Below are 129,371 nucleotides of genomic sequence, written 5' to 3'. Positions count from 1 at the left end.
GATGCATCATCTAAAGGAAACCTTACAAAACAAAACACAAATAAGAATATCAAAACCAAATTAACCAAAATCCAAACTCATACTGACAAATCTTGCAAAAATAAGAGGAAATGTAATTGAATTTAGGGCGAGAGGAGAAAAGATGATCTGCTAGAAATTTCGCGAAGATGAACGAAGAAGGATAAGCGGCGGAGTTAGAGGCTTCGGTTTTTAGGGTTTCGTAAAAAGAAAGTGGAGGGTGCGATAGTGACGAATAAGGAACTTCGGGAGAGAGGCGGAGGTTTCTATTAGGTTTGGGAGGAGAAATGAGTTCGGTTTTTAATTTTAAGAACATGTAGGGTGGTGGAAGAAGTTTGATTTTCACGAAAAAGATTAGGGGGAGATTTTGATGCCTTAAAATTGGTGCATTTTTTAGATTTACTTTAAAAATGCTTTGAATTTTGATGATAATAAATGTCTTTAGCTTCATTATCTTAGATAAAAAGATAATTGAAATTTTAATAATCGAATTCTGTACGTTTTGCCACATCACCGTGGCAACATCATATCTTATTTCCACACCAGTAATCCGTATGATGAAAAAAGTTAATATTTGTCTAACCTGTTTTTAGGTGCGGAAAAAGATGCCTCTTTATGCCACATCTATTATGTACTGAGGAGAAAACCAGTCTGTTGCCACATTATTGATGGATGTGTGGCAAGGAGGTGCCGCAATACACCCATTTTCTTGTAGTGGATCTGTTCCACGGCTGGTCATAAATTGAAAGAAATTTTTTGAAAAACAAAAGGAAAAAATTAACCACTCCCCCACACTTAAACATTACATTGTCCTCGATGTAATTGAGTCATCCAACGTAAAATTTAAGATGAGAAATTAATAATATGCCAAAATAAACAAATAAAAATAAAATTAGAAAATAGAATTACCTACTGGAATATACATAAAGGATCCCCATAAACTAATAACCTGAAAATTTGGGGATCAATCCAAAATACAGTATTTACAAATGACAGCTTCGCACTTATGTTATAATGATGCGGAGACACTGCAACTATCAAAAACATAGACTTACCTCCAAACCAAGTTTTTACAACACAAGGAAGTGTGTAAAGAACATAATATAGGGATTCTATGGGGACTGGGAAACATCAATTGGTTCATGGACGATTTCGGAAATAGGCAAATCCATTGGGTATTTAGATGCAAAGTACTCCAACAAAATTTTAGAAGCACACAATTCTAACCGTAAATTAGGTAACTTTTGGAAGTATAGGGGTCTAGAAACAACCTCTAAGTTCGATGAATTATCTTGTGAGATAGATTCATCTATGAAATTAGGTAAATCATCTACACAATCATCCACAGGGTCATCTACAAATTTTGTCTGGAACAGAGAGTCACTACAAGACTGATCATCATCATCATTTAATAATTTTTGACATTCCAGGATTCTCAATCTTTGTTACAAACTAGGTGGTGTGTATTTGTAATACTTCTCATATATCATTAGAGGAGATTCTTCACTTACCATTTGTGGAGCAAAAACTCCATACTGTTGCCTATGCATATATTCACCAAGCGTCATCTCAGATGAAGTTGCCTGATAATTTGACTTTCTACGCTTATATTCCGCCGTCATCTTAGGTGACGTATCCTCAGAAGAAGTCATCAATCTCAACAAGTCCCTGAAAAGAAATACAAAAAGAAACGCATAAAAAGGAAAAAATAATGAAAATACTATACAAAATAAAAAATAAACCTAAAAATTAATCTAAAAACAAATCTGCGTCGGCGGCACCAAAATTAATGTGATTTTTAATTTGTTGTAGTAGTAAGATTCGAACTCTAAGACATGTGAAGATTTAATTAAAGCGAGAGTTACTGGGCCTAGGAGTTCACCGAATTCATATCATAAGGTTCAATTATTTATTCTTCAGCAATTATAGCTCAATAAATAAAAACATGGACTCTTATTTTTTGCCAAGGTAGATTCTCAAAAGATTAGTTGTAAATCCTAAGTATGGGACATCAAAATACCCAAGCAAGCATGACCCATCAAATTAAATGACAACCAATTAATTCAAATCATAAATCAATTTTAATTAGTGCAAAAGTCATATAGAGAATAAAATAAATTCACCCATGTATGAAAATCGGATTCATCCGTCGACCCAGAGTAGGGGTTTAACTTCTCATATTGTAGACACGCTCAAAATTCATTTTTATTGCTCAAAAGTGCTTACAAGAGGTGAAGGGATAAGAAAACTGAGTTTCGCAACGCTGTAAAGCCATTACAAAACTGTTAGAATGAATATTACAGAAAACTATTGTTTTTATCTGTCGCAGAAAACTGTCGTTCCAGGTAGAAACAGTGACAGTTTTAAACGACATACTACAAGCGTAGTCTGTTCTTCTTCTTCTTCTTCTTTTCTGTAGCAGCAGAAAAATCTTCTCCGCAACCCTCTGTTCTTATCCCCAGTCACTCGATACCAGCTCTGTGGAAGCCAAGGCTTGTATTTATACTCACAGGGCCCTCAAATCTTCGAGTCAATGCCCCATATTTTTTCTTTAAAGTCTCACAGATTTTATTCTTCTTTCCTTCCATTCACGCGTCAACAGTAGCTGTCAATGGTTTCCAAAACTGGATGATTGATATTTCAGAAGAGATAATATCTCTTTATCCTCAGCGATATACCGAACATAAACCAAAATACTGAAATATTTCTTCCCTGCTTGCTATGAAGAATTTGTTTCCATTTTCTTTCTCTGCTTTTGTCTTTTACGTGCTTAATTGCTTCCAACAGTACACTTCCACTCGTGCAATATACAGTTAACACGTAGTCAAAACTCATACAACACACTATCTATACGTAACTTCCCGTGAAAACAAACACCGAGTTTACCTCCTTTTCTGTTTTAACCAAGCTTGACGTAGCCCACCTATTTTCTCGAATCTGACTAACCTACCAACCCTGCTTAATATCTACCATTCATTATCAATCCACAACAGAGACTAAAACCAAATAAAACTCTCCCAAGTCGAGTAACAGAAGGCAAGTAATAATTCTCCCCTGTTTTGCTTGAACCGAACATAATCTCCCTATATTTTGGAAATCACAGATCATACCAACCCTGTTTGGTCCATTGGAGAAAACCCAATTGATTTAACCCTTTTAACTTCATTAACACACCTTCAATTATCGGACCCTAGTTTCTACCGGAACTGGTTTACATTAAATCCACGATTCTAGCCAATTGCAATCTTAACTGAACACATTACCAGTCCTGTTAGACCGAAATCAAGATATCCAAATGATTACAGCCATTTAGTCTCACTATAAGACCTCCAAAATCCAAACCCTAATTCTACTTGTTGAAACCAAATTTCCGCTAAATTACAGTATTCAAAATGTTGAAGAAAGGTTCCCCTTATCCAATTATCTGGGATGGCGATAATAACTGAGATGCCCCTTAGTAATTAGGCTGCCCCTTATCCAAAACTGGGAGTCCGAATAACACGTGTCCTCCGGTTGTAAATAACATCTTTTTCGAGCCAATTTTCCACAAGATCTTATTCTTCCAAAAACAACTAAAACAAGTTTATTAGTGATAAAATGAGTCCCAGCTAATGTATTTATGGGTGAAAATGCGTCGCACTTTCGTTCTTATCATTTGGCAGCCAGCAGCATTGTGGTAGGGCCGCGTAGCTTTGGCACAGTGGTGCGGCGGGCACAGTTGGCATGCCTTGGCGCGGAGATGTGGCTGGCATGGCATGCCTTTGGCATAGTGATGCGGATGGCATGGTTGGCATGCCTTGGCGCGGAGATGGGGCTGGCATGGTGGGCATGCCTTGGCGCGGAGATGTGGTTGGCATGGTATGTCATTGGCACCGTGGTGCTGCTGGAATGTTCGGCATGCCTTGACGCGGAGATGTGGCTGGCATGGTATGCCATTGGCATCGTGGTGCGGCTGGCATGGTTGACATGCCTTGACGCGGAGATATGGCTGGCATGGTATGTCATTGGCACTATGGTGCGGTTGTCATGGTTCGCATGCCTTGGCGCGGAGATGTGGCTGGCATGGTATACCATTGGCACTGTGGTGCGGCTGGGATGGTAAGCATGTCTTGGCGCGGAGATGTGTCTGGCATGGTATTCCATTGGCACTATGGTGCGGCTGGCATGGTTGGCATGCTTTAGCGTGGAGATGTGGATGGCATGATATGCCGTTGGCACCATGGTGCGGCTGGCATGGTTGGAATGCCTTGGCGCGGAGATGTGGCTGGCATGCTATAATATTGGCACTGTGGTGCGGCTGGCATGGTATGCCATTGGCACCATGCTGTGGCTGGAATGGTATGCCATTGGCACCATGGTGCGGATGGCATGGTTGGCATGCCTTGGCGCGGAGATGTTTCTGGCATGGTATGCCATTGGCATTATGGTGCGGCTGGCATGGTTGGCATGCCTTGGCGCGGAAATGTGGCCGGCATGGTATGTCATTAGCATTGCGGTGCGCCTGGCATGGTTGGCATGCCTTGGCGCGGAGATGTGGCTGGCATGGTATACCATTAGCACCTGGTGCGGCTGGCATAGTTGGCATGCCTTGCCGCGGAGAAGTGGCTGGCATGGTATGCCATTGGCACTGTGGTGCGGCTGGATGGTTGGCATGCCTTGGCGCGGAGATGTAGCTGGCATGGTATGACATTGGCACTGTGGTGCGGCTGGCATGGTTGGCATGCCTTGGCGCGGAGATGTGGCTGGCATGGTATGCCATTGGCACTGAGGTGCGGCTGGCATGGTTGGCATGCCATTGCGCAGAGATGTGGCTGGCATGGTTGGCATGCCTTGGCGCGGAGATGTGGCTGGCATGGTTGGCATGCCTTGGCGCGGAGATGTGGCTGGCATAGCATGCAATTGGCACGTTTGGCTAGCATGCGTGGCTGGCATGTGTAGAGATGATGCCGGTCAGTACCGAGGGCTCTGCCGTGGATCATGACATATACGTAAAAAAAGGTAACCCAATAATTTTACACAGACATGTTGAACGGTTCAACAAATGTGCTAGTGGCGACATTATTACTCAAGTGTGACGTCACTGTTTGACTAAGGTTTTACGATTTTAACCCTAAGCTAAAAAAACCACCATCAACACTATTATATCATAGAAAAACCCTGCAAGGCCCTTGTACATGTCAACAAAAGGCTCAGCAGTCCACAGACCATTTTCCTGCGAAATGCACATGGTCTCAGTTGCTTCCATTTTAAAGAAAAGAAAGAGTAAATCTTTATGTGCTGAAACCCTTTGCCACGGTCAAATACCCTATGTCCATAATTCAGACCCTGAACTTTAAGAAAAAGGGAAGAGACATGAATTGCCACTGCCTTTGAAAGAGATCTGGTCCAAGTTGCCGAGAGCAGATTGCTTCTCATAAGAATAGCTGCAAATAAACTGTGGACTGCAGCTTTGCAAAACAAACAGCTCTTGGAATTCCAGTTGTCGGCAAAGTACCCCATTGATATAAAACTCCTAAAAACATTTGTTACACTCCACCAAGCAGTTGAAACCCATCTGAATTTCCACCTCAAATAATCAACCCGTATCCAGACATAGAAAATTTGAGTCAACAGGAGCAAATATTTAGTCGCAAGGCTAAAAACATGAATTCCCAGCCTAAAAAAGAACTGACCATCACACAAGGTTGTGGTGCTTCTATTAAGGTCAACCAGTGGACCCGACCCCCTTGTGATCATTTCCCGAAGGTAAGCTGTACTAAGAGTACCTCTGTCATCACTAGTCTTGAACTTGTGTGCATTGGGACAATGTAGATTCGCAACCCTTTCTTTAACTACCAAGAGCAGTACACAAGTAAGCACCACTAGTTAAAACCAATTTCCACTTCACAAGTACCAGCAATTTTACTTCAATTGAAGAGTAAGCATATACGAGAGCTTGATTTCTCCAGCCTTGATCCTTCAAATTCAACACACTTCGAGTATCAATCCAAACAAGCAGGTCTAGTCTCATAACTGGAAACATCCCATGCCACTCACTGTGTAGATAGATTCTTCAAGTAGCTCAGTAAAAACCCAAGTGAAAACAACACCACTTGTTATGCTCCACAACCCAGATGGAACCAATCGGTATTTCCACCTCAAGTAGCCTACCCACAGCAGCATTTTACGAATCTGAAATACCTCGAGTAAATCTGAGTTCCCAGTATAATACCCACTGGCATCATATAACTATTGTAGATATTAGGTGAAGGTAATAGATGATGCACAGTTAACCCCCTTCCTAAAATGCTGAGCTCCTTGTGCAGAGAACTCCAAATGATATGCGTAACTGTCAGTATAAGTAATGGAGAGTGCAGACAAGTATCAATCCTTGCAAGATATACATGAGTGCTAAGATTTGTGTGAACGGTGAATATAAGAACCGAATTTCGAAACTTTTTCAAAAGAAGCTGGTGCACATCACCGTCTTTTCTATCAATGACTTCAAGCAACTGACATTTAAGATGAAAGAAAAAAAAATCTGCTCCTTTCATACCAAGGACTTAAGCATTCCATGGATGTGCCTTGTTAAATCTCACCACTCTAGCCAATAATGGAAAGAAATATTTATTGCGCGCTGACAATTCAGCAAGCATCTCACTGTTATCACCAAAATCACCCATTTTAACACAATTTATAACAATCTGAGTATGAATCTTTGCATCACGGAACTTATTACTCCACCAACCACTTGAGAACAGCTTGAATTTCCACCGCAAGTACTCAATGCACAACAACACATTTACAATATGAAGTACCATGAGCAAGACCTGAGTTTTCAACCTTCTTACACAACACCGGCTACATGTATCATCTTCCTTTGCTATGTGTAATAAACCCAACCAGTAATAGATGTTTGAAAGAAAAAATTGAGTTGTACCACTAGGCTGAATTGATAATATAAACATCGAAAGAGTTTGAAACTCCTTTAGAATGATCTGGAGCACATCACTGTGTCTTTCAACTATAACCATGTCCATGAGTAGTTTCACATGAAGACCCTTTGCTATAAAAAACAAGAGTATATTTTCTTTCCCAACATTGAAACTCCAGCATTAGGTACAAACATAAGGTTCATTCTGAGCATAATACAAACAACACACTCCACTCAAGGCCGAGTTCAAAAAAATTTCATTAAGCCAATAAAAGGAAACACCATCATCAGTAAAACTTCTCATAACACTATCATGAAGTGTACTAAATAATTCCAGTGTCATTCCAGTTTTAAATGCCTTAATCCACATGCGTATCAAAATTGCATTTCTCTTGGCCATATTAACAAACACTTCCTGTACCTCCCCATGTTTAACCATCCATGCCAAAATAAAAGTAAAAATTCTATTCTTATCTGGCATTTTAACAAACAGATGCCTCTCAACATAAGATTCAACTTCATTAGCACATAAAAGATAAATTGATTGTATAGATGAAAAATTGGATGTATACCCAAAGCTAGAAGGAAATCGAAGAACCAATTTATCAGCACATTTACCTCGATCAAATAAGAAACGAGAATCATCAAGTTTGAAGTGGATACAAGCCATACCTAGAATTGTGCTGTGGAGAAAGAACAATTTGTTCAAACATTAACATTTTCCTGGTGTTCTGAAAAAAAAATTGACGCAATCTCGCAGAAGTAGATCATTCACGCCATTGTTTGTGAACTTCACTTCCCATATTTTGAATTCATTTGATCATAAATTGAAAGAAACTTCCTTTTTGTCGACAGCGGAAGGAATTGAATTAACCACAGTTGAAACTTCTTCAAAGAAATAAGAAGGAATCAACTCCAATTCTGAAAATTCATCAACAGCTGTAGAAGGAACTTTCACTCTGCAAGGAGATGGATAAGATGGAGCAGTACACTTGTGTAATAGGATCGATCTTAATCTCTTTGATACCTTGTCGATATTTTTTAACCACCTTCGAAGGCAAGAATTTTGAGATGGAGAGTTAATTCTTTCCAACCAAAACTTATACCAATATATGCATCCTTCTAAATCCTCTGTTGCTAACCTTTCCAATTTCTTTATCGGCACCAATTTTCCATTCATTTGTACCCACTTTTCATTCTGTAAATCCATTTCGGCAACCATGATTAGGATATGGATCGAAACGGCTCTAGATACCAATTATCATGCACCTGAGTACGATGACAATATTTGGATCATAAATTGGTATAGATAGATGGGGTTTATTCTCAAACCACATGGTAAGAGCCTACTGGTTCAGAGAACACATCCTAGATGAAGAAGAAATTCTACTTGGATTCATTAACAATTCGATAAGGTTTCCATCACAGACCACTAGCCTTATATAGCTAGGTTAAGAGTAAAGACAACTACTATTTAGTACCCTTACAAATGATAAACAGTAACTACTACTACTAATCCACTCGGATATGATAAGGGCACTCCATTACGATACTGGGTGCAGTACGGTATATCTTGTGTTTTGTTTGTGTATGTGTTTCGTTATCGTCTGTCTCTCTTGTATTTGTCTCATGTTTGGTTCAAATCACCAATTGCCCTTTGTGATCATGTGTTCCACTGCGCTCGGAATGCCAATTTCCCCAACATCCTTGACTATAACTTGAGTCTCGGTGCTGGTTTTGAGTTTAATACACACTCAATCATGCATCTTGTAACGGCGAAATATTTCATAAGACAAAGAAGGCGAAGAGCAATCACGCGACGATATGAAAGAGTGCGAAAGAACAGTTACGCGATGAAGATAATGCAAAGACCAACTTCATCAGGGAAGCGCGAAGAACCAAGTGGGAGCGTGATAAATAGGGACAATTTCCAAAAGCCTGATGTGTAAGACAAACTAAAATAGAATCAGACAACTATGATCCTGCACGTGAAATTTGGTTTTCTTCTACTGTGAAAATCATCTAAGGAGCTAGAAGACATTTTAGGAAGAGAGACACAAAATATCTCTTTCTTCTTCTCTTTCATTCTCCACCACCACAAAATATCTGCTTCTTCTTCTTTTTCATCCTCCACCAAAACTCCCTTTAATGGAGTCTCCATGGATATCAATGTAATTCTCATACTCATAGTAAACAACCCATGGATGTAGATCGTTTCATAGATCGAACCACGAAAAAAAATCTCGTGTCTATTTACATTTCTGACACTTTTATCTTTAATTTCATGGTGTATGATGTTAGATGTAGGAACTATAAACATAATATCATGAGGGGTGTAGTTGTGGGATTTTCCGCAACTACACGTCTTGAATTCAAAGCCGCATTGACTATAACTTGAGTCTCCGTGATGGTTTTGAGTTTATTATCAGTGCCGTGTTCCTTTACCCTCTGTTTCATATATTGATCTTTTAGGACAGGTTGAATCAAGGGGATTGCCGAAATAAAGAATGACAATTCAATAAACTTCTGAAAAGTTGATGAAACCTGTATGACAAAAAGAAAAATGGGGAACAAACTTCGAATTTGTTTGTATTCGACAAATTTGCGACTACCCTTACTAATGGAAATACATGCAGAATATAAAATTTTATGCTTTCACGGAAATGGTATTGTCAAAACTGAATAATATACTGGAACAACAAGAACTTTATGAACATCTATTTTATTTCATCCAACATCAAAATTATGTCCTCATTCAATTTTTTCTAAATTAGGTCTTCACTTTTCATTCTAAAACTAATATACATGGAAAACTGTAGCCCGTATATATGAACCGAGTTTGACTTGTGACAAAGGGCGTAAATAGTATGCTTATATCTGTTACATATGATGTTCCTAAGAAATTTCTAACCTAATATTCAACTGATAAAATGGAAAGCTCTACACAAGATTATGTTAGAAACAAAGTAACACAAAACAACCATTCAAAAAGGGGACATCCAAATAATACCTTGTAGTCAGGGACGGAACCAGGATTTTAAGTTCGGGTGGACTAATAAGCTCTACGAACGTCATCACGATGATATAAGGGGTACTCCAGTATTGAGGTTCGTAATCCCGGGTCACGTTGAAAATTAAAAACATCAACTCTAGTGGAACCAGGTTGCTGTAACTTAATCCGTTGAACCCAGCGTCTTCATGTTCCACTCTTTGGAAAGGATCAGTTTCAACTCTTGCAACCATTAGCTTCATCACATTCAATATTTTGTACTCCTTCAACACTAATATCTCCACTATCAACCCCATGAGCATTAGGCACAACTTGAATTGGTTCTAAATTATCAACATTAGACGAGGAAGAAATACTTTTCGCCGGCAAATAAAATGAATCTATTCTTCCCTTTTTAGGCAGTGGACATTTGCTCATTATAACCTGAATTTCAAAGATACACATACACCCGTTAGAATTCCCTGTTCCAATTGATATTTCAAAATTAACCTTGACCCCCAATACAAAATAAAATGAATGAAATTTAATTGCATGTTCCCAATTGAATTGAAAATTAAAAGTTAACTGATGTAGGACATCTATCTGTTCTCAACGTATCAACTGTCCCCGTTGATCCCTTTTCGTTTGTATCAACAATGGTTGTTGATCCCTTGTGTATGTTTTAGTTTACTTGCTTTGCAAGTCCTTTACTTTCCTAGTTTAGGTAGAATTCCTTTTATTTTCTTTTAGTCGGTTCCTGTAGAACCTATATAAAGGCTAAGCCTTCTTGTTTAGAGTTTAACAATCTTTTAATCAATCAATTATGAATATTATTATATTTATCAAACTCTAAAGTCTTGATCCTAGAATCAGATTTTATTAAGTTTCTGACGAAACTTAAAGTCTCTTCTCATCCCCAGCAACTAGTTTGCTTTCATCTCTACCAATCCTGGTCTGTACCACATCAGTTGGTATCACATACAGAGTTTTTAGATTCTTATCTAGAAACAGATCCTTACCCAACTTCCGCATAACTCAAAACCCTATTCCATAAAAAAAGAAAAAAAACCTAGCTTTCTTATTCTCGTTTTTGATCATGGATAAATTAAATATGGAAGATCTTCTGCAGCTGAGACTAGAACTATCAACAAATATTCAAAAATATAAAGAGAAAATCATGGAGAATCGTCGTATATTTTTTCGCCGTGTGGAAGATGGAAGTAAACTGTATAGACTTCATTGTGTCAGAGAATATGAAAAGCAAAGATTGGAGAAGCTTGAAGAGTATATCGCTAAACGTGAAAAAGCTGAAGTTGAACGTAAAAAACGTGAAAAGTGTAGGTTTGCTTTAGCTAAATGTGAAATCCAATTACAAAAGCTGATTTTGTTGACCTTAAAACTGTTTTCGCAAAGTTGGAAACAAGTATCATATCTTTCTTCGAAACTGTTGAGATTATTAGTCTCACATTGTATGGGCAATTAAGATCCTGCGGTTTATAATCTCTTAAGGCCTCTCCACTCATTGCCAATTGGATTTGAGTTGGATGCCCGTATTCTAACATGGTATCAGAAGCAGGCTATTTGTGACGAATCAGTTGACCGCACCTTTACTCTGCGTCAACCGATTTATTGTTTGTCCACGTGTTAGACCCTACGAGGCTACATGTGAGGGGCGTGTTGAGATTATTAGTCCCACATTGTATGGGCAATTAAGATCCTACGGTTTATAATCTCTTAGGGCCTCTCCACTCATTACCAATTGGGATCATCATCTTTTAATGCTTCCGTAGCTGTTTCGGCTACCTCTTTAACACAAAGGAGTTGGAAGTTCCCGTGGAAGAAATAAAACCTACTTCTGCAGAGAAAGAGGAAATCAGGTTAAACAAGTTTCTTCTTCTACTCAAGAAGTTTTTTTTATCATCTGTGGGTGTTAAAGATGTGTTGCCTACACCTGTTCGTGAAGCAGTGAACATGGTTTCTCCAGAAAATCATGTAGACAAAGCTTCGCTTGTTTTTGAGGAGATTATTGATAAACAAATTACAAGATCTCAATTTAATGACTTTAAGGAAATGTTTAGGAAGTTCCATGAAGTCCCGATTGAACCAGTTATTATAGTTTCTTCTCGAACATATGAAGAAACTCATGTTCCTCTACAAGAAGCAAATTTGTGGCGTGTTTTTGGAGTTTTCGATGCACATGTACGGCTTCATGTTGAGAAATTCCCGCGGCTCGTAAAACTTCGGCAGTGATGATGTTGAAATCAGAAATAACCAGGTTGAGGGGAGTGAAAGCGTCTCATGCTGGTAGTCCCCATGCTGCTATCACTTCTTCATGGCTGATGGTTTTGGATTGAACGTCAGTCCTACCCCTAACCAAAGGATACCAAAAGCACCAAAATAAAGTATACTGCAGGCACGAAACACAATTGTAGCCTTACTTTTTGGTTCCATGGTCAATAGTAATTACAACAAACCTTTTGATCCACAAAAGAAAAATAGATGAGTCAGACACCATTGGAATACGAATATTGTAATTAGGAAAAATTAAAACACAACCATACACGATTTCAGCAAGAAAAAAAGAAGAAGAAAGAACTAGAATGTGAACAAACCTGAAGTGAAACCTGTGATTTATATGTTCTTATTTTTTTCTAATGTCCTCCAAGAAAACCCTCTACTTCGTCTTCTGGCTCCAACAAAATTGCCTGATTTTCAATATTTCCACTGTGCACTTCCATCTCAATCACATTGAAGATAAAAACAACAATAAAGTCCCTGTCTATTTCCTATAACATAAGTGCAACCAAGACAACGAACCGGACTTTATTGTTCACAAACCAAATTTGAACTTACAAAGAACTGTATGTAAATAGGAAGACAAAGTAGGCAAACACATTTGTCGTATGCAGATTAGAACGAGTAGCACTAGCTAGATAGGTAGTCAACTCCTCGTTTAAATGTGACCCATCATAATTAGATGCCTGCAAAAATACCATATGTAAGCATATATCTGTCACGCCCCGTTATAGAAGGAGAAAGTTAGTCTAATACACGTCCTAGATCTGCTTAAGTTTAAATTCTATAATGCATTTCCAGTTCCTGTGTCTTCGTTTTCAGTACCTTCCAAACACGATATAAACAATGGCCATTACGTATCAGTCTCCAAGGAATGCTAGACTAGCAAATTTTGATTTTTATACAACATTGCTTAAACCCGTATTACAAGTACTACTATTTTTCTACAAGACCCCATATCTATAAGTTTGTTTGTGAAGTGTATCAAACAGTACACCGGAATGTGTACTGCCATCTAAAATAACCATCACCCTAAAAGAAAGATGTACATAAGAAACACGTATAAGACCATTGCTTCAATACTCCATCTCAACTTGAAATTACTCACTCGATCCAGACGTAGTACTTGCCTTCCCCTCTTACATTCTGAACTGTAGCAGTTTCACCTGGCACTAAAAAGGACATAAACATGAGTACAACCCAGTGAAAATTTACATAACAATGCTACCAGTTACAGATGATGGCTAAAGTAAGGAAATGTCGTAGTAGATATCACCTACTACTTACATTCACTCACCTTGTCACAAAAGTAAAAAAATATCAGAACATTTTTGGAAAGCGAAGTATGACTGGTATAAAAGAAACCATAATACTCTAGCAACATACCAACAAACAAGACCCATTCCCTTGAAGTTCCCGTCCAAGCCATGAGTCTAGAATTATAGCAAAACGATAACACAAAGTGTAGTATGCGTACGACCAAGTTTCCCCGAAATAAGATAATATATTTAATATTGAAACAGAGTATGTCCTATTAAATGATATTCAAACAGCGTGGCGCTGCTCTACTATGTTAAAACAAGAAGTTGTGGGGACTCACAGACACTACTCGCGGGGATGTTAAACAACGCATACGAAACTATGTATACCCATCAAGCACACAGTATACACAAGTTACAATATTCTCTTTTATCAGTTCATAATAAAAACACAGACTAGTAAAACAGATTAATGGCTACAAGAAAATGTGCCTAAATTCCCACCTCATTTCCGTAGTGCAAGCTTACGCCCTTTAGTCCTCTTCTTGAATCCCCAGACCCCTTAATTCCATATGGAAGATATAATAAAAAGAACTATAAGTTATCAAAATTGATTAACTCGGTATGAACATTTCTGCTTCAAAATGCTACTAGTACATCTTTTCTTATTCAATCCAAACTAATGCATAGCTAAACATGTTTATCCTTACAACACAAAATGACCAGTACGTACCACTCTTTGCCTTTAGTACCACTGATTTAATCTAATCAATTCCTAGGCATAACTATAAATTTATAAATCCCTAGTGATCAGCACCTATGTGCTACATTTTAGACCCATATTTATATTAGCTATGCCTCGTTATTTTGCTAATAATACTATTTTAAGTCATTTACAGGAAATACGAGCAATTCTTATCACCGAAGGATAAACAACTATATTAGAGGCCAATTAACATTTGCGACACACACCACCAAAATGAGAAGAGCTTAATAGGATTTGGCTGCCAAGTTAAAAGCCAGTGGCACCACTAAGCCACCGCACTTTCTCCATGTGACGCCAGCACATTTATGTGTTCATTAATTAGTGACTAGTACGTGGAGTCCATTGCTAGTTAAAATGGGAACTAAAGAGGGACAAAGTGGTTGGTGTGTTTATTTCTCCCTAACCACATTTCTTTCGTGGTTACCAAACAGCTACTCTACTCTTTACCGAACAGAGAAGCTCAAGCTATGGCTGGAATTGAATCGAGAAAGCAGGTGAGGATGGTTTGTAAACGGAGGTGATGCACAGGGACAAAGTAAAAATGTCGTGGCTGATCTTGTGTATTTTGAATGGATGGTGTAAATTGAGCTGGCTAGAATTCCTGGTATGTATTCAAGGGAATGATGGGTGTAAGCTGAAGTTCTTGCATATGAAAGTATTTTTTTGGTTCGCCTGAGATGAACTCTGTACTGGTGCTGTGGATGCAAGCAAGAATAGAAGCTAGCCTGAATTTTGTGTGCCGTGAAAACAGCCAAAGAAGCTGCGGTCAGTGGTCACATTTGCAGAAGTTAATGGGCATGGGACGATGGATTGTTGAACAGCTGGAGTTGGTTGTTATAGAGCTTGGCAGTACATTGTTGTACAGCGACCGCAATGAGAATCATGGTCTTAATGTAGCCGAGATGAAGAAGAGCAGATGATGCTGTGAATCCCAGCCGACATTAATTGTAGCAATGAAGCGTTATTGCAGACGAAGACATTTGATTTGAACTGAGGTTGAATGCTGCTGTCAAGGATGATCGAGTATGTTGGTTGGATTTGATGGAGATTATGCTCGAGCCTTATGCTCAGGGAAGAACGAATCAGTAGGAGTTAATGTGACCGAGATTTTAAGGATAAGAAGAAGATAAAGTCCGTGCTGGAGTTGGACGAACAGAAAACAGAAAGGGAGTTGGACTTTAGAAAGGCCTGAATTGATTTCGGTGATGGAGCTTGGGCCTTAGTATTTTCTAGGTCCGAATTGGATTCGAGGTCTTGACCTATATTTTAGGTTTCTGGGAAGAACAGAAGGAGGCCGGCTTGAGAGCCGTTCACACATAGCAGAAATGAGGAGATTGTTGTTTCGCTGTGAAGTTTTTGCAGCTAAGAACTGAGCATAACAAAGAGAAGAGGAGACGGCGATTTCTTGAGTTTAATCTCTTTATCTTATCTTAATTATTTTAATGGTTTTTGAAAAAACCATGTTTAGCTAAACTTTGTGATTAGGGTTTTCGGTAGAAACCACTTTGAACATGAGAACAATTTGATTTGAAATATTTATGTTTTAGAGACTATTATGATTTAAATAAATTAACTCTTAATAATGTTTATTGATTTAATTGAAATATGAGTTGTTGCTTCACCGGTTTCATATAACCTTTGTGCCTAGTTGTTAGTTTTATAAATATGTTTGTCTTATTATTTGACGATCCATGCTTGGTTAATTACTTTGATGGGTTATGCTTAGAAATGCCATATAGAATTTGTGAACTTAAATTTGTGTCGTATAATTTTCTCGCTGATGCAATTTGATGGTTCATGCTTGGATTTAGTCTTTTGATGTCTCATGCTTAGGGTATACCAGTGATATTTGCGGCTCTAAAACATATAATAGGTGATATCGATGGAACAAACGATAAATAAATATTCATGAGTTATGTATCATTTCAGTAATTGAATAAAAGTTGTGGTGGATACGATAAACCCTGGTTACCTACTTTTCTGTTGAATTAATTTTATTTGTTTGATTCATTTTCTTTGTTTCTATAATTCCAAAAATCCAAAAACATCATCTCTGGTTAATTGATTGAGAATATTGATTACAGTATTTCCATCGTTCCTTATGGGAACGACCCGTACTTACCGTTGTCTACATTGTAGACGCCGTGCGATTGCGGTTATTATATATAGACATCTCCGGATCCTATCACCTAGTACTTTGATTTCACAGTTAGATATGCTAAAAGATTCAACATTTTTCAGACCCACCTTAGACAAGATTGAATTTTCACCTCCCCCCTTTATCTTCCTTTCACTCTTATCAATTAAGTTCAACAATATAAATTCCTAACTTCTAAGCTCACGGTTCACCTCAAGGAAGCAGATGGAATTTCTAATTTCCAAGTTTTTTTTTTTACCCGTAGTGTTTCTATAGAAATTCAAGAGCAAGTCATACCCTCTCACACATCACTAAAACTGATTTAGATTAAGCAAAACAAGGCTCAACCAAGCACCTCGATCTTTACACCAGCAGTTTTGTGAACTTTATCATTTATCAATTACCAGTATGCATTTCAAAAAAGAGTTCAGCAATCACACATATACGGTACAAAGGAAAGTATTGTAAACTCCATCAATTAGCTACAAACCGAAAGTCAGGTTCAAATTATGAACCAAAAAGGAAACCCCCACATTAATTAGCTAAATCATGACTTAAGAAAGCGATTATTACCTGATAATATTCTCTAGTTCATCTTCATACCCTCTTTCAAACAGCCTCATTAAGAATCTAAATTCCATCTGAAATATAAACATAAATCGAGTTCATCAGTATCGAATTAACCAAATCTGAGAGAAAACACTCAGAGTAGTTTTGTCAAACAGCTTACAAGCGTTTACAAAAAACAGATACGGAACGTCACAAACCTAACTTGAAGTGGAACCCAATTCTCAGTAGAGAAAATCATATACAGTCAAACCCCTAATTTCCGATATACAGTATAACAATCTCTCTAAGACTGAATTCCAGCATCATAACCCGGATTTTGGAGATTTTGATGGTATCTGATCAAATCGATCGAAAAAGTTTAGGATTCAACTAACAATCTCTCCGAGACTAAGAAGTACAGCATTATAATAGAAATTTTAATAGCGTTTGAGTTAGTAATTCGGAGATCGCGGTATGAGAAAGATTGGTGGAAATTGATTATTCGACAGTCATGGAGAAAGAAAGTAAAGGTCGGAGAAGGGGTGAGAGATCTGGTTTTGTGAAAGAGAACATAACGAATAAGTTTAGGGTTTCGCGTTTTGATAACTAAAGCAACTGAGAAATTGGATTTCCAGAATATTTTGCGCGGGGTAAAAGAACTAAGGCGCCAGAAATTCCCGCCAAAAAAAGTTCACTCAGAATATTTTGCGCGGCACTTTTAACTCACATAGTAAAAAAAAGAAACCTTCATTGGACAAGGCGGCAATCCGCGTGATTAGAGTCTTTAGTTTTCCATTGGCTTGATTGAAATCATACGGATTGATTTTTAAAAAATCTACCTTCATTGGACAAGGTGGAATTCGAGTGATTAGAGTCTGTGGTTTTCCATTGGCTAGATTAGAATCATACGGATTTATTTTTATTGGCGGAGATATAAACGCGTGGATCTTAAAATTGAATTATGAATATATGACTCGGATTTCCAATTTTAATCTTGTGGATAGACTCAAGTTAAATTTCGTGGTACTTATACTAGACTGATATTATTGGTACATGTGTCCGAATATGTTTCAAATCCATTTGATTTCGACCAGTCTTTCATCGAACCAGCTACGGACATGATGATCAGAGATTATAGAATTCGATGTGGAATTTGGGCATATTACTTTTTTTATAGATCATATCTCCTTGAAGAATATCCAACAAAATGGTGATAAATCATTAGAAGATTTCAATCCCCTGTCGGTTTACATCTATTTGGTGCAGAATTTTGTTTTCGATTTCTTTCGGCTCAAGATTATTGTATTATTCATGTATTTCGATTTATAGATGTAAATGAACATTCTGTAATTATATCTAATTATTAAGAAATTTTGGAGCTTTCATGCTCCTTATTCCATGAAAAAAATCCATTCGATTTAATTGGGTAGTTTTAGAGACTTTATATATATAAAGTCGATAATAAGATGAATTCATCTCATTCATTTCCTTAAGCTGTTGGAATTCAAAAAAAAAAAATAAACGAAATCGAGTAGTATCCGGTAAAATTGGTATACAATGGATGAAATTGATTAATGTCAATAGAAATTTGGTTAAATTGATAATAACTGGAGAAACTGATGGAATCCAGGAAAAATTGAGTAAGGTCGACCAATATCGGTAAGGTGACGGATAACAAGTGAAACTGAGTAAAGTTGATGAAAGTTTTGTTCAAAATTGATAGATAACTATATAAACACTTGGAATCCAAGAGAAATTGAGTGAGTTCGAGCGATAGCGGACAAGATTAATAAATAACGCGTGAAATCAATTAAGGTTGATGTTCAAAGGATAAATAAATCGAGAAATCGATGGAATCCAGATACATTGAGTAAATATTGGTAAAATGACAGCAAAAAAGTACAATCAAGTAAAATCGGTGGAAATTCAATTTAAATTGAAAGATATAAACATATGGAATCCAAGACAAAACGAGGAAGGTACAAAAACATTGGACAAGATTCATTTAAAATAATTGATGGCTAGAGAAACTGATAGAGTGACGCCGACCAACATTGGCTAAGATTGATGGATAACAAGGGAAATTAAGTAAAGGAGATGGTAACTCAGTTTAATTTATTTGATAACTGTATAAATTATAGAATCAAGTAGAAATTAAGTCTGACCGAGCGATGCCAAATATAATGAATATTAAATAAAATTTAGTGAGGTGGATAGGCATTCAGCGAAGTTGACTGGAAAAAAATCTTAAAAATCCATGGAATTTGAAAAAATTAATAAACAATGGTTAGTCCATATGATATAGAGGTTTGATTAGAACTCATACATATTATATAAAGGAAAGCATTTTGGTCGTCCAATAACCTTAGATTAGGGATGTCGATTTTAATTAATGGATGATGAATAAAATATAATAGGATTATTACGAAGTAAAAGATATAATAACCCCTTACCCGTATATTTTACATAATACATAAACTGTCCTTATTTAATTAGGATTAGTAAATTCGTTTAGTGAGATTATATTCTATCACTCTATTTATGTTTGAATATCCACTAGTTCAACTAGGTTGTACTAAATCTTCACTGAATATCACTGGATCACACTTATTTTGTCTAGTTTTTCATAAACCGAAACCAATTTCACTTAATTTCACTTAACTCAACCAAGTCACTATATCATACTTGACATCACTTGACTAATTTTCCACCTAATTCCATATAATTCAATCCAATTGTACTCGATTTTTACGCAATATTACTAAATGGTACTCACACTCACCAATTATCCACAAATGAGATCCAAGTTTCCTCAATTTAACTCCATTCAATCAACATCACTAAAATTCATACAATGTCACTAAATATGCATAAAAAAAGTACATATAACCGATTTTAAGAAAGATTCATCTGACTTTAGGTATCCTTCGCTTATGTTGGGAACGTTAAAAATTTATAAAAACCAATTCCAAGATACATTTATTTGTCTCTAGAATTTGTATTTCCCCATTAGCTAAATATACTTAGAAATTTATAAATAGGTAATTTCGAGAGAAATATGTTTGACGAATAGATTGATAAATAGTAAAAACCAATTAAGTGAGATTCAGGGATATTTGATGATATTAATAGATAATGGGTGAAACTGACGGGTATCAATGGATATTCAGCTAAACTTATCGATAAAATGTGAAGTTTGATAAAACCAAATCTTTGAGATAGCTCGCGGTAATTTTTCAAAATTTATAATATCAAATCCTTCCCCAGGAACTTGTCGAATAAGGGTTTTGATATCAAACCATTACTCAAAGGGGACTTGGAAGCTTCCACCAAACTAAGATTTATCATGGAATCGGTGTATAATCATCGTCATTGTATAATATCACTACTAAAAGCTGAATCAAACTTAGTACAAACTAAAATTACCAAGGGCACAATGATATCAAGATTAGAAAAATTTAGTTATGGGTTGATAAAAAAATTGTAGCACCATGTTCCAATTTTTTTTTTTTTTTTTTTTTTTTTGTAAAGGTAATATACACCAGTGAATAAAATGTCAAATCCATCCAAATTTTGGACCCTACAAACAAGGTCGCATGTTAAAATAAATTGGCAGAAGCCCAACAATTATCTTCGGTTAGAGAGCGGCTAATGTATTTCGCGAATGCTTGGACGTCGGGATGGCCTTGAGATAGACGGTTCGGATTATGAAGAAGAAAGTCGAAATTAACGTGATGGAGTTTTGTTTGCTGAACATCAAAATAATTGATACACTAAGTTGTACTATCTCCGATCTTTTTTAATAGGCTGGTTTTTATAAATAAATGTTTTAAAAAAATAGGTTGGTTTTCTAATTGGGAAAGTCAAATATTACTTTAGTTTTTCTGGGACCACTTTCTCTTAACTTCTTTTGATAACAAGTGTCATGTGGACTATTTCCCTTTCCTTCTTTTGCTGACAAGTGTCATGGGACCATTGCATTTCACTTCTTTTATTGACAAGTGTCATGAGGACCACTTTCAATGATTAGTTCACTTAATATCTTTAATTTTCTCTAAAAACAAAATCAGCCTATTAAAAAAGAACAGAGAGAGTATTAAACTTCAAAACTGAAAAGAGAGAAAAAGAAAACCTATTTTCACTTTTCTCTCATTCCGCCTCAACTTCCCTTCTTCCATGGATCTGCCTCCGCCTCTACTGTGATGATTGAAGATGCAGAGCTTTACGAAAACCCTAGCAAGCAAACCATATCATTTTCACACTCGTTAAGATCAAATCCAAGAACTCCCACCTTTTCCACCGAGAAAATCAAAACCATGAAACTCAAATCAATCACAAACAAATCCCTATGTAAATTAACGAAAAGGATAAATTAAGTATGCAATTTTCAACATATTGTGATTGAAGCTTGATTTTTTTATGTACTATGTGACTTTCTTTGAGAGAGATTTTTGTCTTATTTTTTAATATAAGTCTGTATTTTATAGGTGAACCAGAAGCACACCATTCTCATTGTGTTTCCACTTAACTGGGAAGAGAAGAAGATAATATTTACGGAGATAGAAATGCCCTGGTTTGTTACCCCGTATTTTTTATATTTTTACTGTTTAGCTTTTATTTTCCTTCCAATTATTTAATTTTTTAAATCATATTAACAAGGAAATTTGGTAAGTGCCATGGATTGGATCTAATGCATTCCACCATGAGCAATGTGGCTAATTTCTCATTTTGTTGGGGTATTGCTAGATTTAATATTACATAGGGATATTTCGTGGGTGTAAAATGTATTTCTTGCGATCACACATCAGGATTTTAAGTTAAATACGGGTAATTGTTTTGATTTCTAGTTCTTCTGCAGGCAAGAGAGTATTGTCCGATACTTGGCTTTGGATAATGCTCAAAGACCATATATGTGGCTGAAATTTAACCAAAGGGGATAAACCTTGTGCTAAAATATAAGGTAACAGAGTGCTATAAGAACCTCAGGCTAACTAGTTACTGGGAATCAGATTACGTTCTTGTAATTGCATAATGTTTGATTGTGTTTATTTTCCACCTAGTTTCTAGGTATGTGACAACTAGTGCCCGCTCTGATGGCATTTGCTTTGTGGGGGAAGAGACACCACGGTCACTGTATAATCTATTGATCTGTTCTCCCTGAACTGGATATAGTCAATTAGTATCAATCTACATTATGTGTTCCCAGTGGCGGAGCTACTTGAGGACTAGGGAGGACAGTTGTCCTCCCTGGAATCTCAAAATTGCCTATTTAGCCTTTGCATTTGAAGATTATTTTTTGTTTGTCCCCCCTTAAATGTTCTAAAATTGCAATAATAGGTCTAAATGCTAACAAATTTTACAATTTTTGTTGTAATTTGTTTTAAAATGTACGACTAACAGGTTTGAACTGTATAAAATTTCTTCTAAGCATCAAATGTTTGAGGAAACCAAATAGAAGTATCATAAAACGAGAGCATTTTACAGTATAAGTGTCATCTATTATAGCAAACAAAACGTCAAAAAAAATTGTGCGGCCTAAGGCCGCAGATACGTATAGCGGTGCTTATTTTGGTATTCTCATTTGTCCCCCCAACCATAAAACTTTGGCTCCGCCACTGTGTGTTCCCAATGGTTCACAGATATTTGTGTTATGTCTCCGTTGTGGCCTTTCTGTTTTTGCAAGTGGGAGTTATTAGATAGAGATACATAGATACACCTCACTGTTTATACCTTTTGTTTATATTATGCATTACCATATACAATGACCAGTAGTTCTGTTTGAGTCTGGGAGGAAGCTCGACCGTAACATAATGTTCTTTTCGTTGTTGTAGTTTGCTTATAGGCTTCAGCACAAAGCTGTTCATGGATGATGTGAACTTCAACAATTTTATCAGGACTTAGAAGTTACCTAAAGGTTATATTCTACCATTTCAATTGGAATTAGATTAACCTACTTTAAGATTGGTGATTACTGCTTGCCCCACTGGGTCTGTTTCCCTTTTCCATGTCTCAATTATCTGCGCTGTTTGGTTTGCATGTCGACTGGCTAGATGACTTACAAGCATAAGATTCATGTTGTTGTTGACAAAGAGATTATCTCCAATTCAGATGTGGGTTTCCACATAGAAGATGTGGCAAATGAATTGCACATGATAAAGATTTGAATGTGTTTTACAGACTTTTAGCAATTGCTCATTTCTCTTTTGGTGCAGGATATTATACACTATGTCCAAACAAAATCTGCTAAGCGGTATGGTGACTATTTTTTGCATCAAATCTTTAAGGTACAATAGTCTCAGTTATTAAAGCTATGAACCTCATTCATTTTATGTATAGACGAGACAACAATGTAGTTCATGACACAGTTACTAAGATGGGCGATCGCATCTTTATATATTGGATTTTGGATAGTCATTCCTACTGCTTCTTACAGAGCTACCTACAAGGCTACACTGCCATTTGACGTACCCATGTCATTGTCTTTTTTTTTTTCTTTTGATGTAATCATTTTAGTATTACAGAAAGATTTTTTTTTTCCTTTTTTGTGTAATCGTTCCATGGCTCCATATAACTATTTTTTTCTTTTTAAAATAAAACTATTTTTTATAATCATTATACAAAGCTTTTGGTTGGTAACCTAGCAACAAGCTGGGCTCCAACACCTTTTTGAATAGCAACGCCTAATCTATGAAAAATAAAGCTACCAAAACCACTACTAGCGTCGTTACTAACTAAAAAATTCTTCAGACGCTTGAAAAAACACAAAGTATCCTCACCCAACTCTCCTAGAGTAGAGAAAGCCAAAACACTCAATCCATGGCCATGTGAAATACACTTGTCCAAGTATTTAGAGTGTTTACGTGAAACCGCATTAGATATAGCTTTCCCTGGGACGAAAGAGCGAATTCCATCACCTGCGAAGGGAGAAACACCAGTGACATCCATACAAACATCCTTTCCGTCTTCCCAGTTAAGCACAAGAATATCAGCAGGTTTCAGCTCTTTGTCATCATTCGTCAGAAATCCCAAAGAAACTTCCTTACGAGCAGGCACACTAGCTTTGAAGCAAATGTCGACGACTACATCACGAACAATATCATGTCGAAACTTGGGGCCTATATCCTTAGCACGATGAAGTGCATGATCACCAAAGATGTCCATGGTTTTATTACAACTTGGGCACAAGCCATTCTCAACAAACAATGGGATACCAAGACGATAGCAAAGTACAGCTCTAAAATATCTAGGTCCAAGGCACTGATTAAGCCCAATGATGGGTACATCCATTAAATAATCTTGTGCATGCTTGATACGGTTGCACTTCCACAGGATGGAATCTCTTGCGGACATTGAAAATTGGTCTGGGATTTGCTTCTTAACTGCATCAAAATAAGTGACTGCCAGGGAGTGCATGGATGGGGGGGCAGTATCATCGACACAGTATGTAAAGGGCAAGCCACATACCTGAGCAAAATTCTATAGTGCAAACTGATAAGCAGAGCCTTTTTCAGTTGAGAATGAATTACCAAGGATCACCTTTTGTACCGAAGTAGTCTGACACTGAGAAGCAAGGTAACAATAGGCGCTAGTGTCAGCCATGGTGTAAATGCCAAGTCCACCATCTTTGATGGGCAAGGTAGATAGTCGCTGCTGTAGAGGACCAAACCCCGCACCATCACCAGTGATGAGAAGTCTCAAGTACTTAAGTAAGTGATCATCAAAAAGGGCAGTGGCAGATTGTAAGGCTGCAGGATTGGTAGTACGCATTGCAAAATACAATCTAGAAACTCCAGTGCAATTGCGAAGTAATAGCATCTCACTTTGAGGGTCTTTGAGTTTCTTGATAGCAGACATCAATTGAACAGTCTTATTCACCCTGCTCAACTTCATATCACTGATAAAGTTCAAACCAGACTCACCGGTACAACCAATAGTTTAACACCATTAGAAGGTCTACCAATATCAGCGGGGAAAACTCCGTCAGCTGTGCTTCTGGAGTCAGTAGAAGGCCAAAAGACTTCGGTTTTCTTTACATTAAGATGTAAACCCCTGCGTGGTCCTTCCGTTTCTATTATGCTCAGAGCCTTAGCTACCTCTAATGTATCACCAATAATTGTACCATCATCCAAGTACCAAGCGTGCAAGTCAAGTTTTCATTGAGAAGCAATAGTCTTCACTAGGGGGTGAAGTGTCAATGCAAAGAGCAGAGGACCGAGGGGGTCACCTTGCTGAACTCCAAGTGCAGATGACAAAATATAATGGTCATAGTAGAGTTTGGCAGGCCTCGAGTAACAAAATTCTACCCAACGAGAAATACCTGGACAATGAAGGCGAACCTCTTTGATGAGTTGCGATCTGCTCACCATGTTGAAGGCATTGGAAAAGTCAATGAGCATCATTGACATTTTCTTTGAGTGACCATTCATCTCCAGTAGGCGATTTACAACATGTCAAATACTTTCCCCACCAGCAGGAATACCAACCCCGAATTGGTAATCTCCCAAATAAGTAAACATATCCTTACCAACCGAGACATCAGCTACTTTCGAGACCAATCTGCGCCAAACTGTACCAACTGCAATGGGCCTAATACCACCTCCAGGTTTAAGTAAAGGGGTTAAAGGTGCACTAGCAATAAACTCTCCCAAAACCGCAGGAAACCTACCAGCCAACCAAAGATTGACAACCCCAGTAATCAAAACAAGTAAATCATCTGCAATAGCAGCTTCCACCCCACTGATTGCGTCGACCAGATGCTGAGCACGCAAACCATCACGACCGCATGAAGTGCCTTTGGGGAAGCTCCTGATAGCCCGTAAAACAACCCGAGAATCTACTATAATTGGGTCAACCATGGCCTCATCACAGGAAACAGTGGGCAGAGGCGCAGGTGGATGCTTGTCTAGCAGTTCCAAGTACGTGTACTCGTTACGAGGAGCTAAACCAGACGAAGAGAGCACTCGAATGGCTGCTGCAAAATGGCCACAGCTTATCTTCTTTTGACATGCTAACAAGGTAGCTGCGTCTTGTCTCTTCTCATCTGCCTCTTTAGACCCAAAACGTAAAGGCTGCGTCTTGTCTCTTCTCATAGCTTATTTTAAATTTATTTTTTTGTATTTTGGATGTATCAAAAGATCTAGGTTTTGAATAAAATCCTTAGAAACTTCCTTATTTCATGGATGCTAATCAATAAAATTCGCTTTTAACTGAAATTTCATTTATTTGGATCCATCAAATTGGAAAGAAAATATTATTAAAGTCCAAACCTCCTTATTTTATGGATATTAATTAATAAAATTCCCTTTTAATTGAAACTTCATTTATTTGCATAAAATCGGAAACAAAATATTCTTAACCGGAAATATTACGGCCAAAAATAAGACAATTAGAATAATGACATAAATCTATCAAACTGGAAACAAAATATTCTTAATCGCAAAAATTACGGTAAAAAATATGGCGATTAACTAAATGATGTTATTAGCTTTAACTATTTAACTACTAGCCTACAAGATACACTAGTGGCTCTAAAAGTTAAGCCACTCAAACATTAGTTATATACGTTTTAGTCCTGTAAACTGTGAACAACTAGACAAAAAGATAGTGGCTAAAATAATATGGCAAATAAAACAGCTACAACATAATGAAAAATTTATTAAACCACTGAAACATTATAGTTGCTTTGATTTTTTCGCTAATAATTTCACAACTACACATATTAGTGGCTTTTCCTATTAGACGCCAACTGTTTGTCAACTACCAAGACTAGTAGCTTAAGACATGACTATCGACTAACCATTGCGCACCTGTTGCTTTAAACATAAGACAATAACCCCTTCCGCCACTAAGGATGGGCAACTAACACTAATTGCGCAAAGTGATTGGAAACTAAAGATTGGAACTACCATGGGTCAAGTAGCCTTTGGTCGGGTTTTTTTAGCCATTGGTTAACCAACAAAGGATGTAAACTTGGGGACTGATGATGAACCTAAGATCCTAAAAATTGGGACGACAATGGACAAAGAAGGAGAAGCGAGGCTAGTTGAATTGCTAAAAAAAATATGGTGATATATTCGCGTGGAGTATGGAGGAAATGCCAGGAATCGATCCACAGGTAGTGTGTCATATATTGGAGCTAGATCCGACGATCAAACCAATCAGGCAGCGAATAAGGAAGATTGCCACAGCATACCATGTGCAAATAGATAAGGAGCTTCAAAAGATGATGGATGCAGGAATCATAAGGCCGGCACAATACCCAGATTGGATTGCGAACATGGTAATCGTTCCCAAAAAGAACAAGGGAATAAGAATATGTATTGATTTTAGCGACCTGAATACTGCGTGCCCCAAAGATTTCTCTACCCTACCAAATATCCCACAAATGGTGGAATCTGCAACAGGATACAAGAGGTTGTCATCAATGGATGGGTATTGTGGATACAATCAAATACCATTGAATGAGGAAGACCAGGAACACACGTCCTTCTTCTCCCCTAGAGGGTTATATTGTTACACAAGGATGCCATTTGGATTGAGAAATGCGGGGGCGACATATCAACGGATTGTGGAGAAACTTTTCGCCAAATGGGTGCACACGAAGTTAGAAGTTTATGTGGATGATATGCTGGTCAAGAGAAAGGATTCAGGGGACCATGTGGGAGACCTGAGGGAGATCTTTGAACAGATGAGGAAATACAAAATGAAGGTAAACCTAATGAAATGCATCTTTAGGGTTGAGTCAGCGAAGTTTCTAGGGCACATCATTTCACGAAAAGGCATAGAAGTTGACCCAGCAAAAGTCCAGGGTATATTAGAAATGCCCTCACCCGCCACCATAAAAGACGTACAGAGATTAAACGGGCAGTTAACAGCTTTGGGAAGATTCATCTCGCGGTCCTCAGACAAATGTAAGCACTTCTTTGACGTTTTGAAGAAAGGAGCATAGTTTGCGTGGACGCAAGAGTGTGAAGAAGCGTTGAAGGGTATAAAGGAGTATCTTATTAAATTGTCAATTTTACAAAAACCAGAACCCGTAGAGGAGTTGTTGCTTTGTCTCGCGGCGACATCAAACGCTATTAGTGTCGTCTTACTTCGGAATGACGAAGGTGTAGAAAAACCAATATTTTACATCAGCAAAACCCTAAATTCTTCGGAAAATAATTACCCAAAGATTGAAAAACTGATACTAGCATTGTTTTACACATCACAAAAGTAACGGACCTATTTCCAAACCCACCAAATTAAAGTCCTTACAAGAATCCCTATAGAATCGGTATTAAAGAATTCGAAGAGAGTTGGGATAGTAGAAAGGTGGAATACCCAGATCGATCAATTTAAGTTAAAGTATGAAGTACAGACTTCTACGAAGTCACACATAATCGCAGAGTTTCTCGCCGAATTTCCCTCGGGAGATGACGAAAGCATAGGGGAAATGATGGATGTAGATGAAAGCCGGCCAGACCCTAAGGACTTGTTACAGGAGAATCATCCCAGAAGATGGGAAATATTCGTTGATGGATCATCAAACAATTGTGGAGGAGGAATCGGGATAGTATTTACTTCGCCCACGGGGATCAGGATAGTTTCCTGCTTTCGGTTGGAATACAAAGCAACAAATAACGAGACTGAATATGAAGCAGTAATACAAGATTTAAGGATTGCGATAGAAATAGGATTAGACGAAGTACGGATTACTAGTGATTCGCAGTTGGTGGTTCGCCAAATTGAAGGGAGATATAACGTCATTGATCTGGTAATGCAAAGGTATCAGCAACTCGTGAAAGAATACTCAGCAAAGATACGAAGCCTTATTTGGAGAAACATAGGCCGGGACAATAACAGACATGCGGACGCGCTTGCCTTCATAGCCTCAATGATGGAGGATCCAAATCGGGCATATCATGATTGAGCGGTTAATGCAACCTTCAGTGAGCAGAGATGAAAGGGAGTCCCAAGTAATGATGATAGAAGAAACAGATGTGGAAATAAGCGATGATGATTGGCGATCCCCCATATATAACTATTTGATGAAAGGAGATCTCTCGCGAGACCGGCAAGAGGCAAATAAAATTAAAAGTAAGTCCACGAATTACGAGGTGCGAGAAGGAATCCTGTATAGAAGATCTTATTTGAGTCCGATGATGAGATGCTTGTCGCGGAAAGAGGGGATAGAAATCATGAAATCTATTCACTATGGGGATGTTGGCAACCATAGGGGAACCAGGTCACTAGCTCTCAAAACCAGGACGCAAGGGTATTTTTGGCCATATATGCACAGAGACGCGAAAGATATCTCCACGAGGTGTGAAGCTTGTCAAAGATTCGGGAAAAAGATACATGCACCATCCACGGGTTTAAACTCTGTATTGAGTGCATGGCCCTTCTCCATGTGGGGAATAGATATTGTGGGTCCATATGTAACCGGGACAAAGCAAAGCAGATACCTGATAGTGGAAACAGACTATTTCACGAAATGGGTGGAAGCCAAAGCCTTACAGCACACACGAGATGGTAACGTGTACGATTTCATCATGGAGCATATTATTTGTAGATTTGGGATACCGGTCATGATTGTTTCAGAAAATGGGAAATAATTTGAAGGAGAAAATGTAAGGATGTTACTCAACGCATTCAAAGTTCAAACCGGGAAGTCAACTCCGCTATACCCTCAAAGCAACGGGAAAGCGGAGGCTACAAACAAGACGCTAGCAACAACATTGAAGAAAAAGTTGGACGGTCATCATAAGGGATGGTATGAACAGATTCCAAACGTTCTATGGTCATATAGAACCACCAGGCGGGATGCAACGGGGATGTCACCCTTTTATTTGACATATGGAGCTGAGGCAGTGCTACCTGCTGAAATCATCCTTCCGACCACGAGAAGAGAATCATCGGAGAAAGGGCTAAACTCGGATTTGATTCTAGAGAAATTATACGACCTTGAGGAAAGCTGGGAATTCGCTTACAACATATGGTAAATTATCATCGGAGGTTGTCAAGGGAGTATGACAAAAGGGTAAAACCCCGGAGCTTCGTACCTGGAGAGCTTGTGCTGCGATAAATACCCTCATATCAGAATGGATCAGGAGGAAAGCTAGATCCTACGTGGGAAGGTCCCTATATCGTGAAAAGGGTAGTTGGAAATGGGGCATACGAGTTGGCGGACTTCGAAGGAAAAGACACAGACGAAAAAGGGAACATAATACACAGTGAGATCGAGAGGCAAGACCGAAAATTGGATCACCCTTGGAATCCAGTATATATCAAGAAGTATTATCCGTGAATGTAAGTTGTAATGCAGAAAAGGCAATAAACATGTAGTTGAATGGGGTTTATTAATGAAATATCTCTTCCATAATCAGCTTATACAAAAACAAGACTTTTGAAATCAACGAACAAAATTCACGAGATAACTAAGGAGAAATAAACCTCACATTAGGAGGCAAATAAGATTCATGGATAAAAAGTTTCTAGGGAAACTTAAAACCTTTTCCTAGGAAGGCTGAGAATCCACGACATGCACCCTAGTTCGCATGAAAGTGCAAGAGGCAAGACCTAACGCATGTCGTGAACAACTCTCAGAGAGATAAGCTAGGGGCAATGATAGGACCTATCCGCTGAGGGTCCCTTTTTATGATGGCCTTCAGTAAGGGGTGCATAAATATGACCAAGGCGCCGACGTATTCGGTTGAGATGCGGGTTCCTGGAACATCTGGAGCGTTACCGGCCATGTACGTTTGGCAAGTCTTGGCTACGATGCACTCGATCCCAAAGAAACCTCACTTAGGGTGTCGATTTGTAACCCCAATCCATATCGGCGAAGGAGATAAGAAGCCACGAAAACAACTGGATGTCGTAATAACTGAATCGGAGGAGACCAACATGCATGTTAGGGTTACCCTCCTTGAAGGGGAAATCAGGGGGAATATAAAGGGATGGCACCCTTCAGATTAGGGATTTGTGTGACCAAAAAAGACGGCAATGTCATGGGGCTAATGTTCATGGGAATAGGTAGGCCTGTCGCATTGTCGTGGAGAAAAATAAAATAAATGTTAAGACGAGGTAGATGGATTATTATTCGCAAGGGTAATAAGCGCCTGATACTTCTTCGAATTAAAATCCCTCAAATGGGATGAGGCAAAATAAGACCTTAACTAGGAGGCGCAATAAGACCTCGTAGAGCCATAAGTGATAGACGCATTTATGTGTCTAATTTGTCCCAATTGTTTATATTGTTAGTACTCTATTTTGTACTTATTTGGTTATTTTATGTCTTTGTAGGTGTTTTTGGAGAAATAAGCTTTTGCGGTGAAATTGGCTAAAAAGTGGTTTTTGCGCTCGTGGGAGAAAATTACTATACGGACTCTCACTTTGGATAAGGGGTAACCTAATTACTAAGGGGCACCCCATTTCAGGGCATGTACTAAAGGGACACCGGAACTGGATAGGGGAGGTCATCTTCAAAGTTTCAAAACTGGATTTTGGCGGGAAAAAAGGCAGCAGCGTCAACAGTTTTGGATCAATGATTTGAGCGACCTAGGAGGCGATTAAATGGGCAAATTTGGTACCCACGGACTCTACAAGACATAAGGGACCTGTTAGAAGCGATTAGACCCATCTAATTGGGCTGGATAAGTCAGAAAATCCACACAAAGTCAAGACAGTGCACACGGTTTCTGTTTAGGGTTTGAGATTAGTTTGAGAGATTTATGGGATATCTTGCGTGGGATATACATCAAAACAGTTGGGTAAAAGTCCTAGAAGATATTTGAGACGAGAGAATAGCTAGAAACAGCCTGTAACACAACAAGAAGAAGATTATTCTTCAAACAACCCGTAAAGAATAATGGAGATTTCCATTTCCAAGGGGTTTGATCGAGTTTCAAGGGGATTTAAAGCCTATAAATAGTTGGTTTTATGTCAGAGAGAGGGGGATGAAGAGTTAGGGGTCGATTGGGAGGCCAGCAGAGAGGCGCAGGAGGAGTTGCAGGAATTGTACCTGCTGCTGCTGCTGCCATTAACAAACCTTGAAGAACACGAATAACGGACTGCTCAGAGCAGTCTTATTTTCTGCAGCGTCAACAGCAGCAGCTGGGTGTCGTTGTTTTACTGCAGCTCACTGGTATTGTTTCTTTCTGGACGAATTTTGTGGGTCACAGAACCACTGTTTATATTTTTCACTCTTTTAATCATATTTTGAGCATCAAGTATGTATTTTGAGAACATTGAGGACAATGTTAGGTTTAAGTTTGGGGGTATGGGAGAAACTTTTTAGTATGAATAAATAAACTCCAGAGCTTAGAAATTTATGCCTATTGAGGATTGCACTAACTAATCTAAGTGGATGGAAGCATTTTGATTGTAGGAGTTTGAGGAACCAATCTGATTAGATGGAAACATCTAAAGAGTCTATTCATAAAAGCACAGAGCTCAGGTGTTAGAAATAACATGATAGTTTCACCATATCTCGTTGAGTCCTTTTCACTTCTATTTTTATTTTATTTTGTTTTTAAACTATGTTTCTCTAAGTGATAGGTGGGGCCCACGATTCAAGTTGTTACCAATGCTAGGGTGAATTAGAGTGATTGAGATACCATGAAAAAAAAAAAAAAAAAAGTTGAAAAAGAAAAAGAGATGAAAAAAAAAAGATGAAAAAAAAAATGGTAGTTACCAAAAAGTAAAAAAAAAAAAAAAATAAAATAAAAAATTGAGACCAGACCATTTGACCAAAAGGAATAAATTCAATAAAGTCGACCACTGGTACCCTTGTATATGCCAGTTGTGTTGACCTAGAGTTAGGTTATCGACCACTGGTACCCTTGTATATGCCAGTGTGTTGATATTAGTCATACTAGTATCTCAATCCATTAGGATAGGTTCATTTTGGCGGAGGCCTTCAGACAGATATGGGAAACGTCGTTCACTTAGTAAACATCAAAACCATCTATGTTTTCTATATCCATCTTCTTGATCTATCCATGTGATTAGTTTAGACTCCGAATATGATGTCCATAGTGCAACTATCTGAGTAGAGCTCTGTCACTTTATATGAATTTTAGTATGCTTGAGTGCAAACTCGTGTACATCAATTGGAATTTCGCATCAGGGTACTTCTTCCTGTAGTCAATAAGTATGCCAACCAAGGAGATTCTTTAGTTCCTTCCAAGGTTCTGCGTAGATAGCTAAGCTCTGGAGTATTAAGGTTTTGTGGGTACACCTCTGGTAAACCCCCCGGAGACAACACTCCGCCACTAGGGCCACCTAGTGGTTTAACGGCTTACTACACGTGCTAAGTGTAGTCATTTTATTTTAGATTAGATTTGCTCGAGGACTAGCAAATAATAAGTTTGGGGGTATTTGATAGACGCATTTATGTGTCTAATTTGTCCCAATTGTTTATATTGTTAGTACTCTATTTTGTACTTATTTGGTTATTTTATGTCTTTGTAGGTGTTTTTGGAGAAATAAGCTTTTGCGGTGAAATTGGCTAAAAAGTGGTTTTTTGCGCTCGTGGGAGAAAATTACTATACGGACTCTCACTTTGGATAAGGGGTAACCTAATTACTAAGGGGCACCCCATTTCAGGGCATGTACTAAAGGGACACCGGAACTGGATAGGGGAGGTCATCTTCAAAGTTTCAAAACTGGATTTTGGCGGGAAAAAAGGCAGCAGCGTCAACAGTTTTGGATCAATGATTTGAGCGACCTAGGAGGCGATTAAATGGGCAAATTTGGTACCCACGGACTCTACAAGACATAAGGGACCTGTTAGAAGCGATTAGACCCATCTAATTGGGCTGGATAAGTCAGAAAATCCACACAAAGTCAAGACAGTGCACACGGTTTCTGTTTAGGGTTTGAGATTAGTTTGAGAGATTTATGGGATATCTTGCGTGGGATATACATCAAAACAGTTGGGTAAAAGTCCTAGAAGATATTTGAGACGAGAGAATAGCTAGAAACAGCCTGTAACACAACAAGAAGAAGATTATTCTTCAAACAACCCGTAAAGAATAATGGAGATTTCCAAGGGGTTTGATCGAGTTTCAAGGGGATTTAAAGCCTATAAATAGTTGGTTTTATGTCAGAGAAGGGGGATGAAGAGTTAGGGGTCGATTGGGAGGCCAGCAGAGAGGCGCAGGAGGAGTTGCAGGAATTGTACCTGCTGCTGCTGCTGCCATTAACAAACCTTGAAGAACACGAATAACGGACTGCTCAGAGCAGTCTTATTTTCTGCAGCGTCAACAGCAGCAGCTGGGTGTCGTTGTTTTACTGCAGCTCACTGGTATTGTTTCTTTCTGGACGAATTTTGTGGGTCACAGAACCACTGTTTTATATTTTTCACTCTTTTAATCATATTTTGAGCATCAAGTATGTATTTTGAGAACATTGAGGACAATGTTAGGTTTAAGTTTGGGGGTATGGGAGAAACTTTTAGTATGAATAAATAAACTCCAGAGCTTAGAAATTTATGCCTATTGAGGATTGCACTAACTAATCTAAGTGGATGGAAGCATTTTGATTGTAGGAGTTTGAGGAACCAATCTGATTAGATGGAAACATCTAAAGAGTCTATTCATAAAAGCACAGAGCTCAGGTGTTAGAAATAACATGATAGTTTCACCATATCTCGTTGAGTCCTTTTCACTTCTATTTTTATTTTATTTTGTTTTTAAACTATGTTTCTCTAAGTGATAGGTGGGGCCCACGATTCAAGTTGTTACCAATGCTAGGGTGAATTAGAGTGATTGAGATACCATGAAAAAAAAAAAAAAAAGTTGAAAAAAAAAAGAGATGAAAAAAAAAAAAGATGAAAAAAAAAATGGTAGTTACCAAAAAGAAAAAAAAAAAAAAAAAATAAATAAAAAATTGAGACCAGACCATTTGACCAAAAGGAATAAATTCAATAAAGTCGACCACTGGTACCCTTGTATATGCCAGTTGTGTTGACCTAGAGTTAGGTTATCGACCACTGGTACCCTTGTATATGCCAGTGTGTTGATATTAGTCATACTAGTATCTCAATCCATTAGGATAGGTTCATTTTGGCGGAGGCCTTCAGACAGATATGGGAAACGTCGTTCACTTAGTAAACATCAAAACCATCTATGTTTTCTATATCCATCTTCTTGATCTATCCATGTGATTAGTTTAGACTCCGAATATGATGTCCATAGTGCAACTATCTGAGTAGAGCTCTGTCACTTTATATGAATTTTAGTATGCTTGAGTGCAAACTCGTGTACATCAATTGGGAATTTCGCATCAGGGTACTTCTTCCTGTAGTCATAAGTATGCCAACCAAGGAGATTCTTAGTTCCTTCCAAGTTCTGCGTAGATAGCTAAGCTCTGGAGTATTAAGGTTTTGTGGGTACACCTCTGGTAAACCCCCCGGAGACAACACTTCCCGCCACTAGGGCCACCTAGTGGTTTAAACGGCTTACTCACACGTGCTAAGTGTAGTCTTTTATTTTAGATTAGATTTGCTCGAGGACTAGCAATAATAAGTTTGGGGTATTGATAGACGCATTTATGTGTATAATTTGTCCCAATGTTTATATTGTTAGTACTCTATTTTGTACTTATTTGGTTATTTTATTCTTTGTAGGGTTTTTGGAGAAATAAGCTTTTTGCGGTGAAATTGGCTAAAGTGGTTTTTGCGCTCGTGGGAGAAAAATTACATACGGACTCTCACTTTGGATAAGGGTAACCTATTACTAAGGGGCACCCCATTTCGGCATGTACTAAGGGACACCGGAACTGGATAGGGGAGGTCATCTTCAAAGTTTCAAAACTGGATTTTGGCGGGAAAAAAGGCAGCAGCGTCAACAGTTTGGATCAATGATTTGAGCGACCTAGGAGGCGATTAAATGGGCAAATTTGGTACCCACGGACTCTACAAGACATAAGGGACCTGTTAGAAGCGATTAGACCCATCTAATTGGGCTGGATAAGTCAGAAAATCCACACAAAGTCAAGACAGTGCACACGGTTTCTGTTTAGGGTTTGAGATTAGTTTGAGAGATTTATGGGATATCTTGCGTGGGATATACATCAAAACAGTTGGGTAAAAGTCCTAGAAGATATTTGAGACGAGAGAATAGCTAGAAACAGCCTGTAACACAACAAGAAGAAGATTATTCTTCAAACAACCCGTAAAGAATAATGGAGATTTCCAAGGGGTTTGATCGAGTTTCAAGGGGATTTAAAGCCTATAAATAGTTGGTTTTATGTCAGAGAAGGGGGATGAAGAGTTAGGGGTCGATTGGGAGGCCAGCAGAGAGGCGCAGGAGGAGTTGCAGGAATTGTACCTGCTGCTGCTGCTGCCATTAACAATAAGGTAAACATAAATTTGTGCAGAAAGTAACAAGGGCTAAGCATGAAATTTGACTAATAATGCGACACAATATTGATCAACTAATATTCAACAAGAATAAGAGGCAAGTATATACTTTATAATTTATGTTCTTCTTTAGCATTATCCTCACAATACTCAACGTCTTTCCAAAGTATATACTTGGTACGAAGTTCGTATTACGAAGGTAAAGGAACGAGATAGAGGTAAACACAAAAACACAAGGAAGAGGTAAATACATTATTTACATACAAATAAGTCTGCCCCTAAGATTGGGAGTATTAAGCCGAAATAAAAGTTAAGATTACAAGAATATTAAAGTTAGAAAAAGTCATGTGTCCTCAATCATCCCTTTCATGATCCTCATCGGATATTGTATCCTCGCAATCATCCTCTTCATGAACCTCGTCGGTTTCAGTATCCTCGCCAATAGGGGATGACTCATGGATAGTAGGAATTAATTCTTTGGCAGCGGGATCAGTCTCGTCATCAGAAAATACTTCGAGATCCAGAGGAACGCAAGGAATACCTTGGGAATCACAGAACTCGTTAAAGAGCCGTACCTTCTTTTCCTGGGCATTTCTGCGAAGACACTTTGCCATCAGGGTTGCGTCATTCACCATCTGATCGAGATCCTCCTGCAGAAACTGGACATCCTCTTGGAGAGTGTAGACCTTATTAGAAAGATCGTCCTTCTCCCGTGATAGAAGAGAAAACTGATCCTTAAGCTCTTGCTCATGTTCTGAGGAATGAAGGAATTAAACGAGTAAGTCATCATCAAGAGAAAGGAAGTTCCAAGGTAACAAAGAAAAGGAGACTCACGGTGAAGACCAGATGAGATTTTCCTCTCTTCTGCAAGTTGCTCCTCTAGATGGAGAATACGAGCGCTAGACTTTTTCATCAGTTCACGAGTCTCCCGAAGTTCCACGAGATGAGCCATACTGCGATGTTGTTCCTAAAAAATGAAAAATCTACTTTAAAATTCCGCGAAATATCATAAGGGGAAAATGAATGATTAACTCAGGAAAAAGACTCACCAAACCCATTATGGCAGTATGTTTCCCCGGAGACAGGTTCAAAGAAGCATTCAAAATAAAAGATTGATCTTCAGCCAAAAAAACATTAAAACTGAGAGAAACCAAAGACTCAATAGCCTCAGACCTTAAGAAGGTATTTCCGCGAGTCGAAACAAAAATCTCTCTTAAAAATTTAAGGTAAGGAAGAAGATCAGGCTCCTCCACTTCGTTAGCTTGCTGACCCCCTCTAGACGAAGTAGGTTCGGGAAAAGGGGCACTATGCGACGAGATAGTTTCGACGGATGAACGAGGATGCTGACGAGGAGAGCAATCAGTGCGAGGTAGTACTGAGAAATGGACTTGGGTCAAGCTGTCCATATCCAAGACATGACGGCGACGCTGTGAAGTGCGAAAAGTGGGAGGATCTTCCAGAAATCCATGAGGTTAAGGGATGACGCGAGAAGAAGAAAGCAAGTTAAGGAAGAAAATAATACCTGGGAAGTGACGGAAGGAGCCCCAGAATGTTGGCGTTTCCTCAAATTCTTAGCTGGGTCATCCGTTGTTTGAGGCTCATTCTCCTGAAAATGGGAGGTCAGGAATCGACAAAAACAACGACCAAAAGGAATGCCACAATATACGAACCTGTGTTTGGACTGATTTTTTAGAATGGTCTTTCAGCATACCAGTCGGGGGAAGAGGATACTGAGATAGGAACAGGGACGTTAGGAGACAATAAAATAAAGGCAATGAGACCAAAGAAAGATAAGACTAACCTCGTTGGGCATCTTATACCAGCGAAATCGACCTGCGTCATACGCCGCGAGATGTGCATGTTGAGGGAGAGGACCAGTGCGAGCAGCCCCATTCTCGTCGAGACCCTGCACCAGAGGACCTTCTGCTATTAAAGGGAACATCATCCAGTCCTCATCACTAGAAAAAAGAAGATACTTATTTCATTTCGTACCAACATGATCAACATCTAAAAGAAGGGCCTTGGACGGGTAAGACAAAGTTTTGCGATAAAGTTTAACGCCCCACTCCTGATAGGCTCTCGTGGTCATATCTTGGCCAGTGTAATTCGCAGAAAAGGATTCAATGTTGTAATCCGCGGGAACAAAACTTTGAACCAAGAGTGGAATCTAGGAAGTATCACCATTAGACCTTCTGACAAATTCATTAGCAATACGGATGGCATTTCCACTCAACTGATAGATGCCTCGCTAAAGCTTGACTAGGATTTCATAAATAAGAGGGTTCTTCGGATCATATAGGGGCAAAGAAAGACCCGCTCTCAGTTGACCAACAGTGATTAACATCTTGGTAGAAGACCCAGTTTCTGTTTGAATCCATTGGTAATTTAATTCCATGAGCTTGGTTGCAGTAATAGGAGGAGAAACGGAGGAATCGATCTCCGGAGATAGAGAAATACCCAACTTCTGAAGATCGACTTTAAATTCCTCAAAGTTGTGGATGTAGTAGGATTGGGAACTTTCTTGGGAGCCATTGGAAGAGAGCTAAACGAAACCTAAATTTACAGAAGGCAAGAGAAGGAATAAGAGAAGGTAAAGGTTATAAGGGACAGAGAAAATGGATATTTATAGAGGTGACTGGTCAAACCAAGTTACACACTATCGAAGAAATCGAACCGGTGATTAGCGGTTACACGAGAAAAGTACCACGTGGAAAGCATTGATGGGAAGGAGTGAAGGTTATCTAACTTCAGACGATTCTTATTTTTATTTCTCTAGGATCGAGAAGAATAAGAAAAGGCAAAATGTGGATACCAAAATATGGATCGCCACGTGGACATAGGGAAGACACGAAGATCCGGCCTGAAGATCCTGCACGTGACTCGTCAAATCAAGTCAAAGTCACCATTATTGAAAAATTGACGAGGTAAAAACTATGTGCGAGATAGTGTTTCGTCAAGAGGTAAACTCTGCGAGGAACATGAGTTATGAAGGATCTATGGAGTACCCTACAAGGCAAGCCACGAAGTAGAAGAGGACGAAGAAAGATTACTTGGCAGAAAAGGCAAGCCGCGAAGTAGATAAATTATGGAGCAAGAAAAGAGACAGGTGTCCCTCCAGACCCATGTGAGAATAGCGAAATCAGTGGAAAAACTTTATGGAAAATGGTCGGGGCGAAGTATAAAGCACCTCCGCGAGAATGTTGCGAAGTAAAATGAGTTGTAACCCATTAGGGTTGATTAGCCTATAAATAGAGACCCTTGGACAAAATTAAGGGGGGATATTTTAATAGAGTGGGAGTGCCAAGTCTAGAGTGAGATTAGGGTTTTCTTGTGTTGAAGAACTTATATCTTTGTTACTTTAAATGATTTCATCAATAAAAATCTTTGTGTTTATATTACTTAGTATGACTTAGATCTTGATTACGATCACTTTGGGTGTACTATTGGGTTTTCAGTAGTTACAGCTAGGAAGAGATATTTTAGCCTTAACCCACTTCTTTTAAGTATTATCCAAATCTCCCGGATTTATTATCGAACAGATTTCCTGGCTTACATCTGTGTCATAGTTTTTCAAGGCCATATTGACATTTAGCTCTCCCGAAGTGCACATTAATCTGTAAGGAAATTTCTTAGAAAAGCACAAACCGCTCTAGTTTCTTATAAAGAAAAAAAGAAGTCATTTTGGTTAATTTTGATTTTAACATGATTTCTACTGCAGGATGAAATTAAGAGAAAGAGACAACAATATTGACTGATGTATAAAGAAGTTTACTGAAAAAACGAACTTGTTTGTTCTGATGGGTGTTTATGGCACCACCACTTCCTCGTTAGCAACAAAATTTCTCTTCTCCAAGGATATACATTTATACCTTTTAGCACAAAAAATGTAAGCTCCGAGATTAACTAGTGTTATGGCTGCTGTTAGAAAGAAAAACCTGTCTAAATGACCATCATTTAGATTTGGAGGGATCCATCCTGGTTGCCCGTTTTTCGTCGTTATCTTCATCACTACCGTTAGAAGAATACTGCATAAATAACTTCCCATGGCGGTTGATGACATACTCAAACCGATTCCCAAGCCTTTCAAACTATCCGGTGTTTGTGTAGAGAAGAATTCTAGTTGTGCGACATACATAAACGCTTCTGATATTCCAATTAATATATATTGTGGTATTTGCCAAAATATGCTAAGTGAACTAAGCTCAGATGGATCATCTTGTGCGTGCATTAGCCTTTGCTGTTCCACAAAACCAGCCACTACCATAGCTATTATGGCGAAAAATAATCCAAATCCCATTCTTTGCAGCTCACTTGGTTCTTTGGGTTTGTTATTTTTTGATATTTTTATGAAGTAGGGTAGGATGAATTTGTCATAAAGGATGATGAAAGTTGATATACTTATGATGTCGAAAACTGTCATACTTGCTGGAGGGACACGGAATGTGTTGAGTTTTGTGTTCATAGCAGCTCCTTGCTCGACGAAGAGAGAAATCATCTGTATGAATACGACCGAGTAGAAAATCGTACATACCCAAATTGGTAGTAATCTCAACACACATTTGACCTCTTCTACTTGTGTAACAGTGCAAAGCTGCCATGGGTTTGGAGGATCACTCTTGCCTGATGTACACGTGGTTATCATGTCAGACGGTGTTATGATAGCTGCTCGATCAAGAAACCTGTCAAGTTAAATTTTCATGTCAATTGACCGTATAATCATTGTACATGCCATGCATAAGGAGGTACAACTTCGTTTCGGGTGATAATTTGATCTATAAATGAAAAATGCGAAAAGTCATTAAGAAACTGTACTTACTTGAAGTCATTCGTATGGAGAATTTTCCTCTCACCAGCATTAGTAGTAACTGCATTTCGCTGTTGTTCGTAGAGTCCATCTCCATTTGAAGGAATTTCAAGTTTCATTTTCTTGATAGCAGCAACTAATACCTGAGAGAATCTAGAAATTGGGTTTCCAGACGGTTTGAAATGTCTATATCTGCAAGTTCCACTCAAAAACAGTCCAAAGGCAATGAAACCACAACATGTAGATATCCAGAACGCCAATACCCAATTTCCTAAATTTTGAATATAGGCTAGTACGGTTTCAGAAAACATGGATCCAAGATTCAAGGCGACGTAAAAATAGCTAAAAAATCTAGTTTTCGAACGCTTTTCATTTGGATCTTCTTCATCAAATTGATCGGCTCCAAATGTAGCTAGGGAAGGTTCATATGCTCCATTCCCTAAAGCAATCAGGTAAATTGACATGTAGAATGTTGCCATCTCTAAAGTGGAATGTGAGTCACATAGAAAACCTACTTTGCCACAACCATGAGGTTTGATTAGGGAAAAATATGTTGATAATGACAACATTGCTAGACCCTGCAATGAATTAAAAATCCAAATGAAAATATAAGTAGAGATAAATAGTACCCGTAATACTCGCACAGTGATTATGCGTCCACAAAAAAAAAAGGTTATGATTACTTACTATTGTAAAAACAAGCTGGAAGATGGCACAAGACAAGTATCTCCCCAAGTAGGAGTCACTTAGAAAGGCACCAAATAGAGAGAACAAATTCACTGTTCCCATCCATCTACTAAACGTGTTTGCTGCTTCAGCATTGGTTTGCTTCAAAACCCTTGTTGAGAAAAGCACCAAATTTACTTCTACTCCAACAAATGCAAGTGCACCAAGTCCTTGATTCACTGTTTAATTAACATCCCATAAACATATATGGATAATTAGTTGTATTCAAGGTTTGGGAACAGTTGTCACAATGGTTTAAAGCCTATTGATGCATAGGTTTATTTGGATTTTGGGTCCTATTAAAAGACCACTAACAGCACAAAATCTTCAAAATGTCCCATGCCATATTTTGGATCCTAGTCAAACAGTTGACTGATGGTAATCTGAGTTGACCGTTTGAAACTTAGTTAAATATCTTAACTTTATTATGGAAAGATCCCTAACAAATTTAAGAACTAAATTAGTCATGGTAGCTTATAATGATGCATATACACATCAATCCCTAAGACATTTAAACCTGTGAAAATTTTAAATTCAAGTGAACATCTCTTTCATTTAAGCAACTACTTGTGGACATAGAAATTTACATAGGTTTTTAAACCTGTCCTTGATTTCCATTAGAAAAAGAATTTTGATGCATGTCTCTTCCGGATGCAGCAAAGTTCTTCTTCCAATGGAAATCACCAATAGGTTTAAAGTACTCGTCTATAAGTTTCTCTTACCACAAATGGTTACTCAAATCAAAGAAATATATATATACACTCAAATTCCAATTTATCTTTTTTAAAGTTCCAATGGAAATCACCAATATCTGTCCAACTGTCCATAACGGTAGCGGGAAACGGTTGTTACACTTCAACAGTGGTTTTCAACACTAGTGAGTTTGATAAGTGCATGGGCATTATTGCCAGTGCCATCAACCTAATGTTCGCATAATGTGATGAAGCCTGCTATGATAATGAGAAACCATAATGGGTGTCATTTCCATCATCTACTATCGTGACATCTCCTATTCCCTACTCATCTAATTCAGCAGCAAAGGAATATCGCCACGAAATTAAGAGCATTCATTGATTCATTGAATCATTATCAATCTCTTTCTTATTCTTCTTCTTTTTGAGTCTTTTTTTTCTTTCCTTTTCTTTTCATTTTAAATTGTGCCAAATGATAAAATGTGCACTTTTCTTAGAAATAGGCTTTTAGATTGTCTTTTCTTAATTCATTTTCTACCAAAAACATGATGAATATATTCTCGCGATGGATTCTTGCTGTGGGGTTCAATGTGTTTCTTCATCTCTTTTCTCTACAATATACATATTTATGTCGATTTTCTTTTAAATATCGACGAGCACACTCAATAGTGTTGTTGGGCATGCCAGGGATCGAAAAATGTTTCGAATCGATAGGTATAATGTTTATGGCTCCACAAATAAAGCTGTAGAGACCCCAATATAACATATCAAAATACAGTTTACATTCTCTTTTCTCTGCTAGAAAGATCGAAGGATTTCTTTTAAGATGGCTCTTCATTTTTTATTTTTTTCATACATTTATGTACAAGACACGCGTAACAAAATATTGCGGTATATAATTAATTAGAAACCTTGAGCACGAGCTATTATTAGATGCAGTATAAAAATGGCGTGTTTATGCGTAATGACTTAAATTCAAAAAGATCCAAAGACTTAATGCAGACTTAAGTTTTATTCACCTTATGCAAACAGAGATAGTAAAGTCGTCGGAAGTATTTTATCATCTATAAGAGAAGATGAAATTAGTCATAAATCATACCTAACAAGAGCATTCCTGATTTCCATCCTCCTGTTCTTCTTCTGAAAGCCGGTTTTCCGTACCTATCTATTGATCCATCTCTTGTGTAGATGCTGCTGCTATTATCTTGTTTTCCATCATCATTTGAAGACTGAACATATAATTTACAATTGCTTTAATTCATGGATTATGGAATATTTAATCTATTAAGAAAACACTAACAATAAAATAATCATAGGGTCCCAAAGCATGCATTAAGCATAGTTAAAGTACTACTTTCAGCCAACACAAAAACATTGAAATCAAGATATAAAAAATGTTAGCAGAAGAAACAAGATATAATGATGATACAAATCTCTTTTGTTATCTATGATTGATCCTGGAAAAACCCAACGTCGACGGAATTAATATATACAGTAATTTTAGACAGATTAAGGAATTGGACAATTCTTTTGGAAATGTTCTTCAACAAGTCCACGGAAATTTCTTTTAATATACATGTAGCTGAATATCATTGACCAAACAGAAACCGATCCAAAAAAGTTGAATTTCGCAGTATGAAATGTATCACAGTCGATTTTGAATAATGGTGGTTTGCTGTTATCTGATGTTTAAGTTTTGGGATGAAAATTATTCGTAATCTATGTGTCTGCCAATACAATTTTTCCTCCCACCCACTAAATCACTATAATTTGTTTGACTCCTTTTTAGTTTTTTTCCTAACACACTTTAAAATCAATAATTACCGATAGCTTGATTCTTGATACCCAAACAATAATCTATTAACAAAAAAATCTCAATCATAATTCTATTGGTAAATTTATGAAAATTGAGAAATGGAAATTCCAAGTTTTTGATCAGTATAGAACATGATTACGTGAATTATGCATATTCATGCACTACATGAAAAAAACTGCATCAAGATGCAGTAGAATACAATTGCATTTCAGAGAGAAGAACTAAACGGACAATATTGGCAACCCGCTATAAAACCCCGTAGAATTGAGGATTGAAAGACATAGGTATATACGTACCTGCTTGAAGCCATTAACATTGGAGACTAAAGCAGCTTGAGGATTACTAGTACTGCTATTGGAATCTTCAGAGGTCTCCATTGGTTCTGGCTTCAGGCTAGCTAGCTACTAAGAAGAGAGAGAGAAATAGAATTGAGAACTAGAGATAATGAGATTCAGTACTAGGTCTATTCTTCTGGTTATATACTCACTGACAAGGACGTTAACTTCAAGAAAATTAAAAGAGAGTCAAAGAACATGAGAAAAGAATTCAGTGATGAGTAAGTGAGAGATGTGAGAAAAGATTACCTGGAGTCTACTCATGAAATGGGGTTACTTAGACATATGTATACGAATGTCTAAGTATAGCTAGGAGTGGAGGTATTACCATAATCCAAAATGAATGAGATGGTATTAAATTTTGTATTGAAAAAGTTTGTTATTGAGAGATTTCATCATTTAAGAGGGAATCATTTAAAGGAGAAAAAGATTTTGAATATCTGGACGTTCCCTTTTTGGAGGATGCATGGTCCAAGAAGCGACACGCACATGTAGGCTGCAGCAGAGTTCTTGCACCATGTAAATGAAATTTACTTGTTGTACCAGCACCTCATAGGATCGTACTTCATTGAGTTTTGGAGCAGTAAAGTTTCTTTACTTATATGTATATTCTTACCGAAGAGCCATGGGAATGGTCTTGCATTCCTTGCCATTATTTTTCTCGCCCCATCGCGTTGTTGTTATTTCAGTGATAGTTTACAGTGTTTGAGCCAGACATTGGCAAAAATAGGGCCAGTTGCCTTGTCAATTCGCTCACAAAGCTGAGTTATGCTTTATTTTATTTTATTTTTTTTTGACGAAGTTCATTTATTTTACTGTTTTTACCAATTAGAACCTCCTTGCCTTTCACTTTTATTCATTGTTTGTTACGGCCAAGTGCCTATTAGGCGTTTTGGCAAAAAATTCACTTTTATTCCGTTAAAATATTGATTCTCTTTGGTAAACTAATGGCATGTAGAATTTTACCACCCTATCAAAAATTTATTTTACATTGTAGTTAAACTATAAGTACACTATATATATTGTCTTGGAGAAGAAATGCTGCAAAACCCAATCCAACATTTCTTTAACAAAGAAACCGAATTCTGTGTCAACATGTTGAAAATATGGCAAAAAGAAAAGACTGCTGCGAGCCGGGGGAACTGTCTTCCCCATTCAAAAAATGACTTTGTCCTTTTTGTTTGCATCTAGAGATTTCATAATTTAATGGAATTTGGTAACTCCTGTAATAATTTGATTATGGTAATAAGATGTCGGTTGACTATGGCAACAATTAGTGGAAATATGTAAACTTAAACATGTGTTAATGGTAATTAGTGTAGGAATAGAATATCGCACATATATAATATGAAAGTAAAGAATAATTAGTTGAGTGCAAAGGTTGTCGCACACAATCAGATGTGATGATGAATTGAATGATGTCAGCCTAATCATGAATAAAGTGTGAAGAACTGTGCGAAGTTTATAAGGTTTGCGAAAATAACCAATGTACGTGTGCGATAATATCGCACAAGGATTCCGAAAATAAAAAATCTCTTAGCTGTCATCCATTATGTAATATCCTATATAAAGAGTAGTTGGTCTATAGAGGGGGGGGGAGGGGTTCTTTAGAGGGACTTTGGTCAAGAAATTAGGAGAGAGAAAGATTGTAAAGTGAGAAAGAGTAAATCTAAATATCTCATTACCTTGTAATTATTCTTGTGATTTTAATAAATAAAAAAATGATTTACTTTGAGGCTGGTTAATTACTAGTAGATTCTTATATTTGTGTGGCTGTGAGATTTTTTGCAACTACATTTTGGCGTTAGAAACATGGAAAAGTAAAGGATTTTATCATACCTGCAATAAATCTTACCAGATCTACAAAATTCAGAAGAAAAAACCAAAGTTCCGGAGAGAAAATGGAAGTTTCAATTGAAGATTTTCATGTTCAGGAGAAAAAACAAGAGGCAAACCTTGAAGGAAACAAAGGAATGCGAAGATAAAGATAACAGGCAGAAGCTGTGGTTTTTGTCACAAACAGAAGCTTGCACAGATGGTTCAAGATTGAACGAACAAGCAATAGGTCACGGGTTCGAATTCGTGCACATACATATTTTTTATTTTCATCTCATCTCCAAGGGTGAATAAAAGAACAACAGAAAAACATTAAGTGTTTACTTTGCATAGAGGTTTCGGCTTGAACAGTCGGTTAAGGCAGCAGCGTGGGCGCTCGTGGTCGCATGATCGAATCCCAACACACACATATTTTTTCATTTTTGGACAGTTATCTCGCAAAGTAGAGGAGCAGTTGGTCTTTGATTACTTAGCAGAGGGTTAGCATGGTTTGCACACTTGGTCTTTGATGAGTTCGCACAGAAGAGAATCAGCACAGTTGGTCAGTGCGGTAGAGGAGCAGTTGGTCTTTGATTACTTAGCAGAGGGTTAGCATGGTTCGCACACTTGGTCTTTGATTAGTTCGCACAAAAGAGAATCAGCGCAGTTGGTCAGTGCGGTACTTTGCAAGGAGCAAGTCATGGGATCAATTCTTGCCTCTCGCACATTTGTTTTTGTTACGCGAAATTTATATAGAATTGCCTCTCGCACAGTTGGTCTTTGATTACTTCGCACAATCTTTTATAATTTTGCACAAGGGCCTTAGCACAGTTGGTATGGTGCGATAAAATGGAAGAGGCAAGTCAAGGGTTCAAGTCTCACTTCTCACAATCCTTTTTGCTGAGCGACATTATACATTTCAAGACATTTATTCACTTCTTTGACAACAACAACATCAACTCGCATAAAAGCTAAGTACCACTTTCCTTGAACATTTTACTTACAACAAATAAAAATATTTTTGATTTGGTTTACAAAACGCGATACAATCGCAGAATTATAAAAATCGAGAAAAATCTCGCAGATATCAATTTTTCGAATTTCTCTTGAATATTTGTTTTGCTTCAAATGATATGGTATTTAACATGGAGAGAAGTGTTAAGTGCGTATCAGCAGCAGCTGTTTTCTACCCATCTGAAACACAGTTGACCGACTAAGAGTTGTTATCAAATAAGGAAATTCCGGAGAATGATGTCGGTGCGAAAGCCTATATAAGGCTTAGTTCCGAGAAGAAAAAATGACACTTCCAGGGAGAAAAAACAAAGAGAGGAGAGAGGTTCTTAATCCATATTTTAGGGTTTACCCCTTTAGGGGGAAACCAAGCGATAACTAATTTATATCGGCTAAGGATGAATTCAATGTTCTAGTGTGAAGCTTTATTATTATATAAGTCTATTCGAAGTTTTAATCATCATCGTTTGTTTTCATTATATCTAGGGTTCATGATTGATTCTTAGATTGGTTTGGAGTGCACGCTAGATTAGTCTGTTAATCATTCTATTGCTAGTAGCGAGTTGAGCGATCCGTAATTGTCGTGCATCTCCTACACAAGTGGAAAACATAAGACCTTACAGAGGGATTCTGTAAAGCAATTGCTTGTGGAAACAACACCAGTAAGTGAACCGAGCGTACTGAGTTTAACTGCTGGAATCAAACCTAAATTCACAAACCCTAAAGCATTCGGTTGAGTTACACCTTGTAAGCGTACCTCAAGGCGGCTCAGTTGGATAGAATCTAGTGACTAAGCGTACCTGTTATCAGTGATACAAGGAGTTTTGGGGATAGCAAGGCGTACTTGCTATTCTACGATTGGTGATGAATGGTTCTAACAGAAGATAGATAAGTATTCTAATCCAGTAATTGTTTGGTAACGGCTAAGGATTCCTTAATCATCTCTTTTATTTATTATTTTATTTATATTTATCTTACAACCAAAACCCCCTTTTGCTATTTACTTTATCTTGATATTTCAAATAACCTATCAATTACACAGCTCTCTGTGGGAACGATCTTTTACTATCGCTATATTATTTATTTAATTAGTGGGAAATATCTCTATTAATTTGTTGTGGTTACGACACGCATCAAATTTTGGCGCCGCTGCCGGGGAGCGGTTGCTAATTGATTTGTTATTTGTTTAGCTTGTTTTTGTTTTATTTTAGATTTTTTATTTTGTTCTTGTGAGTCGTTATGTTTCCTTATGGACATAACATGTACGGAGCACAAGACCAATCATCATATTATAGTGGTAATCAATTTGGTTTTCAATCTCAATATTATGACAGCTACCAACCATTACATGGGTATAATCAAAACCAATCTTTTGGCTATGATCAATATCCTACGGAACCTTATGGTTATTCTCATGCATATCAACAACCTTATGACTGGTATGTAAGTGAAAAAGCACAAGGATGGGGGGATTGTTATGCTTCTAATCACGATTCTTCTAGTCTTACAGATCTAATGCACCGATTTATGGATAATATGGATCGGGAAAATCAAAAGTTGGACCAGCACATTCAAATGATGGATGAGCGCGACCAGACTATGAAAACTTATGCTCCTAAAGATAGTTCTTCTACTCTCGAAGATCTAATGCACCAATTTATGAATAGTTTGGATCGGGAAAACCAACAGCTGGATGAACACAACCAAAAGACTGAAGATAAACTTCAAGAAATTCAAGAGGTTATTGACAACCTAAGAAGAGAAATGGATCAAATTAAGAAGGGAATAACTAAGGAAGAAGTTTGGCTTCAAATCCAAATCAATTTTGACGTTCCCATGATCAATAATGGACATACGATTCATGATTATCTTGAAGATGAGCAACCTTTGGAAAGTCCTTGCAATAATAGTAATGTTATTCCAACTCTAGATCATTATAATGATCACTCGCCTATTCAAAAGGAGGAGAATGGATATGACATAACAGTTTTTATAAATGGTGTAACGTACTCAAACAATGATTTTAGGATTTGCACCAATGAACTAGACTTTATATGAGATGATTCTGATTCTGATGACGAGGTTGTTGAAGAAATAGAGATTGAGAATGAAACCAAATTGGTTGAAGTTGTGGAAGACTCAATTGAGCTAGCCAAGGATTATAATGATGCTTAGATTTTGATTGAAGAACAAAATGACAAAGAATGGCTAAATAGTTTGATAGAGGACCACGATAAAAATGAGGTAAATAATTCATTGAAATTCTTTAAGAATGATGAGGATCATGTAATATAAGAGATTGTGGAAGGTTTGTCTAATCCTTTGCATATTTCTAAATCTTTTGATCGACATCACTTAGGATTGGAGTTGTGTGCTTCCAAAGTTTTGACGGATTATTTTACTTCTAATTATCCACTACTTGATGTGTTTGATTCTAATAGTTTGCAGGTTCACCAAGCTGAGGAACCTTTTGAAGTTCCCAAATTCTATGTTCTCTTTCCACTTCCGAGTGTAGAAAGAACTAAGTGCGAGGGAAACTTCAATAAAGCAATAACAATTTCATTATTTATATATTATGCTAATATTTCATGAAGTTGTTATTAGAATTGCAGATTACTTTCTGGATGGAATACCGAATTTTCAGATTGTTGGTGTATGGCCGATAACGAGAAGGTCAGGCTGAGGACGTTAAACTAAGCGCTGAATGGGAAGCAACCCATAGGTTGTATTTTCTATCCTTTTATTTTTAGTTTTCTTCTTTTGCATATCATATTAGGATTTCCCACTTTGACTTTACTTAGGATGAGTCAATTACATTGAGGACAATGTAAAGTTTAAGTGTGGGGGAGTCTTTTGCATATAGAGTTTTTAGCCTTTTTGAGTCAAAATTTTCAATTTTTTTGTATATATTTGTATAACACCTCCAACTTGTGGAGATTTTAAAGTCACCAGCATACTTCTAGGTATGTATACATAGAGAATTCTGACCGACATAACTGAATTTGGAAGTGTTAGGGAACTACGTTCTGATTTCTTACGAATTGGAGTGTTAAATAATGGATTTAATCATGCCAGTGATGTAAATGAGGAGCAGAGAGAAATGCATTATTAGAGTTGTTGGTCAATAATTAGTGGAGGCTACCTATTTTCATATCAACCGAGGCACCAGACCTTAAATTTTTTGTAGCTGACTAAAAAGCTTTCTTTTGAGTGTGTGTCACCGTACGTTAATTCTGGGTAGAATGGTGAGCTACCCAACCTCCCACCAATAGAATCACTACTCTTTGATCTCTTGAGTGCTAATTTTGTCAATCATGAGGGTGACGTCTATAGACGAAAACCACTTTCTTGTAGTTTGATTTGCAGTTAGCACCATTCTCTCTCTCGCCAACAACAGATCCATAGAAACACCATCATCGTCAACAAGGGAGCGACATCAAAATCTACAAGGAAAGTTGAATACGTTTGAGGTTTACAAGCAACAATACAAGAAAGAGCAAATTTCATATCCAAGTAAGCAACAAACAGTGAGCGGATGTTTATATACATGTTGAAGACTTACACATAAGGAGAGGAATTCTATATCTAAGTATCAAGACTTATTTACAAGAGCGAAGAAAATAAAAAGATGAGAGTTATTGAAGTTTATGATACGAATACAATACAAGTTGTGAAGATCAAAGTGGTAATGTACTTCTTTCATGGCCATGTTATTTTAATTTCGTTATTATTTTTGTAGTTGCAATCTTTTTGTTAAAAAAAGAAAAAAAAATACAAAAAGAAAAAAGAAAAAAAAATATATAAAAAAGAAAAAAAAAGAGAGAGAAAATACAAAAAGATTTGCATTTAGGTTGTTATTTGTTCAATAAGGCCATGGGGAAGAAAAATATATAAGGAAGTTTCAAGCAACAAGGAAATTGAAGAGAAAGAGTTACAAATTGTCAGAGTTCTACGAAGTTCAAGAGTTTATCACCATCAGTTGAAGACCGAAGACGAAAACCAAGAAGATGAAAAAGACGAGGCGATCGAAGGCGTTTCAGTTGGATGCTGTGAGAGTGGTGTTATCATCATTGCAATCAGATGTGAAGGTGGTAAGTACTTTCATCCTCGATAATAGTGGTTGATTTCCTTTCTTAGAGATAGTTAGAAAAAGTCTTTTATTTCCAACGATCTGTGGAGTCTCCAGAAATTATTCGGAATGTTTCCTTCCCATCATTCCACGTGTGTAGGATTTCTCTCTTCATTCCTACCTGCACACACGTGAGACCCATATAAAAGCCGTCTTTTTGAGTGCAATTATCATAAAATCCTTTTAAGTGAGGCAGAAGTCGAGGCGAAATGCTTATTGATCGCTCTCAAACACGCGTTCTTTCATTATGGTGTGGTTATTTCTCACTCATCATTTAAGAATGAGAATATGTTCTTTGGTATTTCTAACTTCTTATTTCTAGCATGCAGAAACTCTATGTCCTCATAGCTCTTTGGATGGTTAGGAAGCTGGAACGTTTTGAAGTTGGTGTAGGTTTTGTGGGTATACCTCTCGTAAGCCCTCACGAGACTATAACTCGTCCACTAGGGACACCTAGGGGTTTAAAGGCCTGTTGCACATGCTAAGTGCAACCGTATCCTCGACGACATGAAGTTGTTGTATTTTAGATAGTTTGCTCGAGGACTAGCAAAAGCCAAGTGTGGGGGAACTTGTTAAGTGCGTATTTTGCATATATTTAGTGTCGAATCCATGCTAGTAATTGATATATATTCTTGCGAATTATTGTATATTATACTTGTTTCTTTTATTTGTGTTTTATTAGATGAATCATCCAAAAGAAGTGGAAATAGCTACAAAAGTGAAGTCACAAGTGAAGAAGGGACAAAGACCCAGTGGAACTCGCTCAAATGGAGGATTCCTAGTCATCATCTCATCTTGAAGAGGATGAGAAGACGAAGTCAATGGCGAAAGAACAAAGTCATTACAAGAACTTGGAAGACTGAAAGGGCAAGTACTATTGGCACCCCCACTTTACATTAAGGGGCAGTCATTCTGTTAAGGGGTGAATTGTTTTAAAGGAACTGCTAAAGGCAGTCAAGTCCTTTACTTGGGGGGGAGCCGGAATTCAAAAGGTGTTCAGGCGCCCGACCTATTTACTCAGGGCCACCGTCTTCTACCATTTATACTCAAGCAGGACAGAACTTGGTCGACTTTCACGACTAGTTCCGGCCATTCTCGTGTTGTTGCATTACAACTAATTTCGACGCAGGGAATAACACGGATTTTGTGTACGAGATTTGGGAGAGTGTTTGAGTAGGACGAAACCAAGAGAGAAAGTGGTTGCTGCCGTTAGTGATGATCGGTGATCTCGATCATGATTGATCACGGTAACAATGTGGTTGTTGGTTGTCTCGAGGTGATTCTTGTGGTGTTATTGCTATTGAGCCAACCATGACAGTGAGGATCATCGGTGGTGAAGAAACATAGTTGAATATGGAATACTCGGGTAACGGAGATTGCCAGTGATTAATGGAGTTGGTCGTTGCTTCCATGAATGACGCAGAGATGATGAGGGGTGTTTCAGTGATGTCCATGAGTCGAAACTAAACAGGGAAGAACTCGGGAAGTTAAGGAGAAATGAATATAATGATCGATGCTGATGGACGGAGCTCGAGCTTTGCGTTGATAATGAGGACTGATGGTTCTTCACTGTTGCTGGATCGGTGATAGAGGAAGTTAAGATGGACTTACGTATCCGGACTTGGATATGGGGCCGAGTTTGAGAGAAGTCAGGGAGGCGGTGATGGAGTTTGGTTGCTGTGAAAGACTAGTTGAGGATAAATATGAGAAGATTTCCGAGCAGGTGAAATATTTAGCGCGTATGGGAAAATGGGATTTTGGTACAAAAGGGTACACCAAGTTGAACGTAAGGTTAGCTGTTAAAAATCCACGTCTTCCCCACTGAAGATCCAACCAATCACAAGCCGTGCTCATTCTGCTACGACGCTCCTTGTTACACAGAATCAGCAGCAGCTGTTTTCTACCCATCTGAAACACAGTTGACCGACTAAGAGTTGTTATCAAATAAGGAAATTCCGTAGAATGATGTCGGTGGGAAAGCCTATATAAGGCTTAGTTCCGAGAAGAAAAAAAGACACTTTCAGGGAGAAAAAACAAAGAGAGGAGAGAGGTTCTTAATCCATATTTTAGGGTTTACCCCTTTAGGGGGAAACCAAGCTATAACTAATTTTTATCGGTTAAGGATGAATTCAACGTTCTAGTGTGAAGCTTTCTTATTATATAAGTCTATTTGAAGTTTTAATCATCATCGTTTTTTTCATTATATCTAGGGTTTATGATTGATTCTTAGATTGGTTTGGAGTGCACGTTATATTAGTCTGTTAATCATTCTATTGCTAGTAGCGAGTTGAGCGATCCGTAATTGTCTTGCATCTCCTACACAAGTGGAAAACATGAGACCTTACAGAGGGATTCTGTAAAGCAATTGTGTGTGGAAACAACAACAGTAAGTGAACCGAGCGTACTGAGTTTAACCACTGGAATCAAACCTAAATTCACAAACCATAAAGCATTCGGTTGAGTTACACCTTGTAAGCGTACCTCAAGGCGGCTCAGTTGGATAGAATCTAGTGACTAAGCGTACCTGTATCGGTGATACAGGGAGTTTTGGGGATAGCAAAGCGTACCTGCTATTCTACGGTTGGTGATGAATGGTTCTAACGGAAGATAGATAAGTATTCTAATCCAGTAATTGCTTGGTAACATCGAAGGATTCCTTAATCATCTCTTTTATTTATTATTTTCTTTATATTTATCTTACAACCAAAACCCCCTTTTGCTATTTACTTTATCTTGATATTTCAAATAATCTATCAATTACACAGTTCTCTGTGGGAACGATCTTTTACTACCGCTATATTATTTATTTAATTAGTGGGAAATATCTCTATTAATTTGTTGTGGTTACGACACGCATCAAATTTTGGCGCCGCTGCCGGGAAGCGGTTGCTAATTGATTTTGTTATTTGTTTAGCTTGTTTTTGTGTTTTTTAGATTTTTTATTTTGTTCTTGTGAGTCGTCATGTTTCCTTATGGACATAACATGTACGGAGCACAAGACCAATCATCATATTATAGTGGTAATCAATTTGGTTTTCAATCTCAATATTATGACAGCTACCAACCATTCCATGGTTATAATCAAAACCAATCTTTTGGCTATGATCAATATCCTACGGAACCTTATGGTTATTCTCATGAATATCAACAACCTTATGACATGTATGTAAGTGAAAAACCACAAGGATGGGGGGATTTTTATGCTTCTAATCACGATTCTTCTAGTCTTACAGATCAAATGCACCGATTTATGGATAATATGGATCGGGAAAATCAAAAGTGGACCAGCACATTCAAATGATGGATGAGCGCGACCAGACTATGAAAACTTATGCTCCTAAAGATAGTTCTTCTACTCTCAAAGGAAATCAAAACAAACAAAAACGATTTGAACTTACACATAAATGAAAATTTTTGAAAAAAGAAATGTTGAATACTAATCTACATTCGTATTTGCATTATGATAGACGCATTTATGTGCCTAAATTGTCCTCAATCTTTCGTATTGTTGGTACTCATTTTCGTCCTTATTATGGTGTTTTGTGTATTTTTAGGTATTTTTGGAAAATAAATATTGTTGGAAAAATCGGCTCGAAAAATCACTCGGAACACCCCCGGAGGACACTTGCTATACGGAGCCCAGATTTGCTTAAGGGGCACCTAGGTCACCCCCAAAACAGGCAGCTGCTATTCGCACCCCACATCTGGTTAGGGGGACACCACCTTCTTCGTTTGAACTTAAAAATTGGCGGGAAAAAAGAGCAGCTCTCTGGTGAATTTTTCGATCGAAATTTGAAGGATTTCTGGGTAGACTAAATGGCTGAAACTTAATAGGTAGTTGTGATATGTCCTAACAAAGATGGTATGGGTGTTTGTTTCGATCAAAATTGGCTGGAAAATCCGTGACAAGAAAACAGGGCAGCCCGTGCATGAGAAGAATAATTCACGAGTTTTTGAAGATTTATGCGTGTTCTGCTCGTGTATGATGACTCTAGCAACACTCTGGACCATGTAGAAGGAAAATAAGGAAGGTTGGACAGCTGCAGATGCTCGGATGAAGAAAAAAATATCCGGAAAATATTTTCTTTAACTGCCGAGTTTAATGAAGAATATTGAGAATTTTGGCGTAATTGAATGGTGCTAAGGAGTATAAATATGTTGAGGGGATCATAGAGAATCGGGTGGGGAGAGATTGGGAGAAGTTTAGAGGACCACAGAGTAAAAAAATCGAATTTGCATAGACACCACCTGCTGTTGTTTCTGCCATTGAAGAATACTGAAGAACACGTAGAACGGACCTGCACCAGCAGTCGTTTTCCTACAGTAATAACGACTCACACCTGTGGGTCGTACATCAGGCAGACTTATTTGCTACAGCGTTTGCGAAACAGCTGCAGCAGTCCTATTTTGTCACTGAGGGTCGTAGTTCTCTGGTTTGTAACAAATATAATTGTTACAAACCCAGTTTTATTGTATTTCTCATATTCTCATCATTTGTAAACCATTTTTGAGCATCAATGAAATTCTTTGAGAGGTTTTCCAACATGATGAGCGGCTAATTCTCTCATAACCAAGGCAATGGATGAAGCTATTCACACATGAACAATGGGTAACTATTTCATTTTCTCTAATATTTAATTATAATTCACTCAATCACTGCTTTTGCCGAGTTCTTAAAAGTTTACATAATTTTCTTCATTAGTTGTGATTCAATTAGATAGGTTATGCTTTGGTTAGATAATCTATGCTTAAGGGATACAATTAATTTTTGAGAATACGTTTGATTATTTGTGGATTAAGAAATAAAGGATTAAAAGGATAATTAGAGTTATGAAATATTTGACATCATTCATGTGTAATAGTGGATTCTATTTTCTTGGTTACCTCTCGCCCACTTTGTTAATATTTTTGTATATAATTTTATTAAATCTTTAAATTTAATCTTCACAAGTCCGAGAGTTTGAACCTCATTACTACAACAACAATCAAAATTAATATCACATTACAACATAGCATGAGGCAAAGAACATGGAGAAATAGTTTCGCATGATTAGTTCCCAATACTTCTTATTCGCACTCAAGGATAGATACTTCTTCTATTTCGAGGATTAGTACTTCTTATACTTCTTCAAGGATACTTCATACTTCGCATACTTCAAGAAATGATACTTCACATGCTTCGGAAATTCACAAAAGTATAGAGGCAAGTACGTACTTTTCAAGAAAAGTATTCTTTCGTGTAGTTCCTTCATCAACAAAGATAAAAGACTACTCCAACAACTACAACAATGGATTTTTTCTTAGAGATCGCTCTTCAAGCAATATTCAAGAAAAAAGAGGCAAAATGTAGGGGCAGAATGTCGCACAAAGACATTTGTTAGTGTGCGAGATTCATTTATTTCCTTAGCGTGCGAGAACATAGCAAGGGATCCGAAAATAAGGGGAATATTAGTTGTATCCCACTATATATTAGCTGTCACCCACTATGTAAAGACCTATATAAAGAGAAATGTATGAGAGAGAAAGTAGTATCAAGAGAGGGAGGACACATTTGTAGAGAGAGAAACAAAATTTGTATTATTATTATTATCTCCTTCTTCTTCCTTCACCAACTTAGAGCTCCAAATACTCATTAATGGACTCTCAATGTAATCCAAATGTAATTTCAACAATCATAGTGAACCCTAACCCCGTGGATGTAGATTACATTGATCGAACCACGTAAATCTTGTGTCTTATTTTATATTTCCATTATTTTTATCTTCATTTTAATATCAAATATGTTTAGATCTAGAAATTGTTAAAAGGGTGTTAGTCGTGGGATTTCCTGCAACTACATTTTCAAAATGTAGGTGAAGAATGTCTAGGGCTGAACATGGTTACGGTTTTCCGCCGGAACCGGACCAAACCAAACCGATTAGGGAGAAACCGAACCAGACCATTTACTAATGGATTGGTTATGCTAAAAAAATTGAAAACCGACATTACTGGTTCGGTTTTGGTTTGACTTGAAAACCGAACCAAAAACCAACGGAAAACCGATAGGTATAGGCAGTTAGATTAAAATTATATAAATTTAATCTACCCTGTCCATCCCACTCTTTGTAAACCTAAGTTCTGCCCTTATCCCTGACGGGTTCATTTTTTCTCTTCTTCTTTTCTTCGTCTCCAGTCGGCATTCACCAGAATCTTCAACTGAGTTATGAATTTGGAGCATGCAGAACTTGGATTTTGTGTATTTTGAATATGTAATGTTTATTTTTTGAACTACGCTTATAAACTTCAGTTTTGAACTACGCTTGTGTGTTAATTACATTCTGCAGGTAGGTTAAAAAAATTCAACTGTTATTTTTTTTAAAAGATATGAACTGTCAGTTTCAGAAAACTGACATACAGTCAGTTTTCCATTAACCCAATGGAACAAACCGAAACCGGGTAAAACCATTTAGAAACCGAACCAACGGTTAATGGATTGGTTTGGTTTAGATATTTAGAAACCAATAGTATTGGTTTCGGTTTTTGTTTGGCTGGAAACCGAGCGAAAACCAACCATGAACATCCCTAAGAATGTCGCACAAAGACATTTGTTAGTTTGCGAGATTCATTTATTTCCTTAGCGTGCGAGAATGTATCAAGGGATCCGAAAATAGGGGGAATATTAGTTGTATCCCACTACATATTAGCTGTCATCCACTATGTAAAGACCTATATAAAGAGAAAGGTATGAGAGAAAAAGTATTATCAAGAGAGGAGGACACATCTGTAGAGAGAGAAAACCGAATTTGTATTATTATTATTATTATTATTATCTCCTTCTTCTTCTTTCACCAACTTAGAGATCCAAATACTCATTAATGGAGTCTCAATATAATCCAAATGTAATTTCAACAATCATAGTGAACCCTAACCCCGTGGATGTAGATCACATTGATTGAACCACGTAAATCTTGTGTCTTATTTTACATTTCCATCATTTTTATCTTCATTTTAATATCAAATATATTTAGATCTAGAAATTGTTAAAGGGGTGTTAGTTGTGGGATTTCCTGCAACTACATTTGGTGTTAGAAAACAGCTCGGAATGATAAATCTTGGTGGTGATTTTATTTAGAAATCGAGATCTAAGCTGTTAGATTTAGAAAGGAAGAACAATACTAGAATCTATGGGGAATTTACGAATTATGAAGATACAAGGACGAGGAAGATATTTACAGTGTAATTCCATAACTAAAGAATTAATCTCCGATGCGGATTTTCAAAGAAGAATAACGGGAAGAATCCATAAGCGAGATTATGAAGGAAAGAAGGTGCATAAGGTAGAAAAAGAATCTTCGTTAAAACAATGGGATAAATTTGAGATAACGTTTACAGCAGACGAAATTTCAGAAGAAAATCTGCAGCGTATAGATCCATTGGTGATTGCATTAACGGCTGAACGAAAAGAACATTGTAAAGTAGATAAAAAATCTAAAGAATGAGATATTAATAAAACATTGATAGATACATGCATCTCAGTTGATATTTTATTTTATCGCACATTCAAAGCAATGGGATATAAAGATGAAGAAATGGCGCATCCGACTTGCAATATACACAGATTCAATAAAGCGATTACAAAACCAAAGGGAGAGATTGTACTGAGAATATTAATGGGAGAAATAGACACAGAAGTGATATTATGTGTGGTTGACATAGAGTCACCATATAATATGTTGCTGGGAAGACTGTGGGTGCATGCGATAAAAGCCGTAGCGTCAACATTACATCAGTGCATAAGATTTCCAATTCCAAGTGATATAGGAGAAATTAATGGAGATGTTGCAGATGCGAAGCTTTTTAATGAAGTGGATGTAAAGAATTATGAAAGCCGTGCGAAGAAACGAAAAGATCGTTGGAGAAGGGCGAAACAATTAAAGAAGGAAGAAGAATTTCGCATATACATGATCAGGGCGAAAGCAGGAAAAGGAATTCCGAGCGAAATACCAGAAGAAGAAGGTGAACCAATTCGAGAGATAAAAGAGCCAACACCAATGGAAGATCCAAAGCCAAATTTCATCGCAGCAGAACCAACAAAAGAAATAAATGTTTGTACAAAAGAATAACCAAAAATATTAAAAATTGGAACTAAGATGGGAAAGGAAGAAGAAGAAAGCACAATAAACATTTTACGAGAATATAATGATGTCTTCGCATGGAAAATGGAAGAAATTCCAAGAATAGATCCGTCTGTCGCATGTCGCAGATTGGATATTAAGAAGAATGAAAAACCATTCAAACAAAGAATAACAAAAATAGCAACAACATATCATCAACAAATAGAAACAGAATTGCAAAAAATGTTACAAGCAGGGATCATAAGGCCAGCAAAATACCTGGAATGGATAGCAAATATGGTGGTCGTGCCAAAAGAGAAAAAAGGAATACAGATCTGTATAGATTTCACTGATCTAAATAAAACATGCCCGAAAGATAGCTTCCCGTTACTAGATATCCCACAAATGGCAGAATCAGTATCAGGAAATGATAGGGTTTCATTACTAGATGGATATAAAGGTTACAATCAGATTCCTTTAGCAAAAGAAGATCAAGAACATACAACTTTATTCACACCCAGAGGATTATATTGTTACACGAAAATGTCGTTTGGATTAAAAAATGCCGGTGCGACATATCAGAGAATGGTTAAAAAGTTATTTGCGGATTGGATACATAAAACGTTGGAAGTTTACGTTGACGACATGCTGATAAAAAGTAAAAAAGCAGAAGATCATGTGGATAATTTGAAGGAAATATTTGAGCAAATGCGAAAGTTTAATATTAAGGTAAACCCAGAAAAATGTGTCTTTGGAGTATCTTCAGGAAAAAATTTGGGTTCCATAATATCAAAAGAAGGAATCGAAGTTGATCCAGAAAAAGTACAAGCAGTACGAGATATGCCACCACCTGCAACGATAAAAGATGTTCAGAAATTAAATGGTTTGATAGCTTCGCTAGGAAGATTTATTTCGCGCTCTTCGGATAAATGCAAGAACTTTTTTAATATTTTAAAGAAGGGAACAAAATTTGAATGGACAGAAGAATGTGATAAAGCGTTACAAAGTATAAAAAGTTACTTAATGAATCTATCAATCATGCAGAAGGCAATGCCAGAGGAAGAATTGCTCTTATATTTGGCATCCACACAGTATGCTTTAAGGGCTGTTCTGATACGCGTGTATCAAGGAATTGAGAAACCAATATATTACATAAGCAAGACATACAATTCATCAAAAAAAAATTACTCCAAAATAGAGAAATTAATTCTCGCATTGGTATATTCCTCGTTCAAACTTCACATTTATTTCCAGGCTCATAAGATTAAAGTACTAACCAAAGTACCAATAGAATCTACAATGAAAAATTCGAAAAAGTCATGAAGGATCGAAAGGTGGAACGCACTATTGGGAAATTACCATGTTAGCTATGAAGTATTATCATCACCTAAATCACAAGTTATCGCAGAATTCCTCGCATAGGTTGAGGACATGATGGATGTTGATGAAGAATATGGGAACCCGAAGGATCTATTGACTGATCACAATCCAAACATGTGGGAAATATTAGTCGATGGATCATCCAATGGACAAAGAAATGGAATTGGAATCGTATTCATTTCACCACAGGGAGTGCGAACGGCTTATTCATTTAGGTTGGAATTCGCATCCACAAATAATGAGACTGAATATGAAGCAGTAGTTCATGCATTAATATTAGCAATTGAAATGAAAATAAAAGAAGCCAGAATAAATAGTGACTCACAATTAGTAATTAGGAAAATTGAAGGTTCGTATAGTACCAACGAGCCATCTTTACAAAAATACAAGAAATTAGTATCAGAATTGGCAGGACAAATAAAAAAAGTAAGCTGGAGGCATATTGGTAGAAAAGAAAACAGATTTGCAGACGCATTGGCCTTTATCCCTTCTATGTTAGTAGATCCAGTTGCAAGAGAATTAAAAATTCAAACATTATTCTTGCCTTCCGTAGAGAAAGAAGAAGAAGAAAAAGCAGTGGAAGCGATGATAGTAGAAAATATTCCGTATGAGCAATGGATTGAAGAAGAAGATTGGAGAACTGGGCTCCACTTATATTTAGATAACGGAGATGTACCGAAAAATAGGTTGGAGGTTCATAAATTAAAAATTCGTGCGACAAATTATGAATTAAGAGAGGGTATCTTATATAGAAGATCATTTCTTGGACCTTCACTTAGATGTTTGACGCGAAAAGAAGGTATAGAAATTCTAAAAGCGCTACACTATGGAGATGCTGGAAATCATAGTGGAGGAAAATCACTAGCATACAAAGCGATAATACAAGGGTATTATTGGCCATATATGCACGAAGATGCAAAACAAGTATCAAGACGATGTGAAGAGTGCCAACGTCATGAGAAAGAATACACGCACCCGGAACAGTGTTAAATAATTCAGTAAAAGCATGGCCATTTGGAAGATGGGGAATTGATATAGTTGGTCCATTTCTACCAGGAACTGGGCAAAGAAGATATTTAATTGTCCCAACAAATTACTTCACAAAATGGGCAGAAGTGAAAGCAGTACAGCATATTCATGATAAAGATATATTCACGTTCATATTTGAGAATATATTCTGCATATTTGGCATCCCAGCTCAGTTAGTGTTTGACAATGGAAAATAATTTGAAGGAGAAAACATAGAAATGCTAGTTAACACATTTAAAATCAAATGTGGAAAGTCTACTCCTTTATATCCACAGTGTAACAGACAAGTAGAAGCAACAAACAAGACGATCGCAGATAATCTGAAAAAGAAGTTAGAAGGGCATAATAAGGGATGGTGCAAACAAGTACATAATGTAGTATGGGCATACAGAACGACGAGAAGAGAAGCTACGGGAGTATCACCTTTTTGCTTAACATATGGGGTAGAAGCAGTATTACCAACGGAAGTAATTATCCCCACAACAAAGAGAGAAGCATGGGAGAAGAATTTAGGTGCAGATCTGATTCTAACAAAACTTGATGATTTAGAGGAAACGAGAGAACTTGCTCTGCAACATATGGAAAATTAACAAAGAAGATTAGCAAGAGAGTCAACAAGCATGTTAAAATTAGGGAATCAACCAGGAGAATTAGTGTTGCGAGAGATACCAATCTATCAAAAAGGACCAGATGGTAAGTTAGATAAGAAATGGGATGGTCCAAATATAATTAAAAATATAGTTGGAAATGGAGCTTACAAATTGGCTGATCCAGAAGGCAAAGATACAGGTCACAAATTAGATCGTCCATGGAATAGGTTGTACTTGAAAAAGTATTACCCATAAAAGTTTATGATGATTCTCGCAGAAGAACAAATATACGAAAGTCATAGACATGAAATGTCATTCGCTTGAGTCTGAATGTACCGTTTGGTATAATAAATAAAATTGAAGATTTCTTTTCTTCTTTAGAGATTCTCTTATATACTGAGAGACAGAAATAAGACCTTGACAAAAGGCACCAGAGATAAAGACTCCAATTGGGGAGCCTAGCTATGCGATTGTGGCGTGCACCCTAGTTCGCATATATGCAAGAGGCAAAAAGTAAGACCTAAAACACGTCATAATTCACAAGCTAGTTAAGCATGACTCAAGGGTAAGCCGTACCAACCCTGGAACTTGAGTCATGGAGATTTGGGGTGAGAGAAAATGAAAAAGCCCATCCGGGAGAGATGCCTAAGTCAAAAGATTGAGGATCTCTACCAAGGAGTGCAGAACTCGACCAAGGCGTCGAGGTACACGGTTGAGTCAAGAGTGTGAGGGGAGTTGGATCCTACTTTATCACTTTTGACAAGTCTTGGATATGATGCACTCGGTCCAAAGATACCCCACTTAGGGTGCAGTCTCGTAACCATAAACCTTATCGGTGGAGGGAAAAGAGGCTGCGAAATCAACTGGTTGTTGTATTACCGGATGGGAGGAGCCAACCTTAACCCGGTAGAGGTAAGCCTCCTTGAAGGGGAAACCAGGGGGAAGATATGGACGACACCCTCCATTAGGGAGTTGAATTGTGTCAAAGACGTAAATGTCATGAGGCTTTTTACTCACGGGAGTATTAAGGCTTATCGCATTTATGCACGAGAAAACCTGAAGAGGTAATAATACAAGAATAAGTTAAGACGAGATCAATGGGATGATAGAGTAAAATGTAAATACGTCCTGCGATTTCGTCGCATAGAAAAATGGAGACTAAGATAAGGCGAGATCAATGGGTCGGTACACCACGGTGTCAAGACATCCTGCGATTTCGTCGCACAAATAATCCCAGACAGGAAAAATAAGACCTTTACTTAGGAAGGCACAATAAGACCTAAAGAGATAAAGAAAATAGATTTATCTGATTCTATATTTGTTTTGCAGAATATTCAAAGTAAAGACATGGAAATAGTTTTATGAAATTGTTTCTTACAGGATATATAATCGGAGGCAAGTATGGGAATTCAAGTGAATAAATATTATCTCTCTTGTAAAGAAACGAGTTAAAGCGGAAAGTAGATTCAAAATGTTTCAAAAGTCATTACAAGAAGTTTCCTGATTATTCAGCATTGTCTTTATCATCAAGATTCGATTGGACAGACTTATCCTTCTCGGACAATCCTCTTGGGGAAAAAGTTTCATTATCTCCATTAGGATCTTTTTCATCTTCACTTGTAAATTCATAGTCGCTATCTGCTTCAGGAAATTTCTCATCTTCGCCTACTTCAAGAGGAGGGATAGTTACTGGAGGAAGAGAATTATCCGAAAAAATTCCATTAACCAAAGGCTGAGCACCAATATGATCCTTGCGATAAGCTTCTTTCTCAAGATTACTAGCATTGATCTCTAAGAAGTTTTGAAGATACGAAAGTCTCCTACGTGCGCGACCTCGGTAAGAAGAAAGTGAAATTTCGAGGTTTGTGCGACTCTTCTGAGCTTTAGCCAAGTCAGACCTCAGTTGACAAATGGTAGCCAGATGCGACTTTTCGGACTCTACAAAAACAATATAAAGTTAAGACTTATACAATTAATGATTGAAAGAACAGAGAAATAAATAGCATAATATAGAATAAATGAATGAGGCAGTCAACTTCAAGTTACTACCGTCCTTCTGCGAGAGGAGAGATTGAGAAAAGGCAAAGGTATTCTTCTGCATATTATCCATAATTATATCAAATTCATCACCAACAGAACTATTGAATAGAGACAGAACCTTCTTTTCGTCAACAGAAAGTGAACGGTGCTTTTTCTTAAGAAGATCATGAGATTCTTTCAATTGATTATATTGGTCTTGAAGTTTATTCTTCTCTACGGTTAGATTTATCTTGCTCTGAATAATCTTCTGATTCTCAGCACTTAATTATTTAAAAGATGTTTCATGCTGAGTCTTCAGTGAGCGAAAGGCTTGTTCTCGGTCATCGCAAGTTTTATGGAGAGTTAGATATTGATGCAAAAACATTGCTTCCTTCGTCAAAAAAGAACCTTTCTCCTTGAAAAGTTGGAGATTTTCCTCTGATAAAGTTTGATTTATTAAGTTAGCGCTATACATCAAATTAGATAGATGGGAGATCTGCGAATTCAATACTTCATTCTCTTGATTTACATGAGTATTTTCCTGAGTTAAATTATCAATATGGTCAAGAGAATACGAATACTTTTTCTCTAATTGACTCATTTGAATCTGCAACTCTTCGTTATTCACACGGAAATCTTCAGCAAGAAATTCAAAATGATACCTCTCCGAAGTTCGCTTCCGATTTAAATCTTAATAAATATATGAAGAAGTTTATAAGGTGAAAATGAGAAAAGAAACATGCTAATAAGGCAGATTATGAAAACAAAGGAGAAAGTTACCTCTAAGATTCTTGTTCTGATCATGAAGTTTCTCAGAATCAAAAGCTGCAACTTGGAGTTCTCCGTTTAATCTGCCAACCTCTTTCTCTAAAGTAGCAACCTCTTTCTCTAGAGTAGCATTCTTATGTGAAAGTTCTAGTTTATAAAAGCTGTATTCAAAACGAGATTCAGCCAAGATCAGTCGTCGATGAGATTCCTAGAAGAGAATAAGTTCTTGTTAACAACAAATGTGCGAGGAATCATAGTTAATAATTTAAAATATGAAGAGCATTTACCAAGACATCCAGATCAATGTGAACATTTGAATCCAATTGGGAACAGATCTCTTCCCTTGAAGCTTTTTCAGAAGGAAATTCACACAGCAACTTGCTCAGAGTAGAACAAATTTGGAGTTTAAAGGAGTCATTGGTATGCAAATGAGCAATATTAAGAATCTCAGATAAAGCTTGAGAAGCAAGATTCACATTCTCCAAAATTTTCTTATCAGGTGAAAGGGGTTTTAGCAAAAAAGAGGAATGTGGAGAAAGAGAAGAGGCATAAATGGAAGAAGAGGGAATTGAAGGAACATCAAAGTTCGCAGCAACATCCATATTATCTTTCGTAGGGACCACTTTGTCTATAGTAATGTTCACATTTTTCAATCAAATGAGGAGTACTCATAAAGGTTGAAACAATCAATTCAGTATACGTAAACGTCGCAGAGGCAGGAGAGGGAAAGTCACTTATATTAAGATCATTACCAATATTGTCTTTAGGAGGAGAAGAATGAACATTCACAGAAATAGATGTTAATGAAGAAGAGACAGGAAGAACTGTAATAACCTGAGTTGAAGGAGTGGTTTCTGAACCAAATTTGGGAATAGAAAGACTGGAAGTAAGAGCCGCAGGCTTGCGAAGTTTCTTCAATTTAGGTTCTTTTCCACTGTCCATCTCACGATCAGAACCCTGCGAATAACAACACAGATAAGAAATAGAGGCAACAATATTGTTCAATAAAAACAAGATATTTCTTACTCCTTTGTTATGCGAAGGCTTCCTTTTGTGACATTCTTTATCTTGTGGATTTTAAGAAGATCTAGGGTTATTGACAGTTATCTTCATATCACCAGCAGGAAGATTTGTTCTATAAGCAGTATGGGAATTATGTTAACAATGAAATAAAGGATAATCAAGAGAAAAGAAGGTAGTTTCGGTGGATTATACTTACTTTGGATTGGGATTCATGAGGATGAAGATCGAACAGCAGCAGTAGCAGCAAATGACAATGATTAATTGAACAAGTAACAGAGGCAGTAGCAGAGAAGAAAGTTGAGAAACGAGAAGACGCAAAATGTAGGAATAGAATGTCGCACATATATAATATGCGAGTAAAGAATAATTAGTTGAGTGCGAAGGTTGTCGCACACAATCAGATGTGATGACGAATTGAATGATGTCAGACTAATCATGAATAAAGTGTGAAGAACTGTGTGAAGTTTATAAGGTCTGCGAAAATAACCATTGTACGTGTGCGATAAATATCGCACAAGGATTCCGAAAATAAAGGATCTCCTAGCTTTCATCCATTATGTAATATCCTATATAAAGAGTAGTTGGTCTATAGAGAGGGGGGGTTGTTTAGAGGGACTTTGGTCAAGAAATTAGGAGAGAAAAATATTGTAAAGTGAGAAAGAGTAAACCTAAATTTCCCATTACCTTGTAATTGTTCTTGTGATTTTAATAAATAAAAAAATGATTTACTTTGAGGCTGGTTAATTACTAGTAGATTCTTATATTTGTGTGGTTGTGAGATTTCTTGCGACTACAATTAGATCACCAAATTAATAATAAATGAAAACGAAGGAATGTGTGAAACACACATGATACAAGGACTGTTTAGTGGTGTCCCCCTGGAAATACCATGAGCAGTGGTCTCAACCCAAAAATAAGACTGAGAAGCCCACGAGAACTTGCACCTCAGGCCCAGTTCATTACGGAAGACCAAACAAGCAGAAGTTCATAAATAGGGACATAATAGTGAAAAGTCATCTTGATATTATGATTCCGTTCATCGATTGGTACAAGGAAAATGCAATTCTTATACTTTACGATAATAATATTTAAGGATGGGGAGTATGACTATAAGTCCAAGTTATTACGACTTGTCAAACCAGAAACAAGTATTGATTACTATATTTATCATTCGTATACAATTAATTCTGTGGAAGATCACTTAGCAAATGACTTCTCAGCAGCTTTTATTGGTATTGGTACACTGGTACTACATGTACGACTTCATAGCAGTAGCTTCATAAGAAATTATCAGACCTTATCAATGGCAGCATCGAAAGATGGACCAGGAATAGTTTCTTACTGGCACTTAAAATCAAAGCAACATACATCTCCAATCATCTTCTGTGAAGCTGGGTCGATGAGCTTCCTTACCAAAGGGTTCCTCATATATGTGCAAATGCATGCCCTGTTTTTCTCTATTGCTTGGCAGCAGATTTTAATTCCCGCGAGAGTTGGACTGAGAGCTAATTCTATGCACGGATTAAAATCAAGAGGGTTGGCACAAAAAGTACCGACGGGTGTAGGAGATGGCTTAGGTGCTTCTAAAGTATCCATCATGGAGGCAGCATGGACTTTGTTCAACACCAAAACAAGAGACAACAACGTTGCTAAAAAATAACAAGTTGAGCTAGTCTTCATCTTCGACTTATGCTGTTTTATCAGATATCGAGTTTTGGATTTAGGATACTAGAAACTGAAGAGGATATGAAAGTTGGGGTAATGAAGAAGTATGAGATCTTTGTCATATTTATACTAGCAGGGTGATTGATTTCAAGAGAAAGCCATAATAGAAAACCCTTGTACAGAAACGTACAGTACTAGTGCATGGCGATAGATTTCTATTTCGTGTGGTGCACTACTCTCAGTTTGATGAAATACACTGATGTAATGAATAAAACAAATTCCTAATAATACGTCCATGTAATTAGAACAGAAACTATTCAGATCTTAGACGAAATTAAACGTCGACAACATGACTTGTGCCGAACAAGGTGCGTTGGAGCTAGAAATATGTAAGCTGGGTTCATTTTAAGTTGTATCACGAATCGTGAAGCAATGTTTTGCTGTTGAATGCGTAATGACAAACGCACAATTCAATGCTTTGCTGTTGAATGCGTAATGGCAAACATACAATTCTTGATTACCCGGTTCTCGTCAGGATGTGTCTCCAAACTGCTTTTGGTATAATCTGAAACGATTTATTTAAGTTTAGCAAAGAAAAAGAAAAACAACAAAGTTAGGCTTCAAGAGTGGGCAAATGTTCACGTTTCATGTAAAACACTGACGTAATGAAAATGGGGACCGAACTCAAACTATTTAATCAAAACATGTCAAGTAAAGTCGGCAACGAAGGCGGCTCTCATCATCATCCATATTATTAGAGTGCAAATTAAGAACCATAATTTAATTTGGGGCGTACAAGAAAATTTCGGGGTATACACAAAACTAGGTCATGAAATAGCAATTCAGTATAGCATTTACCCACCAATTATTCATAATGGCAAGACTAGCCGTATCAATTATATTTTTATTTTTATTGGATAAAGAATATTGTTACAAGAAATTGTTGAGTTCCAATAATGTAATACCTTGATTGAATAGGGTGTTGTGTCAGCCTAGTTGAATATAAAATTTAATTAAAAAACTGAAAGAGTTATTTTAATAAATAATTTTTTTTATTTACAAAACCAAAGTTTGAATGATAGCTTGTTCGCCAAATCTTGGGTGTTTTTTATATATGAAGAATACTCAGAGGCTTGGTTGATAGTTTGTCATCAGAACTTAGGTTTTGTGAAAACATACTCAGGTTCAGCTGACAAGTTATCAGCCGAACTTAACACTAACTTCGGTAGATTCGAGCAAAAAACAAAACCTCCAAACTTAGTATTATTCTTCATAGAGTGAGAATCGGCTAATGTTTTCGTGTTTTAATTGTCCCCGAACTGTATATCAGCACTTTCAGAATGAAAGAAAGGCGAAGTTCGATTGATAATTTGTTTCAACTGTCAGCCGAATTTTTCTTTGTAACCGTACAAAACCTTGATTTTTTTCGAATTAAATCATAGTTCATCAATAAATCAAAAGAAGATAGGACTTTGGTTTGTGGAAAATACTTTGTGTTGTACATTTTCTTGCAATGAGAGAAGAAAGAAGGAAAAAATATTTTCTTAAAAAAGTTTAAAACTTCTAAGAAAATAAAAATAAAAACTGAAAATTTTGATTTTTTTTAAAATTAATTAATTAATTAATCAAGGGTATTAAAGTAACTTAATCACCCATTAGACACCTCTTATCACCCCACAGTAGTTAGGGTCATCACTATGTATGCTTCAAAAATTATGCGCACGCCCCAATTTAGGGTTCTCGATTGAGTATCAGTTTTATGACCTCGCCAGCTAAGTCTGGTCCCATTGCAAGCCGAGTTGTCACTCAGAGGAAAACTACTAACTTCACTCTAAGTTTTGTACTATTTTCACAACTGTGTTTTTTCCTGACTCATCTGAGTTGTCTGAACCTGACTCATCTGGGATATTACCTGACTCATCTGGATCTAATTCAATATGTTTGTGGTTTTAATCACATCTGACTCATCTGACTCAAAAATATGTGAGTCACTGACTTGGTCCCATGAGTCAGGAACATTTTATTCCCTGACTCAAACGTGTCCGAATCAGGAGTAGGTCTGACTCAGATCGTGAATCAAATCTGACTCAAAATGAAAAACAAACGGTTAGACATCGACTCGATCCTACTCAAGCACCGAGTCATATCGGACGTCGAGTCAGCAAAAAATAAACACACTATTAAAATACCTTCGACAGAGATTAAAATTATTTTTTTTACATGAGCATAGGATTTTGGATTTCATTAACATAAATTCATCATCTCCAACAATGAGGTTCTATAAAGAGTGAAAACCTAACTGTTGTTTTGGAGTAACATCAACATCATTTTATAAGATCTTAACCTTTTAATTTTATTTTATTTTATTTTTCTAAATAAAGTTTTTTTTTGAATAATTACAAATAAAATTAAAAGATTTGTAATATAAAAAATTTATTTATATATTACATTAATTGAAAAGGGTGTTGTGCTAGCATAGTTGAATATAAAAAAATTATTTAAAAACACTAAAAAGATTATTTTAAGAAATAATTTTTTCTTGTCATCCGAACTTGGGTTTTGTGAAAACATACCTAGGTTCAGCCGAACTTAACTCTAAGTTCGGAAGATACGAGCAAAAAACAGAACCTCCAGAGTTAGTATTATTCTTCATAGAGTGAAGATCGGCTAATGTTTTTGTTTTTTAATTTTCCACCGAACTGTACTCAGCACTTTCAGAATGAATGAAATGCGAAGTTCGGCTGATAATTTGTTTCAATTGTCAGCTGAACTTCGCTCTGTAACCGTCGTAAAACCTTGATCTTTCTCGATTTGAATCATAGTTCATCAATCAATCACAAGAAGATAGGACGTGGAAAATACTTTATGTAGCACATTTCCTTGCAACGAGAGAAGAAAGAAGGAAATTTTTGTTCTTAAAAAAGTCTGAAACTTCTAATAAAATAAAAATAAAAAATTAAAAAATAACTTTTCAAATTAATTAATTAATTAAGGGTATTGAAGGAACTTAATCATCCATTAGACACCTCTTATCACGCTACACTAGCTAGGGTCATCAGTATGTATGCTTCGAAAGTTATATGCACGACCCAATTTAGGGTTCTAGATTGAATATCAGTTTTATCATATTTTTTTTATGCAGGAATGCATGGGCCCCCATCGTCCGTTAGGTGTGACCTCACCCGCTAAGTCTTGCCCCATTGCCAGTCGAGTTGTCACCCAGAAGAAAACTACTAGCTTCACTCTAAGTTGTGTATTAGATTCACACCTTGTTTGTTTTTTCTTGACTCGTCTGGGATATACCTAAGTCATCTAGATCTGATTCAATATTTTTGTGGTTTTAGTCACATCTGACTCAAAAATATGTGAGCCAAAGACTTGGTCTCATGAGTCAGGAACATTTTATTCCCTGACTCAAACGGGTCCGAGTCAGGAGTTAGGTCTAACTCAGATCGTGGATCAGGTCTGACTCAAAATGGAACAAACGGTACGACAAGAATTCGAGCCTAATCAAGGCCGAGTCATAATTCAGATGTCGAGTCAGAAAAAACCTAGGCGCTGTTAAAATAACTTCAACATAGATTAAAATTATTGTTTTTTTATGAGTATAGGATTTTGGACTTCATTTAACATAAATTCATCATCTCCGACAATGAGATTCTACGAAGAATGAAAATCTCAGCGGCACTTTTGGAGTAACCTCTCTGTCGTTTTATAAAATCTTAACCTTGTAATTTTATTTTGAATAATTGTTACAAATAAAATTAAAAGGTAGATTTTATCACATGAGTCCACGCATGTTTCAGGCGAGTCAGATGCTGAGCCAGATTCACATACCAAGTCAGATCCAAACACAAAAAATCGATGTTCACAAATTATTTAATGACCAAATTACCCTCTGATCAAATGCTGGGGCTAATAAGACCGATGAAACTCATCCGTTGGGTCACCAGTACCCCCGGTCCCTATCTCTTCAAAAAAAAACAAAAAAAATCTTCTCAGTCTATACCCAGTCCTTCATCAGAGAAAGAATATGGGAGTACATTTCGAAATCAGAGTTGATACCCTTCTTGAGAATCGACAACTCAGAACAGAAAGAAGATTTTTGCTTCTTCTTACATGATTTGATTCTATTTCTTCCACTTTGTTTCCACTAAGAAAATGGCAATTTCAGATAATAAGGGCATAGAGGTAAGCAGCAATTTCTCTACCGTCTTTTACAATCTTCAAAATATTCAAATTTAGTGTTTCTATTGCCTAAATGTACAATTTAGATCATGGTTTTTTTCTTAAACTCACCTAATCCATGTTTCTTTACCCATTGAAGGAACTTAAGAATGCTGCATTTCAGTTGTTCGTTGTTTGGTCTGTGTCATCTGCTCCTATCTACTCCTAATTGAGCTGCTGGGCAAGTCTCTGTTTGTCTAATCTTTACTACTTTTAATTAAGCATTTGTGATTAGAAATATAGATAATAATCCAACTTCATTTAGATAATCCAGAGATACACACAACTGATTAGAATTATAGACACTAATCTTTAGGGTTCATAAGAAAGATGTTATGGTGAAGGAATGTGCATTTCGCTTATTTGATTATAATTATTATAACTCTTATACCAGACGGTTTCAAATAGGCATTTCAAAAATTTCATTTGCTCTAACTTCTCTGTGCCGTCTACAAACCCACGCAATTTGTCCTGTATCCCGATATCTTACTCTCCAGAGACCAAATCTGTCAGCAATTTCTTTTCCTGTTGAGCATCTATTTTCCTTCAAGAAATCCAGAAGCCACTGCTGAGCTGTTCTCAGATCCTGCTGAATGTCCCTTGATTTGTTTCTGCTTCTATATCTACTTCCAATTGCAGCAGCCCCCACGGCTCCTGCAGCTAACCCTCCTGCCGCTCCATTTATGACTGAAGAATCGACTAGATGGACCACTGCTCTACTCAGATCAGGAATCATTTGTCCCATCCCAGCTGTGACGTGAACGCCTATCTTTAGAGCGAATGTTAACAATGTCATGAACTTCTTCATGTAAGGAACAAAACTCTTAACTGCAATGTTATCCAATTGTATCAACTCACAACCAATTTGATCTTCAACAACATGCATTTCTCGGCGGAACTCACATAACATGTGTAGTCTGAGTGCCACCATACCTGAAACTATGTTAGTCACCAATCTCTTTGTATAGTTATCAGTTCTGACGAAGTAAAACATGTTGGGTACTTTTCTTTCTTCAACGTTCACATTGTAGTTAACCAAATAGTTAACGTTGCGGTTAAGCTCAATGAACATCCTGTGTTCATAATATCTCAGCCCCTGGATCTCTTGCTTCAGGTCACGTATTTCTCGTTCAATGATTTTTAGCCATTGTAGAACTATCTCCACTCCCTTTGCAATTCCACTAAATGATGGTTCAACTACACCTTCAGGTTCGCCTTGGGTGACCAGAGTATTAGCCATGTCGGGGTTGTCTTCAAGTGGAACTGCCAATTCCACTGCAAGATGGTGGAGATCATTATACCGTCGGTGAAGCACTTCTCGAAAATCATCATCTGATAAGAGATCTCTAGCATAATCAAACCCAGACTGTAAAATTAGTCTTCCACCATCAGACACTGAACTCCAAGTATGTTGATAATCATACATGCTTTCTGCCGGAACGGAGAGTATTGCTTCCTTCAGTTTTTGCAAATGCACAAACTGGGATTTCCTGTATCTTGGAGGTATCAGATTTTTCACGCACTCTGGACGAAGAATGTTTTCAGTTAAGGTAACACCATGGCAGAGACTTTGGATTGTTGGAATTATGAGCTGCCGCAAGAGTCTCAGAGTTTCAGTCAGGTTTTTTGTAGAACATGCAAGGACATCAATATGGTAACTCAATTGCCCCCCAAGTTCCACTCTGACATATATTCCGTTGATAGATAGCGAGATGAGGTATTTCTCTAGGCTGTAAGTTGCTCCAAGCTGATTTTGCGACTTGAAAATCTTGTTATGCAGATGTACCTGGAATCAGTGAAAATTTCTTATTTCCCTGATTACATGCATAGATTTGAACTTCAATATAGAAAATAAGCAATGAAAAAATATTTTAAGAGAAAGAAACTGTCAGTACCTGTAACCTGGGAAAGAAGCCTGGTGTGAGAAGCGTGTGGTTCGAATCAGCACACTCAAGATGCAGACCGGTGTAAGTGCAATCTGGCATTGATATTTGCCATCTTTGTGTTCTTCCTCGTCCTTCTTGAAGAAGTGAAGGTATTAGGAGCAGTGAATTTTTATCTTCTTGATCTTGTTCATAACACAATTCTAATTTTAGCATCATTCTCACTAGGTCACCAGCCTCCAAATTATCGAAAACTTTTGAGTTCATTCCTGGAATGTGACTTTGTAAACTTCCTTTAAGAATTTTCTCCAGTTCTTTCTTTCTCATGAACCCACTCTTTTCTAAAGCTGTCTGGTTTCTACAGTCTAATTTTACCAATTGACTAAGTACTTCCCCACAGAACCACTCACAATCTAAGATAAGGAATCCTAGTTCTTCAAAAAATATTACTTCTCCTATATGATGAAGAGAATGTGCCATGGCTCGTCGCCTTATCTCTACCTTCTCGACATTATCATGCCTCGACCGGATTCTTAATGCGGATACCTTCACTTGGCACAGCTCACAAAACTCCTTCCATCTCATGGCTGGCTTAGAATTCTCTGACCTCCAATTAGATAGAATTTGTATTAGATCGTTGCATAGTTCATAAACTCGAGGCACTCGCTGGATTATCGTCTTGCTGGTCTTTCGAAGATGATGAGTGAGTTTGCCTACTGAGCTGGATGATCTTGCATCAACTGTAAAAACAGTTGGATAGAACTCAATAAATCCTTGGAATCTCTCTCTAAGTTTCTGAATGGAATGAATGGTAGTCTGCAGACTCTCTGACGGCTGCATGATTTTATCGAAGTGCGTAAGTATTATGGTGACATTTGGCAGCAAAGATTGTGGACCTGCTCTTCTTGAGTTTGAGATTACAAACCTAAGCCAATACAGTAGGTCGTCTTCTATCTCTGCTGAGCTTTTAAGTTCTCTATTTTGAGGCTTCCTGTAGAAACTGCATACAATCAGAAAGAATGATGCACTTCCATGTCCGGGAAACATGAGATCATGGAGCGCATAATACTCGTGCTGACCTGGAAGATCCCAGATTGAGATCTTAACATCGTCATCTTTTATAGTTTTGATCCTGATTCCTTCAGTTCTCACAGCTTGTTCGATCGGGCTTACTAGAGTTTTTACATGGTCCAAGTAGGGAACTTTTGAAGATGTAAAGTTCTGTGATATAGAGTTGCATATTGTTCTTTTACCTGCAAATTCAGTTTTATGCATTTTGAGTTCATACCAATAAGATCAATAGTATTAGTTTTGCTGAGTGCTGAGTCTAGAAATGATACCTGCATATCCCTTTCCGCACAAGAATACCCTGCAACTCTTGGGTGCTGTTAATGGCATGTCTTTTAGCACATCGATTTCTGGTTCCATCATTCCGTTCTGCCCGAGCTTCTGATAAATCGCCTCAGTCTTTCCAGAACTCTGCAAAGGTGTTCTGGTTAAATCAATGTCTTCGATCCAGGGATTAACTTGTAACGTCTCCATTATCGTCTGAAAAACAAGCTCTCCATCAACCCCTTTGCAACCCTGTAAGGATAAGTATTTCAGAGTTGCATTACTCTCCAAGCTTTTAAAGATACTGACAATATCTTCTTGTTTTAAGCTCTCATCGCTGTAGATTCCTAACCGGACTAGACTCTGATTTGTTATCAGCATCTGCTGAATGGCTGCAACTCCCTCCCTCCCGATCTTTGTTTTACTTCCTCCAAATGTTACTGACTTTAGAGTTGTGTTTGCTTGGTTTTGTAGGGCTGAAAACCTGGTGAGTGGACAAAGCAAATGCTCCACAGCTACCCCGCCAAACCGGCTTCCATCAACACTTAAGCTTTCTAAAACCTGATTCCTGAACAGTCCTGCTGCAATATACACTATTGCCTTGTCTTTTAAGAAGGTATTTGATAAGTTCACATCCTTGAGAGTCCGATTCTGTTCTAAAACCTGTCGGAATTCCTTGGCCCAGCGTGACTTCAATCGAATTCCGGACATGTCTATTGATTTTACTGTTGAATTCCACCCCAACGCGCAGGCAACCCTGCAAGAACCCGGAAGATCAAGCCTGTAAATTCTTAGTGTGCCGTCTCCAGGTACAAATTCGACCACCTTCGAGTTTTTTTCACTGTTCTCTGCACTCCATATATGAACTTCCATAGATCTATTTCTTGCTAAAACTGCTGAGATCAACGGGGTAGCTGTCATGGAGGTTGAGTCAAGAATTATCAAAAGTTTCAATTTCGTATTCACCTCGATCATTTTCGCGAGCTCTTCTGCGCCTTTCACTCCAATCGAATCATCCCAAATCTGCAACTCTTCCAAACTGACATTATTCTTTAAAGCAGAAGCGATCAGCCCAACCCCAGCATGCCCAACACCAGACTCAGAGAATATGATTTCTTTGATTCCTCGATTTCTTTTTAACATTTCGGATATTTCCTATAAACCTTCTACACTGAATCTGTTTCTCCGAAACGCCACTTGTTTGATATTCAAGTTTCTCTGTATCACTGCACAAAGACTTCTCAGTTGCTGCATTTCCCATTCTACTCTCTGGAATTCCAAAATTGTCAGGGATTTTTGGATGTTCTTGTCTTCTCCAATTACATTTAAAAGATGAGAGAAATACTGAACATCGTCTTTGTCTGTCGAGATATTTATGCACATGGTGTTCTCTGTTTCATTATAGCAGCATGAAATGGCTTGAGAAATATGGAATGATATGCTGTGCAGTGTCCCACTTTCAGAAGTGATTACTTGCAGAGCCCATTTGAGATCTTTAAGCTTGTGATTTTCTGCCATTGTTAGAGCAATACAGTACTATATTCACTGCATCGGAGAAACTCAATGGATTTTAGCTCAAGATGGAAACGAGAACATCTTTGTAGCATTTCAGTCACAATTTACGTGTTTAACCATCTTTGCAATTAGTACTACTAGAGAAATCTTCTTACTTTGATTCTGTTGCACTGATGATTCCTTTGTGATTGGAAATTGATAGTGATAATGAAGTAAGAAAAGAATATTTCATAAGGAAAAAAAAAAAATTGTTTTCTCCAGAATTTCTTATACTAGGCTGGCAACTTTTTTTCAATCTTCTTTTAGACGCTAATACTTTTTCTTTCTTTTTCCAAAAGGCATCAGAAACCTTTTCTTTTTGACACAGGATACCTTTGAAGCTGCCCAGTCTTGGCATTTTGGTTCTGTAAGAACAAAGAACAGCACTGATGATCTCATTCTAGGGTTCTTTTTTCTTGTTGTCACATTACTACGCAGCTGTGCTAGCGCAGGCAACTTACCTGGGCACCCTAATTACAATGAAAAACACGCCACATGATCATTATTGTGTTTTCTGTTACTTTTTTTTTTATTAGTGGGTCTGCATTTTCTTTTGTTCCAAGGTCATGATTTGGTGTCTTTGATTTGACCGACAACGTAAAAAGAAGGATGTTACTTTTACTTTGTGGTGTTGGCAACTATTTACAGTTCTACTCTTTCTTTCTTGTGCTCACATTAGAAGGGATAAGGAGGAACTGTAAAAACTTTCAGCAAAGTAGAAAAAAGTGACTGACAGAAAATTATTAAAACTTAGAGAATCCAAGAAAGTAAAATGTAGTTGTGGGAGACAGATTAGCCTACCATTAAGGATTCTTAATTCCTTTTCAAATTAAAAAAGAAAAAAAAAAAACTCTCAAGAATGCTCAATCAACGAAAGAGCATACTTGAATTTTCATGGAGCTACATCGTTGTTGTTCTAAAATTTCAATTGAAGATTGAAATTCATTCAAGAGTGCACTCCTAAGAAGCACAAGTGCGTACGAACTAGAGAATACTTGACAAAGACGGACCAGGATTGAAGGTAAAAACTGGCAAAAAAAAAAAGAAAGGGAAAAAAAGATTTATATCTTGGTGACTATGTCTGTTGAATAACATAAACCAAAGCCTGGGAAAAACAACAAGCGCATCTGGTGTAGCGGTACTGACCAGGGTTCGATTCCCTGGATGCGCACTTTGTTTTCTTCTTTTATGTTTTTGCTAGAATTTTCATGGAAGTACTGATGGCATTGGCTGTAGCACAAATGGCATAAACTCATCAACTTGGAAAGAAGGATTGCAAAGCTCCTCCCAGCTTCTGTTGCAGATGTTATATGCCCAAATGTACTTCTGATAACCAATTACAACGACATTCTTATCGAACGGGTCGAAACACCAAACCTGGACTAATCCAAGTGAATTAGCCCTCTGTCCTTCATACAACAATTGAGGTTCTTCTAGTCTTGCTAAATCTTCATGAAGTTTGGTATCCATTTCTTCTATGAAATCGCGCAGATCGATATCTTTATGCAACAAGTGCCAGTCCTCCTCCTCGCGCACCCAAACACTCATAGTCTTTATCTTTCTCTTAATCCTGACATAACAAATCAAGCCTTCCGACTCCCCGAGACATAGACTACGGTAATAATCAGTCAGACTGAAAAAAAAGTTCGTCGTAATCAGCTAACGCCTTGTCAGGCAAGTTGAGGAACTTACATTCTGAGCCACAACTTCCATTGTTGCTGTTATTCAGATCGTATACGAAGACTCTGCCATGGGACTCAATCCAGTACAAACTTCCGTTGCCAATTACTGTTCTACTGTACGTTAATGGATGTCTCCAGGTGACGGATTGAGGGCATGAAACTTCATAGACCATCCACTCACCGATTCAGAAGAAAATATTTCGACGCTGAATTTGTTCTTATTTGCTCCAAAGTCAGGGATACGCACAACCTTGTAACAAGTAGTGGAAATGAGCGAGGACGAAGAAATCGGCTCACAGATGAAACCATGAATAGTCCATGCACTGTCTGACGGAGGCGGAGGAGGCGAAACCCATTTCTTAGTCAGCGGATTACAAACGTAATATCGCAGCGGTCTGACAAAACAGCATACAACCAAACCATAACTTGAACCCAAAAGCATTAATTTTTTTGCTTCAATTTCAACATTACTGTTTGAGGAAACTGGTTTTGGTTTTAAGAACCGAAATGAGAATCCCGTATGTAAAGATGAAAACAATTGTGATGATTGCATATGATTATCACGATTAGCGAATGCGAATGAAGGGATATCTGTAAAGCGAAGTGTGGGCAATCTGACAGTATAAACTAATGTCCATGGAAATGATTTTTTAGAGGTGTTGTTGAGTTGTATCCATTTGTTAACGAAATTTCTGTCAGTGAGATGAGAAATCCATACCTTTGATACGCACTTGAATTTGAAGATTGAGTTGAGAGGAAGACGAAGAAAGATTTCAAACCATATATCATCTGTTATAGTAAGAAATCTTTCAATGGTTGATGATTCTTCACATGAATCAACTAGTCTAGAAGAAGAAGAATCCATTTGACAAGCTCTTTTCACTGTAAAAATTGGTTCTAGTGGCAGAAACTTTGGGTCTTTGAGTGATTACTTGACAAAACAAATGAGTGGATAAAAATCTACCTGTTGGTCAACATTTTAGAGCTACTTGAGTATCATGGATGTCTGCCTACTTGCTTCTCAATTTTTTATTAAAGCAGACATTTCCTGTGTCATGTACTTTTAAATGGGGGCATTTGCAACAGGGGGGGGGGGGGGGGGGGGGGGGGGGGGGGGGGGGCCTTGATGCAGCAGTCTGAGTGACACCTGACTTGTCAAGTTACCTTGTATCCCAGGTATAAAGACAGACCATCTCAACCCCTTAAGAACAACAACTGCAATCCCATGTGAAAGCATAAAACTTAAGGTTCTGAATCCACATTGAGGTACATATCTTAACCGTAGTATCATATAGCTTTGTATTCTGGTGAAACAAACACAAGTCCTACAGAGGCAACAAATGCTCAAAGTCCTGAATGCTCTCTAATTTCTATCGCAACAGATAAACCTGAGTCACCAAGACACAATTGACTGCGATTCTTATGATAACAACTGTGATAAATACCATTATCACCTGATCCTGACAAAAAAAACCAGTCGAGAGGGAAAAGAACAGCAGGGCAAAGCACCGCATACACAAACTTAAACATATTGCACAACAGACACAGAGAAAGGAAATGGGAATATGGAGCAAAATTGAGAAATGTTCATTGTGTGTAGATACAGTACATTCAATACCCTGATTTTCAAATGTTCTACTGCATTATAATCCCTAGCTACTATAGTGACAGTGTAGGACTCCACCTCCACAATCACTAAACGAGATAATAGCAGTTATATTACTGCAAATAATACAAGGTTTGTGTATATTTATATTTCCTATTGGAATCAAATCCTCTGACTAGCAAGTTTTTTGCTCAACGCAGAACAGTATAACCGAGAAAGATTTCAGAGGTTCACAATCAAGAAAAATAATCCAATTACATAAAGACTAAAGAATGGTTAGACAACAAAAGAACTACGTTTCCAGCATACCTACTAGTATGTAAACCACAATAAACTGAAATACGTATAAAACACAACTTTGATAAATCCTACAATATATTCATATTGTTTCTCTGTTCGAGAACTCAAATAGGAATAGCAAAAGTTGATTTAATAAAGAAAAAAAACATACTCCCATGCACTAAATGATAAATCTACTTTATACACATGAAAACATGGAGAAGGTTAACACAAAATATGTATTCTCTACTTTGCTCCATTCATTCAATCGAAATTTGCGACAACAAGATGTATCTTCTTTCAGTTAGTTGAGCTTTAGGAGACAAAAGATTGACTAAGTGTAGCTACAGTATATGCAATCCCTGCCACTCTTCCGGTCAAATATTCTGATGCATTACACTCCCTAAATGCTAAACACATTAAAGACATTTAAATAAGACTATATGCAAGTAAAATATGATTCGACCACTCCACGGTCACCACAGCAGTTTAAAAGAAGTGAAATACCTAATCTAGTCTACCCATACTTCCCAAAGAGATAAGTTGATTCAGGAAGCCTAAAATGTAACGTCTGTGAACATCTATTTTGGAAGAAGTGACTGCAAACAGAAATATGACTATACACAGAAATATGATTCGGTCTGTGAACATCTATTTTGGAAGAAGTGACTGCAAACAGAAATATGACTATACACAGAAATATGATTCGATCACGCCACAATCACTACAACATTGGAAGACGTGAGAATACCTAATTCACTCAACCTAAATCTCCAAAAACATATAATTTCATTGATTTAAGAAGCCGTAAAATGTAAGGTTTGCGAGCATATATATTTTTTCCTTTTTATTCCACACAACATCAAAATTAGATCTTCATTCAATGTAACCTACAATTGGCCTTCACTTTTCATTTTAATACTACCTGGAAAACTGCAGTTTCCATGAACTGAATTTGACTCCAAAAAAAGGTGTCTCGAAAATAAAATGCTCATAACTAAAAACGGAAATCCCCTAATTGGATTTGAAAGAAATCTAACATAAAACAACCATTTAAAAAAGGGGGCACAAGGGAAAAAAAAGGAATTATTAAGAAAATAAGGCTAATGCATCAAATATAAAACTTCCAAAAATAAAATTGGATGGACTAAAGCAAAACAGCAGAGTAATTCCATGCAAGTGGAAACATGACAATTTCATGCTTCTTAATTAAGCAATTACCAAAGACGATCAAAGTCTCTCCTTCTTGAATGTAACAGTAACTAGTCTACTCCCTAAGTATTTGTTGAAACAAGAAATATGATGACACGCACCTTCGCTCTTACTTTCATAATTGAACATCCAACATTGAGGTGTTTCACCATGAGACTGGTGGACTTGGCTTTATAGCAAATGTTGATTGGTATGCAGGAACGAAGGATGGGAGAGTTGTTCACCAAGAGACTGGTGGAAGTATTGTCGGCCTTGGCTTTAAAGCAAATGTTGAGATACCCGAATAAGGACCTGGAGATTTGCTACCCAAGAAAGACGGATGAGAGAGTTGTTCACACCCCCCGTTTCTGATGTTGTAAGCCAAAATGTGCTTCTTGTAGCTAATTATAACCACATTTTTGTCAACCGGATTGAAACCTATAACCTGAATATCTCTAATCAAATCAACTGTACTTTCTCCTCCAATCAACGAAGACTCCATTTGTGCTAGCATGTCAAGAAATTCGATAACCTTGTGCAACAAATACCAGTTTTCTTCAAGTACCCAAACACTCAAACTCCCCTCTGTATGTTTGATAATAGAGTAACAAATCAATCCTTCTGATTCCCCTAGACATTGATGGAAAAACCATTTTTGTTCATTGATAGATCGATAAAAATACCTGTCCACGTCATCCATCATTCCATCAGGCAAATTAATCAATCTAAATTCGTTTCCGCAAGTTTGATGGTCCTTGATTCGATCAACACTGAAAGCTAGAACTTTGTTGAATAGCTTTCGGAACCAGTAAAAAATGCCATTATGGGTAACATAATTGTCAAAAATAGAGTATCCCTGACATACACCAGGAGTATATAAAACATCATAGACATCCCATTTACCCAAATCAGAAGTAAATATATCAATTTTGAATAAATCCTCTTCTTGAGTGACACAAATAACCTTATAACATGCCGAATCATAACATTCATCACATGTAAAACCAGTGTGAACAATGATTGCTTCTCTTGGTGGTGGTGGGAGTGAAACCCATTTCTTAGTGAGTGGATTACAAACATAATAATTGTTCTGACTACGAAAATCATTTGTGCATAGAACCAAACCATTACTAGACCCTATGATATATAAATTAGTATTCGTCAGCTCATGTTTATGATTTACGAATCTAAGACAAAACCCGCTAACACTTTGAAGATGAGATATAAACTGTGAATTCAACTCAGGACATGGTAACCCTGAGTTAAGTCGGGCTGTAGGGTTTTGTTTTGCAAAACTGCTAGCAAGAATCAATATCCATAACGAAGAATTGCGTTTATACCATTTGTTGATGAAATAAGGGTCTGAGAGAAATGATAACCATACCTTTGAAACACACTTGAATCTGAAGATTGAATCAAAAGGAAGACGAAGACAGACTTCAAACCAAACATCATCTGCAATATTATTATTCATCTTCATCATTGTTGGTTGAATTTGTTGATTCAATTTCTTCCTCAGAGCAGAGAAGAATTAGGGCATCTCCTCTCTAGGTTATCTCAATTCACACCCAAGGTAAAGAGAAATAGGATAAGATCAAAAGGGCAAAAGAAATAAGACGTTTCTGCCCTCAAGAGCTGTTGGTTAAACCAAGGTTTTAAAAACGTCCGTTTTTACCGAAAAACGTCCGTTTTTACCGAAAAACGTCGGATAAAACGGTCACACCCATATACCGTGGCCGTGAGGATTCTCGAACCCCGTGCCTTTATCAGGCCGATAAATAGGAAAAATGGCAGTTTTATAGTACCGTTTTTCTGTTTTCATACACGTTATAACCGTTTTTTTTAAATTAGTTTGAATGTTTATTTCTTCTAAATAACATTTTAACGTGCGTTTTTTAGAACTGTTTTTCCGTTATCACGCACGTTATAACCGTGTAAACAACTTTCTTACCATTTCTTTTGATTTTTTTCTTTCTCTGGATTGAAAGCTGAAAATTTCGAATTAAATTTTTTTAAATGATACAAGGAAACTAACTACAGGATTAAAAACTTCAAATTTAAAAAACATAGGACTGTTAAACTAGTATTCATCATTTAAACAGCTACGCGAACCAACTACGAGCACCACCTTTTTTCAAGTATTCTTTATTTTCTCGACGGTTCATTTCCACATCATAGTCATCGTTGTCGGTATATTGGCTATCTTCGTTTGCATAAGTATCATCATCATAATAACCGTCATTATCGTTATCATAACCTCCTTCAGTGTCATCATTATTGTTACCTACTTCATTATTATTATCAATATTAGAATTATATCCTTCGTTCATATGTTAAACACCATGGCCAGAGCGATCGGAAGTGTAACGAGAATCATATGTTGGATTCACATTCTCATAACATTGTGCATTGTCTCCAAATGAAAGATTACCAAAGTCATAAACAAAGTCACTCACCTGTAACCTTTCGTATGGGATTTGAACTTCAGGATCATGCCAGTTGTATGGTAGAGGGACATGCTCTGATTATTAACGGCCTCCTCTTCCAGAATATTTAACCACTGTTCTTCTTGAGGTAAAACCGGTGTTTCATCTTCCCCCGCTATCCAGTCAAGCATATTGTCATCCCCCAGTAGACTATGAACGTCGTGAACATCAATGTTATGTCTCCTTGCTTTACCTTTAATTCTTTGTTGCTCCAACTTCAAATTGTATTGGACATACACCAGATCATTTAATCTCGATGAAAGTAAACGATTGCGTAGTTTGGTGTGGATTCTTTCAAACACACTCCAATTCCTCTCTGATCCAGACGATGTATTTGTTTGACTTAATATCTTTACTGCAATCTTTTGGAGGCATGGATACTCAGCACCATAACATAACCACCAACTTACAGGATCACCATGTTGAGCTGCAATACGTGTTGATAGTGATGCAAATTGACCTTGCATCATCCGCATTCTTCCTTCCTACAAAGAAAAGTATAACTGTTACTAGAAATTCAAATTACTTAAGAATACATATTTGAGATAGTATTAGCAAGTTTGTACCTCTAGCATGCATTGTGCTTGTTCTTGCGGGCCACTAACCATTTTTGATATAACTCCAGTAAGACAAATTTGCGACTCATAAATTTCATTATTGATGAGATTAGTTGTTGGGCTAAAGATGTAATAAGGATTGAGAAAATACGATGCAGCATGAAGAGGAGAACTCAACTGACTTTTCCATCGTTTCTTTATTACACCCATGATAGAAGCATTTTGATTTGATCCCAAACCCATTTGTATAGTTTCCACACATGTAGCAAGTGCATGGAACAAATATCCCATGGTGGGTTTGTCTGAGTCCAAGAAACGAATCATTTTCAATAAACGATCAACCATTATGCATACATTTTGACACGTCGTCCATAACATCTCATTTGAAATAATATTCTTCACTTGTCTAGCTTGTTTAGTTTTTGCCTCATCCGATTTTAGAAATTCCTTGTCCAGAAATAGGCTCTCGATAGCATTACGTTGATCAATGATGCTTTTGATTGCAATAAAATTCGTTGAAAACCTTGTTAAGCCAGGGCGCAATAGATTGCGTCCTGCTGTATGTTGTCGAAATCTAGCAAGAACCCAACCATGATTGTAAATAAATTCTGATCACATCTTTAACAAAGGAGAATTTTTCCATATCTTCCAACATCAAGTCCAATACGTGAGCAGCACAAGGAACCAGAAAAATGTGTCATATTCTGATGCCAATCTCTTACCTATTCAAAAATAAAATAGAAAGAAGTTAATGATTAATATATTCCCAATATATATATGTATAAAATAAGATGAAGTTATTCTTAGTTACCTGCAGCTCTGAATTGAGATCCTTGATCTGTTACTAATTGAACAATATTTCTCGGACCGACTTCATCTATAACGGGATTGAACAAAGTAATTAAATACTCTGTTTTCAACCGATTATGTTCTATATCGACACTTTTCAAAAACATAATTCCACTACCACTGTAAACTAGAAAGTTTACAATCGCACGGTTGTTTTTGCTTTTCCAACCATGAGACATGAGTGTACAACCGTATTCTCTACAGTAATGTCGTTGGACAGACACCACATATTTTTGAATCCTTTGTTTTTCTGAAATTAATATGGGATTCGACAACTTATAAGCTGATGGAACTCTATACGATTGGCCAAAATTTGCAACTGCACTGAATGCCTCGTGGTACTGAGATGAGTTAGCCACATTGAAGGGAATATCATTGGCATAAAAAAAAACGTCCAACAGAAGAATCGACTTTTTCCCGACATGTTTTGCTTTTGCCAAATTTTTCCATCGAAGGTTGAGAATCCCTAGAAGGGTTATATTGTCCTCCCATATCCAGAGACATCCTAGGTGGTTGTGATGGCCGCATAGTAGACCTAGGTATTTCTACAAAGGCCCGAGGACCGTGCGATGTACCCTCTCCGGCATGAATATTCTTATTTTTCCGTCCAAAAAGGTTTTTTAAGAACCCAGTCTTTTTCTTTTGTGTGACTGGTACTTGTTCTTCTTCTGCATCAAAATCTGGTTCTTCTTCATCTATACCACACACAGGTTTCCATGGCTCATTATGATACACTTTTTCTGAATCTTCACTATCAGATTCTGCTCTTCTTTTCCTTTTTGCTTTTCTCTTTTATTCCAGTGCAACTTTAGCAAGATTTTTCACTTCAGGCGGCACATGCATGCACGGGGCAACTGTACCTCTTCGTTGTGCTAAATGCAATTTTATGCGTGAAATACCAGAGGATATTTCCTTTTCACAAAAATTACACTTCAATTTTTTACCATCAGGCATTACAGTGCAATATGCATGAAAAACATCTCGTTTGGCAGTTTGTGTGGATGTCGATCCTTCCATCGTATCTGTAACGAGAAAATGTTACTTGGAAATCAGTGACATATATTAAATTTCTGTAGTACTAGATGTCTATTTTGTAGCTAGGTAATCATTATATTCTTAATACAATAGGAAATTTGGTTGCCTATGTGTTGGAACATAGGCTAGCTAGACCTTTTGATCATGAAGACAATTAGCTTTTTCTTTTTCTTTTTATACTTTTAACTTTTGACCCCTTTTGAGGATGAATACGAATTACTTATTGAGCATGAAGACAATTCATTAAACTATTAATTTTTTCTTATTCACTAGTATTATTTTTGGCCTCTATTTAATTTGTGTCCACAAATAGTAAAAACTAGATTTATATTTTGTAGCTAGGAAATCAATATATTTTTGAAACAATAAGAAATTTGGTTGCATGCATAAAGGAACATAGACTAGCTAGATCTTTTAATCATGAAGATAATTTTTTTATTATTATTATTCTTTTAACTTTTGACTCTTTTGAGTACAAATTAGTTATTGAGCAGACTTCCTTAAAATGGCTACACTCATATAAAGTAAATAAAATTTAACCAAATTTACCTATATTAGTTATTGTTTAATATTTTTTAACTAATATTGAAATTAAAATCCGTCTAATTGGATTTCACAACTTTTAACATGCATGTATGAAGTTATATTTAACTAGCATCAACACTAACACCATGATAATTATTTCATCATACTAGTTAATTAATTTCATCATTATGAAAGTTAAAGCATTAACTTAAAGCCCATGCATATTTTTGGTTCATTAATCATGTTCTTTATACTTGACAGTGGTTGGACTTAATTAATTAAATTTCATTATTGATTTATGTGATTCACGGTTGGATGATCAAAAATAAAAAACTGATGTAATGTTATAGGTGTAATAAAAAAAATATTTTTCTTTCTTCTTCTTTTTTGTATATAATTAAGCAGGACGCAAATATTAAACCAAAAATTAAAAAATATAAATCAAAGTTAAATATCAATTCAATTTTTTTCTTTTTTGCATAGATTTTATTGACTAGATTTAACTGTGTCTTGATTTTTTCTTCCTCTAATCTTGATTTCAGCTTTTGTTATTTCCTTGAAACTCTATTATAAAGTTATGGTAACATCCTAAATTACAATATATATATATATATATATATATGTACAACATGAAGAAAATGATGAAAACATTACCCAAAAAAAAAAACTACTAATTTAAATGTTGATATAAGAGAGTACCTGTATAGTTAAAATTCATAGTTCAAAGACAACATTCGATGTCCGCATCATCATCCGGTATGATGAAGAAAAAAAATCAAACTTGTTGTAAATAAACTACATAGAAACAAACAATAAATTTAGTGGTAAATACTTATTTTAATAATATATTAAAATTACCTCTTAAACTGGTAGTTGGAAGTTGAAACTTGGAAACTTCAAAACACAGAGGGAGCAAGAATTTCTCTGCGGAAGAAGCAGAGTTATAACAAATTTGTGTACTACAACAATATGCCTTCTTGTGTTTTTAAAAGGTGAAGATAAAGAAGAGAAGGGAAAAAATAATGTGATCATGATTTTGTTTTCTAAAAAATGGGAAATGAAAGAAAAAAGTGACGTGAGTACGTGACATATTATTGGTTGTCTTCACCAACCGTGAAGGACCAACTTGAATCTTCAATTCATTAACCAACGTTCTCTGCTTTAGTAACTAAAGTTTAGTTCTATTTTAGTGAAGAACTAAAGTTTAGTTCTTCACTTCTTTGTGAAAACTTAAAATGAAATAAAAAAGGGACAAGTAGACCTAGTCACCTGGCTAATTCATTTGATGGAAATTCTCCACTCTAATAAAGGGACAAGTAGACCTAATCACCTAGATAATTATTGCCGACGAAATTTTAGTGGCTATAATTTACCGACACGAATTTTATCAAACTTTCATAAATTGTAGAGTGAAAAGCATTCTAAAACACCTATGTAAAGAATATAAACATGACTATCGAATTATACACATTTCTTATACTAACAATAATCAAATAAAATGGTAGTATTAGAATTTCTTAATGATATAGGTCATCCATTAGTTGGACAACATTTAAAAATTAATAGGTCATCTATTTAGGGACGTAGGGAGTATTAAAAAATAAAAATACCTAGTAACAACGTTTTTTAGAGCCGTTAAAACGTTTTCACGTACATTATAACCGTTACATAGGAATTTCAGATCATAATTTTTTTTTTATTTTCTATCTAACCGTTACAACGCCCGTTATTTTCAAAAAATGTCCAAAAAACGCGTTTTTTCCTATATAACGCGTTTTTTGCCCAAAACGTGCTCACACCTGTGAAAACTCATTATAATGGTCACGCCTAGTGTCCGTGACCTGAACCGTGACCCGTTTTTCAAACCTTGGGATTAAAGGAAAGATGCCATTTGCAGGCTTATATTAATCATATAAAACTGTCAATTACGCTATCAAGTGGTAGGGCTCTACATGGGACGGGACGGTACTGGTTTTTGCCTAGCTCAGTACCTGTACCTCCTTATGGACGGTACCTGTACCTTGTATCTATACAGTACGGTACGGGATCTATACATGTTTAACTTGGTACGGGACGAGACCGGTGCTTTACCTGTAGCATATATGCATACTGCATATGTAAAAAAAACAAGAAAGCAAAGCAAGAAATATTGAAAGTTCTAGGTTTAAAAACTTTGACTGTTAAGGCTTAAGAGTCAAGACCTGAATTCATAAATACTTCAAGAAAAATCTTTAAACTTCTAAGTTCAACAACATCAAATGTTTAAGAGTTCAAGTAGAAAAAACAGAAAGCAAAGCAAAAAAACAGCAGTTCGGCAGTTCGGCTTTGGCAATTGACCACTTTCATAAGTTTGGTGCGACAAAAAACGAACTCCATCTCCAAGCATCAAGCATCCAAGACCTCTGACAGTTGAACCACACCCAAGATGTCTGCAACAACAATTTATATTTCAGTTTATGCATAAAAGGCATGAGTCAAAATCTAACAACAGGCGCAGATAACCAGCAATCTCTGTTAAAGGACAATAATAAAAAAATAATACATTGACATTCTAAGCATTATCAGGTGGGAATGTGGGTCTTTGATTGTCAGTGAATAACATAAGGCATGGAGAGTAAGACTTAAAACCCAATGATAATGTTCTTGTTCAGAAAGAACAGGGAGTAATCAGCAAGGTATTATCGAACATACACATGAATACTGAAATAGTAATCAAACAAAGAAAAGTTTATATTACCTTCCTCATCCTTGGAGTTATCATCTGGTACATAATCATCTAAAAGATCAAGATCAATGGGTTTGCTTAACCAGCTTTGACAACAGAGCAAAGCCTTGACCGTTCTTGGAGATAAAGAACTTCTCCATGGACTAAGCACACGCTTTCCAGTGCTAAAAGCTGATTCAGAGGCAACCGAAGGCACTGGCATGGCTCATATATCCTTTTCCATACATGAAAGTATCTTATACCTGCTACTGTTAGCCTTCCACCAAGCCAGAATATCAAAACTAGACTTGCCTGTATTATTCCCATCAGATTCAGACTCATCAAACACTTCCATTAAGTACATATCCAACTCTGTTATTGTTGCCTCAGTAGCTGATTGGTTCTTCTTGTGCCTTTTCTTCCTTGACTGAAGAGTAGCAAGTCGACCACCATTTGGAGCAATAACTGAGTTCTCAACTACAACACTACTAGATGAACTTGCCACCTCCTCATTAATTGAATGAAAAGACTTGTATTCTTCAAAGAGTATCTTAAAGTCCCTCTTGACCTGTCTCATAATTGTATTAACTCTAACAAGGTCTTGATCATATAAACTCTAAAGAGAAAATTCTAAACCCTTCTCCTTCTCTCTTGGGTCCAACAGTTGAGTGAAAAACAAGACAGAATTCATCTTTTCATAAGCAAATTGTACTTCCTAAACATAATATCAGCCATACGAGCAATAAATTGATCATTAGTTGCATTATCTCTAAACTCAACTAACTGTTCATGGATGAGTACTACTTCCCACAAGAAACCAGGAATTGTAACAGTTGTGGAGGCAGAAAATCTAACTGTAGCATCAAAAATATCTTTAAGCACTTCAGAAGACCTCTAGCATATTTCCAATCCTCTTCATATGGAGCTTGTTGACGAGGATTTTTGTTCTTCTTGTTCGTCTTTTTCTTCCCCTTTTTATTACAATCCTCCTCAACTTTCCCCTCAAGGTCTACGTTATCACACTCCCTGCCTTCCAAAGGTGCCTAGAGGGCGGGTGGTGATATAGTTTATCCCGGAAGGGCTCAGTATGTGGTTAGTTGATCGAACCTCGCTTGCTAGTTTTTCCATCATCCAATCTTGAATGAAAGATAGCATTATTTTCAAGCTCTAACCCGCTTTCGCTCGCCGCGACTAATTAGAACTAGAGTAATCCTCAAAAGAATTATCAATTTTCATGTCATAATTATCAGTATCAGGTAAAGCATCTTTCCTTGATTCTTCAAATATGTACTTCTGTCTAAAGTCCCTATCATTCTTTTCTAACCTTTTGAAAACCTTTTCATACTTTTCAGCAACTTCTAACACTAAATAAGTATTATTCCATCTACTTTTCACATCCAAGATCAAATCTTGCTTATATTCAATCTTTTCTAATTCACGACAAGTCTTAAACCTATTCAACCTAGCAGGAGATCTAGTTACATATTTGATAACTGACCTGATCCTACATATCGACTTATTGTAGAGTCTTACTGCATCTTTTGTCACAATTACAAGAACATGAGTTGCACATATGACCTGGTAAGAGTGAAGTGAACAAATCAGAAATGAAATGTACACATACATTGAAATAAACACATGCATTGAAAAGTTACAGAGTTACATGCAAATATTAGAATTTAGAAATGAACAAATCAGAAAAACTAACTTACGTGCAAATATTCGGCTCTAACTGGAGCTGAAGTCCAACCAATCACACTTTGCTTCAAATATTCAATTTCATTCGTATTAGCACTACTGTTGTCTAGAGTAACCCCAAACACATCCTCAAGACCCCAATCCAATAAACATCTTTCTAACATTTGACCAATATCATTGCCTGTGTGACCTTCAATTTGAAAAAACAAGATGATCCTATTTTGTAACTTCCAATTTTGATCAATAAAATGAACAGTTACGCAGATGTAGTTATAATTGTTAGGTGAAGTCCATGTGTCTGTTGTCAAGGACACCCTCATTTTGGTAGCTGCAAAGTAACGTTTCAGAATAACTTTCTCATCGAGATAGATTTGTAACAAATCCCCATAAATGGTCATACGACTCGGCATTTTGAATCTAGGCTCCAACATTTGCGAATAGGCCTTAAACCCTTCACATTCAACAATTCTGAATGGCTTCTCATCAACAATGATAAATACAACAAGATCCTTTCTGCACGCTTCTTGACTGATATAAGATGCAATCAATTTACTATACTCACCTGGCCTTTGGGGTTAAAACATCAATAACTGTTGTCCTTCCACCTCCTTCTTATTAGTATTCTGGATGCAATGCCTCAAGTGTTTCCATAACCCAGGCGTACCATTCTTTTGACTACCGGATTTCAATTTCTTGTGACAACGCTTACATTGTGCCCATTCCTCATCTAATTTTATAAAATCCTTCCAAGCTTTTGAACTGGATTTCGGCTTCTTGGCCACATCAACAACAGGAGTTGTAGCTTCATTTGGATCTCCTTGTGCATCTTGCTGAGCATCAGCAGAAGGTACAAGTACAAATGTTTGGTGAATAAAGGAACCAACTTCAGTTGCGGCTTGACTTTGAGTTGCATTTGCATCCATCTGAAGTGAAAAAACAATTAAAAAAACACCAGAGTTAGAACATTAAAACAACCAACATTCAGATACTACACATAGCCAAACAACAAACCCCCATTTCAACAAAAGGCAAAAAATATCACAGACCAATACTTTTTTACCACACTTGACAAAATTAACTTAAAAATTACAAACCCAAAGTAGAGAAATCCAACCTTGCAAGACGAGTATAAAACAATTGTTTGGAAAAAAACAGTTACACAGATGCATCAATGAAAGTACCAAAAATGCATGGAGATATGAATATACCCTGATATTCCCTATTTATCCATATCTCATTTGCAATTTCACAAATATATACCTCAAATTATACGATTTGAACCCTTTCAATTAAATCATTAGACAAGTAAACAACAACACTAAGTACATCCAACTAGCATACATGAATAAAAACAAAATGAAATTATGGAAAATGTTAGAGTTTGTTAATTATACCTGAAGAAGATGTACCAGGATGATATTTTTTCTTTAATGAAAATGATTTTGATCCAAGATAATGAGAAGGAGGTGATTTGATTTCTAGGGTTAATCTTGCAGTAAATAGAAAACGAAGATGGTGGTGTGGTGGCTCAGAAGATGGTGTTAGAACTTAGAACTGGTGATGATGATTAGAACTTAGAACTGATGATGATGATTAGAACTTAGAACATGGTGCTACGTCGATGGCCTCTTCTCGCCTCTTCTCTGGGAGGAAAATGAAAACCTGAGAGAGGAAACAAGAAATGAGGAGAATATGATAGAGAAAGAGTATAACCCCTACTATCAACGGCTATGACTTAACCCTAACGTCTATAGATCCTCAGTACTACGATACGGGACGGGACGAGAATAGCATAGAACCATTACTCGTACCTACTCTAGGCACGGTACCAGTTTTAGTACTTACACCTGTCCCATCTGACCGCGGTTCAGGGACAATATCGGTACGGTTCTTGCGGTTCCGGGACGGTTCCATGGGACGGGACGGTACCTGTGCATCCCTATCAAGTGGTAAGAAATTAGAAGGGAGTCTATCAACAAGATGAGCCCCTATCGCTTTTTGAATGACAATGCCTAACTTCTGGAAAATAAAGTCTCCAACTATGACATTTGCATCATTACTGACCATATAATTACAGAGTCTCTTTAGGAATTTGATAGTGTCATTGCTAAACTCACCTAGAGTAGTGAAGGCAAGGACTCCAAAGCCAAGCCCATGCTCTGTGCATTTCTCAAGATATTTAACACATTTACGAAAATGATTTTTATCTGGAGGGTTGAATCCAGTGGGCTATACCGAGTGAGAGAGGGGGTGGGATCACACAAAACCCACCCCTTGTTAAATCGCCGCGTCATAAGGAGATCATCCTTTCTCTCTCTTGCGATACAGACTGTGGGATCCAGCACGCGATGAGTACATCACTTCCGAATAGAAATAGGAAAAAATCAATTAAAATTTTGAGTCACCAAAATAGCGATATAAAAGAAAACAAAAGATTTATATGGATGTGTAATGGGAGGTACGGCTTCCGATGAAACAAGAACCGAAAACAATGATAACGGTTTTTAAGTTGTTAAAACTATACAAAATCATTTCAGAGAAAGTCTTATTGTGGAATCCATCATATTCCAAGTGCGGATACATTGTGGAATGTCAAGTCTAGTGGCTTCCAAGTTGGTGCTTTCCACAAAAAATCTAAGCAGTGTTCAATGGTTTCGTGGGATGTCTCGTGGAATCCATGGGAGTGCTAATCAGTTTAGCGTAAAATGCTATTCAGAATAACGCATTGGAAGACGGAAAGCGCTAATCAGAACAGCGCACTAGAAGACGGAAAGCGCTAATCAGAATAGCGCTCAACGCTATTCAGAATAGCGTTCTTTTTTCCGTAGATTTAAAACGAGCCCTTGAAAATCTAATGGCTGGAAAAAAATAAAGCATTAATCTTAATAGCGTAAAGCGCTATTCTGATTAGCGTAAAACACTATCTTGATTAGCATTTTGTTCTTCCACCACTACATTTGCACTTCCATCCACAATTCCAAATACTGAGGTGGTGTGAAAGATGGAAGATGGAACTCTTCCACCATGAGACTTGCTCTCATAAACGATTTGGTAGTGCACAAGTACAAATGTTGTATAGATGTTGCAGTTCAGTTTAGGCGCAATTAGTGCAATATGGTACAATTTTACGGTCAACATTAGACCTTGTACAACTACATACTAAACACCACATCATAATTATAAAGAATAAACATCAAAGCGAAAAGAAAAAAAATTACATTTTAACACTCGATGGAAAAACAAATTTTTAATCTTTAAAAACAATCGATTAAATTTTACTTTTTAGTTATATTTACTTCTAAAAAAGGTTGTATGCGTGAACTCGGCCATCTCCAAATAAGGGAGCTGAGGTTTTAAAATGGTCTATAAATGTTAGTTTTGTTTGCATACAGAACAAACATTGGAGCATTTTGTTTGATATTGCAATTACAAAAAAATGATATTATAGTTGATGTTCATACTGAAAAAGCATAACAGTCAAACCATAAAGGAACCGTTAATTGAAATTCTGTATATAATAATGGTGGAACTTTTGTTTACTAGAAACAGATTTATTTTTTATAATGGGTGGCTGGGGTAGATGGCTTGCATGAAAGAATTATTTACCTTATCAACGAGTGTAAAGATAGAATGAAATGAACAATAAAGGATTATCCTTATGATGTTCATGTATTGAAAACCTAAGAGATGAAGTGGAGGAATGTTAAGGTTATGGAAACAGTAGAATGTTATTTTCGTTGCCAATGGTTCCTAATATGTTTTGATGGGCATTTTAGAGGAGATCCTAATGTTATTTCTCGATATGATTCTAAACAACTATAAAAGCTTTCACAAATGGAAAATTTCTTTGGTTTGCACATTCAAAATGGAGAAAAAACAAAGTTGACTCACAGAAATTTAAATAGTACATAATTTGTTTTGAATCATGACACAAAAGCTTTTATATGGGATCACTTCACATTCATAGGTTCAACTAAAAAATCTATCTTTAAAACTTTTTAAGGAATCAGTTATATCTAAAGTTTGTTCTCACTGCATTAAAGGGAAAAAACTAATAAAACAACTAGAAATCATGTTTTAGGATCTTTTTCATGTTGTTATATTCAGCTAATTCAAAATCAAACCCACTTTTCTAAGTACATCGTATGTTTATTGTCGGATACGAAAAAAGTAAGATGTTTCATGCCCTGATTTTCATCTTTTTTTTCTGGTGGAAGCATCTTTCATACTACATGCTACAGAGACGCTTTTGTTCTGCATCTTTAACTGGAGTTGTTTGTTATTTCTCAAGATCTTTTGGACTCCTTTTCCAAACTCTTGTGGACACCCAAATTCTAATTCACACTAGTAAAAGCAAAAACAAACTATTGTATATGCACTAACGGGTTATACTAATCAAAATAAAATTAAAAAATTTCAGTACATCATATATAATACTGCTAATTTATATTGCCAAAAGCAAAAAAAACTATGCAACTATGATCCATATTGGCCAAAATAAACAAGGTCTTTTTCACTACAATATGTAATGCTGATTTACACTGTCAAAAGAAAAGAAACTACTATATATACACTGACAGATCATGTTATCCAGAACTAACTAGGTTTTATAGTACAACAGATATGTATTGTTAATTCACATTAGCTAAAGCAAAGAAAACTATCAAACATGCACCGTTTGACGCTTGATCATATTAATCAACATAAACTAGGTTTTTTTAGTATATATCATATGTGTACTGCCAATTTTCATTAGTATTTAAGTTATGTACCGGTGAATTTATCTCCTAGAACACAAAATACAAATTGCATATTATTTATGATGGTTATTCAAGTATTTACATCAATATTGCACAAGATATAAAGATATCGATGTGTGTGATGTGACGAGACCATTTAGGTTCAGAAGCAAGTAGAATATCATGCAATATTAATTCATCAAAAAAGTATTAATCGGGGCTAAAAAGAAAGTCGAAATTGTTGGTAATGTGTACAAAAACAAATATAAACCAAAGATCTAATTTCGAAACTCAACAACACTAGAGAAAAATTCCAAAAAAAAAAAAAAAAATACACAAAAAGAGTAATAAAGAATTGTTTAAACATAATGATAACCTTAATACTTACTAACTATTCCCCATCATTAATATTCTTATAATAATCAACCCCATGATTTCCGTTGCGGAACATTGATATTGGAAACGACCTCGCTCGATGATGACAGGGATGGAATATACTAGTGCTTGAATTCGATGGATTCTCTTTGTTACGAGCGCTTGATTTCGATGACTTCTCTTCCATATGAGTGCTTGAATTCGATGAAGCAAATGTGTGTACAACCAAATCACCTTCTATCTATGAACCTATCGAGGATGTGTTTTTCTTGCTTCCAAGAGTAAGAAATCCGTTTTGCAACTGAACTCTATTATGAGAAGGGTGTTTTACATAATGATCACACTCTCCTAATTGGTTTTACGAAATGATCACAACTTTAATTAGTGATTACAAAATGGTATTTTTCCATCCGACTTAACTGTTTTGAGAAAAATAGTCGAATTTGTCCTAAATACCCTTCCTCAGTTGTTGTCTTGAGGTGATGGTGATGAAGAAGTAATGGTGGTGGTGGTGGCGTCTAGAGCTGGCAAACCAAGCCAAAACCTGCGGGTTGGCCCGTCCCGTTCCATGAAAACCCGCACCCGTCCCGGATGGTAACTAAACAAGACGGGCGCGTGTTGTATAATTAGTGGCTTGTGAAGAAACGGGTTAACCCGGCCCGTACTGTGAAACCCGCGGGTTAACCCGGCCCGTACTCGTCTTTACCTATCCTCTCCGTCATCCCCTCAACTAGGTTCTCTGCTCACCCTCTTTCATATTTTGCACCACAGAGAAACAAAAAACTAGAAACAGGAAGAAGATAAACTCAAATTTTGGGGTTAACCAGTTATACCCCCAAATTAAACAATCACAACCACAAACAGTTAACTAAATCAACAAATAACTTGATAAAATCATCGAGACCCCCTAAACAGATCGAACTGAAGAGAAATTTCTAGGGTTTTTGTAAAAATGGAATCTATCAGTTTGCAAATTCTTCAGCAAAAAGAGGAGGTATATCAACTTCTTTCTTTAATCCACTCCATCTCTCATTATGAAAATGGTGTAGTTAAGATTATGAATTCAGAAAGTATAAGTATTAGAATTACTTCTGAAATTGGTGGTGATAGTATTGAAATGGGTGCAATTGGATCCACAGCATAGGTGGTGGTAGTCCAATTTTTAAAATTCCTGAAGAAATTGGTGCTTTAGTTTCTAATCAAACATGGGAAATATAATAAAGATGGTTATCCTTAAGATCTGTTTAACAGTAGCCAAAGGTGGTTTAGTTCTCGATTCGTTGTCTATCGTTGAAACCATTTCTAATCCTTACAGGAATTTGATGGATTATGCACAACAGCAACATCATCGCCCCATGAAAGAAGCAACAAACAATAGAATTGGGGGTTGAGATGAACCGAATTTGATGGCATCCTTCGGCTTCACTACCAAGAGGGTTCCCGTCGGCTAACCATGGTTCATTGGGGGTGTGCTCGATGGGTTAGGACAAGTTAACACATGAAAGAAGAACACGGAGCTTGTAATGGAATTGACAAGGTTTTTGGGTTTAGTTAGAACCGGAAATGCAGAAGAAGACAACTTTCTGCCATTGATTCCCAGGTAATATATGACGAGTTTGAGAAGAAATCGAAGATGGGTTTCAGCTGAACTGAAAGTTGGAAGTAAAAGAAAAGAGAACATTTCGAGAATTTGTGCTGTTATGGGTGAAATTCAAGCCAAGAGTCAGGGAAGAAATCGATGTTCCTGCCATTGAAATAGATGATCAACATAGAGATTAGAGAAGAGACACTGAGTTCTGATATGATGAATGATTATCAATGTGTGTGTTGAATGTGAATCCTTGCAGGGAAGGAGTTGTGAAATCTCCAGGATGCAGCCGGTACATAGACTTCACCAGTTTACCAAACGCACACAGGTTGTTTGTATAAAGGCCTGAACGACTATCTCTCCACAGCTCCATCCACGACCAGTTTTGCCATCCAAGTCTGAATCAGTTTTCTTCCAAGGTTCAGTGTCGGCAAACTACAAGTCCGATGAGTGTTTGCCAAGGATTCATATGGGTTTCGAAGACAAGAAGAATACAAAGCCTGTAGACAAGAATTTGATGCCGAGAAGAGCCTAAATTGTGTCGTTGTAATTCGGCATCAGGTCTTGCAGATGATTAAACCAGTTAACCCGTGAGCACCCGCAAGCTTTACCCTGGACGGGTGCGGGTCGGATAAATGACCACCCGTGAAGATTTTCAACCCGCAAGCTTAGGCTTGTATTAACCCGTAACCCGCGGGTTGGTCACAAGCCAGCCCCGTCCCGCCCGTTTCTCTAGTGGCGGCGGCTAAACCCAAGAGAGGAAGCGGTGAACCCTTCTAGGAAATGTGATGCAACGATCCTGAATGCGGGTTGAAGTTCTATTTCCGTGTAACAATCCTGAACTTATTCCGTTTCACCAGCAGCACCAAGCAGCCACAACAACACCACCACCACCAGCAAGCTTCAATTCACAAACTACTCCATTAAAACCATCAAAGTCATTCGTAACCACGATATCTTTTCCAAATCCCCATTCATCTTTACTGATAAATCATACATAAAACACCCTTTAATCATCGATTCAAAATCAGTGAACTTGATGAACAATTTGCAAATTAGGGTTTCAGAAACCAATCGGAAAAATTCTCAATTTGGTTAGGATAAAATCGAATGAAAACCGAAAAAAGTAACTTTCTGAACAGAAATCCCCAATTTCAAATTAGGGTTCATGAAAAAAAATATCAAATGTAAGAACTAGGGTTCTTGAAACAAATGATTGAACTCAATAACTCGTCGTGATCAAGAAGGAGTAACAGGGAAGGAAACCATTTACGAAAAAAATAAGACAAAGAAGATTGATAATTGAAACTTACCCTTTTCCGTAGTTGCAGAGGAGAAGAACTCAACTCATCGAGAAAATGACAGGTACTAAATGAGATCCAGTGTAGTTTAGTTATATTTTACTAGGTTTTCAAGGAAAAATAGGTAACTTAACCATCTGACTTAACTCTTAATGATGACATAACCCTGAGGTTAACAGAAAAGTGTTTATTTTATAAATTCGTTGTAACGGTGAGATAGATTTGTAAACATAAATATGGAAGTAGGGCTGTTTCTGTAAATACCCTAATGGGAATGTTATTTTGAGGGTATTTAAATAATTTTCCCTACTCTATTTCTCTCCGCTTTCATCTTACATTGTCTCTATTTCCTTTTAAATGACCGGCTTTTCTATTTCTTTTACCGTTACGTCAAGAAGCGCATCTGGTGTAGTGGTATCATAGTACCCTCCCACGGTACTGACCAGGGTTTGATTCCCTGGATGCGCAACCTTCTTTTTAGTGGCTACCATTTTCCCTCGATCTTAGGCCATCACAACCTGTGGCATTCTGATTTCTAACCGATCTTTTTGTTTTTTGATTTGTTTTTGCTGGCATTTCTTCTCTGTCTCAGGGCAGCCTCCCACCAGACTATGACTAACATTTGCCGATATCATCTGGTGTAGTTGTATCATAGTACCCTCCCACGGTACTGACTAGGGTTCGATTCCCTGGATGCGCAACCTTCTTTTTATTGGCTACCATTTTCCCTCGATCTAAGGCCATCACAACCTGTGGCATTCTGATTTCTGACCGATCTTTTTGTTTTTTTATTTGTTTTTGCTGGCATTTATTCTCTGTCTCAGGGCAGCCTCCCACCAGACTATGACTAGCAGTTGCCGATATCAAATGGACATAATTGCATCAAGTGTTTGCGCAGCCGATATCAAATGGACTTGATTGCATCAAGTGTTTGCGCAAGAAGGTGGTGGAAATGGCATTGGATTTGGCTAAAACGTCATGTTACGAACACCTGCCTGGTTTGGTTTAGTCATAATATTGTTTGGTGAATATATTCCACAGAAAGGCTTGTGGAGATAAGACTCTTATTTACATTAAGAGATAAACCAAAAACAGTTACAGAATAACACAAAGGTTGTTTTACAAACCGAAAGACTTGAACTAGTTTATAGATAACAAGAAGAACGGCTTAAAAGCCTATTAACTGGTGTTGTTACTTTTGGTTATTGACTAACTCAGTTGAGAGTCTTGAGGAAGACTCTCTGCAATATGCTTAACACCGTCCCTCAAGTTGTACTGGAGTTGACGAATGTTCAACTTGTGTCTGATGAACTGAAATCTTGGTGAGGGTAATCCTTTGGTGAAGATATCAGCTAGTTGATCACGACTGCTGACAAACTTAACATGTAACTGTTTGCGTGCAACTCTTTCCCGTACAAAGTGATAGTCAATCTCAATGTGCTTTGTACGAGCATGGAAAATAGGATTAGCAGCAAGATATGTAGCACCAATGTTGTCACACCAGAGAGAAGGTGTTGGAGTTGCAACACCTAACTCAACGAGCAAAGACTGAATCCATATGAGTTCATAGGTAGCAATTGCAACACCACGATATTCGGCTTCAGTGGATGATTTTGAAACAGTTTTCTGTTTCCGTGCATTCCAAGATACAAGATTGCCGCCAAAGTAGATACAGTATCCAGAAGTGGATCTCCTGTCATCTAAACTTCCTGCCCAGTCAGCATCACTATATGCATTTAGCGTATAATCTCCACCAGGTGTAAAAAACAACCCATAGTCTATGGAGTGCTTCAGATAGCGCAAGATTCGTTTAACTAGATCTCAAAGTTCTATATAAGGCTCATGCATATACTGACAAGCTTTATTGACATCTACAGAGATGTCCGGTCGTGTAATGTGAAGATACTGCAGTGCACCAACAACACTGCGATAGAGTGTAGGATCTGTAAACTTCTCAGAACCAAGCTTCTGAATTTTAACGTTGGCTGCTAGAGGAGTGCTCACAGGTTTGATGCCATCTAGCTTTGTGCGTCGCAGCAGATCAGAGACATACTTTCTTTGTGACAGGACTAAGGACTTCCCCTGGTGTAAAACCTCAACACCCAGAAAATAAGATAAATTACCCATATCCTTCACTGCAAACTCAGATCCCAAATATGAAATCAAATTATCCACCATGGTCGAGTCCGAGCCTGTGACAATGATATCATCCACATAGATCAGCACATAGGCAACAGAAGCTCCAGATTTTTTAATAAACAGAGAGGAGTCAGCAATGGATGCAGTAAACCCCATTTTGAGAAGATGATTGCTGAGACGTGAAAACCACGCACGTGGATCCTGCTTAAGTCCATACAAGGACTTATGCAACTTACAGACGTGATTTGGATAGTTTGGATCAACATATCCAGAAGGCTGCTTCATATAAACCTCTTCTTCAAGAATCCCATGAAGAAATGCATTTTCAACATCTAACTGACGCAGTGGCCACTTGTTATTAACTGCAATAGAGAGGACTACCCTTATGGTGCAAGGTTTAATGACAGGTGAGAAAGTTTCCCCATAATCTAAACCCTCTTGCTGGTTGAAACCCTTAGCAACCAAACGAGCCTTATAACGCTGAACTGAGCCATCAGGATTACTTTTAATACGAAAAACCCACTTAGAGCCAACTATGTTCATACCTGCTTCATATGGTACCAGAGAGTATGTGCCATTCCTGAGTAATGCATTAATCTGAGTGTCCATGGCATCCCTTCATTCCGGAGTCCTGCAGGCCTTGGAGTAACAAGTTGGTTCCATGAAGTCAGCGTCACACAGCGGGTGTTTTGAAGCAGTGAGACATAGTCTTTGGATTGGTTTAGTGATTCCTGACTTGGCTCTAGTAACCATTTGATGGCCTTGCTGCTGCGTGATATCTTGGGACTGCATAACAGGTGATGCAGTGGACAGAGACGGTTGCATATTAGCTGAAAGATCTGAAGGCAGTGGAGACACATTGTTGTGACCATGAGAAGAAGCTTATGGAGAAGCAGATGCTTGTAAAATAGGCTCCAATGGCTGCGACTGCTGCACAGTAACAGCAGGGGATGACTGAAACACAGGAGAACTTAAAAACTCTGTGCTTGTAAATTGAGTTGGAGAACTAACCTCAGGAGATTGTTGTGGAGGAGGAGAGAATGGGAATGTCGATTCCTCAAACCTAACATGTCTAGAAATATACTCCCTATTTGTAGGAATGTGAAGGCACATATAACCCTTATGAGATGGGTTGTACCCCAAGAAAATGCATGGTGAAAACCTAGGATCTAGTTTGTGTGAATTGTATGGTCTGAGACATGGGTAGGCTAAGCAACAAAAGACTCGAAGGAAAGAATAATCTGGCTTTTTGTTGTAGAGAAGCTCAAGAGGAGTTTTTCCTTCTGCAGACGACTTTGGTGATCTATTAATTAAATAACAAGCAGTGGTGAAAGCGTCAGACCAAAATTCTGATGGAAGTTTAGCATGAAACAATAGGGCTAGACCACTTTCTGTAACATGTCTGATTCTACGCTCATCAAGACCATTTTGAGGAGAAGTATGAGGACAAGAAAATCGATGCTGTATACCTGAATTGTTTAGATATGAAGTGAGTTTTTTGTATTCAAGAGCATTATCAGACTGAAAAACTTTGATTTTATGACCAGTTAAATTCTCAACTTGCTTATGAAACTGAGTAAAAATAAGGAACACATCTGATCTTTTTATCATAGGAAAAACCCAGGTATAATGAGAGAAAGCATCCATAATTAATAAATAATAACGATATCCAGTTCTTGAATATTTTGGAGAGACCCATATGTCTGAAACAACAAGACTTAGTGGTGCATATTCAGCTGCACTACGAGAAAAAGGTAAACGCTTACTCTTGCTAATGTGACAGGAGTGGAAGAAACCAAAATTCTTATTCAAAAAGGGAAGGGAAAATTTATTAACTATCTTAGAAACTGTGCTCAGCATAGGATGACCAAGCCGCTGATGCCAGATAGGTATGCTTGCAGAGAAAAAGGAAGTTGCTTGTTTATTTAAGTCTCCCACTCCATCTAACACGTACAAACCATTCTCATTCCTCCCCTTTAGCAGCAAAGCTCCAGTGGTTTTGTCCTTCACAACAAAGAAATCTGTGTGAAACTCAAAACAAACATGATTATCCTTACAAAATTGATGAACAGATAAAAGATTTGTTTTTATTTTTGGCACATGGTAAACATTATTCAGGCAGATCTTCCTATTGTTAGAAGTAAGGACAGCATTGCCAATATGAGCTATCTGCAAAGTATTACCATTACCAACTTTAACTGTATCAATGCCATCATACTCATGTGGAATACATAAGTTCTTGACATCAGCAGTCAAGTGGTGAGTAGCACCAGAATCTGTGACCCATTGAGCACCTGAAGAGTCACCAGGAAAAGCAAGGTATGCTGTCGGAGGCTTATGCTGAGGAACTTTTTGTTGGTCATAACGAAACCAACAACGATCCGCTGTGTGATTGCGCTTTTTACAGATCTGACAAGATACTTCTCCATTAGCTGGACTTCTGTTGTGCGGCATTTGGCGACGATTGTTATTTGGAGGAGGTGGTCCACGATTTTGGTTGTTGAATCGTCGTGGTTCATTCTTAGTAGTCGTAGTGGAACTAGAGGCAACAAAGTTGGCAGCAGGAGCTTGTATTTGTGCAAGTTGTTGTTCAACTCGCATTTCAAATGAGAGCAGGTGTGAGGTGTAGGTATGGATATCCATCCCTTCAACAGTGCTAAGAGCAGTGACGGTTGGATCATAAGTTTGATTCAATCCATTGCTTATACACTGTTTCTTTGCTTCAGTTGAGACAATATAACCAGAAGCAGCTAGCTGGTCAAACAAACGTTTTGCATCATTGAGATAAGTTTTCAAGGATTTGTTACCTTTGGTCATGCAGTGGAGTTGCTTTTTGAGGCAACTCTGATGAGCAAATGTTTTTGGTGCATACTCAGCTTCGAGTTTATCCCAGATTTTCTTGGCAGTAGTTAGTTCTGAGACAGCACTAAGAACTTCAGGTGTAAGGGTTGAATTCAGCCAACCAACGATCAATGAATCTTGTGATTCATAAGCTGTGAATGCTGGATTTACATCTTCAGATTCAGGAAGAGTACGTGGTGGTTTTGGTTTTGTGCCATCAACAAAACCTGACAGATCATACCCTTTAAGTATGGGTCTAAACTGTGCTTTCCACAGATGGTGATTTGTCTCTGTGTGCTTCAAGGTGACAAGATGATGTATCTGAACATTTTTGAGAGTTGTTGTTGTATCTGCCATTAGTGATTTTGTGTTTTCAGATTTCTCTCTTTTTTTTTTGTTTTGGTAGGTGATTGATATGTGCGGAAGCGACTGGATCGAAGGCTGATACCAAGTCAGAATATTGTTTGGTGAATATCTTCCACAGAAAGGCTTGTGGAGATAGGACTCTTATTTATATTAAGAGATAAACCAAAAACAGTTACAGAATAACACAAAGGTTGTTTTACAGACCGAAAGACTTGAACTAGTTTATAGCTAACAAGAAGAACGGCTTAAAAGCTTATTAACTGGTGTTGTTACTTTTGGTTATTGACTGACTCAGTTGAGAGTCTTGAGGAAGACTCTCTGCAATATGCTTAACAGCTTTCATCTGACTTGGCATTTAGATCTGACTCGGATTCCGACTCAGTCTGAGTCAGTTGTCAGATTATTCGTTTTATAGGCTCAGAAATGTGACAGGGAAAGCTAATGAGAGCCTACATTGAGTGTGAAATCAAAACCTATATATTGAGAAGAAGGGTCAGCAAAATGACACAAACCCACTGGGGTCTAGATAACCTTATCTTCCAAACCCGGGTTGAGAAGCAGACACGTAAGCCAATGAGAGAGTTCCATGGTGTCTGGAAATCTAGATTATCAGCCTCTCGCAACATTTCTCTGCATCTAATCTACTCCTCTCCTCAACTTCTTCTGCAACAAAGAAAAAAAAACTCACATTTTGTTTGTCCAAGTGTAAAAGAGAGATCAGATGGCATCCACTTCAATGGCAGTTCAAATGGCAATGCCATTAACATCTGCAAGCCAGAAGAAAATACCAGCAACAAAAACATTCTTCAACCCATTACCATTGAAGTCGTCCAAGTCTATCGTTGTCGCACAGAAATCAAGCTCTGTGAGAGTTCAGGCATCACTTAAGGAGAAAGCTATTGCAGGATTGACTGCTGCAACTCTTACAGCTACAATGGTTATCCCTGAAGTTGCTGAAGCAGCTGGTTCTGATCTTTCTCCTTCTCTTCAGAATTTCTTGTACAGTATCATTGCTGGTGGAACCGTTCTTACTGCAATCCTTGGTGCTGTCATCGGTGTCTCCAACTTCGACCCTGTTAAACGTGCCTGAAAAACAAAATTCGCAATTTCGAAGTATATGATGCAGTTATTTAGCTACCATTTCTCTGTATTTCCATTCTCTCTTTAATGTTTTCTTACCTGTAATTTGATCTGAAGATATGAAATCAGAGATTCGGTTTCCACAATCCAATAACATATCATACATATAAAAACTGATCTCAGTTTATCGAAACGAAATGAAACAGATAGGGAGATAACAGCTTAAACAGATAGATTTCAACGACGATAATTAATTACAAATACATAATTCAAATGCAAAAAAGGTCTTCTGCAAATCTAAAATTCTCAATAGCTCTAAATTTTCTCTCAATAAAAACGAAAACTGAAACACAGATCAAAATGTTTAAAAACCTTCAAGGAATCTGTCACTGCACTTTGTAACTCCCTGCTAGGTTTTATCTTCACTGAAAAGTAGAGCTGATGATTAGTAACTGTTACCATTTATTTGTGTCTGTTGATGTTTAGTTTCACGCCTTTCTCCTGTCTTTACTTACAATCCTAAGCTACCCATTTTAACCAACGTGGGAAGCTTGCACCTTATGCAGAAACTCTTGAAAAAGAATCAAGTAGATATCTACTCTCAGCTGAGAAATTCACTTTCTCTGCCTTCATAACAGTTACCTTTACCTTCAGATCTTCCCCGTAACTTTCTTCTTTGATTTTAAGCCTGAGAATGAACTGATGGAAGAGACGCTGGCGAACTAGCTCCATAAACTTCATATCATCTTCTTGTTCGTTCTTCAGCTGATACAACTCCTTAGCTGATCAACCCAAGATCTCCTCCCCTGTTTCTTGGAAAGCTGTGACCCAAGTTAATCCTGTATTATCTTGTATTTGAGCTTGAAGAAGATATCGATAATCACACTCGTCAAACTCTTGATTGCATCTGTCACATTGCCATCTGTTGTTACTTGTACTGACTACTTTCTTAGAGCACTGCCTATCTCCAATCATCAATGGACAAGCTGTATAACAGAAACTATCTGTCTTAATAAAAGATATTGCAGCTTTCAAAGTAACCCAATCAGGCTTCTCTCCCCTTCCGAGACCATCGTTTTTAATCTGTGCAACTGTCTTACGTATCTCATTTTTTGGTCCTCCTTGACTCAGGTCTCTAGAGATGGACAGTGCAGCAGTATTCTTACCTCCTCTGTCAAACCAATTTCTCAATGTATGAGCTTCAGGGAAATCTGGATTGATGAAGAGTTGGCTAGATGAAATTGTCCCCACTGATTTCCCACTGAAGTCGCTTACTTTACCTGCTTTAACAGCTAAAACTGGAGATAACCCACAATCAAATATCTCTTGAAGCGCTCAACCTTCTTTGTTGCAAAATTCACCCCATAGAGTTATTTCGACAGTCCTGCTGGATCCATCTTTTAAGACCAGTGTTCTTCTCTGTGTTTCCATACCATTCTTTCTCGTAATAGGAACCGATGGATTGACAGTTATGACAATGCCAATGACATCCAGTATGGAATTGTTCACCACATTCTCAATCTCAGAGATTGGCGTGAAAGAAAATTGCAGTTGTGGTATTGCACTGTCCTCATCTTCACATCTTTCCAACGTGGAGGTTTGTTCCAAGAATATCTCCCATTCATTTTTGAGATGGTTGAAGTCTCTTCGAGCAGGTTTGAGGCTTCCTTTCGATACAACATAAACTTTTCCAACCTCAACAGAACCATAAAACCGATCAACAACAGCATTGAAGCAGGTCACACGAATTTCTCCTCCATCAGAATCAAGGAGATCAAACGAGAATACCTTGCCATCTCCCCTGGCGTTGTTGTAGCGGCGGAGATCACCTTTTGCAGTTACTCTGGCCTTTATTGCCCAACGACCCTGATAAGGATTCAAGGCAGCAATTGGGATTATTCGAGCAGGGGCTTCATTCTTCACAATGGAACCATGATTCCTGTAATTCGGTGCTGGAGGTTGGTATGCAGGTTGTACAGTAGGACGGAAGTTTGCAGTCGTATTGCTATTACCAGTTGGGGCTGACATATTACTATTAATCCTGGGCTGGTATCCACCATTATTATCAGATGGAGCACTTTGAGGTTCACTCATAACTTTTGGGTTCCCAATTATTGCACACTCAGGGATAATAGTCTCCATGTTCAGTATAAGAATAATCCTGTACAAAACAAGTAAATATCAAAACAGGAAAGCAAAAAGGAAAAGTCCCCAGCATTTCCAAATAAAACTAAGAAGCTCAATAGATATTAACTTTATAATTTCCAAGAATCGCTGTTGCAAACATGGTACAAGTATTCACACTAATTTTGTTTGCTTACACAAATTCCAATCTGATTTTCCCCAAGTACTTAATACATTAGCAACACACATGTGGCAGGCAGACAACCACCAAAACCTAATCCATGAGATTCTTAGCTGGTTAAGAGTCAATCACAAGATTCACAACCACTGGTGATAAAGACGATAACAACAAATCCTATAATCACATGTTCAGTTAGGTGAATCCTAGGTGCCTTCTACTGTAACCAACACAATCTCGGACAAACCGATAGTAAACTGAATAAAGCATCGTTTAACTCCATGTTTTCTCACTAACTTCGCTTCCTTAAGAAAATTCTACTTCATAGTTCACCAAACATTCAAAATATTATTCATAAATATACATGCTTCGTAATCTATATTCAAACAGGAGGCACACACTGACAAAATCTGTTAGATTCTTAGCTGATAAACACACAATAGTCTATAGCTAACCAGAACAATACCAGATAAACCCTACTAGTAAATTGAACTACACATCATTTCAAAAATTCACTACACATGTAGCTAATACACTACTAATACACATGTACATGCTTTGTAATCGCATATGGCCATATCAAAAGGCAGGCAGACAACCGGTAAAACCTAATCCCCGGATTTTCCAAACGTGGTAGAAAGCATGTTTTGACACTAATTTTGATTGCTTATACAAATTCCACTCTGAACAGACAAATTATGGCTCAACTACACCTTCCGGTTTTGTAGCCTGTACAGGATATCCCCAAGTAGCTAATACATTACTAATACACATGTACATGCTTAGTAATCGCATATGGCCATATCAAAAGGCAGGCACACAACCGGTAAAACCTAATTCATGAGATTCTTACCTGGTTAGACTCGATCACAACCACTGATGCTACACACAATAACAACAAATTATATAATCACACTGTGTCCTTCAGTCAGGGCTAACTCTGGGTATCCTCTAATCTAACCAACACAATCTAGGAAAAAACCGCCAGTAAACTGAATAAAGCATTGTTTAACTCCATATTTTCTCACTAACTTTATTTCCTTACACAAATTCTAGTTGATAGTTCACCAAGCATTCAAAAAATTACGCACAATTATACATGCTTAGTAATCAATATCAAACGGGACGCACACAACGACAATATCTGTTAGATTCTTAGCTGATACACACAACAATACAGTCTATATATGTACCCACAGAGTGAAACTTCAAGTCTTACCAACACAATATCAGATAATACCTCTTAGTAAATGGAACTAAGCATCATTTCAGAGATTGATAACACTAATCTCAAAATAATTGAAATCAGACAGAAAATTATATTGGAATTCAGGAAAATTTACTTCCAGTTTTTGAACAGTATTACACATATAATCAATCAATTGTACCAGATACCCTTCACGAATATCTCCACTGAACACTTTAACATTCAACTGAGATGCTAACACAGCATATTGAGTCGAAACCGAGTCAGAAACAACTATTCAAAGCCGAGCTTGTGTTTTTCCAGCAGGTCATTATGTGTTAACTCTATAGACATCTTTTACTGAATTTATGGATTTTGAAGAGGAAAAAATGATGAAAAATCTATGAATAGTCTCAGAACTATGAGACTAAGAAGATAAAATATAACTAAAATGGAAAAACCTCCAGCATTTTTGAACATGGTACAAAATATATCTTCACACAAATTTTTGTTGCTTACACAAATTCCACTCTGAACTGGACAAATTATGGCTCAACTACACTTTCAGTTTCTGTACAGGATCTTCCCCAGTACTTGATACATTATTAACACACATGTATATGCTTAGTAATCCATATCAAAAGGCAGGCAGACGACCACCAAAACATAATTCATGAAATTCTTACCTGATTAGAGTCAAGCACAAGATTCCAACCACTAATGATAAACTCAATATACAATGACAACAAACAAATTCGATAATCACATTATTTACTTCAGTTAGGGTTAAGTTTAGGTATCTTTTAATCCAACCAACACAATCTCCGACAAAACCTCTAGCAAACTGAATAAAGCATTGTTTAACTCCGTGTTCTCTAACTAACTTCGCTCCTTACATTGCTTAATAGTTCACCAAGCATTCAAAATACGATTCACAAAATATAGTAATCTATATCAAACGGCAGGCACACACCGACAATGATTCTTAGCTGATTAACACAATAATACAGTTGAAACTTCTAGTCTAACCAACAGAATATCAGATTAAACCTAGGAGTGAACATCATTACAAAAAAAATTGAAATCAAACAGAAAATTAGATCGGAATTCAGAAAAACTTACTTCCGATTCTAATAATATTACACATGTAATCAATCAATTGAAGAACAGATCCTTTATGAATATCACCATTGAACACTTTCTCATTCAACTGAGTTTTACTAACACAGCATATTGAGTCGAAACCGAGTCAGAAACAAGTAATCAAAGCCGATCTTGTGATTTACCAGCAGATTTCATATCTAATACTTGAACTAGAGGCTTTAAGTTCGTATCAGTTCCAGTAATAGCTAAAGTTGCATTATGTGTTAACTTTACAGAATATTATGGATTTTGAAGACACTAGAGCTAAACTGATGAGAAATCTGTGAACAATCTCAAAATGATGAGACTAAGAAAATAAAATATAACTAAAAGGGAAAAATCCCCAACATTTCCGAACACGTACAAAACAGTTACAAACTAAGTTTGCTTGCTTACACAAATTCCACCCTGAACTAGACAACTTACGGCTCAACTATACCTTCAGGTTCTGTACAGGATCTTCACCAGTACTTAACACATTTACTAACACACATGTATCTGCTTAGTAATCCATATCAAAAAGGCAGGCAGACAACCGCCAAAACCTAATCCATGAGATTCTTAGCTGGTTAGAGTCAATCACAACCACTGTCATGATAAAAACAATAACAACAAATTCTAAAATCACACCATTTACTTCAGTTAGGGTTAACTCCATGTATCTTCTAATGTAACCAACAAAATCTCGGACAAAACCCCTAGTTCACAAATCATTTAAAAAATCTAACAGATATACAGCTCGGTAACCAATATCAAACGGCAGGCACAAACAGACGCTAACAAAATCTGTTAGATTCTTAAGCTGATAAACACAATAATACAATAGAAACTTCTTTTCTAACCAACACAATATCCGATTAAACCTAGTAATAATCCGAAGTGAGAATAATTTCAAAGAATCGTAACACTAAAAGAATTGAAATCAAAAAGAAAATTAGATCGGAATTCAGAAAAACTTACTTCCGAGTCTGAATAGTATTACACATGTAATCAATCAATTGAACCACAGATCCTTTACGAATTTCACCATCGAACACTTTCTCATTCAACTGAGATGCTATCACGGCATATTGAGTCGAAACCGAGTCAGAAACAAGTAATCGAAGCCGATCTTGTGATTTCCCAGCAGATTTTATGTCTAATACTTGAACTCGAGGTTTTAAGTTTAAATCGCCTCCAAGAATAGCTGAAATCGAATTCTGAGTTAATTTCACAGACATTTTCACTGAATTTTTATGGGTTTTGGATTATGAAATGAACGAATCTGGATGAATCTGAGCTTAAAATGATGAGAATCGACGAATAATCTCGATTTATGAGATTACGAAGATGAAATTAATGAAAAAAATGAAGATCTGTGAAATTTGGAGACGATGAAGAAATTTTCTAGGGTTTTGGAAAAAAAATGGAGCGAAGTTGAATCGGATGTTTTGAAAGAAATGAGATAAATAGGGATAAATATACGGAGAGTTTGTGTATATGACTAGTTTGCCCTTAATATGTTGCGTTTTCTGGGGGACAAGATTGGTTCGCACGTGCATACGCACGTGCAATCTGGAAATGGAGCCCTCACTTTTGCGGGCAGAGCCTGATGTAGCACTGGTTGTAAGTGTATGTTTAAGTTTAATATAGAAAATTACTGATATAACCTCCCTTTCATTTTCTAACTAAATTTATGTGGGCGTGAAAAAAGGGCAGTTTTGAAAATCCAAATTTCGCAGCTACAAAACTTCATGAACAGTGCCCAAGGGGTCTTCCTTTATATAATAGAATTGATAGATAGATTTTTAGAGGGGTATTTTAAAGGTTTTAAGAAATTTATTAAGGCACTCGTATGTGAAGGGAGTTGGGTTTATGAGAAAGGGTGCTTTTATCAACAAAATGTGTGGGTTTAGCCTATTGATTGATTAAACACAAAATTGGTTAAAAAGACCAAAATCAACAATTTCTAGATGAAAAAGACATCTAGATTTTGATACTGTTTAAATATTTCAAATGTATACAGTTTCATCCTGCCCATTTTCAAATATTTTTTCTTATTTTTAATTTACACAGGATGCATCCAGTTTCATCCTCGCTATTTTTTAAGTTTAAGCCAGAATGAATCCAGTTTCATCCTTGCTTTTATTTTTGTGTCCATTTCACCTATACTAATTTTACTCGTCCATTGGAACCGTGTTTTAAAAATATTTGGACAAATGACCAGTTTTCCGTTGATTAAATCCGTTATCGGGTGTGCACGCATTTTGGTGTACTTCCACGTGAATATCTTATAATCACTTTCGAGCACAAAACTGATACTCCACCCGCCCCAAATTAGATGAGCTAGTTGGTTTTAAATTTTGTCCAATAAATAGCTTTTCAACGGTATGAAATTTACGAAAAACCGTAGTATAGTTTAAGAGATAAAATAATTTCTAAATTTTACTAGTTATTATCCATAAGGATATAATTGTAAAAAATACTTAAACATACTCCCTTTTCTCCTTGCCTTAAGAACTGTGAAAACTACAACTACCTCATCTAATTTGGGACACATGGAGTATAATTGATGATTTTATAGGATAAAATATTTTTTCAGTCACTTTGGTGCAACTATGATCAAGAAACGAACAAATTTCATAGAAAATAAATCATAAGTTTCTCTAATGGAATTCACTGCATCAAAATGAGCAAAGTAAGATTGTCTATCTTTTCAAAACAGTGATCGTTTTCAGAAAAATAATTTTATGTAAAAGTCAAGACTTTAGGTAATTTAGATATTTTAAGAGCCATGAAGAAATTAATAACAAAAAAAAGAGTTAAAAATGATTTTAATAAAATTTTAAAGATCCGGGGTTTCATTTGATTTCACATGAATATATAGTTTATAAGTTGGTCTTGAAAACGCGAAGATACAACACCCACACCCAATTATTTTTTCGGAAATCTGTATCGAATAAACTCCAATATAATTCAGAGAGCACTAACTTAATGAGACTTAATCAAGAAAGATATCAAAGAGCTTTATCTCTTTCTCAAAACAATTAGTAAATCAAACAGATAGAAATCTGTTTCCCACATATAAGTGTATTATATTTCAATTATATAAAGAAAATATAATGCGGAAAAAAATAACACAAACACCAGAAATTTTGTTAACGAGGAAAACGCAAATGCAGAAAAATCCCGGGACCTAGTCCAGACTTTAACACCACACTATATTAAGCCTCTACAGACACTAGCCTACTACAAGTTAACTTCAGACTGGAATATAGTTTAGCCTTAACCTAGTCTAACACCGATTAAGGTACAATCACGTTCCTTACGCCTCTTGAATCTCGTAAGACCCTGCGCACTTGATTCCCGAAGATGACGTCCTTTACAGCCTAGAAGTTGCTACGACCCAAAGTCGAAGACTTATAAACAAATCTGTTTCCCACAGATAAGTGTATTATATTTGTTGTTTCCGTCTTAAGATAAAGATCAAGGTGAACAGGAAACTCAACTAATAACCCGGTGTTATACTCCCGAAGAGCAGCCTATAAATATTAGTCACCTCACAATAACCTAACTAATTAATAGAAGAAGTTATTGCGGAATCACAAGAGTCTGAGACGAAGAAACTGTTGTGATTTCTTTTTATATCTTACCTATAGGAGATAAACCTAGAGAAAATTTTAGAGAAGATTACACTCAATAACATAGAAAAAAGAAAGATCAGATACACAACTACAGAGAAAATAGTTGGACCTGGCTTCACGAATCCCAAGCGAAGTCTTTAAGTCGTTAAACTAGTAATGGTTTTCAGAAGAACTAGAAATCTATGTTAAGAGAGAATCGACTCTAGTTTGCAACTAGGACACACGAGAGTGTCGGGATTAGGTTTCGTAGATGCTAGATATTCTCCTTATATAGTCTTTCAAATCAGGGTTGCTTACAATCAAAGCAAAGATAGCTTATTAACAAAGAAATTACCCTTAGATGAACACCTGATTTAAGATTCAAGCTAAGTTTTCTTAGAAATAAGAAATCAATCCCCGTCATTAGATATTTTAGCTTGATACACACAAATGAAATTTACTTATATTCAGATATGGATGAACCATACCTAAACGTGTACAACAAGTTGGATCAGTAACAGTTAACCGAAGTTATCCATATGAACACTTTAATTAGCTTAGGTATATTCATTTAACACTTTTGGACTCAATCTGATAATCAACCAAACATGATAGATAATAAAATGTATCTAAATGTATTTAAGAGAGTTGTTCAAATATTCACTATCTCATAGAAATATTCATGAAGCATTTGAAACATATTCGGCTTGGTTTGTAAGTGTACAAAGTATATACAAGAACCAATTCATGAACATAATGCCACAGTTTGAAAACTGAGTTCGCATACCTTAAAGCATTAAGAATCCAAGGGATTCAGTTCGCAAACGAACCTGAGTTTTCATGAGTATAGACAATAGTTAGCATACAGAGTATATGAACAAGTTTTCATACTTACCGATTTTAGAACCTAACCACTGAGTTCGCAAACTATCGTTTCGGATCTTTCCTAGTTTTTCCGTTCTCAAACACTGTTGGTAAACCAAAGTTCCGGACCCATCACAGATAAACTCGTTCGCAAACAAGAGTTCTGAACCCAAACTAGTACTTCACGATTCGCATACTAAATACGCATATTGTGTTGTATCCAGACATTGGTAGTAGTTCTCAAACTGTCGTTAATCGGTTTGAAACATCCTTAGAGGACAACCATGGTAATCTTACACGTACCACTAGCTTCAAGTAATTTTCAAGTGATTATTTGATCAATATGAAATATCCCGAGTTAACATCAAATGAATGTCTCACACAGATCATGTAAGATGTTCAAGGTAATTTTCACATGATATTGTTGACTTAATATTTAGTTTCCAACAAATGAATTGTTTACAAATAAAGTTGTCAAGTAGATGATGAAGCATTCTAATATTTAAACTCGTATTTCGTGAATTATATAAACGAGATAAACTCGACTTGAAATTTCAAATGTGTATAACACAAAGTCTATATAGTTATACGACTTAGTCTTATTAGAAGATAGAATTGAATAGACTTCTGAGTGATAGATAAGTTTTAGTCTCCACATACCTTTTGTTTTCTAAGTTCCCCCCAAGCTCTTCAGTAGATCTTCTTCTTCAATTGGTGATCAACGCCGTGAAGTGAAATGCTCAACTACACACTTCTATCCTAATCCGAGACATAGCTATAAGTAGACTAGAAATCAAGATATAGTTTTGATCAACTAAACTTGACAAAAAAGCTTGAGATAGCAACGCTTGCGAGTTCGACCGAGCAGTGCTCTAACACACAGAGTTTTACTTTCCTACAAAAATAAGCACATTCCGAAACGTATAATTAAATCAGTCATTATTTTCATCCTTTGAATTAACTTAGGTAGATAGTAATATTTTGCGTTTGGGGATGCACTCATTTATATTTTTGATGTATGTAAAACACCGTAAGAAGAACATATTCCAGAATATTATCTTTTAATTCATTACGGTTTGGTCTTTATGAAGGAAAAAAATGGTGGTCAAAGTGCTAGATAGTGTGAGATAAAAAGTATGAGAAGATCCTCTTAAAATCTATGTATTTAGTTTGCAACTCCCTTCGTCCCCTACGGATAATCAATTTCAAGTTTGCAAAATTCTTAAGACATTGGCCAAGAAGGAGGGGATGAATATTTTAAGGTATTTTTCTAATTGTAACCTTATGTATAATAAAAACTAAAATTTATAAATGGAAAATCTCTTATCAAGGATTTTTGTAAATTTGATATTGCTGGAAAGCATTTTAAAACATCTATGTAAAGAATTTAAATATGGGTACCAAATTATACATATTTTTTTATTTTAAGATCTAATAACATTAGTTAATTAAAAGGGTAATTTTAGAATATGACCTTGTTTATTTATGAAGTTTAACTAAAAGGATAATTTTAGAATATGACCTTGCTTATTTATGAAGTTTAACTTTGGAAGGACAAAAACCTAAAATGAAAAGGTCAACAATGGTGCGACAGAGGAATACTAGAAAAGTAGAAGCTACGGCTGTGTTGGATAATGTGAAAAAAAATAATTCTATGGAAATAATATTCCATGGAATCAATATCCTGTGAAAGATAAGGAAAGGCTTTTCATGTAATTAAGTTTAAAACATATTTTAATGACCCTATAATTTCATGGAAATCAGTTTGTAATCAAACGACGGATACATACTACTTCAGTGGAAAGATATCTAATTACATGGAATTAAATCATATCTAACAGTCTTATATGCTTAAAGAAAACCAGGAAAAAAGAAATAAACAAATAAAATTAAAAACTAAACTAAAGGCCAGATGAAGTTATAACACCGGAGAAGTATGTATATATAACTTTTCTATATTTATTTTTAAGGTTAACATGAAAGTCTTCTACATATATCCACCCCCACAATAAAGATCATTTTTTTTTCCAGGTTTTTTCTCCTACGGTGTTCTTTTTTTCTTTAGGTAGATTGACGGTAGCATTCTAAGAACATCGATCGAATGATTTCATTCGTTGACATGGTAACCCTTCTCTTAAGTTCACTTTTGACAGCTCTATTTATAGTTCGATTTGACAAGCATTCCCTAAGGATGCCTTTTTACATATCCCTAATACACAAAATACTGCATCTTGAATTTTCTCGTAAATTCTTTCGATGTCTGTTTTCGTACCACCGTCCCGTTTTGTTATACCATCTCTATTTCTCATTAATCGTTTACCTCTCCTAATGATACGTGTATCAGTTCCAATGAGTATAAATTTCTTTATAATCATGGCAGTTGAAATTGTTCCAGTGTCATCTCTAGTGTCATTTTCTTATTAACAATTCTCCAAAAGCCTTTCAAATGTTTGTTTTGTAAAATTTCTGAAAACTCTATTTGCTGAATCAATATCTTCCTTGCTAGTTCTGAATTCAATTTATATTTTCCATCTAGTTCTGGAATTCCCTATAACTTCTCTGTCTTCAGTGGTTGGTGCTGGAGCTTGATACTCTCGTTTTCATTACCGGCACCACCAACCAGCACCGCGCAGCACCGCCACCACCTCCTCCTCCGCCTCCAACCAACACACAAAAATTGGTTTCATTGACAAAAACTAGAAAAATAAATGAAACCAAAGCTGGTTTCAACAAAAACTAAAGAAAAAAAAATGAAACCAAAATTGGTTTCAACATAAAATATCACGAAAAAAATTCAATTTCGCTGATGAAAACTCAAGAAATAAAAGAAAAAACTCTTATGAAACCAAAAACTTATTTCGATACAAAATTATATATTGTATCACCAACAGTATTGCTTCCGTCGATAAAAATTCAAAACAAAATCATCAAAAAGGAAGAAAAACAGTAAGAAAGAACTGAACTATAAAAAGAAAAAACATGTGAATTTACTATATTAAAACATTGTACTCGTGCTGGTATAGAAATGAACTATAGATGAAACTGAAATAAACAAATAAATGAAACTGAAACTCATTTCAACAAAAAATTATCGTATCTCCAACAAGATTGGTTTCATTGACAAACTAAAAAGGAAAAGTGAAACAAAATTAGATGAAACCGATACTCGTTTCAACATAAAATTATCGTATCACCAACAAGATTGGTTTCGTCGATAAACACTCGAAAAAAATGAAACAATATTAGATGGAACCAAAACTGGTTGCACCAAAAATTACGGAGATTGGTTGCGTCAATAAAAACTAACAAAAATTAGATGAAACTAAAATTGGTTTCACAAAAATGAAAAAAAAAACAGATGAAACCAAAATTGGTTTCACCAGTGAAAAAAGAAAAAAGAAAAAACCAAAACTGGTTTTGTACAAATGCCTCTTCAGCATCTCCACTAAAGAGATGTGGACTTGTGAAGTACCTGCAAAAGAAATTATAAGAGTTATTATAAGTGCATTGAACATATGAAGCAGATAAAGGGTATATGAACATCTAGTATTCTAGTTTACCAGATGAGGAAATAATTGTTTGGTCCTTTTTTAGGTGGTCCCAAGTCTGTTTGGTCCTTTGGGAAAACGCATTTCCTGTTTGGTCCACAATTATTTGAAAATATAAACTGGACAAAACTATTCTTCTGTACTATTTTAGCATTAATTTTCGTAATTTTTCTATTTCCATAATTATTTGAGTTCATTCTCTCTGATGAACCCTAAACTTCCTATTTTTTTTCTCGTAGGAGTTCATTCTGTTTGATGAACTATGAAATGTCTGGTAATGCTTTTTGTAGATTCAAATTCATTCTTAAAAATGAACACACAACAAAAAATTCATTAATATGAACAAACATATTTCATTCTTAAAAAACAGAGTTCATTCGTAAAAATGAACACCCAATCAAAGTTTCTCATCATGAACAAAAATCAGAATTCATTCTTTCAAATGAACACCAGTCAAAGTTCATTATTAATTATGAACAAAAGCCAGAGTTCATTCGTCAAAATGAACACCCAATCAAGTTCAATATTATGAACAAAAATCAGAGTTCATTCTTTCAAATGTACACCCAATCAAAGCTCATTATTAAATCAGAATTCATTTTTTCAAATAAACACCCAATAAAAGTTCATGATTATAAACAAAAATCAGAGTTCATTCATCAAAATGAAGACCCAATAAAAGTTCATTATTATTAACAAATATCAGAGTTCATTCTCCAAAATGAACCCTATCAAAAACAACCTAATTGAAACCTAGAACAGAGTTCATTCTATAACATAAAAAAATAATAAAAATAAAAAAACAGAGTTCATTCTTTAACATGGACACACAACAAGAATTCATAAAAATTGAAAGTTCATTTGAAATAGAAGAACAAATATCAACAAAACGTAAATCTTCAGCATCTTCAACAAAAGAAAAGAAAACAGAAAATCTTCATCATCTTCAACCACAACAACAACAATAGCAACAACAAAAACGTAAAAATCTTAATTCTCTTCATCATCATTAGCGTCTTCATCATCATCTTCTTTAAAAAAAGAAAAAGAAAAAAGAAAGTAGATATGGAAAAAGAAAAAAAGAAAAAAAAAAGAGAAAAAAAATTCTAAAATGATTCCCTTATCTCTTAATAATTGAGTATATATATGATCCACCAAATGGGTAATTCTGCCACTACCAAATGACAATTACATCATCCATGACGTCACCCAGCGTGGGTATTGTCCACCCTTTGACCAAAAAATAATTTCTAAGACCAAACAACAATGTATATTTTAGAAAAAGACCAAACAGACATTTGACTGAGTCAACTGGACCATATATGTGTTAAAGCACTTCTCGGTGGAACTCGCAAGCGTTTCTATCTCAATCTTGTTTGTCAATGTTAGTAATCAAAACTATAAGTCTTGATTTCTAGTCTACTTATAACGATGTCTCGGACTAGGATATATTGTGTGGATGAGCATTAGACTTCACGACGTTCATCATTTGAAGACGAAGAACTACTAAGGAGAGCTTGTGGAACTTCATCAACAAAAGGTATGTGGAGACTGAAACTCATCTATCATTTGGAAAGTCTATTTCTATTCTATCTCCTATATTGAGACAAAAATCATATTGCTATATAGTATTCGATTATACACATTTGAGATTTCGAGCCGAGTTTAACTCGCTTACATATTTCTCGAAATATGTGTTGGTAAGTTTTCGCTTCAACCAAGTTCATCTTATATTCTTGACGAAAGTCAAAATATAATCATGTGAAAATCGCCGAGTAACATCGTACATGGTTTATGTGATACAATCATTTGGTGTAGACTTGGAATGTTTTGTAATGATTATTTCAATAACTTGAAAATTTCTTTGATACTAATAGTTCGTGAAAACAGCTAATGTCATCCTCTAAGAATGTTTCAATGATTGAAATAGAGTTTAGAACAATTGGATATAAGCATAGTATGTGTACTTGCATACATATGATCCATGTCCGGTAACCATAGTATGCATACCCGTATGTGTACCTGTTGGTTTATGAAAGTCCGGGTACCTAATTAAGTACACATATCGGTATGCGTACTGGCGTAAAGTTTGGGTCCGGAAATTTCTTATGTGTTTGGAGGTATGCGTACCCGTTTGCATACTTGAGTAGTTAATTTCTAGAATCGGTTTGTTCATGAACTAATACATTTATATAATAAGGAATATAATCTTTGCAAACCGTGGCTATAATGTTCATGAATTGATTCGAGTGAATCAAACAGATTTTGCTTCAATTGTGTTCTTGTATACTTCTATGATAATATAACAATTGAACAACTCTATAACTAGTTTCATTTGAGTCATTTGAACCTGTTGTGGTCAAGATGAATAAGGTTGATATGAAAGTGTTCATATAGCTAACTTCGGTTAACTACTATTGATCCAACCTAGTGTACATGTTTAGGTACGGTTACTCAAACCTAAATGAAGGTACATTTCATTTGTGTATAACAATCTAAGTTCGATCTAACGGTTGAAAGATATTAGCTTGAGTTTAATCAGGTTTTCATCTAACGGTGAATATTGAATGCTTTGTTACCAAGGTAACTTAGATTGCAAACCCTGATTTGAAAACTATATAAGGGAGAACTCTAGCAACTGGGAAACCTAATCCACACACCTTCTGTGTGATACTAGTTGCGACTAGAGTCGATTCTCCTTTAACCTTAGGTTTTCACGAAACCTCGTAGGTTACCGACTTGAAAACATCATTCGAATTCTAAAGCCATACCCAACTATTTTCTCTGTAGTTGTGTGTTCGGATCTTACTTCTACTATCGTGATTGAGTATTATCTTTTCTAAGATTTGCTTAAGATTTATCTCCGATAGGTAAGATTAAAATAAGTCACAAACATCTTCGTCTCATCGTTTGTGATTCCACAATATATTGTTTCGCTTCCATACGATTAAGATTATTATGAGGTGATTGATAATATACTAGGATGTTCTTCGGGAATATAAGTCTGGTTTATCAATTGGTTACTGTGCACCTTGATTTATTAAAAGACAGAATAAAACTCATAAGTATTTCTGTGGGAGACAAATTTATCTATTTCAATAGACTTTTCTGTGTGAGACAGATTTATTTATCAAGTCTTCGACTTTGGGTTTTAGCAAATCTTGGTTGTAGGTGAGATTATCTAAGGGAATCAAGTGCGTAGAATCCTGCGACGTAAGGAGCTCAACTGTACCTTGATCAGTGTGATATTGATTAGGGCTCAACTACATTCCAGTCCGAAGTTCATTGGTAGTAGGCTATCGTGTCTGTAGCGGCTTAATACACTGTGGTGTTCAAAGATGGACTAGGTCTCTGGGTTTTTCTGCATTTGCGGTTTCCTTGTTAACAAAATTTCTAGTGTCTGTGTTATTTCTTTTCCGCATTATATTTTGTTATATAATAGAAACATCACAGATTGTGTGTTAAGTTCAATCAGTTCTTGAATCCGACCTTTGGGTTGTTGATTGAATTGATTGACACTTTGGATATTTGTTTGTGATACCATCCAAGTTATTTCTCTTATTCAATCGGGCTAAAAAATTCCTACTTATTTGATTGCGGATTGAATTGAGAAATTGAGATGTAAACTCTTTGATATACTTTTCTATAGATTGAGTCTGACTGTCTAGTTGATTCTCTTGAAAGTATATTGGAGTTTGTCTATTCAGATTGCCGAACAAAATATTGGGTGAGGTTGTTAGACCCCTGCTTTTTCAATTGGTATCATAGCAGGCAAACACGTTTAAGACCTCATAAGTCTATGTTCGTAGCGATCTAAATATGGACAGAATTGATATCTCTATAAGTGTACCACTAGTCTTCGATGGCTCAAATTACTTATGGTGGAAAACTGCTATGCGTGCTTTTCTTCAAGCGCGTGATTTTTAATCATGGGTTTATGTTGTTAATGGCTATGATCCTCCGTAAGTTACAGAAGGCGATGTAACAAGTTCAAAGGATATTGGTGAATATGATGCTGCCGAGATTCTTGCTGCAAAGCAAAATTCTAATGGACTAAATGTTATCTGATAGACACATTTTTGTGTCTAATTTGTCTCGATTCTATATATTGATAGTTCTCATTCTTGTATTTATTTTGGTATTTTATCTCTTTGTAGGTGTTTTTGGAGAAATAAGCTTTTGCGGAGAAATTGGCTCAAAACGTGGCATTTGAACCTCCGTAGCAGACGTACCAGTTACATCCCAGAAATACCCCGGAGGAACCCCGAGAAAAGTGTGGAAAAAATCCCAAAAAAATTACTAAACGCACCAAAGGGACAAGTGTTATACGGACTCCAGAAGCGGATAAGGGGCGACCACTGGATAAGGGGTAACCTTTCCCCTTCACGTTCAAAAACTGAAATTGGCGGGAAATTTTGTGCATGCAACTGGCAGAGTTGGGGATTGATTTTGAAGGTGTTTTAGTGAGATTTAATCGCCAGAATTGATTGGGATGGACGTGATTCAACTAAACAAGCCTCGTATAGTCGTTTGTTTGGATCGAATTGGGCTAGAAACCGAGTTGGAGCTAAACAGGGAAAGTGTTTTTACACGGACCCTATTGAGATTATTTTTAAAAGTTCTAGAGAGACTAAAGACCTAAAAATCTTTCCAAAGATACATATCTATCTAAGGAAGAGTTTGAGACAATCGGGAAAGCTCAGAAACGCGTGGAACAATTTAGAGAAAAGATTATTGCCGTAACTGCCAAGAAAAGAAAAGAAGAGATTTCGAGAAGTTTTGGGGAGATTAAATCGCTCTGTTGGCTATATATAAGTTGCTGGGAGTTCGTAGAAGGGGGTCGAGAGTTTGGGAACCTGAGTAGGGCCAGAGAAGAAGAAATCAGAGTTCGATCAAACTCTGTTTCTGCTGCTGAAGAACACGAAGAACGGATGTCCGAAGACAGTCGTTCTTCAACAGTGTTTATGACAAAGTTGTGGGGGTCGCAGCTGTAGTCTCAACAACACTTCATATGTATCGTTCTTCTTGTAACAGTGAACAACGCCTTTGCAACAGTTATTTCTTTTGCGATTTTTCTGTTCAATTGTTTTACTCCCTTTTAATCAACTTTTGAGCTTTATACATGTATTTTGAGATCATGATTAATATGAGGAGATAAACCCCAACACTGGGATGACGGAGGAAACCCTATTTCACGCATGTGGTAATTTTAATAATTCTTTATGACTTTTTGCACTTATTTTAATTGATTCATGATTTTCACTAATTAGTTGTGATTTCGTTTGATGGTGTATGCTTAGACGTAAGAGCTTTTGATACACCATGCTTGTGATTTACATCTAAAGTTTTAAAAATCTATTTTTGGCAAAGAATAAGAGTCCATATTTTTAATATTTGAGCTATAATTGATTGGAGTTATTAATTGAGTCACATGAATGGAATTTGGTGGAATCCTGAATCTCAGTACCTCTCGATACTGTGACAGCTTTCCTTGTACATATTATATTAAGTCTAGAATCGAGTCTTTACAAGTCCGAATTGAACGAATCATTACTACCACTTTCAAAACTACATCAATTTTTGGCGCCGCCGACGCGGATTTGTATTAGGTTTTAGGTTTTAGGTTTTAGATTTATTTTTATTTTTGTTCTTTTTTACGCCTTTGGTATTTTTTGATTCTTTTCAGATTTCGAGCGAAGCTACAAGGAAAGAAAAAAGTACTATGAAATGAAAGCATCGCCAAAGAAGGAAAGAAGAGAGGAATCCGAAAGGAGTGAAGAAGAATATTTTGTATATAGTTATTTTGTTTTATTTTTAGAAACTGTAAATAGGGTTTTAGTTTTTGTAATTTTTCTTTTTATTTTTGGACACTTTTTGGACTTTATTTTTGGACTGGACATTATTTTTTAAAACCCTACGGAAGGGTTAAGATTAAATATAAACTGTTTGCAGGGAAGGACGACAGTTACAATACTGTCTCGGCCCCTCGGGTTCGTACACTGACATCGGAGTCGGTGGCTTGAGTCGACTTCAACGGTTCATCGCCCGTCTGGTACGGGAGGTAAGACTCTATCCACCCACGAATCCCCTGTCAATGGGTTTTATTTTGTGTGACAACTCACACCCCTGCGATAGAATGTCGAACTGGTATTACAAGAGCCAATACAACAAATATCCGACTGAGTTTCAAAATGGACGTTACTACTTTGACCATAATGTGAATAGTGGTTGGGAACATCATCCTTTTCAAGGTTATGGCTCATACCTTGATGAGCCCAATTACTATCCACACACGCACCGGTCATACGAGCAAAATTATTATATTTCTCCTTTAGAAGAGTCCCTCAGGAAATTAGAGGAGTCGACACGTAAGTTAGCTGAGATGAACAACTTAGTTTATGACGAAAGAGAACTTTCTATAGAGGAATCCTTCAAGGTGATAGCTGAGACGAACGAAAGAATTGCTCGAAATAATCTTAATTTCCAATACAGTGTTTCCAATAGTACCCTTGAAAATGAGGATAGTTATTTGCATGATCAAGATGACGAGGATAGGATTGGTAACACTACTTTAGATGAGGTTCAACCATTTTCATTCTATTATAATGATGATTATGACGAGGATAGTGTTGATGAAGAATTTGAAATATGTAGGCATAGTGATCAGGAATTTGTTACTCCAAATGAACTTTATGATGATGGTGTTATTTCTGGTTCAGATCCCGATAATTTTAATGATTATTCACCTATTCAAAAGGACGAGGATTTGATTAGAGATACCACTTCTTTAGATGATGTAGTATTTCCTTTTGATTACTAAGTCGATAATGGTTTAGAGGAACGAGTTTATTCTAAGAATATCGTTTTAGAGTCTAGCGATTTAGAAACAATGGTCTTAGACGAAGAAAATGAACTCGTACAGCTATTAAATATGAGTGAGGATGCGTCACTTGAGTATAACCTATAAGAAGCAATTGACTATTTTCAGGATTCCAACATCTAGAAATTAAGGAAATTGTAGATAGTCTATCTAGAGATACCCAAAACTCTAAGTTTGGGGGTGATTATCATTCTCCATGTGCCTTAACTCTTAGAAAGGTCCCTCACTTCGGACTTGACATATGTGCCTCAACCATTTTGCAAAATTATCTTCATACACGTTTTCCTGAACCTAGTGATGTTCATAAGGAAGTTCAGTTGTTAGAAACCCATCCTCTCGTTGATGAGGTTAGACCAGGCTATGATACCAAGATCGACTTTGTTAAAACAGACATTTGACTGAGTCAACTGGACCATATATGTGTTAAAGCACTTCTCGGTGGAACTCGCAAGCGTTTCTATCTCAATCTTGTTTGTCAATGTTAGTAATCAAAACTATAAGTCTTGATTTCTAGTCTACTTATAACGATGTCTCGGACTAGGATATATTGTGTGGATGAGCATTAGACTTCACGACGTTCATCATTTGAAGACGAAGAACTACTAAGGAGAGATTGTGGAACTTCATCAACAAAAGGTATGTGGAGACTGAAACTCATCTATCATTTGGAAAGTCTATTTCTATTCTATCTCCTATATTGAGACAAAAATCATATTGCTATATAGTATTCGATTATACACATTTGAGATTTCGAGCCGAGTTTAACTCGCTTACATATTTCTCGAAATATGTGTTGGTAAGCTTTCGCTTCAACCAAGTTCATCTTATATTCTTGACGAAAGTCAAAATATAATCATGTGAAAATCTCCGAGTAACATCGTACATGGTTTATGTGATACAATCATTTGGTGTAGACTTGGAATGTTTTGTAATGATTATTTCAATAACTTGAAAATTTCTTTGATACTAATAGTTCGTGAAAACAGCTAATGTCATCCTCTAAGAATGTTTCAATGATTGAAATAGAGTTTAGAACAATTGGATATAAGCATAGTATGTGTACTTGCATACATATGATCCATGTCCGGTAACCATAGTATGCATACCCGTATGTGTACCTGTTGGTTTATGAAAGTCCGGGTACCTAATTAAGTACACATATCGGTATGCGTACTGGCGTAAAGTTTGGGTCCGGAAATTTCTTATGTGTTTGGAGGTATGCGTACCCGTTTGCATACTTGAGTAGTTAATTTCTAGAATCGGTTTGTTCATGAACTAATACATTTATATAATAAGGAATATAATCTTTGCAAACCGTGGCTATAATGTTCATGAATTGATTCGAGTGAATCAAACAGATTTTGCTTCAATTGTGTTCTTGTATACTTCTATGATAATATAACAATTGAACAACTCTATAACTAGTTTCATTTGAGTCATTTGAACCTGTTGTGGTCAAGATGAATAAGGTTGATATGAAAGTGTTCATATAGCTAACTTCGGTTAACTACTATTGATCCAACCTAGTGTACATGTTTAGGTACGGTTACTCAAACCTAAATGAAGGTACATTTCATTTGTGTATAACAATCTAAGTTCGATCTAACGGTTGAAAGATATTAGCTTGAGTTTAATCAGGTTTTCATCTAACGGTGAATATTGAATGCTTTGTTACCAAGGTAACTTAGATTGCAAACCCTGATTTGAAAACTATATAAGGGAGAACTCTAGCAACTGGGAAACCTAATCCACACACCTTCTGTGTGATACTAGTTGCGACTAGAGTCGATTCTCCTTTAACCTTAGGTTTTCACGAAACCTCGTAGGTTACCGACTTGAAAACATCATTCGAATTCTAAAGCCATACCCAACTATTTTCTCTGTAGTTGTGTGTTCGGATCTTACTTCTACTATCGTGATTGAGTATTATCTTTTCTAAGATTTGCTTAAGATTTATCTCCGATAGGTAAGATTAAAATAAGTCACAAACATCTTCGTCTCATCGTTTGTGATTCCACAATATATTGTTTCGCTTCCATACGATTAAGATTATTATGAGGTGATTGATAATATACTAGGATGTTCTTCGGGAATATAAGTCTGGTTTATCAATTGGTTACTGTGCACCTTGATTTATTAAAAGACAGAATAAAACTCATAAGTATTTCTGTGGGAGACAAATTTATCTATTTCAATAGACTTTTCTGTGTGAGACAGATTTATTTATCAAGTCTTCGACTTTGGGTTTTAGCAAATCTTGGTTGTAGGTGAGATTATCTAAGGGAATCAAGTGCGTAGAATCCTGCGACGTAAGGAGCTCAACTGTACCTTGATCAGTGTGATATTGATTAGGGCTCAACTACATTCCAGTCCGAAGTTCATTGGTAGTAGGCTATCGTGTCTGTAGCGGCTTAATACACTGTGGTGTTCAAAGATGGACTAGGTCTCTGGGTTTTTCTGCATTTGCGGTTTCCTTGTTAACAAAATTTCTAGTGTCTGTGTTATTTCTTTTCCGCATTATATTTTGTTATATAATAGAAACATCACATATTGTGTGTTAAGTTCAATCAGTTCTTGAATCCGACCTTTGGGTTGTTGATTGAATTGATTGACACTTTGGATATTTGTTTGTGATACCATCCAAGTTATTTCTCTTATTCAATCAGGCTAAAAAATTCCTACTTATTTGATTGCGGATTGAATTGAGAAATTGAGATGTAAACTCTTTGATATACTTTTCTATAGATTGAGTCTGACTGTCTAGTTGATTCTCTTGAAAGTATATTGGAGTTTGTCTATTCAGATTGCCGAACAAAATATTGGGTGAGGTTGTTAGACCCCTGCTTTTTCAATTGGTATCATATCAGGCAAACACGTTTAAGACCTCATAAGTCTATGTTCGTAGCGATCTAAATATGGACAGAATTGATATCTCTATAAGTGTACCACTAGTCTTCGATGGCTCAAATTACTTATGGTGGAAAACTGCTATGCGTGCTTTTCTTCAAGCGCGTGATTTTCAATCATGGGTTTATGTTTTTAATGGCTATGATCCTCCGTAAGTTACAGAAGGCGATGTAACAAGTTCAAAGGATATTGGTGAATATGATGCTTCCGAGATTCTTGCTGCAAAGCAAAATTCTAATGGACTAAATGTTATCTGATAGACACATTTTTGTGTCTAATTTGTCTCGATTCTATATATTGATAGTTCTCATTCTTGTATTTATTTTGGTATTTTATCTCTTTGTAGGTGTTTTTGGAGAAATAAGCTTTTGCGGAGAAATTGGCTCAAAACGTGGCATTTGAACCTCCGTAGCAGACGTACCAGTTACATCCCAGAAATACCCCGGAGGAACCCCGAGAAAAGTGTGGAAAAAATCCCAAAAAATTACTAAACGCACCAAAGGGACAAGTGTTATACGGACTCCAGAAGCGGATAAGGGGCGACCACTGGATAAGGGGTAACCTTTCCCCTTCACGTTCAAAAACTGAAATTGGCGGGAAATTTTGTGCATGCAACTGGCAGAGTTGGGGATTGATTTTGAAGGTGTTTTAGTGAGATTTAATCGCCAGAATTGATTGGGATGGACGTGATTCAACTAAACAAGCCTCGTATAGTCGTTTGTTTGGATCGAAT

The 129,371-nt window shown here is 36.7% G+C and overlaps 6 protein-coding genes and 1 non-coding gene across 8 annotated transcripts; 2 read left to right on the top strand and 5 right to left on the bottom strand.

The window, feature by feature from the left end:
* Positions 1–39,940: 39,940 nt before the first annotated feature.
* On the bottom strand, positions 39,941–45,085 carry LOC113353209 (protein NRT1/ PTR FAMILY 7.2-like). The gene is made up of 6 exons (XM_026596896.1): positions 44,897–45,085; positions 44,609–44,713; positions 43,596–43,725; positions 41,766–41,983; positions 41,091–41,656; positions 39,941–40,953 (listed from the first exon to the last, which is right to left on the bottom strand). The coding sequence occupies exons 1-6, from the start codon at positions 44,909–44,911 to the stop codon at positions 40,080–40,082; spliced, it is 1,908 nt and encodes a 635-aa protein (XP_026452681.1). The 5' UTR covers positions 44,912–45,085; the 3' UTR covers positions 39,941–40,079.
* A 27,518-nt stretch (positions 45,086–72,603) lies between these two features.
* On the bottom strand, positions 72,604–77,441 carry LOC113347575 (protein TORNADO 1-like). The gene is made up of 3 exons (XM_026591253.1): positions 75,620–77,441; positions 74,292–75,532; positions 72,604–74,182 (listed from the first exon to the last, which is right to left on the bottom strand). Exons 1-3 carry the CDS (start codon positions 76,752–76,754, stop codon positions 72,797–72,799), a joined length of 3,762 nt encoding a protein of 1,253 aa, XP_026447038.1. The 5' UTR covers positions 76,755–77,441; the 3' UTR covers positions 72,604–72,796.
* A 4,406-nt stretch (positions 77,442–81,847) lies between these two features.
* Positions 81,848–83,480, bottom strand: LOC113347574. 2 transcript variants are annotated; one of them, XM_026591252.1, is made up of 2 exons: positions 82,607–83,480; positions 81,848–82,508 (listed from the first exon to the last, which is right to left on the bottom strand). In XM_026591252.1, exons 1-2 carry the CDS (start codon positions 82,617–82,619, stop codon positions 82,165–82,167), a joined length of 357 nt encoding a protein of 118 aa, XP_026447037.1. In that variant the 5' UTR covers positions 82,620–83,480; the 3' UTR covers positions 81,848–82,164. The 2 variants fall into 2 exon arrangements, with proteins under 2 accessions (XP_026447037.1, XP_026447036.1); XM_026591251.1 differs by having other exon boundaries at positions 81,848–82,606; positions 83,308–83,480.
* Positions 83,481–84,375: 895 nt separating this feature from the next.
* LOC113350947 lies at positions 84,376–90,656 on the bottom strand. The gene is made up of 10 exons (XM_026595043.1): positions 90,392–90,656; positions 90,113–90,271; positions 89,862–89,886; positions 89,747–89,804; positions 89,467–89,484; positions 86,473–86,604; positions 85,778–86,156; positions 85,634–85,688; positions 85,015–85,540; positions 84,376–84,894 (listed from the first exon to the last, which is right to left on the bottom strand). Exons 1-10 carry the CDS (start codon positions 90,654–90,656, stop codon positions 84,376–84,378), a joined length of 2,136 nt encoding a protein of 711 aa, XP_026450828.1.
* A 9,521-nt stretch (positions 90,657–100,177) lies between these two features.
* TRNAG-CCC lies at positions 100,178–100,248 on the top strand. The gene has a single exon. It is a non-coding gene; the product is annotated as a tRNA-Gly (tRNA).
* A 5,503-nt stretch (positions 100,249–105,751) lies between these two features.
* LOC113347572 lies at positions 105,752–106,356 on the top strand. The gene has a single exon (XM_026591249.1). It carries the CDS (start codon positions 105,848–105,850, stop codon positions 106,214–106,216), a length of 369 nt encoding a protein of 122 aa, XP_026447034.1. The 5' UTR covers positions 105,752–105,847; the 3' UTR covers positions 106,217–106,356.
* A 92-nt stretch (positions 106,357–106,448) lies between these two features.
* Positions 106,449–112,262, bottom strand: LOC113347573 (replication protein A 70 kDa DNA-binding subunit A-like). The gene is made up of 2 exons (XM_026591250.1): positions 111,798–112,262; positions 106,449–108,367 (listed from the first exon to the last, which is right to left on the bottom strand). The coding sequence occupies exons 1-2, from the start codon at positions 112,055–112,057 to the stop codon at positions 107,542–107,544; spliced, it is 1,086 nt and encodes a 361-aa protein (XP_026447035.1). The 5' UTR covers positions 112,058–112,262; the 3' UTR covers positions 106,449–107,541.
* Between the last annotated feature and the right edge of the window lie 17,109 nt (positions 112,263–129,371).

This window comes from Papaver somniferum, chromosome 2 (genome assembly GCF_003573695.1).
Source record: "Papaver somniferum cultivar HN1 chromosome 2, ASM357369v1, whole genome shotgun sequence".
In the NCBI taxonomy this organism is placed as follows: Eukaryota; Viridiplantae; Streptophyta; class Magnoliopsida; order Ranunculales; family Papaveraceae; genus Papaver; species Papaver somniferum.
Note: the sequence above shows the minus strand (reverse complement) of the source record. Positions and strands in the feature narration are given on the sequence as shown.

Excerpts from the sequence above, each read along its gene's own strand:
- LOC113353209 (XM_026596896.1), bottom strand. Across the intron at positions 41,657-41,765 it reads TCCAGCTTGTTTTTACAATA|GGTCTAGCAATGTTGTCATT; the intron begins GTAAGTAATCAT and ends AATTCATTGCAG. Across the intron at positions 40,954-41,090 it reads CTCCATACGAATGACTTCAA|GTTTCTTGATCGAGCAGCTA; the intron begins GTAAGTACAGTT and ends TTAACTTGACAG.
- LOC113347575 (XM_026591253.1), bottom strand. The coding sequence starts at position 76,754 with ATGTTAAAAAGAAATCGAGGAATCAAAGAAATCATATTCTCTGAGTCT. Across the intron at positions 75,533-75,619 it reads GTGCGGAAAGGGATATGCAG|GTAAAAGAACAATATGCAAC; the intron begins GTATCATTTCTA and ends CTGAATTTGCAG. Across the intron at positions 74,183-74,291 it reads GCTTCTTTCCCAGGTTACAG|GTACATCTGCATAACAAGAT; the intron begins GTACTGACAGTT and ends CACTGATTCCAG.
- LOC113347574 (XM_026591251.1), bottom strand. The coding sequence starts at position 83,378 with ATGATGTTTGGTTTGAAGTCTGTCTTCGTCTTCCTTTTGATTCAATCT. Across the intron at positions 82,607-83,307 it reads GATTCAAGTGTGTTTCAAAG|GTATTTTTATCGATCTATCA; the intron begins GTATGGTTATCA and ends TGACGTGGACAG.
- LOC113350947 (XM_026595043.1), bottom strand. The coding sequence starts at position 90,656 with ATGAGACAGGTCAAGAGGGACTTTAAGATACTCTTTGAAGAATACAAG. Across the intron at positions 90,272-90,391 it reads ATCTGATGGGAATAATACAG|CTTTTAGCACTGGAAAGCGT; the intron begins GCAAGTCTAGTT and ends CCTCTGAATCAG. Across the intron at positions 85,541-85,633 it reads TGGTTCCTTGTGCTGCTCAC|ATTTCGACAACATACAGCAG; the intron begins GTATTGGACTTG and ends GGTTCTTGCTAG.
- LOC113347572 (XM_026591249.1), top strand. The coding sequence starts at position 105,848 with ATGGCATCCACTTCAATGGCAGTTCAAATGGCAATGCCATTAACATCT.
- LOC113347573 (XM_026591250.1), bottom strand. The coding sequence starts at position 112,057 with ATGTCTGTGAAATTAACTCAGAATTCGATTTCAGCTATTCTTGGAGGC. Across the intron at positions 108,368-111,797 it reads AATACTATTCAGACTCGGAA|GATTATTCTTATACTGAACA; the intron begins GTAAGTTTTTCT and ends TGTTTTGTACAG.